At 34.9% G+C, this 144,179-nt stretch overlaps 1 protein-coding gene across 1 annotated transcript; it reads right to left on the reverse strand.

The window, feature by feature from the left end:
* Nucleotides 1-11,666: 11,666 nt before the first annotated feature.
* LOC139890056 (cell wall / vacuolar inhibitor of fructosidase 2-like) lies at nt 11,667-12,188 on the reverse strand. Its single transcript, XM_071872962.1, has one exon. It carries the CDS (start codon nt 12,186-12,188, stop codon nt 11,667-11,669), a length of 522 nt encoding a protein of 173 aa, XP_071729063.1.
* Between the last annotated feature and the right edge of the window lie 131,991 nt (nt 12,189-144,179).

Raw genomic sequence — 144,179 nt, forward strand, 5'->3', positions numbered from 1 at the left:
CATATCTGTCAGGCCGATTAAATCTCGTTTGTACTCCTTCAAGAGACATTGAACATGTTGTTAACGCTTCGTCGGCAACGTACCCCTCTGCTATACAACCTTCAGGCTTAGCTTTATTTCTAACATAATTTTTTAATTTCTTCATGTATCTCTCAACTGGATACATCCACCTCATGTAAACAGGCCCTCCATATATAGCCTCTTCCGGTAAATGCATAACCAGATGAATCATTATGTCAAAAAAAGCCGGAGGATAAATCAGCTCAAAAGTACATAAAAGTTTAATCAATTGTTTTTGAGCTTTCACCATGTCGGCTACCATTAACTCTCGAGCACAAATTTGCTTAAAGAATGCGCATAGCTGGATTATTGGTGTCGAGATAGTTACGTCCAAAAATGCGTTAACTCCGACCGGTAATAATCGTTGTATCATGATATGGCAATCATGAGACTTCATGCCTGTTATGTTGTTATCATCCTTGTTCACTTTCTGCCTGAAATTTGATCCAAACCCATCTGGAAGTTTAACATTTTTAATGAATTGACAAAAATGGACTCGGTCTTCGGGTTTAAGCGAGTATTTAGGATGAGGTTTGAAGTATTGCCCGTCTTTTTTACCGTTGTTTTTTGGTTGGAGCCACAATTCTTTCCTAATTCCCATTCTTTCCAAGTCAACTCGTGCATTGTGAGTGTCTTTGGATTTGTCATTCATTAATAAGGTACCCAATATAGCCTCCAACACATTCTTTTCAATATGCATGACATCTAGATTGTGTTGCAGTGGAAGATGTTTCCAATACTCAAGTTCCCGGAAAATAGAAATTTTAGTCCAGTTGTGCGGACAATTAGGGGGACGTTTTCTTTTTCCACCAACATTTTTATGATTTTTCCCGGGATTACCAACTGGCAACAACGAATTGAGTTGTTCTTCAATATACTTATAGTTGAACTTTCTAGGTTTTTTGGTTTTATCAACCTTACCATTGAATTCTAAGCTTTGTCTGTAAGGGTGATTCATTTCAAGGTTCTGTCTATTACTTACGTAAACAATTTTGTTTTGCACACGCATTGCAGGAGTGTCCTCGTTACATATAGAGCATGCTTTATAACCTTGGCCACTCCAACCTGATAAACTACTACGGGCAGGATAATCGTTGATGGTCCAGATAAGTATGGCTTTCATTATAAAATTCGTGTTTGTAACTGAGTCTCTCGTAATCACTCCTTCGGACCATAAAGCCTTCAACTCATCAACCAAAGGCCTCAAGTAAACATCGATATCTTTTCCAGGTGATTTAGGACCAGGAATTAGCATAGTCAACATGAGAGAACTTTCTTTCATACATATCCACGGAGGCGTATTGTATGTTGTCAGTACTACTGGCCACATGCTATAAGCCGTATTCATGTTGCCGAATGGATTGAAACCATCGGCAGCCAACCCTAATCGAACGTTTCTGGGTTCTTGTGCAAAATCTGGATATCTTTGGTCGATTTCTTTCCACGCTCGACCATCTACCGGATGACGCATCTTACCCTCTTCCTTGCATTGTCCAGTAACATGCCAAGTCATATACTTTGCAGTGTGTCTGGAACTATACAAACGTTTAAGTCTGGGAGTTATAGGAAAATAACGCAAAACTTTATTAGCAACTTTCTTGCCCGTTGTGCGTTCCGCTTTCCATCTACTCTCCTCACATATTGGACAATTATCCAAATCTTTGTATTCCTTATAAAACAAACAACAATCATTCTTACAAGCATGTATCGCCTCATACCCTAAACCGATCTTTTTCATCCACTTCTTAGTTTCGTAATATGATTTTGGAATTGTGTTATCTGGGGGATGTGATTGTATGAGCAATTCTAACAATTGGTCAAATGCAGTATTCGTCCATCTGTTCAAGACCTTAAGGTGTGTTAACTTGGCTAAAAACTCTAATGAGGACAGCCTGGAACCAGGATATAGCTCGGTTTGGGTGGCGTCAATTAAATCCTCCAGACCTGCACTCGGAGTTTCGATCGTGTCATTCATAGTCTCATCGTCATTCGATCCTTCCTCGGTGAATTCTAAAATCGTTTCCCCTTGAACATCGTGCAAGAAATTTCTAAGGGGATCTGGTGTGTTGTGTACTACTGGCGGCGGTGGTAATTCTTCACCGTGATGCCGCCAAATCTTATAAGAAGGTTCAAACCCATTGCGTATAATATGTTGGTAAATTTCACGAGGTGTATGTCTTCTCGTATTACCACACGTAATACACGGGCACTGACATTTACCAATATCATTTAAATGGTTTTCACACCTCGCAATTATTCTCCCCTGCATCACCATTATATATATATTACATAACAGATATATAAAAAACTTAGCGACTTTGATTTAAATTAGACAAAACAAATTTCTTAATTTCAGTCGAAATATAACATGATGAGTATTTATATATAAAAAACTTAGCGACTTTGATTTATTGTATAATGTTGGAAAAACTTCGTAAGAAAAAACGAAATGAAAAATTGTTATGATAATACATTATACTTGGAACTCAATAACAAATTATGTACTCCATGTTTTATTTGATTTAAATGCATCTACTGCTTTTTATTTATTTTTATTCATGAAAACTTTACAAACAATCATGTAACTTAGATCTCAATAACAATTTAAGTAGTATTTTTTATTTAAACTTTAAGTGCGTCTACTGCTTCTTCTTTTTTTAAGTTCATGAAAACTTTAAAAACAGTTACGTATTCAGTTAGATTTGAACATGTAAATGCAATCTATATAGAGTTTAATGACATGGTGTTAAATTTACGAGGACAAAAGTAAACTATAATTATAAGATGAGGGGTGTTGATTGGAAGTTCACCAAAAAGTTGTTATCCCTACCAGATTCTAAACTCTACCTGCAACTCTTTCTGTCCTCACTTTACAACTTCAAAATTGTCACTCTAAACTCAATTATATAGCCATTAAAACACAATTCATATACATATATACTAACACAGTTGGGGGTGGCAAAGCACCCCTCTGCCACCCTACTAACTCCGCCCCTGACTCCAAATCAGTTTGCTACTTTACATGATTATAATACATCAAAATCAAAAATACTTCACATATCACAGTTAAAAGAATTTGGACCAAAACTGATGTATCTCTAAAACTTTGTAATTTAACATTACTAATCAATTTCATATCGTTCTGTTAAAAAAAAAAATCAATTTCATATCGTTAACTCTATTTATTGTGAAAAAATAAACAAAAAATTACTAGAGATTTACATTTAGATTTAGAGAAAGAAGTGAGATACTGAGATGTGAGTTACCTTGATACAGTAGTGTAACGCCAGAAGCAGAGAAATCAGAGATGGAAATGAAGATGAAAAAAGTTATGGTTTTCTATTTTCTAACTTTTGGACAACTGGAACCATGAAAAACTCCTTTTACCTTTTTCTAACTCTCTTAGACTTGGGGGGAGTCATAAATTTGGTGGAGGGAAATTTAATTTTTCGTGAAAATTATTAAGTGGCAGTGTTATTTTTTATTGGTAAAGAAGTGGCAATGTCCAAATAATATATTAAAAGTGACTGATTGCAATATAAGAACTAATTACGGAGAAATTAATAGAGATAAATTGGTGGAAGTGATGTAGTGGGGTAGAGATATAGTAATATATGCTCTTGACTTGGTGGAACTAATTATTATGTAGTGAGGCCATCACGAGATAAATTGGTGGAACTAATTATTATTATTATTATTATTATTATTATTATTATTATTATTAAAACTCTAATTGTTGTAATATATTAGTACTACTGTAGTGCAAGTTGGTTTAATGTGGGACAAAGTTTTGTCCAATTTTCTTAATAAGATACCAACGTGTAAGTTTTATTGTAAACGTTATGTTATTCATAATTCATGCATGTATGAATGAACATTCGTGATGAAGTGCCAACATACACAATTTCTGTCTTTCAGATTTTCGTATTTGTCTACAATCTACAAGTAACTATCACTTGTACCACTTCCTAACAAATAACCATCATATGAGAAATGATAAATCCACAATTGAAATTGAATATATAGTAAATAAAAAATTAAAGTAAAAAAACAACTAGTAATATTAATAATAATAATTTTTGACGGATCGTTAATAAAAAAATAAATAAAAATGGACAACCATATAGTATGATAGTGTGTGACGCAATACTTATACTAGAAAATAATATTACTAGTTGAATTCAACCTTTTTTCGTTTGTACCTTTAGTGGCGCTGGTGCGCCACAAAAGGCGCCACAAATGTCATCCCCAAAAGTTTTTAGAGACGACGTGTCGTCCCCAAAAAATAGCACGAAATTTTCCCACCTTTGGAGCCAAATATTTCTGCGCCAAAAAAACAATTAAATATAATTCTTTTTTTGGGGACGACATTTAGGGACGACATGTCGTCCCCAAAAGTTTGGCGGGATTTTTTTTGCTTTTTGGAGCCAGTTTTTTACCAAAAAAATAAATGAAAAATGGTAATTTCTTTGGGGACGACATGTCGTCCCTAAATGTCGTCCCCAAAAAACTGGTCAAACGTCTCAGAAAAAGCTGGCCCATTTTTTGTCGTTTTCCTTATTTTTGGGGACGACATTATGTCGTCCCGAAAAAGGTCGTCCCCAATTTATACTTTTCTAGTAGTGTTTGTTGGAGAAAGAGTCCAATACGCATTTATTGATGATTATGCGAGGTAGCAAGTTTATGTTGTTAGGCTCAGAATTCCAATAGATAACAGTGACTATATGTTCACTGAAGAATTGGAACACATGGCTATAATAGCTGCCTATATGTTCACTGAAGGATTAGAACACATGGCTATAATAGTGTCAAGTTAGTATTAGACGAATGTAAGAAACTAATGTGTATAACACATTCTCGCTTTCATATGAGTTGAAGGGTTAAATTCTTAGAATACCCTGATTCTCGAATTCTTGATTTGTGTATACTAAGATGGAAATTCAATTTCTGAAATATTTTCATTTATGCATTGGTTTGTCTGTTAGTTTAATTTGATTGGTAAATCAAGGATTACATTAAAATGGGGGGGATTTGTTGGTGATTTTAGTGTCATCTAACAATCATTTTAGGTAATTGGGAATTACTAGAAAAGTAAGAGTATCTAGTTATACTTAGTAACAGGTTCAGAGAGTGCGGAGTGCACGTCCGTAAGGGTTGACTAGACACTGTTTCAATATGGCGGGGGTCACGCCCCCTTGCGGGGTCCAACAAAAACATCAAACTATTTGATCTTTACGCAGCAAAAAAATCAAAATATATTGCCATTGAACATGATGAAACTTACTTGAGTTGTGTTATGAGATTGACTAGGGTTTGATGATGATGATAGAGAAAACATGTTGATGGATAAATCTTGAAGGAAGAATCTGTACGTAGGTTTTTGTTTGCGGCAATACTCGACGTCTAGGTAGGAATAGGGTTTTTTTTTTTGCATAGGTTTTGTATTTACCATATTTATCTTATTCTTATTCTAATAATCTAATTTATTTGTAGTATGTTTATAAGTTCGGTATTTAGTACCGAAATACCGCTTAAATACCGGTACCGGAACCGTAATTTCCCGAAATCGAAAACCTTGATTTCTTAAAACCGAAACCGATACTGTTTACCGTTTGGTACCGTTTTCGGTACCGGTACCGGTTCGGTTCTGTATCGGTTTCGGTTTTCCGGTCCATTTGCTCATGCCTAGGCAGTGCCCCTGGCTGGGGTCCCGCTCACCTAGGTGAGCAGGCAGGGGTCGAGGGGGCAGCGCCCCTCGCGGGGCTCGGGGCAGCGCCCCGAAACCTCAACCGAAATTACACTTCTGTTCTATACCGAAAAGGTGTTTCCCGCCAACAGACATAACTGTTAATTAACAGTTATTCCCTCCAATTTGGAGGGTTGTGTCCCTTCAATGTCAACTGCCATTTATTTAATAGAATACTAAATCCGTTTTTTTGGCACTCTGCTTTTCAGAAACATATACAGAATTCACAAAACATTCTCACTAATACTATAATTCGAATTGTTCTTGCTTGCAATCGAATTGATTTCTTGTTTTATCCCAATTAACATTTCGCGATACTCGAGGCTTGCAGGGTCGAAATAGTTAATTAGGAAAGTGATTCACGATTCAAGAAAAAATCAAGGATTATCAATTTCATACCCATTTACTAATATTTTATACCACCTTAGACATTGTGTTGAAGTGGTTATTACGACACAAAGCTCTCACCCTTCGATTCTTCCTTTCAAAGAGAATATATGGCAATTCAAAAGGAATAAGAGAAATGAGGACTACCATCTTGATGATAATAAAAAGATAAATTATCATTAGGATAACTTGATAGAAAGCTCAAAATTACATTAACCATACTCGTTGCAGTTGAAAACACCATGTACCATATTAGTCAATTTGACCCATTTTGAACCCTTATTTTCAACCAGCTCCTACCTCATAATACATTCAACAAATTTCATTGAAGTTCCAAAACTTATATTTCTCCCCGTTATTTCATATGTCCTTCCCTTTCTCCAATCCAATCATCATAAAACCACTTATAAGACTTTTGTGTCTGATAAAAAAAATACCAGCACAAACAACTCTGCTTCCAAGCAATTGAATAATAGCCTCTTTCCCTTCTGTTTTGCATATAATACCACAAAAGAATCTTGATACCAAGTTTATATAAATGATTAGAGCATCACTGATGAGACACATCCTAACATGAGCTACAACACAAAGTTTAAATCTTGTTAACATGTTGGCTCTCTATCCATTCACAAATAATATATGGAATATTATCAATAGGGTTATGATTGCTTCTTGTGTTTATTTCATATAGAATGAGAGGAATGCTAGATTATTCAAGCATCAGAGTAGAAATGCCAATGTGCTATTTGAAAGTATCCAGAGTTTTATCAGAATCAAGCTTACGACATTAAAGGTGAAGAGGTCGACTGCAGTTCTGAAAGCTGCTAATATTTGGAGGTTAAAGTAGATTAATCAAGGGTTTAAACTGCGTTAGTGTCTGGGCTTGTTTATTGGTATTTGGTTGTTTTTTTTGTTTTTGTTGGGCTTTGTCTTTTGTATTGGGTTGTAGGGTATGTCCTGGCCTTTTTCTTTAAAGAAATAATATATTTTGTTTTGTCGTGAAAAAAAAAAAAACAGTTTAAATATAACAAACCTAGTCCTAAACCATTACACCACATGTCCTAAAACTTAACTATTACTAACGAAACTTAATAATAAACTAGTCGGGACCGGCCCGCGCGTTGCGGCGGGGGGCTTTCAGCCTGCGTATTCATAATTAACGTAGCGTTGTGTATTTACAGAGGGGAACACGGCCGATGTGTTGAACGCCGTTTTAGATGTCGTTGTGTTAAGCATTTTTTAAAAAGTATCCGTTTCGGACGTAGTTAGTTTTGTTTTGTTCAATAAATTTTTTCGAGTGTAACGGTGCTGTCTAGAAAAATTTAACTCGCGGCGAACAGAAAGATACGGGCTGTCGTTGTGTTTAGCGTTTTTTAAAAAATGTCCGTTTCGAACGTGGTTAGTTTCGTTTTATTCATAAAATTATTTCGAGTCTGACACTGCCGTCGGAAAAATTTAACTCGTGGCGAGCGGGAAGATACGGGCTGTCGTTGTGCTTAGCGTTTTTTGAGAAGTGTCCGTTTCGCGTATAGTTAGTCCCGTTGGGTTCGTAAGAGTTTTCGAGTTGAACGGTGGTCTCGAAAAAATTTAAATCGCACCGAGCGAGAAGGTAGAGCCCGTTATAAATTCCGGTGGAGTTATTTTTTTTTATTTTAATAAAATTATATATTTACACTTTTTACCTCTGAAAAAGTGTAAACTTGAGGGGTTGTTGTGTAAATATAGCCAAAGTTGAGGGACCATTTATAATGTGAACGCAAACTCAAAACGACAATCCGATATAACTGAAACGACTGCATCTCCCATGCTTTGAAACGACTGCATCTCCCATGCTTTTTAGTATAGGAGGGTTAGTTAATAATAATAATATACCTTCGGTCACCTTGAGTTACAACAAGAAATGTGGGCTCACCATTATCTTTAAGACTATTTGTCATGGTAAGCTGAAATGTGCAGTGTTGTGATATAGAGGGTGCACTGTGTAAATATTGTGTTGTAGTTAATGTAATAAAATATAATTAGTGGTCGAGTAAAAAAAGAATAAAAAGATTAAATTAATAATTTTGGAACAATCAAAATTCATTAATCAGTTGTTTTGTTTGTGGATCACCTTTAGAATGGCCCCACTATTGCATGTTTTAGTTTTTTTTTACAAGTTTGAGAAAGCCGTGTAAAATACTCAATATATTGTGGCAAGAATATAGCAATGAAATAAACACGTTCAAATGTCCATTGTTTACTAGTCAGTCACACAACACCAAATCAGCGTCCACGTCAGGATCGTCTTGTTAATTTCAGGGTCCTGTTCAATAAGTAAAAAAAACCCTTTTATATATGATAATTTTTCTTTTACATATATATATACATACACACACACACACACACACACACACACACATATATATATATATATATATATATATATATATATATATATATATATATATATATAATAATAAGTTTTTCTTGATTGTGGTTGAAAGTTATTTATGGATTGTTATATGTATAGATTATATATATTATTTACAATTATTATTAATTTATAAATATAATATATAAAAAACTAAAAACAAACCCGTTTTTCTGAATCTTGATATTTAGATACTTGCTCTTTTAATTTAAAACGAGATACGGAGCAATATATTATTCTTCTTTTGATTTGCAAAATTCAAAGAAAACCATTGAAAAGAATGATGGCTAAATTTGTTATCATTTGTTTTATTATGAAAAATAAACTTACCCATTATACAACATGTGGGTATATATTTAATTTACTTTCATTTAACAAGTAAAATTATAAATAAGCTCATTTAGTATTTGTAGTCTAAAAGTCCAAAACATATTAAGCATTATTTAAAGCATTATTTGATTATAATCTGGTATTTAGTACTTTGTATACACTATTTAAAGAATACACATAATAATATAAATAATCTGATATTAATTTAAATGTAATAGACTAATAGTATATGTATGTAAGTTTGATTTTGATAGTTGTATATTTATTTTTTAAAGCAACTGTATAATATATATTGTAATTGTATGCAATATACCGAGTCCAGCAATATGAATAACAGTTACAATATAAATATGATTTTGTTACAATATAAAAAAATTGTAGACGTTAAGTTACTAACACCACCCAAAAATTTTTAAAATTTATCAACATCATAGACTTTTAAACTCAAAAGAATTTTTAATAATTGTCAACATCACGGGCTATTAGATTTAAAAAAAAACTTTTAAAAAGTGTCAACACCACAGGCTCCTAAACTTTTAAAAAGTGTCAACACCGCCATAATCGTTCAACTCGAAATAATTTTACTAACTAAACGCAATAAATTTTATTCGACACGGAGCTTCGATGCACTACTAACGGAGCATTTTTTTAACAATAAATATGAAAGTGATTTGAATTTACAGTTTAAGTCCTTAAATTATTTATAAACACACAAATATAACTGTTATAAAATTAATTATACATGACGACTCCCCTAAGTACCATTATTTTGCTAAAATTCCTAGCAATTTTTCTAAAATTAAACTCGCGGTTACATTTCCATGATAAATTTTCAATCTACTCATTTTTTTCTCTAAATATTACGCACTATATAATTTATATATAATTAAAAAGATATTAATAGTGAGAAAAAATTGTAGACATTAAGTTATTAACACCACCCAAAATTACTTTTAAAATATGTCAACACCATGCGCTCTTAAACTCCAAAGAACTTTTAAAATTTGTCAGCATCACAGGCTCTTAAACTCAATAAAACTTTTAAAATTTTTCAACACCACGAGCTCTTAAATCAAAAGAACTTTTAAATTTTATCAATACCACGGGCTCTTAAACTTAAAAGAACATCTAAAATTTGTCAACACCACGGGCTCTTAAACTCAAAAGAATTTTTAAAATTTGTCAACACCAGAGGCTCTTAAATACTTATACTTTTTCTATTTTCTTAGTATCGCTATTTACATAACAATATGAACTGCAAATACATTTTTTTTGCACGGTTTTTGATACACCCGTGCAACGCACGAGCTCAAAAACCTAATATATATATACAGAGGATCCAGTGAGAACTTTTTAGTGTGAGAACTCTTGGAAATTCAAATACACTGAAATTCGAGCAAAAAAGTGGCGGGCGAGCAAAAAAAAGAAATTCGAGCAAAAATCAAAAACACGGACGAACAAAAATTCATAGTCGAGCAAAAAAAAAAATTTTTTTGTTCGAATTACAAAAATGTATAACACATTTTGTTCGAATTTCAATATTTTTGTTCGACTACCGCTGTGTTCTACATTTATTTGTTCGACTGTCAAAAATGTAGAACACATTTTTGTTCGAATATCATAATTTTTGTTCGACTTTCGTTTTTTTGTTCAGCCGCCTTTTTTTTGTTCGACTTTCCCCCTTTTTTGCTCGAATTTCCCTTTTTTTCTTCGCTCGCCACTTTTCTTTGCTCGAATTTCCCTTTTTTGTTCGAATTTCAGTGTATTTTTGAGTTCTCAGGTTTTCACACCAAAAAAGTTCTTATTTAATCCCTCTACTATATATATATATATATATATATATATATATATATATATATATATATATATATATATATATATATATATATATATATATATATATATATATATATATATAATTTAAACCGTTCATGTTAAAAACTCAATATAAATCCTAAATCTAAACCTTAATATCTAAACTCTATAAACCCTAATATCTAAACCCTAATATCTAAACCATAATATCTAAAACCTCAACATACGCCCGAAAAACAAGATAATTGTTATATATTAGTTCTTCAAGCGTTTTCCCGTCAAAATATATACATTTATCAAAAAGTGTCTTTATTAAATGTTCATATTTTCATCCAATCTATAATGTTCGTGAACAAAGTTTTTTCAAAAAACGAAGAAAAAAAAGATTTTGCTTCTCTTCGATTAGTTACTTCCCTCTTGATCCTACCAATATATATATATATATATATATATATATATATATATATATATATATTTTGTTGGATTATATTTTCAGACCCTTTAGACTGTGGGTCTTATGCGATTTTACACTTTGCACAACTCAAATTCCGGCCCTGTTCCACCCTAAATGTTTTCACCGTGGAATTGCTCCTCCTCCTGGAAAACACCCCACATCAGATATTGTGGGCGTTTTTTTGTTACCATTGCAGACGTCTCATACCCTTTTCACCACGTTAAAATCATGTTATTAAGAAAATATACGTTATAATATACGCTTTTCTCAATGACATTATAAAACCGCAATCTCAATTAGTTTTAATAATTCTAAAATGAGAAACCATGACATATCAAGAACACAATCAACAATATCTCTCAATCTCAAACCACCATAAATTAACACGAAGTAAATTATCCTTCTAAAATAAGGATAAGGATTAATATTATATTATTCATATATTTTTTTTAATATTTTATTTGTTAACAAATACGATTCGCTAAGGATTCACCAAGCAAACAAAAATTCTGTGTCATATCATTACTACCCGTAATAAACGAATCATGAGCATTGTTTCCATCAACAAACGCTTGACAACGTTTAACTTCGTCTCCGGCTGTATGAATATCGTAACTAATCAAATCACATTCTTCTTCTTTCATACATTTCTGAAAATTGACGATCACGTTATTATACGGATCGAAACATTGCTTGAGTGATTCCAATACATTAGGAGGACCTGTCTTAACTCCCTTGAAGTAATCAAGCGTTGCGGTTGCATTTTTCGCTGCAACATCGACTGCAACTTGTGTTAGGGTTTTTATATCTTTAGCAAACTTGCTCCGTTCATCGGATTTTAAAACACCTAAGCAAAAATTAGGGTTTTGTTCTTCATTACAAACTTTGTTAACCAATTCGTACGGATCGTCAGCAGTTGAGATTAATGTCATAACGGAAATAATACAGAAAAAGAATAACATTTTTGTGATTGAGAAATAAGCCATTATTTTTCGTGTATTTTGAGTGAAAACAATCTAGGCCTTATGTCTTGGTGAGAAATGAACCAAAACTCTTGGAATTTATAAGCGTAAACATTTAATTGCTATTAATGGCAAATTATTACGGAGTAGTATTTACCAAAAATTAAAGGGTGAATATAGGAGTCAATTTTCGAATTAATTTTTGAATTAATTGACAATGTGAAACAGCACATATTTGGATTTAATCAAATTAAACTTTGAAGTTATGTTTTACTCACGCTTTTGACACTTTTTTTTTTTTTTGAAAAGCAAGAAGTTATGTGTATATATTTATAATCAAGTGTACAAGGATGAAGACAACAGAAATATAAAAACAGAAGCTACACTACCATGACTATACAATGTCCTTATGAATGTAGTGCAAAGTAAAAGACACAGTAGGCGAAGTTATTGACTGCAGTTCTATCATAAGTGAGAATTGTACACAAGGGGTTCACTTGAAAATCAACTTGAGTTAGGAGGAACGAGCAGTGCTAATCGGGCAGCGACAAAGCAACGTTACAGATAACTCGATTGCCTTGTGAATCAGACCCAAATATGATCAGAAGTTGCAGCCACGAGTATGCGATTGAGTGTGAAAATTAACCAACTCCCGTTCTAGTAAAAAAGCTTTCCGGGTTAATTAACCATTGATGTCATAACCCGTCCTTAACCATAAGAACGTGTTAGATAACGTATGATTTCATTGCGAGGTATTGACCTCTATATGCGACATTTTTGAAAGAGAAACTGCATATATTATACATTACAAACCATAACCATTATTTTTGTTACAAGCTTTAGACAATAAAAAGATGATTATCGTTTAGCGATAATCTTCGACTTACAAACTTTACATATAATGATAACAACACGATTTCGAGCATATTTTACAACACAAATCCTTGGGTATGCAGTTTTATTTTTGACACAAATATGCGTACGCAAGATCCTGCTCAAATTCAACATAATGCAGCGGAAGCTTCTAATTATCACCTGAGAATAGACATGTTTAAAACGTCAACATAAAGTTGGTGAGATATAGGTTTAATGCCGGCAGCGATATAAATATAGACCACAAGATTTCATATATAAACATTTTAATAAAAATATTCTAAGTGGTTGAGCACTTGGTAACCATACTTAACATTTAATCACGTCGCATATTCCCTTTAATATGAAATCTTACTACACCGTACCAAATGTAGTCACAAAACGAAGTACTGTGCAACCGTTGAATACTGGTCGTCCAGTCCGGTTGGGGTTGTCAGGCCCGATAGATCTATCAACAGGATTCGCGTTTACAATACCGCTGTAAATATTAGTTACCAAGCTACAGGGAAGTATGCCAGTGGTACAACTCAACGTAGAATATATTTTTCAGTTACTTGTGTCCATAACGTAAAACATAAAATACATGTATTCTCATCCCGAAATATTTAGAGTTTAAAAGTGGGACTATATACTCACTTTCGTCTTGAAGATATATATATAATTTGACTTGGTCTCCGGTTGATATCACGAACCTATCCATATATAATATATCAATACCTTTTCTTTTTAAACAAACGTCACATATATATACTTGTTATACTTTTAATACTTTGAATAATTCCTTAGTCCGTAGTTAGCAGTTCGTTGTTAGTAATTCAATTTTAATGGTTCATTTTTAGATGTTTAATATACCCACAATGAAATAAATAAAACCCCCAACGAAATAAATAAAACCCCATCGTATATGTATTGGTCGAGATTAATCTTGACCCATGGTACCGGTGTTGTCAAATGACGTGTTGCGTACATAAAGTACCGGTGTTGTCAAATGACGTGTTGCGTACAATCATGGGATCTTATGATTAATCTTTTCGTGTTGTTTACAGGTGATCCTGAACCATATAAAATTGAATTATAAGTACATATATATAAAATATCATGTTAACTTAAAAAGATGTGATTTATTTAATTTTTTCCCAATTATTTTCGTGGCTAAACTAGTCTTGGATATCCGATTTTGTTTCGGTCATAGTTTCTTCGTTACAACTCCGTTTTCGTTGATTCAACTTGCCATCTCCTTGGATCGAGTCCCTCTTTAAGACTATGAACTGTAAATACCTTAGTTTGTATTCAAAATCACACGGCATAGGTCAAACTTTAGTGAAACTTATGAAGTTAATCATTTTCCATCATGTAAACAACCTCAAATGATTATTTTTCTAAAAATACTTATACTTTGAGTTAAATCATGAAATTTTTATGTGTTATCATATTCATAGTAAAAATCATTTTTCCAGAAAATAAACCTCCAATTCAAAGTTTAAGATGGTTTTTAATTATCCAACCCAAAACAGCCCCCGGTTGCACTCTGACGTCGTAAATTCAGTTTTTAAGGTGTTCTTTGAAAAACCAAGTTATACCTTGTTAAGTTAGCATATAATTAAGATATGTTACAGGTCTTGAAGTATTTTAAAAGTTAAGTTAGAAGGATCTATTTAGTTTGCGAACAAGTTTGAAATCATTCAAACTATGTTCTAGTTTATAAACTCTTATATATATAGCTTTAAATATATGAATTGAAAAAGAGTTGAAGTAGAGTTTTTACCTCAAGTTTAAAATGTAAAGTTGCTGGAAAGAAGTAGTAAAATAAAAGTTGAGAGAGTTCTTGCAAGTGTGTGTGAAAATTGGAAGTAAAATTTGGAAAATGAATGTGTAAAAATGAGTTAGAAATGGTGCTTATTTATAGGCTTGAAAATTTGGTTTTTAGTGAAAATATCTAAGATAAGTTAAAATTTATTATGTCATGAATGACATATTATTCCAATAATTGAAGATTTCTATTGGTATATACCAATAGTAAATACTTCTAGAAGCTGTGTATAGTACCCTAGATATACGTATAGGATTATTGAGGAAACGGAACGAGAATTCAAATATAACTATCTTTTGTAAATATACTTATATTGTTTTATGTATAAAAGCCCTTTAAAAATGATTAAATACATTACTTATACGATATATGTATAAACATTATAAATCATCAGTATTTATGTCAAATAACGTTACGTAGGTTATTGTTTTGAAAACTTAAGTTAGTAGTTTCAAAATATACTTATGACTTTTTGTTATTAATACAAAATGAGATATTAAAACATCCTTAGATCATGTTAAATATGTATGTATAATTATCATATATTGTATAGTTCGTGATATCATCGGTCAAACTAGACGGTCAAACGTTGTGTAAAACTCTTTTCAAAAACATAAGTCTCAACAATTTGGATTGCTTATCATGTTGGTAAGGTTTAATTTATGTAAATATTAATCTCATAAGTATAGAACGATCGGAAAAGTGCGGGTCGTTACAGTACCTACCCGTTAAATAAATTTCGTCCCGAAATTTTAAAATTGTACCTATTTTGCGTCATCGAGAAACAAGTGTGGATACTTTTGTTTCATCTGATCCTCTTGTTCCCAAGTAAACTCAGGACCTCTTCGAGCATTCCAACGAACCTTAACGATTGGTATGTTGCTCTGCTTGAGCTGTTTAACTTCACGATCCATGATTTCGATTGGTTCTTCGATGAATTGTAGTTTCTCATCGACATGGATTTCTTCAAGAGGAATGGTGAGGTCTTCCTTTGCAAGACACTTCTTAAGGTTTGAGACGTGAAAGGTATTGTGTACTCCGGCGAGTTGTTGCGGTAACTCGAGTCGATAAGCTACCGGTCCAATGCGTTCGATGATCTTGAACGGGCCTACATATCTTGGGTTCAGTTTACCTCTTTTACCGAAACGTATTACACCTTTCCAAGGTGACACCTTTAGCATAACCATGTCCCCAATCTGAAACTCTAATGGTTTCCTTCGGACATCGGCGTAGCTCTTTTGGCGACTTCGGGCTGTTTTCAATCTCTCCTTGATTTGTACTATCTTCTCAGTCGTTTCGTGTATGATCTCGGGACCAGTTAATTGTCGATCTCCTACTTCATTCCAACAGATAGGAGATCTACACTTCCTTCCATACAATGCTTCGAATGGTGCAGCTTTAATGCTTGCATGATAACTATTATTATACGAAAATTCTGCTAACGGTAGATACTTATCCCATCCGTTTCCAAAATCGATCACACATGCCCTGAGCATGTCTTCAAGAGTCTGAATCGTTCTTTCACTCTGCCCGTCGGTTTGCGGATGATATGCGGTACTCATATCTAAACGAGTTCCTAGTGCCTCCTGCAGTGATTGCCAGAACTTTGAGGTAAATCTACTATCACGATCGGATATAATGGAAATAGGTATTCCATGCCTTGAAACAATTTCCTTTATATACAATCGTAATAGTTTCTCCATTCTATCCATTTCCTTTATAGGCAAGAAATGGGCAGATTTGGTAAGACGATCAACAATCACCCAAATGGGTCGTATCCCCAGGCAGTCTTTGGTAACTTCGTGATGAAATCCATGGTAATACCATCCCATTTCCATTCTGGGATTTCTGGTTGTTGAAGTAACCCTGATGGTTTCTGGTGTTCTGCCTTGACCTTGGAACAAGTTAAACACTCCCCAACATATGTTGCAACGTCTGTCTTTAAGTTAGGCCACCAATAATGTGTCTTAAGATCTTGATACATCTTTCCAACTCCAGGATGTATCGAGTATCTTGTCTTATGTGCCTCGTTCAATATCAACTTCCTTAATCCACCCAACTTCGGTACCCAAATACGGTTTGCAAAATATCGAATTCCATCTTCCCGTATAACGAGTTGCTTCTCATACTTCTTCATTATTTCATTTCCTATATTTTCTTTAGTAAGTGCTTCTCGTTGAACTTCTTTGATTTGTGAGTTGAGATTCATGCGAATTTTTATGTTCATCGCTCGTACTCGAATTGGTTCTCGTTCCTTTCTGCTTAGTGCGTCAGCCACCACATTCGCTTTCCCGGGATGATAACGAATTTCACAATCATAGTCGTTTATTAACTCGACCCACCTACGTTGCCTCATGTTCAGCTGTTTCTGATCAAAAATATGTTGAAGACTTTTATGATCAGTAAACACAGTGCATCTAACCCCATATAAGTAGTGTCTCCATATCTTTAACGCAAACACGACTGCTCCCAGTTCTAGATCATGTGTCGTATAATTCCGCTCGTGAATCTTCAATTGTCGAGATGCGTATGCAATAACTTTCTTTCGTTGCATAAGAACACAACCAAAACCTTGTCGCGAAGCGTCACAATATATTTCAAAATCATCGTTCCCTTCAGGTAACGATAAAATAGGCGCCGTAGTTAACTTCTTCTTCAGTAATTGAAATGCGTTCTCCTGCTCCGAGGTCCATTCGTATTTCTTCCCTTTTTGCGTTAATGCTGTCAACGGCTTAGCTATTCGGGAAAAATCTTGAATAAACCTTCTATAATAACCGGCTAAACCCAAAAATTGGCGTATCTGCATTGGTGTTTTAGGAGTCTCCCATTTTTCAATGGCTTCAATTTTTGCTGGATCAACCTGAATTCCTTTGCTACTAACAACGTGGCCAAGAAATTGCACTTCTTTCAACCAGAAAGCACACTTAGAAAATTTAGCGTATAGCTGTTCTTTTCTCAACAACTCTAATATCAACCTTAAATGCTGCTCATGCTCTTGCTCACTCTTGGAATAGATAAGAATGTCATCAATGAAAACGATAACAAACTTATCTAAATACGGACTACAAACTCGATTCATGAGGTCCATGAATACAGCTGGCGCATTCGTCAATCCAAACGGCATGACCAAAAATTCGTAATGACCATAACGTGTCCGAAAAGCAGTTTTCGGAATGTCCTCTTCTTTGACACGTAGTTGATGATAGCCCGATCTTAGGTCGATTTTCGAATAAACACATGATCCTTGGAGTTGATCAAATAAGTCGTCAATTCTCGGTAGTGGATACCGATTTTTGATAGTTAACTTATTTAATTCACGATAATCTATACACATTCGGAAAGATCCGTCTTTCTTTTTAACAAATAGAATCGGAGCTCCCCACGGTGAAGTACTTGGTCGTATGAATCCATGATCCAGTAATTCTTTTAATTGACTCTGAAGTTCTTTTAACTCGGACGGTGCAAGTCTATATGGAGCACGAGCCACTGGTGCGGCTCCTGGTACTAAATCTATTTGAAATTCTACAGATCTAAATGGAGGTAATCCCGGCAACTCTTCCGGAAAAACTTCAGGAAAATCTCTTGCCACAGGCACGTCGTTGATGCACTTCTCTTTTTCTTTCTTTTCGACTTTATTAACATGTGCTAAGATAGCATAGCACCCTTTCTTCAAGCACTTTTGAGCTTTCAAATAACTAATGAGTTTTAGCTTTGAGTTACCCTTCTCTCCATAAATCATCACCGGCATTCTATCCTTACAAGGAATGCGAATTGCCTTCTTGGCACACACAACTTCAGCTCCTACTTTGGACATCCAGTCCATGCCGACTATTACATCAAAACTTCCTAATTCTACGGGTATTAAGTCAATTTTAAATGTTTCTCCGGCTAAATTTATTTTACAATCACGGCAAATTTTATCGACTTTAATTAGTTTACCATTAGCTAACTCAATCATGTACTTAGCATCTAGAGGTAATGATGAACAATTCAATTTAGTGTAAAAGCCTCTACTCACGTAACTTCTATCGGCACCAGTATCAAATATAATAGATGCGGATAAGTTATTAATGGTAAACGTACCCGTAACAAGCTCCGGGTCTTCACACGCCTCTCTAGCATTAATAACAAATGCTCTTCCACGTGCAGATCCATTATTCTTCTCTGGATTCGGACACTGGCTCTTATAGTGACCTTGTTTTCCACACCCATAACAAGTAATGGTAGCCAAAGCAGTTCTATTTGCATTGGTGGCAGGAGTCTTGGTACCATTTGTATTTGTAACGAGAGCCCTACAATCTTCAGCAAGATGACCCTTTCGATTACATTTGTTGCATACCACATTACAGTAGCCAGAGTGATGTTTGTGGCATCGGTTGCATAAAGGATTTTGTCCTTTGTAACCAAAACTTGAACCACCACCTGCACCTTGTATGGTTTCTTGTTTCTTAAAAGATTGTTGCTGGTTACCTCGATCATAATTTCCATTCCACTTTCTTTTGTTACCTGATACCTTCACATCAGTATTGGATGCTTTCTTATCCATGATGACCTGATCCATTAGCTCGTTTGCCATGGTTATAGCTTCATGAATTGTCTTAGGTTTCGATGCTGTAACGTTTGCCTTGACCTTTTTGGGCAAACCATCTTTGTACATTTCAATCTTCCGTTCTTCGGTTGGAACCAATTCAGGACATAACAAAACTAATTCCATGAATCGCTGATTGTAGTTGGTGATTTCAGTACCAATAACCTTCAGACTTCGTAACTCATCTTCCAACTTCCTAACCTCGTTCCTTGGACAATATTCGTTGATTAACATTGTTTTGAATTCTTCCCAAGGAGTATCATAAGCTACATCTCCTCCTACAGCCTTCACATAATTTTTCCACCACGTGAGTGCACTATCTTGTAAAGTGCACGATGCATACTTGGTCATGTCCTTTTCAACACAACCACTTATTTTAAACACAGTCTCCATCTTTTCTATCCACCGGGTTAAACCGATCGGTCCTTCTGTTCCACTGAATGATGAGGGCTTGCAAGCTTGAAAAGTTTTGTAAGTGCACCCCACACGAGGATTTGGGTTAACTGCAGCACCTCTTGCAGCCTCGACCCATAACATTCTGTCGTTCACTCGTTGATTGATGAGTTCCTGGATTTCTTGTTCCGTCATTCGGTTCAATCGCGCCATATTCTTCTATAAGAATGAAAAGAAAATAATTATTCACATGGAATATTATAGATGTAGTGTATATTTACAGTACATTATAGCTTATTAATAATATGAACCAGGTATTATTATAAAAGCCTTTTCTTCTTATTAGCGTTTTATAATTATATCTAGGGTAGTACCTACCCGTTAATGTCCATACTTAATAGCTTAGTACAGAATCAATTACTACCATCTAAATAATACTTAACCATGGAAAATTATTGCATTTCACACTTCACTATTTTACATATGCTTATCTTATATCGAACATTAAGCAAACCACACTAATAATATTATACAAAACATTATATGATCCCATGGTTTAATACGGCAGCGCATCGTTTGGTCTATTTTCTAGGACGTTTAGGTTCAAGGAATGGCCTAACGCTTATCCTAGCTGTCTGCCTATGTTTTGGCTGTGGGGCTGAAGAACTGGATGCCGGGACAGCACGAATAGGAATAGCGGGAATAGGGGTGGTAGGGTCTAGTGGAGTTGGTGCCACATCATCCTTACTAAACTCGGGATTTAAATTTTCTAATTCATTAGCCTTTCGTTTCTTTCCTAGTTCGAACTCGTCTTTTGTAATTTCCTGTATTTCTTCCTCGGGTTCACTTTCCACCTCGGGTCCACTTTCCTCCTCGGGTTCACTTTCCTCCTCGGGTTCACTTTCCTCCCCGGGTTCACTTTCCGGGTTCTCTATAGTCGGTTCATCCGGAATTTGTGAGTCTTCCCCAAAGATATTATTTTCGTCATCGGATAGGTTAATGACTGGAACACCATCTGAAGATTCTGGTTCGGAGTCGCTGAATGTGATAACAAGTTTTGAGCCCGACATCTATCATACAACAACTAACCCATTAGTACTACATAATATTTACATATAAATTTTAACCAACAATGATAAGCAATGGTTTTTAAATCAGACCCGGTCAAAGTCCAGACTTACTAATGTATCCTATCGACTTATCGGTTAGACACACTAATGCAAACCTGGTTCGCTAAGACCACCGCTCTGATACCACATGTCATAACCCGTCCTTAACCATAAGAACGTGTTAGATAACGTATGATTTCATTGCGAGGTATTGACCTCTATATGCGACATTTTTGAAAGAGAAACTGCATATATTATACATTACAAACCATAACCATTATTTTTGTTACAAGCTTTAGACAATAAAAAGATGATTATCGTTTAGCGATAATCTTCGACTTACAAACTTTACATATAATGATAACAACACGATTTCGAGCATATTTTACAACACAAATCCTTGGGTATGCAGTTTTATTTTTGACACAAATATGCGTACGCAAGATCCTGCTCAAATTCAACATAATGCAGCGGAAGCTTCTAATTATCATCTGAGAATAGACATGTTTAAAACGTCAACATAAAGTTGGTGAGATATAGGTTTAATGCCGGCAGCGATATAAATATAGACTACAAGATTTCGTATATAAACATTTTAATAAAAATATTCTAAGTGGTTGAGCACTTGGTAACCATACTTAACATTTAATCACGTCGCATATTCCCTTTAATATGAAATCTTACTACACCGTACCAAATGTAGTCACAAAACGAAGTACTGTGCAACCGTTGAATACTGGTCGTCCAGTCCGGTTGGGGTTGTCAGGCCCGATAGATCTATCAACAGGATTCGCGTTTACAATACCGCTGTAAATATTAGTTACCAAGCTACAGGGAAGTATGCCAGTGGTACAACTCAACGTAGAATATATTTTTCAGTTACTTGTGTCCATAACGTAAAACATAAAATACATGTATTCTCATCCCGAAATATTTAGAGTTTAAAAGTGGGACTATATACTCACTTTCGTCTTGAAGATATATATATAATTTGACTTGGTCTCCGGTTGATATCACGAACCTATCCATATATAATATATCAATACCTTTTCTTTTTAAACAAACGTCACATATATATACTTGTTATACTTTTAATACTTTGAATAATTCCTTAGTCCGTAGTTAGCAGTTCGTTGTTAGTAATTCAATTTTAATGGTTCATTTTTAGATGTTTAATATACCCACAATGAAATAAATAAAACCCCCAACGAAATAAATAAAACCCCATCGTATATGTATTGGTCGAGATTAATCTTGACCCATGGTACCGGTGTTGTCAAATGACGTGTTGCGTACATAAAGTACCGGTGTTGTCAAATGACGTGTTGCGTACAATCATGGGATCTTATGATTAATCTTTTCGTGTTGTTTACAGGTGATCCTGAACCATATAAAATTGAATTATAAGTACATATATATAAAATATCATGTTAACTTAAAAAGATGTGATTTATTTAATTTTTTCCCAATTATTTTCGTGGCTAAACTAGTCTTGGATATCCGATTTTGTTTCGGTCATAGTTTCTTCGTTACAACTCCGTTTTCGTTGATTCAACTTGCCATCTCCTTGGATCGAGTTCCTCTTTAAGACTATGAACTGTAAATACCTTAGTTTGTATTCAAAATCACACGGCATAGGTCAAACTTTAGTGAAACTTATGAAGTTAATCATTTTCCATCATGTAAACAACCTCAAATGATTATTTTTCTAAAAATACTTATACTTTGAGTTAAATCATGAAATTTTTATGTGTTATCATATTCATAGTAAAAATCATATTTCCAGAAAATAAACCTCCAATTCAAAGTTTAAGATGGTTTTTAATTATCCAACCCAAAACAGCCCCCGGTTGCACTCTGACGTCGTAAATTCAGTTTTTAAGGTGTTCTTTGAAAAACCAAGTTATACCTTGTTAAGTTAGCATATAATTAAGATATGTTACAGGTCTTGAAGTATTTTAAAAGTTAAGTTAGAAGGATCTATTTAGTTTGCGAACAAGTTTGAAATCATTCAAACTATGTTCTAGTTTATAAACTCTTATATATATAGCTTTAAATATATGAATTGAAAAAGAGTTGAAGTAGAGTTTTTACCTCAAGTTTAAAATGTAAAGTTGCTGGAAAGAAGTAGTAAAATAAAAGTTGAGAGAGTTCTTGCAAGTGTGTGTGAAAATTGGAAGTAAAATTTGGAAAATGAATGTGTAAAAATGAGTTAGAAATGGTGCTTATTTATAGGCTTGAAAATTTGGTTTTTAGTGAAAATATCTAAGATAAGTTAAAATTTATTATGTCATGAATGACATATTATTCCAATAATTGAAGATTTCTATTGGTATATACCAATAGTAAATACTTCTAGAAGCTGTGTATAGTACCCTAGATATACGTATAGGATTATTGAGGAAACGGAACGAGAATTCAAATATAACTATCTTTTGTAAATATACTTATATTGTTTTATGTATAAAAGCCCTTTAAAAATGATTAAATACATTACTTATACGATATATGTATAAACATTATAAATCATCAGTATTTATGTCAAATAACGTTACGTAGGTTATTGTTTTGAAAACTTAAGTTAGTAGTTTCAAAATATACTTATGACTTTTTGTTATTAATACAAAATGAGATATTAAAACATCCTTAGATCATGTTAAATATGTATGTATAATTATCATATATTGTATAGTTCGTGATATCATCGGTCAAACTAGACGGTCAAACGTTGTGTAAAACTCTTTTCAAAAACATAAGTCTCAACAATTTGGATTGCTTATCATGTTGGTAAGGTTTAATTTATGTAAATATTAATCTCATAAGTATAGAACGATCGGAAAAGTGCGGGTCGTTACAATTGATGCCAAGATAGTTGTGCTTTTTTCTGTCTTTTCGATATCCACTTGAAGCTTTGAGCTTGAATTTCGGAGATGATTAGAGCCGGTGTCCAAGTCTTATTTTGGAAAACTTTCAAGTTTCGGTACTTCCAAATGGTGTAGCCGCAGGCCCATTTTGTAGCTTTCCATATTGTTTTGCCTGTTGCGGAGTTAGCGAAGGTTTGGCATTCAGTGAAAGCATCATCCAGACTACCAAAAGAAAGTGAGCTTTTATTCCACCAATCCAATACGAGTTTCCAAATCTGTGCAACTAGTGGACAAGTGATGAGAATGTGGGCTGCAGATTCTTCGTGTGTTTGGCAAAGCGGGCATAGAGTCGAGCCAAGGTCGATGCCGCGCTTGTCAAGTTCCGTACGAGTCGGTAGTCTCCCAGGTTTGGCTCTTCAAATAAAAATAGCGATCTTCATGGGCAAGGCTGAGTTGGTTTCAGTTTTTATGTGTGGGGTTGGGGGAGCGTATTTAGCTTTATCGATCAGGAGGGCGAGTGTTTTAGTCTTGAAACACCCGCTAGCGTCGAGGTTCCATTTCCATGAATCAGGATTATCTTTTAGAACAATAGGTGAGATTAGCGTTGCGAGATTTTTGAGTTCAGAAGCAGCCCTGCCACGAGGCGGTCTGCCCCAATTCCAGAGTTCCACATTTTGTCATAACCCGTCCTTAACCATAAGAACGTGTTAGATAACGTATGATTTCATTGCGAGGTATTGACCTCTATATGCGACATTTTTAAAAGAGAAACTGCATATATTATACATTACAAACCATAACCATTATTTTTTTGTTACAAGCTTTAGACAATAAAAAGATGATTATCGTTTAGCGATAATCTTCGACTTACAAACTTTACATATAATGATAACAACACGATTTCGAGCATATTTTACAACACAAATCCTTGGGTATGCAGTTTTATTTTTGACACAAATATGCGTACGCAAGATCCTGCTCAAATTCAACATAATGCAGCGGAAGCTTTAGTAATCACCTGAGAATAGACATGTTTTAAAAGGTCAACATAAAGTTGGTGAGATATAGGTTTAATGCCGGCAGCAATATATATATATAGACCACAAGATTTCATATATAAACAGTTTAATAAAAATATTCTAAGTGGTTGAGCACTTGGTAACCATACTTAACATTTAATCACGTCGCATATTCCCTTTATTATGAAATCTTACTACACCGTACCAAGTGTAGTCACGAAACGAAGTACTGTGCAACCGTTGAATACTGGTCGTCCAGTCCGGTTGGGGTTGTCAGGCCCGATAGATCTATCAACAGGATTCGCGTTTACAATACCGCTGTAAATAACAGTTACCAAGCTACAGGGAAGTATGCCAGTGGTACAACTCAACGTAGAATATATTTTTCAGTTACTTGTGTCCATAACGTAAAACATAAAATACATGTATTCTCATCCCGAAATATTTAGAGTTTAAAAGTGGGACTATATACTCACTTTCGTCTTGAAGATATATATATAATTTGACTTGGTCTCCGGTTGATATCACGAACCTATCCATATATAATATATCAATACCTTTTCTTTTTAAACAAACGTCACATATATATACTTGTTATACTTTTAATACTTTGAATAATTCCTTAGTCCGTAGTTAGCAGTTCGTTGTTAGTAATTCAATTTTAATGGTTCATTTTTAGATGTTTAATATACCCGCAATGAAATAAATAAAACCCCCAACGAAATAAATAAAACCCCATCGTATATGTATTGGTCGAGATTAATCTTGACCCATGGTACCGGTGTTGTCAAATGACGTGTTGCGTACATAAAGTACCGGTGTTGTCAAATGACGTGTTGCGTACAATCATGGGATCTTATGATTAATCTTCTCGTGTTGTTTACGGGTGATCCTGAACCATATAAAATTGAATTATAAGTACATATATATAAAATATCATGTTAACTTAAAAAAGATGTGATTTATTTAATTTTTTCCCAATTATTTTCGTGGCTAAACTAGTCTTGGATATCCGATTTTGTTTCGGTCATAGTTTCTTCGTTACAACTCCGTTTTCGTTGATTCAACTTGCCATCTCCTTGGATCGAGTCCCTCTTTAAGACTATGAACTGTAAATACCTTAGTTTGTATTCAAAATCACACGGCATAGGTCAAACTTTAGTGAAACTTATGAAGTTAATCATTTTCCATCATGTAAACAACCTCAAATGATTATTTTTCTAAAAATACTTATACTTTGAGTTAAATCATGAAATTTTTATGTGTTATCATATTCATAGTAAAAATCATTTTTCCAGAAAATAAACCTCCAATTCAAAGTTTAAGATGGTTTTTAATTATCCAACCCAAAACAGCCCCCGGTTGCACTCCGACGTCGTAAATTCAGTTTTTAAGGTGTTCTTTGAAAAACCAAGTTATACCTTGTTAAGTTAGCATATAATTAAGATATGTTACAGGTCTTGAAGTATTTTAAAAGTTAAGTTAGAAGGATCTATTTAGTTTGCGAACAAGTTTGAAATCATTCAAACTATGTTCTAGTTTATAAACTCTTATATATATAGCTTTAAATATATGAATTGAAAAAGAGTTGAAGTAGAGTTTTTACCTCAAGTTTAAAATGTAAAGTTGCTGGAAAGAAGTAGTAAAATAAAAGTTGAGAGAGTTCTTGCAAGTGTGTGTGAAAATTGGAAGTAAAATTTGGAAAATGAATGTGTAAAAATGAGTTAGAAATGGTGCTTATTTATAGGCTTGAAAATTTGGTTTTTAGTGAAAATATCTAAGATAAGTTAAAATTTATTATGTCATGAATGACATATTATTCCAATAATTGAAGATTTCTATTGGTATATACCAATAGTAAATACTTCTAGAAGCTGTGTATAGTACCCTAGATATACGTATAGGATTATTGAGGAAACGGAACGAGAATTCAAATATAACTATCTTTTGTAAATATACTTATATTGTTTTATGTATAAAAGCCCTTTAAAAATGATTAAATACATTACTTATACGATATATGTATAAACATTATAAATCATCAGTATTTATGTCAAATAACGTTACGTAGGTTATTGTTTTGAAAACTTAAGTTAGTAGTTTCAAAATATACTTATGACTTTTTGTTATTAATACAAAATGAGATATTAAAACATCCTTAGATCATGTTAAATATGTATGTATAATTATCATATATTGTATAGTTCGTGATATCATCGGTCAAACTAGACGGTCAAACGTTGTGTAAAACTCTTTTCAAAAACATAAGTCTCAACAATTTGGATTGCTTATCATGTTGGTAAGGTTTAATTTATGTAAATATTAATCTCATAAGTATAGAACGATCGAAAAAGTGCGGGTCGTTACAGTACCTACCCGTTAAATAAATTTCGTCCCGAAATTTTAAAATTGTACCTATTTTGCGTCATCGAGAAACAAGTGTGGATACTTTTGTTTCATCTGATCCTCTCGTTCCCAAGTAAACTCAGGACCTCTTCGAGCATTCCAACGAACCTTAACGATTGGTATGTTGCTCTGCTTGAGCTGTTTAACTTCACGATCCATGATTTCGATTGGTTCTTCGATGAATTGTAGTTTCTCATCGACATGGATTTCTTCAAGAGGAATGGTGAGGTCTTCCTTTGCAAGACACTTCTTAAGGTTTGAGACGTGAAAGGTATTGTGTACTCCGGCGAGTTGTTGCGGTAACTCGAGTCGATAAGCTACCGGTCCAATGCGTTCGATGATCTTGAACGGGCCTACATATCTTGGGTTCAGTTTACCTCTTTTACCGAAATGTATTACACCTTTCCAAGGTGACACCTTTAGCATAACCATGTCCCCAATCTGAAACTCTAATGGTTTCCTTCGGACATCGGCGTAGCTCTTTTGGCGACTTCGGGCTGTTTTCAATCTCTCCTTGATTTGTACTATCTTCTCAGTCGTTTCGTGTATGATCTCGGGACCAGTTAATTGTCGATCTCCTACTTCATTCCAACAGATAGGAGATCTACACTTCCTTCCATACAATGCTTCGAATGGTGCAGCTTTAATGCTTGCATGATAACTATTATTATACGAAAATTCTGCTAACGGTAGATACTTATCCCATCCGTTTCCAAAATCGATCACACATGCCCTGAGCATGTCTTCAAGAGTCTGAATCGTTCTTTCACTCTGCCCGTCGGTTTGCGGATGATATGCGGTACTCATATCTAAACGAGTTCCTAGTGCCTCCTGCAGTGATTGCCAGAACTTTGAGGTAAATCTACTATCACGATCGGATATAATGGAAATAGGTATTCCATGCCTTGAAACAATTTCCTTTATATACAATCGTAATAGTTTCTCCATTCTATCCGTTTCCTTTATAGGCAAGAAATGGGCAGATTTGGTAAGACGATCAACAATCACCCAAATGGTGTCGTATCCCCAGGCAGTCTTTGGTAACTTCGTGATGAAATCCATGGTAATACCATCCCATTTCCATTCTGGGATTTCTGGTTGTTGAAGTAACCCTGATGGTTTCTGGTGTTCTGCCTTGACCTTGGAACAAGTTAAACACTCCCCAACATATGTTGCAACGTCTGTCTTTAAATTAGGCCACCAATAATGTGTCTTAAGATCTTGATACATCTTTCCAACTCCAGGATGTATCGACTATCTTGTCTTATGTGCCTCGTTCAATATCAACTTCCTTAATCCACCCAACTTCGGTACCCAAATACGGTTTGCAAAAAATCGAATTCCATCTTCCCGTATAACGAGTTGCTTCTCATACTTCTTCATTATTTCATTTCCTATATTTTCTTTAGTAAGTGCTTCTCGTTGAACTTCTTTGATTTGTGAGTTGAGATTCATGCGAATTTTTATGTTCATCGCTCGTACTCGAATTGGTTCTCGTTCCTTTCTGCTTAGTGCGTCAGCCACCACATTCGCTTTCCCGGGATGATAACGAATTTCACAATCATAGTCGTTTATTAACTCGACCCACCTACGTTGCCTCATGTTCAGCTGTTTCTGATCAAAAATATGTTGAAGACTTTTATGATCAGTAAACACAGTGCATCTAACCCCATATAAGTAGTGTCTCCATATCTTTAACGCAAACACGACTGCTCCCAGTTCTAGATCATGTGTCGTATAATTCCGCTCGTGAATCTTCAATTGTCGAGATGCGTATGCAATAACTTTCTTTCGTTGCATAAGAACACAACCAAAACCTTGTCGCGAAGCGTCACAATATATTTCAAAATCATCGTTCCCTTCAGGTAACGATAAAATAGGCGCCGTAGTTAACTTCTTCTTCAGTAATTGAAATGCGTTCTCCTACTCCGAGGTCCATTCGTATTTCTTCCCTTTTTGCGTTAATGCTGTCAACGGCTTAGCTATTCGGGAAAAATCTTGAATAAACCTTCTATAATAACCGGCTAAACCCAAAAATTGGCGTATCTGCATTGGTGTTTTAGGAGTCTCCCATTTTTCAATGGCTTCAATTTTTGCTGGATCAACCTGAATTCCTTTGCTACTAACAACGTGGCCAAGAAATTGCACTTCTTTCAACCAGAAAGCACACTTAGAAAATTTAGCGTATAGCTGTTCTTTTCTCAACAACTCTAATATCAACCTTAAATGCTGCTCATGCTCTTGCTCACTCTTGGAATAGATAAGAATGTCATCAATGAAAACGATAACAAACTTATCTAAATACGGACTACAAACTCGATTCATGAGGTCCATGAATACAGCTGGCGCATTCGTCAATCCAAACGGCATGACCAAAAATTCGTAATGACCATAACGTGTCCGAAAAGCAGTTTTTGGAATGTCCTCTTCTTTGACACGTAGTTGATGATAGCCCGATCTTAGGTCGATTTTCGAATAAACACATGATCCCTGGAGTTGATCAAATAAGTCATCAATTCTCGGTAGTGGATACCGATTTTTGATAGTTAACTTATTTAATTCACGATAATCTATACACATCCTAAAAGATCCATCTTTCTTTTTAACAAATAGAATCGGAGCTCCCCACGGTGAAGTACTTGGTCGTATGAATCCATGATCCAGTAATTCTTTTAACTGACTCTGAAGTTCTTTTAACTCGGACGGTGCAAGTCTATATGGAGCACGAGCCACTGGTGCGGCTCCTGGTACTAAATCTATTTGAAATTCTACAGATCTAAATGGAGGTAATCCCGGCAACTCTTCCGGAAAAACTTCAGGAAAATCTCTTGCCACAGGCACGTCGTTGATGCACTTCTCTTTTTCTTTCTTTTCGACTTTATTAACATGTGCTAAGATAGCATAGCACCCTTTCTTCAAGCACTTTTGAGCTTTCAAATAACTAATGAGTTTTAGCTTTGAGTTACCCTTCTCTCCATAAATCATCACCGGCATTCTATCCTTACAAGGAATGCGAATTGCCTTCTTGGCACACACAACTTCAGCTCCTACTTTGGACATCCAGTCCATGCCGACTATTACATCAAAACTTCCTAATTCTACGGGTATTAAGTCAATTTTAAATGTTTCTCCGGCTAAATTTATTTTACAATCACGGCAAATTTTATCGGCTTTAATTAGTTTACCATTAGCTAACTCAATCATGTACTTAGCATCTAGAGGTAATGATGAACAATTCAATTTAGCGTGAAAGTCTCTACACACGTAACTTCTATCAGCACCAGTATCAAATATAATAGATGCGGATAAGTTATTAATGGTAAACGTACCCGTAACAAGCTCCGGGTCTTCACATGCCTCTCTAGCATTAATAACAAATGCTCTCCCACGTGCAGGTCCGATATTCTTCTCTGGATTCGGGCACTGGCTCTTATAGTGACCTTGTTTTCCACACCCAAAACAAGTAATGGTAGCCAAAGCAGTTCTATTTGCATTGGTGGCAAGAGTCTTGGTACCATTTGTATTTGTAACGAGAGCCCTACAATCTTCAGCAAGATGACCCTTTCGATTACATTTGTTGCATACCACATTACAGTAGCCAGAGTGATGTTTGTGGCATCGGTTGCATAAAGGATTTTGTCCTTTGTAACCAAAGCTTGAACCACTACCTGCACCTTGTATGGTTTCTTGTTTCTTAAAAGATTGTTGTTGGTTACCTCGATCATAATTTCCATTCCACTTTCTTTTGTTACCTGATACCTTCACATCAGTATTGGATGCTTTCTTATCCATGATGACCTGATCCATTAGCTCGTTTGCCATGGTTATAGCTTCATGAATTGTCTTAGGTTTCGATGCTGTAACGTTTGCCTTGACCTTTTTGGGCAAACCATCTTTGTACATTTCAATCTTCCGTTCTTCGGTTGGAACCAATTCAGGACATAGCAAAACTAATTCCATGAATCGCTGATTGTAGTTGGTGATTTCAGTACCAACAACCTTCAGGCTTCGTAATTCATCTTCCAACTTCCTAACCTCGTTCCTTGGACAATACTCGTTGATTAACATTGTTTTGAATTCTTCCCAAGGAGTATCATAAGCTACATCTCCTCCTACAGCCTTCACATAATTTTTCCACCACGTGAGTGCACTATCTTGTAAAGTGCACGATGCATACTTGGTCATGTCCTTTTCAACACAACCACTTATTTTAAACACAGTCTCCATCTTTTCTATCCACCGGGTTAAACCGATCGGTCCTTCTGTTCCACTGAATGATGAGGGCTTGCAAGCTTGAAAAGTTTTGTAAGTGCACCCCACACGAGGATTTGGGTTAACTGCAGCACCTCTTGCAGCCTTGACCCATAACATTCTGTCGTTCACTCGCTGATTGATGAGTTCCTGGATTTCTTGTTCTGTCATTCGGTTCAATCGCGCCATATTCTTCTATAAGAATGAAAAGAAAATAATTATTCACATGGAATATTATAGATGTAGTGTATATTTACAGTACATTATAGCTTATTAATAATATGAACCAGGTATTATTATAAAAGCCTTTTCTTCTTATTAGCGTTTTATAATTATATCTAGGGTAGTACCTACCCGTTAATGTCAATACTTAATAGCTTAGTACAGAATCAATTACTACCATCTAAATAATACTTAACCATGGAAAATTATTGCATTTCACACTTCACTATTTTACATATGCTTATCTTATATCGAACATTAAGCAAACCACACTAATAATATTATACAAAACATTATATGATCCCATGGTTTAATACGGCAGCGCATCGTTTGGTCTATTTTCTAGGACGTTTAGGTTCAAGGAATGGCCTAACGCTTATCCTAGCTGTCTGCCTATATTTTGGCTGTGGGGCTGAAGAACTGGATGCCGGGACAGCACGAATAGGAATAGAGGGAATAGGGGTGGTAGTGTCTAGTGGAGTTGGTGCCACATCATCCTTACTAAACTCGGGATTTGAATTTTCTAATTCATTAGCCTTTCGTTTCTTTCCTAGTTCGAACTCGTCTTTTGTAATTTCCTGTATTTCTTCCTCGGGTTCACTTTCCTCCTCGGGTTCACTTTCCTCCTCGGGTTCACTTTCCTCCTCGGGTTCACTTTCCGGGTTCTCTATAGTCGGTTCATCCGGAATTTGTGAGTCTTCCCCAAAGATATTATTTTCGTCATCGGATAGGTTAATGACTGGAACACCATCTGAAGATTCTGGTTCGGAGTCGCTGAATGTGATAACAAGTTTTGAGCCCGACATCTATCATACAACAACTAACCCATTAGTACTACATAATATTTACATATAAATTTTAACCAACAATGATAAGCAATGGTTTTTAAATCAGACCCGGTCAAAGTCCAGACTTACTAATGTATCCTAACGACTTATCGGTTAGACACACTAATGCAAACCTGGTTCGCTAAGACCACCGCTCTGATACCACATGTCATAACCCGTCCTTAACCATAAGAACGTGTTAGATAACGTATGATTTCATTGCGAGGTATTGACCTCTATATGCGACATTTTTAAAAGAGAAACTGCATATATTATACATTACAAACCATAACCATTATTTTTTTGTTACAAGCTTTAGACAATAAAAAGATGATTATCGTTTAGCGATAATCTTCGACTTACAAACTTTACATATAATGATAACAACACGATTTCGAGCATATTTTACAACACAAATCCTTGGGTATGCAGTTTTATTTTTGACACAAATATGCGTACGCAAGATCCTGCTCAAATTCAACATAATGCAGCGGAAGCTTTAGTAATCACCTGAGAATAGACATGTTTTAAAAGGTCAACATAAAGTTGGTGAGATATAGGTTTAATGCCGGCAGCAATATATATATATATAGACCACAAGATTTCGTATATAAACAGTTTAATAAAAATATTCTAAGTGGTTGAGCACTTGGTAACCATACTTAACATTTAATCACGTCGCATATTCCCTTTATTATGAAATCTTACTACACCGTACCAAGTGTAGTCACGAAACGAAGTACTGTGCAACCGTTGAATACTGGTCGTCCAGTCCGGTTGGGGTTGTCAGGCCCGATAGATCTATCAACAGGATTCGCGTTTACAATACCGCTGTAAATAACAGTTACCAAGCTACAGGGAAGTATGCCAGTGGTACAACTCAACGTAGAATATATTTTTCAGTTACTTGTGTCCATAACGTAAAACATAAAATACATGTATTCTCATCCCGAAATATTTAGAGTTTAAAAGTGGGACTATATACTCACTTTCGTCTTGAAGATATATATATAATTTGACTTGGTCTCCGGTTGATATCACGAACCTATCCATATATAATATATCAATACCTTTTCTTTTTAAACAAATGTCACATATATATACTTGTTATACTTTTAATACTTTGAATAATTCCTTAGTCCGTAGTTAGCAGTTCGTTGTTAGTAATTCAATTTTAATGGTTCATTTTTAGATGTTTAATATACCCGCAATGAAATAAATAAAACCCCCAACGAAATAAATAAAACCCCATCGTATATGTATTGGTCGAGATTAATCTTGACCCATGGTACCGGTGTTGTCAAATGACGTGTTGCGTACATAAAGTACCGGTGTTGTCAAATGACGTGTTGCGTACAATCATGGGATCTTATGATTAATCTTCTCGTGTTGTTTACGGGTGATCCTGAACCATATAAAATTGAATTATAAGTACATATATATAAAATATCATGTTAACTTAAAAAAGATGTGATTTATTTAATTTTTTCCCAATTATTTTCGTGGCTAAACTAGTCTTGGATATCCGATTTTGTTTCGGTCATAGTTTCTTCGTTACAACTCCGTTTTCGTTGATTCAACTTGCCATCTCCTTGGATCGAGTCCCTCTTTAAGACTATGAACTGTAAATACCTTAGTTTGTATTCAAAATCACACGGCATAGGTCAAACTTTAGTGAAACTTATGAAGTTAATCATTTTCCATCATGTAAACAACCTCAAATGATTATTTTTCTAAAAATACTTATACTTTGAGTTAAATCATGAAATTTTTATGTGTTATCATATTCATAGTAAAAATCATTTTTCCAGAAAATAAACCTCCAATTCAAAGTTTAAGATGGTTTTTAATTATCCAACCCAAAACAGCCCCCGGTTGCACTCCGAAGTCGTAAATTCAGTTTTTAAGGTGTTCTTTGAAAAACCAAGTTATACCTTGTTAAGTTAGCATATAATTAAGATATGTTACAGGTCTTGAAGTATTTTAAAAGTTAAGTTAGAAGGATCTATTTAGTTTGCGAACAAGTTTGAAATCATTCAAACTATGTTCTAGTTTATAAACTCTTATATATATAGCTTTAAATATATGAATTGAAAAAGAGTTGAAGTAGAGTTTTTACCTCAAATTTAAAATGTAAAGTTGCTGGAAAGAAGTAGTAAAATAAAAGTTGAGAGAGTTCTTGCAAGTGTGTGTGAAAATTGGAAGTAAAATTTGGAAAATGAATGTGTAAAAATGAGTTAGAAATGGTGCTTATTTATAGGCTTGAAAATTTGGTTTTTAGTGAAAATATCTAAGATAAGTTAAAATTTATTATGTCATGAATGACATATTATTCCAATAATTGAAGATTTCTATTGGTATATACCAATAGTAAATACTTCTAGAAGCTGTGTATAGTACCCTAGATATACGTATAGGATTATTGAGGAAACGGAACGAGAATTCAAATATAACTATCTTTTGTAAATATACTTATATTGTTTTATGTATAAAAGCCCTTTAAAAATGATTAAATACATTACTTATACGATATATGTATAAACATTATAAATCATCAGTATTTATGTCAAATAACGTTACGTAGGTTATTGTTTTGAAAACTTAAGTTAGTAGTTTCAAAATATACTTATGACTTTTTGTTATTAATACAAAATGAGATATTAAAACATCCTTAGATCATGTTAAATATGTATGTATAATTATCATATATTGTATAGTTCGTGATATCATCGGTCAAACTAGACGGTCAAACGTTGTGTAAAACTCTTTTCAAAAACATAAGTCTCAACAATTTGGATTGCTTATCATGTTGGTAAGGTTTAATTTATGTAAATATTAATCTCATAAGTATAGAACGATCGGAAAAGTGCGGGTCGTTACACATTTGTACCGTCACTGCTGTTTAGCCTATTCGCGATTGTTACAAATTTTTCTGTTTCGAGAGCAAACAGTCTTTTGAAAGTGTCACACAGAGGTGCGCTATTTATCCAGTTATCTTTCCAGAATAGCGTGTCCTCTCCATTGCCGATTGTTCTTGTCCATGAATCCGTGAAGTTGACTCCAATGCTATCAATGTCACTTCCTGTTTTGATTATGTCTTTCCAAGTCGATTGACCTGCCACAGACCTGCGATCACATGAAAAAACCAAGCCACCAGAATCGCCATATATGCTAGAAATAATTTTAACCCATAGTGCATTTTTTTCATTTCGAAAACGCCACCATCATTTTCCAATTAGCGAAAGATTTTTTGAGTATAACGACCCGATGCTAAGTCCGCCCAAATCGTAAGGTAAAAATAACCGTTCCCATTTGACCCAACAAATCTTGTTCCCCGATTCCCCACCGCCCCAAAAAAAATTTCTTCTTAAAGTTTCAAGTTGTTTTAAAACACAGGGTGGTGCACGAAATAACGAAAAATAGTAAAGAGGAAGGCTATTGAGAATAGATTTCACCATGGTTAGTCGTCCTCCGAATGATATAGTTTTCGCCTTCCAATCCGCGAGACGCTTTTTGAATTTATCAATTACGGGTTGCCATGTAGATGCTTTACTCATTTTGGTTCCGATAGGCATACATAAGTATGTGAATGGTAGTAAACCTGCGGAGCATTCCATTCGAATGGCCATGTTCTCTACCTCCTGCTTTGCTACACCTATGCCATAGAGATTACTCTTTTTAAAATTCACTTTTAGACCCGAGAGTTCTTCAAAACATTTTAGGAGCTTCGAGATGTTTGAGGCATTTCTTTTGCTCCATTCACCGAAGAATATTGTATCGTCCGCATACCGTAAATGCGAGACCACGATTTTATCTTTTCCGACCTCAATACCCTTCAAGAACCCATTTTGAATGGCTCTTTTTGCTAGGATGTTTAAGCCCTCGGCCGCTATAATGAAGAGGTATGGTGCAATAGGATCCCCTTGCCTGACTCCGCGTGTGGGTGAGAACTCTTTTGTCGGTGAGCCATTTATAAGAATGGATATCGTGGACGAACGAAGACAACTATCTATCGAACTTACCCATTTTGGACCAAAGCGGAGGCTAATCATAGTATTTCTTAGAAATGACCAATCAATACAATCAAATGTTTTTTCAAAGTCAACCTTGAACGCAATTCCTTTGCCTTTTTTTTCTTTTGATTTTGGCTATTATTTCATTCGCGACGAGAACACTGTTTAAGATATTCCTTCCCTTTAAAAAAGCAGTCTGCTCCGAACCTATTATTTTGTGGATCACTTTTGAGAGCCGGTTGGAGAGTATTTTCGTGAGAATTTTGTAATAGCTTCCGATAAGGCAAATAGGTCGGTATTCATTCAAGGCTATAGGGTTGGATTTCTTAGAGACTAGGGTAATGAATGATGCATTGCATCCCTTTGAGATTTCGTTGTGGTCCCAAAACCAATTCAAGGCGTTTAGGAGTTCGCTTTTGATTAGCCAAAAATACTTTTTAAAAAACTTCATGTTGAACCCGTCGGGTCCGGGAGCTTTTGACCCATCGTAATTTTTGATTGCTTCCCAAACTTCGTTCTCTTCAAATTTGCTTTCAAGGATAGCATTATCAGAGGCGGTCAAGTACTCGTGACCTGCTTCAGCTTCAAAATCACAAGCTGATGTAAGCTTAGTAGCACAAAAGATATTGCTGAAATAGCGCCATGCTTCATTTTTGATTGTATTCGGATCCTCTGTCCACATACCGCCAATTTGCAAACCCCGGATGTTATTTTTATTCATTCTTCCTTTAATGAAGTTATGGAAGAATTTTGAGTTTTCGTCTCCTTCCAAGTCCCATTTGATTCTGGCTTTTTGCTTTAACATCCTTGTTTTTTTCCTCTCCTTTTCGAGCCAATTTCTTTTCTCTTCCATCCATTCGTTTCTTTCGTGATCGAGTAATATTCGGTTCTCAGCTTCTGTTTCCCATCTTGAGGTGTTTAGGAGGTGAGTCTTTATTTCCTCATCAAGAGTTTGCATATGGTTTTTTCTTTTTAGCTCGACTTTCACATTCTTTAATCGATTGCGAAATAAGCAGTCTGGTCTGTTACTAGGGACAAACGTGTTCCAGGCCTGCTCAACAATATCATCTATATCTTTTAGATCAAACCAGGTGTTGAATACCTTTATTGGCTTGGGCCCAAAGTCTATTGAGGTGTTGTTGAGGATTATTGGACAGTGATCAGAGAATTCTTTGTCTAGCGTTTTTGCTGCTGTGTTTGGCCACAATTGTAACCACTCTTCCGAGACTAGAAAACGATCTATTTTACTTAGCTTAAGACCGTCATCGCTTATTCTTGTGAACTTTTTACCCCCAATTGGAATGTCAATTAGGCCTGAATTATTGATGAAATCATTGAAGTTGTCGGCCCATATCTTATTGAATTCGTAATTGAATCTCTCTTGGATACATCTTACTTCATTAAAATCGCCGCATAAGAGCCAGGGCATATCACCAAAGTTTAGTAGTGATGTCAAACTGCTCCAAAATCTTAGTTTTTTTGCACTTGAGTGCGGACCGTATACGTTTACGATGACAATTTCAGTGTCGATACCCGGCCAGTTTCCTTTTATCGCTAAAAAGAACTCACCCTCTATTGCTTGATTGACATTAAATGAGTTGGAGTCCCAGACTAAGATCATACCACCTGAGTAACCTATGGCGTTTTTTTGGACGAATTTGAGATTTGGGGATCCCCAAAAGGATTCTATAATTGATTCGTTGGTATCACCACACTTAGTTTCCTGAAGCGCGAGAATTGCAGGTTTTTCATTGCGACATAATCTTCTAAGCCAATCGATTTTTTCAGTCTGACCGATGCCCCGTACATTTAGTGAGAGTACATTCATTTAAAACTGAGTTCAACGAGTGAGGGTGAAAATAGGTTACTGTGCAGTTACCTTACGGATGCCTAGGGCCTTCCGTAGTTCGCTTGTGCCTATGCTACTGTTGGAAGTTGAATTCGAGGGAGGGTTTTTCTTTCGAGATGCGACGTTGTTTGAATTTGTTCTTTCATCACTCCTCTTTGCTTGGATGCCATGTACTTTGAGGTGCTGCGATTTGCAATTTTTTATCCCGCATCTCGCTAAGTGTTTGACATAAAGAAATTTTGAGGATCCTTGCCAATTGCTAATTGTATCGCAACGTTTGTTCTTTGAGCGTTCGGAGGTTGTGTTGGCGGTTTGATCCTCTCGAGCTATGCATTTGAAGGAGATGGAATCGGTTCTGGCTGTTTTAGGCTTGTTTTTTTTACTTGATTCGGTTTTATTGTTTACCAATTTTGTTTTGGCGAGATTGGGGATGTTGATTTTGAGATTAAGGTTGTTTTGATCCTCTGATGTATGTTGGAATACAGGGGTGGGTGAAGGTGTGTTGACGTTTTGAAGAATATCTTTGGATTGGGTTATGTTTAGTGGATTTGGAGTGGGCCTTTTTCATTGTCAATGTTTGTTGTATTTGGGGGAATGTTGGGCTCGTTAGGAAAGTTGGGCCTAGACATATCAGTACTAATATGTGGATTTTTATTTTGGGCCGATGGTTGGTTAATGACGGGATTATGCGATGGTCGGGTTGGATCTTGGGTGTTAGGGTTTTTACGTACCCATTTTAGATTTGACTTGTTGGGATTTATTGGGCTTGATGTGTTGGCCTTGAAATAGGTTGTGTGTTTGGTAGCATTGGTGCTTGGGTTAGGGTGTGTTGGGGTTTGGGTGGGCTTAGGAGGTGAGTTATTTTTAGGTTTAGCTTTTAAAGTTACTGGGCTGGAAGTTGGGCTTGAGAAAGGTTTTTGTTGGTCGTAGGATTTGGATTTCATGGTTTGGGTTTCCGAGACGTGTGAGGTGGAATGTGATGAGTTGGAATTTTGGCTGTTAGAGCAGTAATTATCTTCGAGGGTCTCAATGCAATCATTAATGTTGGAAAATTGGTTTGTGGTATCGATGCGTCTTGAATTCGATCCCGATGATTGACTTTTGGGTTTGCCGTTCTCGCCGTCTTCTGCTTTTCCGGTAATGCTGTCGGAAACTTTTTGTCTATCGAAGGGTGTATCATCATCATCGTCACTGTCTGAGGTTGCACGAGATTCTTCATCTGATAAGGACCCTTCAAAATATGGGGCATCATCCTCCCCACCAGGTTGTTTAATTTCCATATCAAGCTCAACAACGTCTTTCAGTTCTTCCGTTACTTGAACTAGGACTAGTTTGTTTCCATGGATTAACATTACAGAGTCACGAATGATGAAAGGATTCTTGGTGTTGATGAGTACCTTGCCAAAAACTAGGTTTTGGTTTCCAACCAATTTACAGTTCTTGAAATCCAGTACCTCACCCCACCAGTTCCCAATTGATCTAAAAACATTTTCCGTCCAGCATGGCACGGGGGCACCATATATACTTAACCATGTTAGCCTTCCAGGTGCCCCAACATATTCGTTCCAGGGCCTGAGGTTTTGTACCCATTGACGAATGAAGTGGTGATTATCCTGAAGTATTTTTGTCACCGTATTTTTATCCTGAAGGACTAGCATGATCTCTAATCCTCCAAGATATTTGATGTTGAAGTCGACAAAACCTTCAGCCGCACACATATCACCAAGTAATTCTATAAATTCGAACTTTTTTACTTCACCAACGATTAAGTTTTCAAGTAGGATTTTGTTTGTGTCGCCCTCATTAACGCATACAGTTCTTTTGGTGTTCTTGAGATAATCATTCGTGTGGTCTTGAAGAGAGTCCTTGTCGGTTGATTTCTCGATGATAACATAATAGGGATTGCAATGGATCGAAATAAGTTTACACATGCGGATATCAGCATCCGTAATGAGAGGGTAAATTTGTAAAGTGTTACCGATGGGTACGAATCAGGTAAAAGTTTGTAGTCGTTGACGGGTTTAGGGATGGCAATGAGCGAGAAAAATTCGCGACATGTGGATATCTGACACGTAATGGGCGGCTTAAACTATGAAAGCATAACCGAGGGCAGGGGTATTGGTAAAAATTTGTACCCGCTAATGGGTCGCGGGTATGTACCTCCCGTCAAAACTTTTACTCGCAGGTATACCCGTGAACCCGCGTAAATGTATTTAATCACACAACAATATCTTAAATTCTTAATTAATTTTGAGTTTACCCAAGGGTCATGAGTATTTGTGGGAACAAATTAATTTTAAACCTGTGGTATTTGAGAGTGTATATTTGACTTATTATCCATTATCCATTATCACGATATATCGTATTTGTTTATGTCGTTTAGTAGTTATATATTGTATATTGTATTTCTTTAGATAAAAATGAAAATGAAAATATATACATCATGAAGTCGCAGACTGAATTATCCACGTTTATAAATATTTAGTGACATCACAGGGCAAATTTTTTTTTTTTAAATTTTTTTTTTTTTACCTACGACTATGTGGGATTATTACCTTCAAACTTTATGCAATTAATCGATGATGTCAAATGAATACGTGTTCATGAGATGATTTCAAGAATCTAATGTTCTTGGAAGACATGAAGAAAGGTGATTAAGTGGGTCAATTTTAATATGTATGTTTAGAATTAGAACTGTAATGGTGCAAATCAAAGTCTCGCATCGGTCATGGGACAAAACAAATGTATGTATATAAGTCTAAGGGAAAGTCATTATATTACCAATTGGTTTTAGAATAAAGTTGTACTATTGGGCTTATATTGTAGGACATTGTGTTTGAGCTATACGATCCTTACAACTGGTATCAGAGCCCCAATGTGGTGGACAACGTAGTGGGCGCACACTAATCGCACGCAATGATGTGGTGCACCCTCGGTTGTACGCAGCGATGAGTGGACCCAGCTATCGTTCGAGGGGGACCTTGGCAAGATGAGTTGATCCTGGAAGCCCCTTCCGAGGAGACGGTAAAGGTTGGATCCGGACTATCGTTGGAGGGGGGGGGGGGGGGGGGGGCTAGATCAGGAGCGGATCTTAGTGGAACCCAAAGGGGGTATCCGCCCCACCTGGATTTAAGGGATAAAAAAATTTACACTAAATTTTTTTTTTTTACTAAAAATAAGGTTTTTTATTAGTGTTTATCCCTGCTCGAAATGAAAAATTTATTAAATTTTCGCATCCGCTCCACCTGTCTTTGAGTTCAAGTTCCGCCACTGGACTAGATGGACTTGGGTTTGAGGGAGGTTTGTAATAGTGCAAACCAAAGTCCCACATTGAAGGGGAGGCCTAGATAGACTTGGATTTGAGGGAGGTTTGTAATGGTGCAAACCAAAGTCCCACAGTCATTCTATCACCGAGGCTATGCAATCCTTACAAGACCCCATGGGTATGCCCGCGGGTCAAGGGTATTCATGGGTTACGGGGAAGGGTGAAATAACTTACCCATTGATGGGTAAACGGGGCGCGACATTCGTGGCCGCAGGCTCATCCCGTCACTTTTACGGGCAATGTTCAATAAATAAAACAGGTCCTTGTATATAAGAAAGTTTTTTCATATATAATAATGATAAGTTCAATAATACTAAAAAAACGTCATAAAAACTAGCATCAATCGTAATAACAGTTGTAGAAAACGTAGTATCAAATCAAATGGACCTAGGTATGTAATGTCGGACTATATATTTTAGGCCCTTATAGATATTGGGTTATGTGCGATTGCACACCTTTCACGCTCTAATATCCAGCTCTACGTGCTTCTTACCTGCGGGTGCCATCCTTATTGTCTTTGACCAATTCAATTACTCCTTTTAGGTATGACTATCTTTTTAATCTAAATTTAAAATTAATAATTAAAATTAAAATTTACTGATTTTATAATTTCTAATCTTTTACTTTTATTAAGTAAAATGAAAACTGATTTTAGGATCTTCAAATTTAAAATTGAACTTCAATTCATAAAACAAATACTAGTATTTAATATTACTAATTGCTAATTAAATATATGATATGTATTAAAAACATTTAATTCATGAATATAATTAATTAAATTTAAGTGGATGATAAAATGAATATTGAATCAAATTCAGTCTTAAATTTAAAATTGAATTCTTAAAATTCACTTTTTATCATATTATATAGTAAAAAAGATTATTTTTTCTTCTTTAGTTAATACAGTAGTAATAAACACTAGTAACTCTTTTTGCTTTCACTATAGGCTTATCCAATAGATTAGAAGATCAATAGATAATACGAGTAGATAAAAGGAAAATTAGTCAAAATGCCTATAAGTTTTAAAGTGTTTAACAATATGTCCATAACTTTCGTAATTATCAACGTGCACCATGTCGATGTACCATGCACCACGACGGTGCGTGCAAGTCCATGCGTGTTCCATTGCTCGTTGACTCGTTTTACCAGTTACAAAACTTTTTACCCGGAACACGCACAACGCAACACGTTTTGTGCGTGTTGGTCTGTGCCTAGTGCGTGTTGCGCAGATAAGTTTGTTTGACCGGAAATGGTGCGTCTTAGGCCTAGAAGACCTTCAACTTTATTGTCTTTCTTGATTTTGACTTTTAAACATACTTTGACTGCTCATAATTTGCTATAAAATATTCTAATTTGTAATTCGTGAAACTTATCATCAATGTTGACTAAAAGGACACGAAACTCCTCGGTCAATTTGATACATGTCGCAGATCGTACATTCCATATGTTTGACGTAAATCACAATATGAGGTCTAATTTAAATCTCATTTTTTCACTTCAACAAATTCCCAACGGATAGATATCGAGAAAATACATGATTTTAAAAACGGCCGTGAAATAATCAAAATATATGACCATTCAAAGTTCTGGTGCAACTCGCATCACCCACCATCACATTAATCTGTTAGGGATGAGCAAAATTACCGAAATACGGAAACCGAACCAGTACCGTACTGGTACCGAAATCGATCGGTATTCGGTATCGGTTTCGGTTCCTTGAATTTGGCATTTTCAGTTTCGGTACGGTACGGTACCGGTATTTTTTTCGGGAAATCGGTATTGGTATCGAATTTAGTTATTTGTAGGTAATAGGTTATATGGGTACCAAATTTATTGATTTGTACCCAGTAGGTACAATACCGAATAGTGAAAACTACATCTTATTATCGTTTTAACATATATTTGATAATATTAAAGTACCGAATAGTGAAAAAAATATGAAAAATACTGAATACCGAATAACATATAATATGAATAATGAAAATTATATAAAAATCAATTTTTAGGTACCATAAGTGTCACGACCCTACTTTTTCCGTTATCTTTTACCGTTTATTTTTTAACGTCCGTTAATTGTTATTCGTGCCACGTCATTTCTATGACTTATATTATTATTTTAGTAATAATATATTAATTATTATGTGTTATATGAATATTTGTATTCGTATTTAAATTTGTACGTTTCTACGTGTCGTGGATTTCTATCCGGCGAATCTTTTCGGTTTTCAAACCAACGGTCAGAGTTTTGAGATTTTCGAATCCCAATTATTTTAAATATGATATTTTTATATCATATGAATATATATAGTGTTTATATATTTTATTTGTCGCGTGTACGTTATCTCTCCGAATATTTAATCGCGTAGCGGTGTTTTCGCGTTTCGGGTTTCGTTCGGGCATTCGGGCCACAAGAAATTTATCATTTATCAAAATTGGGCTAATGAGGCCCACCCCATACCATTTTCGACCGAACCACACTTACAAGGGGGGGGGGGGTTGTGCAATTTTTGATTAGTTGCATTTTAATCACAAAAATCATTTTACTCCTCATTTTTAACCTAGCCTTTTTTTCTCATTTCTCTCTTCCCTTTTCTTGTTCTTGGCCGTCGACCACCACTCCCAGCATCATCATCATCTTCATTCAATCAAGTGCTTGGATCATTAAATTTTTCATACATCTGGATTGCTCTCATCATCCTCTACGCGCTCATACCTTTCCTTTCTTGATTAGGGTATAAACCCTAACCCTAGCTTTTGAATTTTTATTTATTTTTACTGTTTTTGATGCTATTATGATTGTATAGTACTTGTGTATTGTTGTATTGATGATTATATGCGTAGAAATGCTCGTTTGTGTCTGTTTTCGGTTTGATTAAATTGGGACAGCGGACTTTTTGATTAAATCAGTACATTTAACTGTTGTTTTTGATAAAATAAAGTGTTTATATGAGTTCCTCTCATCAAGACAATAATTTTAGGCTTTGTATTCATGTTATTTAGAGTCCCGGATCAAAAGTTATGCTTAATTTAGTGTTTTAATGAGATTAAAATATAAAAACGAATATGATCAGTTTTGTGAGGCTCTAGGGTGTACTAGTGGATTAGGATTGAATATTGGATGAACATTCATGTTCGGGTCATCGATATCCGAGCCACGAATCACCCGGAATGGCTAAAACAGGATTTTAAGCGGATTAATGTTCTAAGTTGGTTCATGGCTGTAGGTCACGACTTGGGAACTGACTTTAGGGTGTTCTTGAGTACACTAAGGTGTCAGGTGATTTGGTTAGACGAGGATATATATAAAATGCGTCAAAAACCGACACCCGGGGCTCAAGTTATGACCCGACGAACGTTTAATGAAACTTATGGTTATAAAATTTGAACTTATGATATAAATAATGATTTTAATTATTATTAAATTACTTATGATATAAAAGTAATTAATTTTAATTAAGACTTATGATATATATATTTATTATATCATTTATTAATTACATTATGATTTAATTATACTTTTAATTAAACTTATAATTAATAATACTTTTATTATTAAAAAAAAATACTTATGATAAGTATTAAACTTATATTATGAGATAATTACATTAAGACTTATACAACAACAACAACAACAACAACATACCCAATCCCACATGTGTGAGATATGGGGGAGGTGAGACGTAGACAATCCTTCCTTTATCCCAGAATAAAGAGAAATCATTTCTCCACCCCGAGTGAAACACTCACAAGAGTAGAGAAAGTCCTCCCTCTCTCTGTTCGACGGATACAGAGATTGCTTTTAAGAGGACCTCCGGCCCAAAAGTAGAAGGAAAAAAAAAATAATTATAATAATAATAAAATAAAAAATAGAACAAAATAAAACAAAATAAAAATAAATAAAGTAAATAATAAATAATTTAAATAAAAAATAAAAATAAAATAGATACATACATGATAGAAAAAGTAATAGAAAAGAGACGCCATGAAAATGGTAGAAGCAAATTTTCATGGATTTTAAATCAAGTCTGGAGTTCAATTTAGCCACTAAGCGGCAGTCAAGTCGCCAATAAATCGACGCTTGCGGTTGCCTCAAGTAATAGGGCCATATATATATATATATATATATATATATATATATATATATATATATATACACACGTAAAAATAATAATAATAATAATAATAATAATAATAATAATAATAATAATAATAATAGTAGTAGTAGTAGTAGTAGTAGTAGTAGTAGTAGTAGTAGTAGTAGTAGTAGTAGTAGTAGTAGTAGTAGTAGTAGTAAAAAAAGTATAAACTATATATATATATATATATATATATATATATATATATATATATATATATATATATATAAATACAGTTGAGCGGGGCTCAAGACATATCGAGAAAAGCTACACAAAAAGAACAATAAACATATATGGCCACATACCAATAACCAGAAATACACCTAAAAAATAACTACAAAACATGGCTCTACATACTACCTCCAAACATCCACACAAGCATACATACATACATACATACATAAATCCGTACCTAAACGCAACATAAAGCAAACATACATGAAACATACGCATACAAAACATAAACGCACATTATTTAATTAATGATTTAAGACTTATAATAAATATTAATTAATGATTTAATTATTATAAGGCTTAATTATTATTTAATTATAATTTTATTATTAAATACTTATGATTTGATAATTATAATTAAATACTTATGATATGATTAATAATTCATTATTAATTAATAATACTTATGATATGATTAAAAATCTATTATTAATTAATAATACTTATGTTATGACTAATATTTAATTAATTAATTAAATACTTATGTTATATTACTTATATCATTTAAACTTATGTTAACTTTATAATTCAATTTAATTTAATTAAACTTATGATATGACATGATTTTATATAAATGACTTTAAATAAAATTATAACCTATATTATTAATATAATATACACTTTAAAATTTAAGGTTGACTAAGTTTGACCAAGGTTGACTTTTGAGTTGACTTTCGGTTGACTTTGACTTTTAGTTGACTTTTGTTGACTTTCTAATTAAGGAAACTTTCCTAAGTTAAAAACTTTTTAAATATAGCAACTTTCTAAATATGGAAACTTTCTAAAAATAGAAACTTTCCAAAAATAGAAACTTTTCAAAAATAGAAACTTTTCAAAAATGTAAACCTGCTAAAAATAGAAACTTTCTAAAAATAGAAAGTACGTGTTATACGTTGTCCTGATCATACCGAAACATACTGAGTGTTGTTCTATGCCTATTTGCAACAAGTACTATAGCTATCATACTAAGACTTGACCTAAGTTAGTTATTTTTATCGACCTGCTTTATTTATAGGTCGGCGTTGTGGTCATTCTTGATCACTTTACCATTTGCTGTTCGCATTTCTGTGTTGCTGTTTCATTTATGTTAAGGTGAGTTATAGTCCCATTTTTCTATTTTAAATCTTTTGGGATGAGAATACATGCAATTTATTTTACATATTGGACACAAGTGGAAATTGGTTTAAATTATTCATTGTGAGTCGAACGCAAATATTCCCTAATCTGGTAATTTTAATCACTGGTTTCTACCGGTCAACGCGAATCCTATTGATAGATCTATCGGGCTTGACAGCCCCATTTCGTGCTAGTCGCGCTAGCAGTTTATAAGCAAAATGTATTAGTACTTCGTATTTTGAAAGATACACATGTTCAGTGTATATTGTTATATTGGTTTTGTTAAGGGTAAGGAGTTGTTAAGTGAATTACCAGGTGGATCACGAGTTAATGGAATAATGTTTTTATATGTTTTCGAGCATATAATTTTGTGGTCCAAGATGAGACTTTATGTTTTCAAACATAAATTTTTATGGTTTAAATTAATTATTTTTTGCAATATTAAACCTATAATTCACTCAACATTTTTGTTGACAGATTACTCGCATGTTTTATTCTCAGGTTCATGATTGATTGCTTCCGTTGTGCTTAGATGAAATGTCCCGTTCATATCAATTATAAACGTTTCATATTAATTGATTTCGTTGCGAGGTTTTGACCTCTATATGAGACGTTTTTTTTCAAAGACTGCATTCGATTTTAAAACAAATCATAACCTTTATTTTGTCAATAAAGGTTTTAAAAAAACATAACGTAGATTATCAAGTATTGATAATCTAAAATATAACGTTTACACACGACTATTACATAATGGTTTACAATAATATTACACAACGATTTAAATCCCCGAATGCAGTTTTTAAACAATATATTACAAATATGCTGACTCCAAATCTTGTCCTTAAATTAGCATGCAACAGCGGAAGCTCTTAATAATCACCTGAGAATAAACATGCTTAAAACGTCAACAAAAATGTTGGTGAGTTATAGGTTTAATCTGTATATATATCAAATTGTAATAATAGACCACAAGATTTCATTTTTCAATAATATGCAATCTGCATGAAAATCATTCATATGATGAACACCTAATAACCGACATTAACAAGATGCATATAGAATATCCCCAAAACAGAATCCTCTCGTTTGTATAAAAATAACTCGAAGTACTAAAACATTCTAAATTCTAGAATGGGGAGTGTTAGTTCCCGTAGATCTACCTTTAGGATTCGCGTCAATTAGGGGTACTATTCCCTAATTCTTAGGTTACCAAGCTAAAAGGGTGATATTCGGTATTCGTAATCCAACATAGAATATAATTTCAAGTACTTGTGTCTATTTTGTAAAACATTTACAAAACTGCATGTATTCTCATCCCAAAAATATTAGATAATAAAAATGGGACTATAACTCACTTTCACAGATTTTTAATTCGTCGAGAATTAGACTTGGCCACGGGTCGATTCACGAACCTATAAAAAATATATATATACATATCAAAGTATGATCGAAATATATTCACAACATATTTTATTACGTGTTGATGATTTAAGTTGTTAAGTTAGCAGTCCAACGTTAGTAGTCCACAATTAGTAGTCCACAGTTAGTAGTACATCAATATATCATATTATGCATATTATCTCGAATCAATCCACGACCTAGTGTATACATGTCTCAGAATCGATCACAACCCATGGTATATATATTATTTTAGAATTAACCTCGACCCATTATATGCTAACTCGAGCATTACCACATATAGTGTCTTATGGGTTATTCCAAATAATATATATAGATGATGTCAATATGATATATCAAAACATTGTATATGTGTCTATGGTTTATCAAGGTATATTATATATATATATATATATATATATATATATATATATATATATATATATATATATATATATATATATATATATATATATATATAATATAGGATAAGTTAGTTAGGATATGGTTAGTATAGATTTGTTATAAAATTTTCGTAGCTACACTAGTAATTCTATCCAATTTTGTTTTACCCATAATTTCTTCATTTCAAATCCGTTTGAGTGAATCAAAAGGCTATGGTTTTGTATCGAACCATAATTTATTAATCTAAACAGAAAAAGTATAGGTTTATAGTCGAAAATACAGATTACAAGTCGTTTTTGAAAGAGATAGTCATTTCCGTTGAAAGAACGACATCTTGATGACCATTTTGAAAAACATATTTCCACTTTGAGTTTAACCATGATTTTTGGATATAGTTTCATGTTCATAAGAAATATCATTTTCCCAGAAGAACAACTTTTAAATCAAAGGTTATCATAGTTTTTAATTATCCAACCCAAAACAGCCCCCGGTTTAACTACGACGGCTTATGTCCAGTTTTACGGTGTTCTTCGCGTTTCCAACTTTTAAATCATTAAGTTAGCATATCATATAGATATAAAAACATGTATTTAGTTGATTTTAAAAGTCAAGTTATAAGGATTAACTTTGTTTGCGAACAAGTTTAGAATTAACTAAACTATGTTCTAGTGATTACAAGTTATAATCTTCGAATAAGATAGTTATATATATATATATATATATATATATATATATATGAATCGAATGATATTATGAACATAATTACTACCTCAAGTATAGTAGGTAAACCTACTGGAAATGATGAGAAAATAACTTGAGCTTCAAAGGATCTTTGATGGCTTGGAAGTTCTTGAAGTAGAATCATGGCACGAAAACAAGTTCAAGTAAGATTACTACTTGAATTAAGATAGTTATAGTTATAGAAATCGAATCAAAGTTTGAATATGAATATTACCTTGAATTAGAAAGATAACCTACTGTAAATAACAAAGGTTTCTTGATCTTAGATGATTGCTTGGAATGGATTAGAAAGCTTGGAAGTAGACTTGCAAACTTGAAAGTGTTCTTGAGTAGTTGTTTTGTTTGTTGATTTATGTATGGATTTATGAGCTAGATTGATGTAGATTTTGATGAAGATGATGAATAACACTTAGAACATCAAGAGAAAACTTGAGAGAGATGTGTTTGATGCATGAATGTTGGAATCAAAATGTGTTTATGGTTGGTGAACTTTCACGTGAATATGCATGTGTAATATAGGCTCCATTAGTTTGATTTTTAGTGTAATCATTCATGCTAGTTGCCAAATGATGGTTCTCACATGTTTGATGACTCATTAAGGCTGCTAAGGAGCTGATCATTGAGTGTATATACCAATAGTATGTACATCTAGGAGCTGGGTATAATACGAGTACGAATGTCGAATGAATACGAGTAGAATTCTTGATGAAAATGAATGAGGATGCAATTGTAACCAACTTTGATAAGTATGAGTGTTTTGATATGTGTCTTGAATTCTTTCAAAAGTGTATAAATATATCTTAATACACTACATGTAAATACATTTTAACTGAGTCGTTAAGTCATCGTTAGTCGTTACATGTAAGTGTTGTTTCGAAACCTTTAAGTTAACGATCTTGTTAAATGTAATTAATCCATTGTTTATTAAACTTAATGAGATGTTAAATTGTTATGTTAACATGATAACATGGTGTATTACTATATCTTAATATCATATATATATATATATATATATATATATATATATATATATATATATATATATATATATATATATATATATATATATATATATATATATATATATATATATATGTGTGTGTGTGTGTGTTAAAATGCTATTACAACGATAATCGTTACATATATATATATATTGTTTCGAAATCCTTAAGTTAGTAGTCTCATCTTACTCGTGTAGTTCATTGTTAATACACTTAATGATATATATAATTATCATTTTATCATGTTAAACATAGTGTGTTAATATCTTAATACAATACATATGTATTTATTTTAATTAAAACGTTGTTATAACGATAATCGTTATATATATCATTTCGAGTTTCATTAATTCAGTAGTTTCATTTTAAGCATATAACTCTTTGATAATATACTTTGTGAGATACATACTTATCATAATATCATGTTATATATATATATATATATATATATATATATATATATATATATATATATATATATATATATATATATATATATCATGTCGTTTTTACAAGTTTTAACGTTCGTGAATCGCCGGTCAATTTGGATGGTCAATTGTCTACATAAACTCATTTCAATTAATCAAGTCTTTACAAGTTTGATTGCTTAACATGTTGGAAACATTTAATCATGAAAATATGAATCTCATATAATATATAATCATAAAAAAGTTCGGGTCACTACATTAGAGAGTCTGCATATCTATGATGGCAGCTTTTGTTAAACACTAACTTGCATTCTATTTTGATTCATTAAATTGTGGGTGTTTGTTGACTTTGTTTTGGGCAACTTTTGGTTAAGTATATATGTCTGGTGTTTCTAAACTTACATATTTTGGTAGGTTTCCTTTATAGGAAATCATTTTTAAGTAAAGAATGCAATGTTATTTATTAAATTCATTTAGAGTTGTGAACAAGCTGTGGGACTAAGATAATGATGGTCGTCAAGTGTACTTTGACGGATTGTTAAAATAAGGTACAATACCGAAAATACCGGTACCGATTTCGGTATTCGGTTCGCGATTTTCCTTATTTCTGGTATCGGTACGGTATGGTACTTGTACTGATCCCATCCCTAGTCTCTGTGATTATCTCAATAACACGCACCAATCACCAATCACCACACATAGTGTGTGTTGCGAGGACATTTATACAATTAAAAAAATTTAAGAGCATATCATTATATTTTTTGAATTTAGGGGCAGTTTGAATAATTTTTCTTATACATATCTTTAGGCAGGGGCGGTGCCAGTAAGGGGCAGAGGGGAAATTTTCAGTGAATTTTTTTTGGATTTTTTCAGTTTGCTCTCGGTAATTTTTTTTTTTTGTCCAAAAGTCTCCATATTTTGCCCCAAAAGCTTCCATATTTTCCCCAAAAACCTCCGAATTTTGCCCAAAAACCTCCGTATTTTACTCAAAAACCTCTATATTTTGCTCAAAAAACTCTACATTTTGGCGAAAAAAATGTTGCTATGCTTTCAAAAAACATTCGTCCCCGGTGAAAAAATTTCTGGCTCTGCCACTGTCTTTAGGGGTTGCTCCGTAGTATGTAACGTAATATGTAAGTTGATTTCAGGAGCATAAAATTAAAATATTCAATTAATTTAAAATCGATTTCACCTAAAATCGAAGAAAATATAAGCAAATGATTAAGATAGTAGATTTAGTGACTATTTTGGTTATATATTCTAAATATGAAGTTGATTTAAATGTGCAAACGTTTGTGATCAAATGGTTACATATTTCATTTTGATATTAACCTGACAGAAATACCTTCCCAACAGGTACATTTGTAATCTCGCTAAAAAAAAAAAAAAAAAGCTCAATACATATACATGAAACGGACACTTCAAAAAAAAAAAAAAAAAAACCACTCAATACCACGGACTATATTATATTATATTATATTATATTATTATATTATATTATATTATATTATATTATTATATTATTATATTATATTATATTATATTATATTATATTATACTTACATGCTAAACCTCCTCCTATTTTTGGTCGTTTCAGTTTTAACGAATTGTCGTTTTGAGCTTGCGTTCACACTACAAATGGTCCTCCAACTTTCGCACAAATTACACAACAACCCCTCAACTTTACACTTTTTCAGGGGTAAAAAACGTAAACTTTTAATTTAATTAAAATAAAAAAACTTACTCCACCCGAATTTATAACGGGCCCTATCTTCTCGCTCGGTGCGAGTTAAATTTTTCCGAGGCCATCGTTCAACTCGAAAAAATCTCACGAACCCAACGGGACTAAGTATATGCAAAACGGACATCGTTAAAAAAACACTAAATAACGGGCCCTGTATTCACGCTCGGTGCGAGTTAAATTTTTCCGAGACCACCGTTCAACTCGAAATAATTTTACGAACACAACGCGACTAACTATACGCGAAACGGACATCGTTAAAAAAAATAAATATTTCGGGCTATATTACATACATATATATACATATACAACACGACTAACTATACGTGAAACGGACATCGTATATCCAAATTGGACCGCGCGTCGAATACAACCGCAGCAACGCGCGGTCGGATTTTTTCTATTTCAATACATATACACACCTAGATTTTGTAGTTTCAATTGTTTCTTATTGTAGTTTTGAGTTTGCATTCACACTAAATTCGGCCCCTCACCTTTGCCTCAATTTACACAACGACCCCTCAAGTTTACATTTTCTCAGGGGTAAAAAGTGTAAATATACAATTTTATTAAAATAAAAAAAACTAATTCCACCCGAATATTTAGCGGGCTCTATCTTCTCGCTCGGTGCGAGTTAAATTTTTCCGAGCCCACCGTTCAACTCAAAATAATCTTACGAACACAACGGGACTAACTATACGCGAAACGGGTACTAAAAAAAAACGCTCAATACCTCGGACTATATTCAATACATATACACACCTATAATACGTTCCGTTAACTATGAATATGCAATTCAAAAGTCTTGCGACATCGCGCGGGCTCTTTTTTCTAGTTAAGCAATCATTTCCAAGTTTGGTCAAAGTTGGTGTTTTTATCTGTCAGACTTGGTTTCTTTATCCGTCCCCTTTTAATGGTTACCCAATACTAATAAAACCACAGGATTCTGTGCATTATTACCCGACAGAAAATAGGAAGCTGACAGGCATCTTTTCTTACGCGCCCCTGACAGCATAGACACACTTTGAAACCCTAATTAGAAGGCAACTTATGGGGTGCAATTTCGGGAAGGGAAGTGATTCGTACACCACCAGTTTTTAGCCGTGCACTATCAAACATGCACTAAGATGTTGTACTGTTCAACACTGTAAAGCATGTTTAGTGGTGTATGGCTAAAAATTAGTGGTGTACGAATCATCACCCTTTAGAAAATTGGAAGACTTAAGGTTTGATTTATATATATTAATTTTTTTTAGAACAGCGATTTTGGGATCACCCGAGGGGGACTTAACCACCCGTTGCGATCATCTCCCGTTTCGACTATGCCGATGCAGTGATATTAACCCGCCCCCATCGCTGCCCGGGAGGAAACCTTGAACCGATCCAAGGGCACGGCCAAGTAAAACCCCCCTCCCCTTTACCCCCCAACACAATGTGGGAAAGGTGCCATGGGTGGATCCTTACATGGCAGGGATAGAATTGCATTAATTGTTGTCCTGGAGTGGAGTCAAACTCCTGACCTCAAGTGTGTTAGAGGCAGGCCACTACCACTCAGGTACAACTGCAATCCTGATTTATATATATTAATTAATATAACTTTTTCTTTTCTTTTTAAAGCAACATTTATTATATAGAATAACAATTACAGAAGGATGCTACTGATCGAGAGCATCAAAAAATGTTCGCGCCATACAACCCAAACGCTAGCTAGAGATACATTAAGATGCCGAGTAGGCAACCTATTACAAAAAGAAATAAACTATGAAAATGAGCTTTGCGGATCGACTAACCACATATGCCAATCAATCTTTTTCTTTTTGATTATCTTCGCAACTCAATCAAATGTTTTTTACTTGAATCTCATTTAAAGCCGGCCACCGGCGAGTTCCAAGATTTGTTCTTAATTAATATAACTATGATGTATTTTCTTTTGTTTGATCTTTTCACCTACATAATGGACCATTTTTCTTTATCGTTACTTGTATACTGTGATCTTGTTCATCATTTGATTAGCTTTTGTTATTCATTGTTTTAGTTATGCTTAATCAGCGACCCATTTTTATTTCAAGTTCAATCATTATTCGTTCATGAGGGTTATTGTTTGTTAATGATGGTTAATCTGTATTGAAAATTTAAGCTAGATTGTTTGATTTGAATGACAGATTTAGACAACTAATATACATATTGAGTTGAAACCGGATACAAGTGATCTAAGACATTTCAACAAGAAGAATTTTTTAGAGCCTACAAAACAAAGAACTTGCAATGAGCGTTGCTTGGGAATCATTCGTGTAAATAGAGAAGCTTTCACAAGAAGTTTCTAGATTTTTTTTAAAAAAAAATAATAATTAGATAAGTTGCAAAAATAGAAAACTGTTTTTATTTTATTTTTATTTTTTTTTACAAAAATGATAAAACCGAAGTTTAAAACTTCGATTTTGCCATTTCCGAAGTTTCAAACTTCGGTTATGCATGAACATGTCAGAGAAACCCTAATCCGAAGTTTGGAACTTCGGTTTTGGCCAAATCTGAAGTTTCAAACTTCAGTTTTGAGTGTGTAGTATATTAACCCTAATAAACCTATTAACGCTTAGATTTGATTCGTAATTTTACAGTTATTTACGCTACTATTATCTTAAATCCAATAATAACATTACAAACAACAAAATATTATTAGTAGTAATCTGCAAATACAAATTTTTGAACAACACTTTTATTAATAACAATAACACGGTTACATTTTTTTAAAATAAAAATACATAATTAAAAACAACACAAAGTAAATTTATCACATAATTAAATTTGATGCAAGGGAAGAGGTTGATTTTTCACAATTGCTTCATTTTTGATTAATTTTCATTCTTCTTCCTCACAAAGATGCTCGAATTTTCTTTTAGATTCATTACAAAACATCACGCCCGAGTGTTCTACTAAAGTGTTTTCTTTGATTCACTCAAACACCTTTGAAATTGTCATCTGACTAACATCCACATTTTGAAAGTACTTATATTTGTATCCAGAGTAAAGCGTGAATCGTGGTGAAAACTTAGCATTCCAATACACATTAATCTGAACAAGAGTTGGTGACATGTTTACAATTTTAATTGTTGTTTGGAGAAGAGAGTGATAAATCTGTTTCTTCTAATAGATGTCTCTTTATATAGACTAGTTTAAAGTTAATAAACCGGCATTTTAAAACCCGGTTTCAGTAAAAGCTGACGAACAGTAAAAGGTAACAGTAAAAGCTAACAGTAACATATATATAATTGCTTTTTATGACATGTCTAGTACCTGACAAACCGAATTTTGAAACACCGATTTTGCATGCTTTTTCTGAAAGGTCTGAAACCGAACTTTAAAACTTCGGATTATTTGTAGATGTACGCTTATAAAAGTGAATTTTGATTGTTTCATAAACACATAACAAAAATGGATCCGAAATACGTTTCAATTGACGTGTATCATGGTTGTGATTTTGAATGGAATGCTGAAAAAATGGAACTCTCTAAAGGGCATAAAATTACGTTTGATAACGTAGATGTTCGCAGCTTTAATGTAGAGAAGTTGATAGAGTTCCTTCGCAATTTCATTATTTCAACAACACTTTTTATTCATAAACATAAAAAACGATTACAACAAACATAGTACAGCAAATTAGTACTAAAAACCTATGGCAATCAAGTAGTTGGACATGTATTCCTATTGTGACCTTCAGCCCTGCATATACCACACTTTGGTTTTTGCTTTTCACGCTCATCCATCTGGTTCTTAATACGTTTTGATTTCTTCCTCCCCCTGTGCTTAATCATTCTTGTTGGATCGGCCATAATGTCTCATTCAAAAGGTGCCCAGTAACTCGCGTCTCTTAGTGGATTGAAATGATGGCTACATTGCTGTTTCCATACGGTAGTTGTGTGCTTTTTACTAATGCATGTATTTATATCCTCGTTTAGATGGCTACACACAGAAATGACATGAGAGCAAGGTAATCTTTGGTGTTACCATATTCCACATGAACACTTTTTCTGTTTAAACTCCACAGTGTAATCAGTGCCACCTTCACCACTTCTTTGATAACTTGGTTGAACCTTGAACACACCTTGTTGTTCGTTATAACTTGTTATTTTGTATCTTTGAGATCTTTTTGCCCGTTCGTTAAAGATGTTAAACATGTTCTTGGACAGTGGTGAATTACATTGCCTTGCTTCTCGACTTTGATCGTAGAAGTGTTGTCTGGTGTTGTCAAATGTATATTAAATACACGCTTTGATCGGCATCATACGGGCATGACGTAACACATTGTTGAGGGACTCAGTAATATTTGTCATTGTGTTACCCCAACGACTCCTCTCTTTGTCCCTATACACAGTCCACTTGCCTAAATCAGCATCATGCAAATATTGCCAAGCCTTCACACTAGCGTTTTTGATGGCTCTTAGGGAATTCTTGTAGAGTATTTGATTGGATGTCGAATCGACTGTCCAACACAAGTGTTTGAGGGATTTTACTTTATTATATTTGCTCAATAACTTGCTAAAAATGTGGCGCAAACAGTACCTATGTTACCAACCGTACGTTTGAGCACCCATTTCAAGTAAGATACCTGGGTGTCGATCAAAGATGACACACAACTTTCCGTTTCCAACATGTTCTTGGAGCATTTTCAAAAACCAAACACAACTTTCGTTACTTTTTTCATCAACTAGTGCAAAGAAAACGGTATAAGATTGTTAGCATTTTTTCCAACTGCTGTTAGCAGCTTACCCTTGTAACTACCTTTTAAATGGGTGCCATCGATGTATTTGAGCGGAATACACCTTTTATATGCTTTAAGAGATGGACCGAATGCCCAAAACACAAATTTGAATGTGTCGACACCTTCTTCAATTTCAGGTCCATTTTCAAACTTAACAATTATGTCTGCATTGGTATAATCTAATTCATTTAAATACTTTGGTAGATGAATAAAATTACTTTCCCAAGTTCCAAACAATCGTTCGATTGCGATACGCCTAGCATTCCATGCTTTAGCGTAACGGACATTCACATGCCATGTATTTTTTATTTGTGCTTGGATGTTCTTAACAGGAAAAGCAACGTTTAAACTTACTTGATGAGAAATTTCACTAGCAATTAAGCTAGAGGTTAATCAATGGTTGTTGTTTTCAGAGACGTTTCCATAACAAGTGTGTTCATCTTTCCATTTTGAAATTTTCCATACCCTGGATCTATTGTGACACGAACCACTTACACTCCAGCAACAATGGTATCTTTCTTGTGAACCCTTGTAATTTGAGCTAGTTGTTCGATCTACAATTTTCTTGCCAATAACCCGGATTGCTTTGTGTAACAACTATTTCTCTATTATTGTGTATATTTCATTTCCGAACATCATATATAAGTTCGGCTTTGTTCCGGAACACTGTTCCTTTTGTAATAAAACCTGTCTCCTTATCATAAAACCCCATGAAGATTGTTGGTCATCATCGAATGAAAAAGTATTACTAGCTTCACCTTGATTAACAAACCCGAAACGTGAAACTGGGGTAGGGTCCGGATTTGGTTCCACTTTCTCTTCTCTACCTTCATTACTAGAAACATTCTCTTCAATGCTATAATCAGAAACTGTACCGTCGCTTGCAGTTGACATACCATCATCTGAGTCTACTACATTTTGTTCTTCATCTCTTCGTTCTTGTTCATTATCATCAACTGTTAAATGGTTGTGAGATGTTGATGGACCACCTTCCATAGTTTGAATAAGATCCATAAAACCTGAACTTTGTGTGTTTGGGAAAACTTCCTCAAACTAAATTTTAATTTGAGCCTCGTAACTTGGATCATTCCGAGAAAGAAAATGTATTGTTTCCAAAGTGTTATCGTCAGTAAGTTTATTTTTCCATTCATTTTCATTAAAAAGAACCCACCAGATCATTTTCAACGTGTGTGATCTTTGATTCGCCCCTACATAATTATACGCCATTTGGTTTAACTGCATACAGTTAACATTGGTGTTCAACACAAAACTCCTTCTAATTGTTGTGTTATCATCAGTAAGCCAACCATTTTGAAATGAAATTTGGCCTCTCCAACGAAAATGAACCATAAATGGACGAATTATAGACATTTTTGTAATTGTTGATGTATGAAACTGATTTTGATTTGTTTGAATTGTGTTCTTGGTGACGTTTGTGTTTGATACTGATTTTGATTTGTTTGAATTGTGTTCTTGGTGATGTTTGTGTTTGACTTGTAACGACCCAACCCGTTATCCAACCAATTACGCAAATTTTTTTTTTATATAACAGAAGGGTGCGCGGCGCGCAACCCTTGTTGTGCGCGGCGCGCACAAGGCCTGACAGCCTGCTGTCCAAAATATCCATTTTTTGATTAAAGATCTCCCACTTCCCGTCACTTTTAGACTAAACGCTTTTCACAACATTTTATAATATGTAAAACTAACACGTTTCAATAATAAAACAAGTTTTACGACCCCGGGCCCACATCGGTCGTTTTACGAATTTCGTACAAAATACAAGTTTTCGAATACATGAGTTTAAGTTCCAAACACAACTACGAGCATGATGTTTGGGGATAAACTACCCAATCCTAAGTCGAAATCGAAAGTAATCCAAGCAAGCATCAAAAGGGGAAAATCATCTAAATCCCGAGCATACCCTTGCCACATCCGCCTCCGAACCTAAAAATGTAAACAACGAGAGGGTAAGCTAAAGCTTAGTGAATGCAATACTGATACGCATACATACATAATTCAATCACTTGCATACACCTACACAAACAACGGAATATCATTAGCAACCCGCAATAAACGAATAATCAACGTACAATGCTAATAAAAACTTACACAACCCAATATACACAATGTCGACATTCGACTCGATGGTGGCCGACGAAGAGCGGTAGGTCAAATACTTTAACCACTCACCACCCATCGCAACGTGTACGTGGCCGATGAAGAGCGGTAGGTCAAAATCATTAACCACTCACCACTACGAACCATGAGGCCGACGAAAAGTGCAACTGAAACGTTAACACTTAGCTCAATTACAAGGATGGCCGACGAAAAGCGAAACCGCTTACCATCCTACGATAAGTGGCCAACGAAGAGCGGATCCCCAAACGGATAACACTCACCACTTACCCCAACACACACATGTGGCCGACGAAGAGTGATAGGTCAAACATTAACCACTCGTCAGATAACCAAACGCACACATGTGACCGGCGAAGAGTGATAGGTCAAACATTAACCACTCGTCACATAACCAAACGCACACATGTGGCCGACGAAGAGTGATAGGTCAAACATTAACCACTCGTCACATGCCTCACCTCCAATCGTGGTCGACAAAGAGTCATTCCTTCCGGATATCACTCACCACATAACACAAACCAAATATAGCCAACGAAGAGCTATCCATACGGATATCACTCACTATATTTCTCCCAACCCAAATGTGGCCCACGAAAAGCGTATCCTACCGGATAACACTTGCCACGTTGCACGCAAGCAACCAAATTATATACATACGTGTATAAATATTCCACTCACCTCGATTACTTGAAAAGCAATCCCGCTTGAGCTCATAAACGTCCAAATGCAAATCACCTAAGTAATTCACAAACAAATAAGCTAAACACTCTAGCTTATGCCCAAAACACCATCAGTGTAATTTCGACCCATTAGCACTTACTTCCACTTTGACTAAGTCAAATCTCACCCGAAAACACCCATAATCACAATCGACTAGTGATTATGTTCCAACAACTCATTTTACTCAAGGTTTCATCATCAAAACATATTACTTGCATCATTTGACACAAAACCCATTTTGACATAATCTCAAGTCAAATCACCCATTTCGCAAGCTTACACAATTAATCACTTATAACCTAAGTTAACTAGTGATATTAACACCCGAACATGATTATCAACTAATCAATTTCATCATCCAACCCAAAACCCACCAACAATGGTTATCAACACCATTTACTAGCTCAATAGTGGGTTTTCTCAAGAACACCCAAATCAAAACCCCAATTATGAACAATAATCAAACTATGAAAACTCGGAGTTAGAACTTACCAATACTACCACAACGTAGCTAGGAGCGAGATGAACAACTTTAACACTCGAGCTTTTGATCGATTCAAGCTCCTTCTTCCCCAAATCTCCAAATCTCACTCTAGAAATCTCTCTCTCTCTAGATGAAATGGGAGTGTTTGTGGATGTGAAATATTGTGACGATCGCTCCAAATCCACTTAGATGAACACGTCATTCATCAATTTCATTGCGAGGTATTTGACCTCTATATGATACGTTTTGTAAACATTGCATTCTTTTGAAAAGGCACACCATAAATGTAAATTTAAATCAAAGGTTTTCGACATCTGATGATTTCTACATATAGATAATCACCGTAATATAATAGTTTACAATAATACTTCTGTTGACAATGCTGTCAAAATAAGATAGATGGTGATGATTTGTGAATGCAACGTTTTCTCGAATAAAGCATGTATGACTCCATGCACATATCTTGTATAACATATAAGCAAACAGCGGAAGACTTCCAGGGAACCTAAGAATAAACATGCTAACAAGTGTCAACACAAAGGTTGGTGAGTTCATAGTTTTAATGTTTTGTATAATCTGTATATAAAGGTGGATCACAAGATTTCAGTTGTTTCATCCAGAAACGTTTATCAAAATATCTACAAGATTGAGCACCCTGGTAACTAAACTTTAACGTCTATATAATAAGTAACCCTGTTTTAACATACATGCGACCAACATGTACAATACACACAAACCAACGTGTACTAAACTCAAATAGCATACGTCTATTTTATAGTTCAGGCTAGGGTTTCTATACCTGGAACAGACGGGGATGTCAAGACCTATGAATCCATATACAACTATTCGCGCCCACCAGTTCTTATAACTGGCAGCTACTAGTTACCAAAGCTAAGGGATTTTCGATTCAAACTCGGTGTAGAATTTAGTATATACTTGTATCCATTGCGTTTAAAATAAAGTGCATGTATTCTCAGCCTAAAAATATAGATTGCAAAAGCAATTAAAAAGGGAGCAAATGAAACTCACCTTAGCAGCACATAAAGTCGTTCACCGAATGTGACCGAAACTCGGAATACCAAATAACCGTAGATCTCAACCTAGAGAACATATGTTAGTCAATAAACGTCTATCAAGCTAGGTCAGGTCATAGTGTATCACAATCCTATGCTCGAGACCGACATACAAAAGTTATCAAAAATCGTTTCAAAAAGTCAATCTGACTCAATACTATAGTTGAATGATCATGGCAATTGAAACATTCTAACATTTCACATAGTTTCCCAATTCTTGTAAAATTAAACTATAGTTTTTATAAGGCTTTAAAATATGATAAAACAATCAATTTTGACAATTGCTCAACAAGACGAGACGTGCCTTATATAGAAATTCATTTACTCGATTAGTAATATTTGAAAATCCAAATTATCAATCTTATAAACAAGTTATTTAAATATCAATTGTAGATTCAAAAGCAATTCAAATAATGTCAATCATAATTCAGTTGACCATATATTTAAATTCGTTCATCGAAATTACGCGATTTCTAAATAAAAAGTTATTGATTTTTCGCCAGCTTTCCAAAAACATGCATATCATATACCTTTTATCAGTAATTTATGTATTTAATTCGTGATTCATCATTAACTGTTTAACGACAAAATTTAGCATACAAGCATGCATAAACATATATACTCGAGCACTAGACATGGATACACTTTTAATATATAAAAGATAAGATATGAATGCTCACGTATCAATATTGTGATTCAATATTGCAGGAAAGTACGTAGACGCAACGAAGATGATAAACACTAGGTTTGACTTGCGAACAATACCCACGAACATTACCCATAACCTCCATAGTTATAACCCATAGTTTCCTTAGCTCTATCTTACTCGAAAACCATTTTGAAATCATTTGGACATAACCTCGTCGTAGTATTTTATGTATAATACTAATAATTATTATACTAATAATAATAATAATAATAAGATTAATAATAATATTAATCTTAATAATAATAATAATAATAATAATAATAATAATAATAATAATAATAATAATAATAATAATAATAAAATAAATTAAATAAATATACGGAGTAATATTAGAGAAAGATGGATAGATAGATTCAGCTGGAACCAGATCGAGCTTTTATAATACCTGACTTGAAATAGTACCCCATGTGATCGCATGGGGTTTAGCCTCCTTGGCCATGCGATCGCATGGCTATGGGATCCAGCTCACAATCGTTTTGTACACTAGCTTGTTGACATATTATTATAATATAAATATAATATATTTAATTTATATAATTAATTATATATTATATTATATTTACGTGCATAGTTGACTTGTAATTTTTGGTCCGTTGACTCGTACGTTGTTACTCGACTTATATCATAGTTCCAGTTTCTCGAATGCATTTTTGTACGCTTAGAAAACTAGTACTTTTCGTTACGCGACGTGTACCTTTATCAAAAATTAAACTTAATCATTGATAAACTATGTCACTCGAAGTGTAGCTTTAATCAATTAAGTGTTTTGGTTATTTGCTTCTATAAATCATCGTCTCGTAGTATATACATATACATATATACATTTTCATTTTAAAATAGTGTTTTAATGTAGCAAAGTTACTTTTTACTGTAGCAAATAGTGATTTTTGAAAACACTGTAGCTTTTAGGGTACTGTAGCAATTCGAAAATACTGTAGCAAATTTGTGTTTTATTGGTTCATCTTAAACGTTTTAGTTAACTTATCTAAATATTAATCGAATCAATAATCGAATGTTACTATCATTTACTAAATAACTTGAAATCATATATATATATATATATATATATATATATATATATATATATATATATATATATATATATATATATATATACATATATATATATACATATATATATACATATATATACATATATATATATATACATATATATATATATATACATATATATATATATATATATATATATATATATATATATATATATATATATATATATATATATATATATATATATATATATATATATGCACATTAAGTTATATATATATTATTTGTGAATCTTCGAGAACAGTCAAAGAATAATTGATTACATGAATATAGTTCCAAAACTTTCGTGACTCAACATTACAGACTTTGCTTATCGTGTCGAAAACATTAAATCATTTAAAGATAAAGTTTAAATTTGGTCAAAAATTTCCGGGTTGTCACAGTACCTACCCGTTAAAGAAATTTCGTCCCGAAATTTGGTTGGGATGGTCATGGATGACAATAAGTATGTTTTCATGACTCATACGAGTTGAAAATTAGAGTTTTATCATCATTGAGTAATATGGATAAAACAATTTGTTTATGTGAAGTGTACGAGTGAAGTTATCACAAAAGAGTGAAATGAGAAAAAGTAAGTTTCGTCATATCTTTTGACGTAGATGGGTTGATTTCCGGAGTTCAAGAGATTTGGAGAAAATCTTCGTAATAAGATTTGATTCTTCAGTAATTAAGGAAATTATGATTCTTTTCGATTTAATGCGATGATCTGTCTCAATTTTCCTGTCTGATATTATACTATAAATCTACCCCTTTCGTTTCCTTATTTTCCACAGCTCATAACTTTTATTCTTTCTCCCTCAATTCTTATTTTAAATCATTCGTCAATATGCTCCATCCCGTTCTGATTCTTGATACACTTCTAACCTTCATATCCGTCATTCTTCTTTTCCATCTGCCGCCAGAAGAATCTATTCACTTCTACTATACTCTTGGTTTTATAGTGTTTTTAGTCCTCCCTTGTCTTTATATTGCTATATTCATCGATATATACGGTTTATAATTTCTGGGTGGTTGTTGGGTTTTATATCTTCCCTTATATTTCGATGTCTCTGCTTCTGTCTTTCCATAATCATTGACATCCACAGTTAATACTCTCTCCAATTTACTGTAATTTATATATACTCCCATTGATATTTTGAAGCTTCATGCTTTTGTTTTATCTTTCCGACTTTAAATCAAGCGAATAATGGTCCAGAATTCGTAGGTATGAATTTCAGAATGAACATAATTAATGTTCTAAGAAAGAAACGGTAATAGCACAATCTGACTTGTCAAATTACCAGAATACCTCGAAAAAAGACCGAATCATTAAGAAAATATTTTCTTGATAGTTTAGAGGTTAAATAGAATGAAAGAGTTATGTAACATGGTTCATGATGAGGGTATGATCTGTGAACCTTTATCACGTTCCATTAGAAACTCAGCATGACTTACTGTAATATAATCACGTTGATCAAGTGTCATTATATTATACTAACTCATGCTTCAGTTCCCAACACTATTTCAAAAACATCCATTTTTCAAGATTTTCAGAATTTAGAAAATAAAATAGTTTCTTTTACGATGTAAAACAGATAGCGCGAAGAGATAAATAATTTCGGATAATAATAGTTATGAAGATATCTTCAGAAATATCGAAGATATTTATAATGAAAGATATAATGATATCTTAGAATTTCTAATAGCGAAGGATGATGAAGAAGATTTGTTCGTAAAGGTTTTGAGTCAGGAGCAAGGTATTCGTTAATGACTTCAGCAGATACTGTGATGCCCCATACAAAACCATCGTGTACGAATCATCAACAACAGGATCATTACAAGGTTAAGTACTATATGCTGTAATAAAAGAAGTTGCATTCACGATAAAAAGGTGACGTAATAACTGACGTCAATTGTTTTACACCAACAGTATGCTTCTACGAATAGCAAGCATGAATAAATGTCTGTGACCCTTAGGTCGTTACAAAACATAGTTCAAATGTATTAAAGTTGAATGCAAGATAAACAGTTCATGCGATGATAACACTAGAGCAGCGGGTGTCTACAGCAAGACTAGCACGAAAGCGGAAGCTAACCTTAAACACCTGAGAAAAACATGCTTAAAAACGTCAACACAAAGGTTGGTGAGCTATAGTTTAAGTATAACAGTATGTAAGGTAGGCCACGAGATTTCAGTGCTACAAAGAGCTTTTCAAAACAGTAAGATAAAGTATATGTTAACCGTGGGCACTTGGTAACTAACTTAACGTTTATACCCCCTGAAAGTACATTTGGCAAGTGCGTATGTTTACGAAGTATTAAACACTCGTTAAATGCTAGCGCTACTAGCCCGAGTGGGGATGTCAAACCCTATGGATCCATATCTAAGATTCGCGTTCACGGTTCAAAAACCAATGATTAAACGTTACCGAGCTAAAGGGAATGTTTATGCCATTGTATAACCCACACATATATAAGTTTAAGTACTCGTGCCTAGTATGTAAAACATAAAATTCGCATGTATTCTCAGTTCCCAAAATAAGTTAAAGTAAAAAGGGAATGCTATAACTCACAATGATAATGTAGTCGTAAAGTCGAGTCGGGAAAAGTGTGCAAGTAATCGGTCCGAAAGTCCTCAACCTAAGTCAAATAGTACTAAGTCAGTAAATCGTCCAAAAAGGTTTAAAAGTATGTAAATAAGGTCTTAAAGGTCATCATCATTCATCATCAAACAAAAGGCGTAAGGTAAGTTTCGTTTATGAAAGTAGTTTAAAACAAAAGCTGACTTCAGTCAGTCACCACGGCCTCTACCCTTACTGAATTAAGGTGAGACCAGTGTACATGGCTCCGTATGTGAGTCCTTTAAGTGTGGTAAAATTTAAAGAAGCAAACTCGTCTTCGTTTGACCGTGGCGACGGTCTAAGTGCGAGTAGGTCATAAATTTCTGCACAACGTTAAAGGACATAGTGACGATCGGAGGGCCATAAATCCTAAACCGTAACTCGGATTAAGACGAGTCCTATATGAAAAGTTATCTACTCGAAAAGATCTATTTAAAAATCAAGGTTACAGCAGCCCAGGTTTATTGGTCTGCTACAGAAACAGCAGAACAGTAGGCTGTAAACAGAAACAGAAAGATAAATGGGTTCCGGTGGGTTTTGGTGCTTGATGTTCATCATGGTTCTCATCCTTGATGCATATAGCTTCAAGTGTACAACTCATTGATGTGTTCACATCATCTTTACCAAGTTTTGACCATCATAACCCAAGTGCAAATCTAAGACATGAAGCACAACTCACTTAAGTGTTGCAAGTGTTTTGATGAACCAAAGTTTCATCAAAGTCTTAGATTTAGCACATACATGAAATGTAAAAGTAATACTAACTAAGTTTTGACAATTATGACACAAGTGTGAGTCTAAGACATGTAGATCAACTCACTTAAGAGTTGTATGAAGTTGATGAACCAAAGTTACATCAAGGTCTTAGATCTAACACTTACATGAACTTTAAAAGTAATAACAAGTTACATACTTGAAGTAAACTTATGAAATCAAGATCTTAAGTAGTAGAACATAGTTCTTAGTTAGATCTTGAAGATCCAAGACTCAAAAGCCTAGATCAAGCATAAGTGTACAAAGTTATAGTTAAAGAAAGCTTTTTATCTGTTCTTGAACTTTCAAGTTAACTTTTAGTTCAAGATTAATGAGATCAAGACTAACTTGTAGTACTTGACCATTTAACTAACAAACATGAAATTAAAGTGCATGATATAAAGAGATAAACTAAGTAAATAAGTAAAAGGTTCATGGTTGTTCATACTTTTAAAGATTCAACCAAAGTTTGATCTTTAAGTAAAGTAAACTTTAAGTTTACTTCAAGAACTACAAGTATGATTTCAACACATGAACTTACAATCTATGAAACAATAAAAGTAGAATCATAAACTAATAAGTTTATGTTCTTGTGTTCTTGAAAATTCAAGATATTATGAAGAATGAAACTAATGAGTTTGATTCTTGTATATGTAAGTAAGTAACAAAGTACCAAAGTAACAAAGTAACAACAACAAGTAACAAAACAATAATCAAAGAACAAGTGATGATGATGATTTAAGGGTGTTGGATTTCGGTTTTAAGACAAAGAAAGGAAGGGAGAAAGTGTTCTTGCTACTTACAATTTTGAGAGAAAGTGAGAGAGAAATGAGATGCAAGTAGTGTGTGTTTGAAAGTGAAGTAAGATGCTTGTGAGTAAGTAATGTAAAAATGAAACCAAAATGCTCTTCAAGCCAACAAAGGCCCACGGTCAGCAGCTCAAAAAAAAGGGGGAAGAGTTTGTCTAGTAGATCATGCATGGTAAAGCTTAAAAAGATGGATAAATGAGGTGCATGCATGGGGATAACAAGCAACTAGATTCCAAGTCTCCTTAAACTAACTAGTTATAATTAAATGGATACTTACATGAATGAATGGGCTAAATAAGTCCATTAAAGTGTAGGGTGGGCTTCTAAAGTCCACTAATACTAATAAAGGCCCACGTATGTATGTAATTAACAAGTTAATCCAAATAAAAGCCCAAGTAACTAACTAATCACCATAGTTAATTAAAATGATTAATAAAATCAATCATGAATGTAAATAATACTTGAAAATATTATTCGTGAAGTTTCGTGTGTCACAAAGACGTTTCGGGAAATTAAAGTCAAGTTCGGGCAATCATGGCAACATGTAAATGTAATAACATACATTCGTTTAATCACAAGTATTAATAATATTAATTATTAATAAATAACGTTGGAAAATCCAGAGTCATTACATTACCCACCTGTTAAAGAAAATTTCATCCCGAAATTTAAGCTGAGGTAGATGGAGGAGTCGGGAAAAGGTGAGGATACTTCCGCATCATTTGATCCTCTCGCTCCCAAGTAAACTCAGGTCCTCGTTTGGTATTCCATCGTACTCGGACGATCGGAATCTTGTTGTGTTTCAAAGTTTTGATCTCACGATCCATAATCTCAATAGGCTCTTCCACGAAGTGGAGTTTGTCGTCAATTGTAAGTTCTTCCAGTGGTATGATAAGTTCTGGTGCAGCAAGACACTTCTTTAAGTTTGACACATGGAAGGTAGGATGAACTGAGCTCAATTGTGCTGGTAGATCCAAACGGTAAGCAACGGGTCCAACTCGTTCCAAGATTTCAAAAGGACCAATGTATCGTGGGTTTAACTTTCCACGTTTTCCAAAGCGAATCACACCCTTCCAAGGTGCAACCTTCAACATTACACGGTCACCAACATTGAATTCAAAGTCTTTACGTTTAAGATCAGCATAACTCTTTTGGCGATCACGGGCAGTCTTAAGTCTAGCTTGAATCTGAGCAATCTTCTCCGTGGTTTCGTGGACTACCTCGGGTCCGGTGATTTGCTTTTCGCCTACTTCGGCCCAACAAATAGGAGATCAGCACTTGTGGCCATATAACGCTTCAAAAGGTGCAGCATTAATGCTCGAGTGATAACTGTTGTTGTACGAGAATTCGGCTAGTGGCAAATGCCTTTCCCAAGCTTTTCCAAAATCAATGACACATGCACGCAACATGTCCTCCAAGGTCTGAATCATTCGTTCACTTTGCCCGTCAGTCTGAGGGTGATAAGCAGTACTCATGTCAAGATGAGTTCCCATGGCTCCTTGCAAAGAACGCCAAAATCTAGAAGCAAAACGGGAATCGCGATCTGAGATGATCGATAAAGGTACACCATGATGAGATACAACCTCCTTGATGTATAATTGAGCAAGTCTCTCCATCGTATATGTTTCCTTCATCACTAGGAAGTGTGCAGATTTAGTAAGGCGGTCAACAATAACCCAAATAGTATCGTATCCGCCCACCGTCTTCGGTAGCTTAGTAATGAAATCCATTGTGATCCTTTCCCACTTCCATTGTGGGATCTCCAGCTGTTGAAGTAACCCAGAAGGTATCTGATGCTCGGCTTTAACTTTCGAGCAGGTTAAACATTTACCAACATAGGTTGCAACGTCTTTCTTAAGATTCGGCCACCAATACTGTTCTTTAAGGTCGTGGTACATTTTGCCTGCACCGGGGTGAATCGAATATCTCGATTTGTGTGCTTCATCAAGTATAAGGTTCCGTAGATCTCCATAAAGAGGTACCCAAATTCTTCCGGCATATCATCGGAGTCCAGACTCCCTAACCTCGAATCGAGAAACAAGTATGTTCAAATGTTCATGGGATATATTCTCCTTCTTGAGAGCCTCATCTTGGGCTACTCTGATCTGGCTGTTGAGATTCGAATGGATGGTGATGTTCAGAGCCCTAACACGAAGAGGTGCCGTCCTCTCCTTTCGGCTTAAAGCGTCAGCTACAACATTGGCCTTGCCAGGATGATAGCGAAGTTCACAATCGTAGTCGTTGAGCATCTCGATCCGTCGACGCTGTCTCATATTCAGTTGCTTCTGATCAAAGATGTGCTGGAGACTCTTGTGATCGGTGAAGATAGTGCTCTTAGTTCCATACAAATAGTGTCTCCACAATTTGAGTGCAAAGACAACGGCTCCAAGTTCAAGATCATGTGTAGTGTAGTTCCGCTCGTGAATCTTCAATTGGCGGGAGGCATAGGCAATAACTTTTGATCGTTGCATCAGTACACAACCAAAACCACTCTTCGATGCATCACAATAAACAACAAAGTCGTCACTACCCTCAGGAAGTGATAGGATAGGTGCGGTGGTTAACTTCTTCTTCAAAGTTTGGAATGCTGATTCGTGTGCGGGTTCCCAAATGAACTTCTTGCCCTTGTGAGTCAGTGCGGTTAAAGGACGCGCAATCAGAGATAATCCTTCAATGAACCTTCGGTAGTAACCGGCGAGACCTAGGAATTGGCGAATGTGAGTCGGAGTAGTGGGGGTCTCCCACTTGCTGATGGCTTCAATCTTGGCGGGGTCAACTTTGATACCCTGGTCACTCACAACATGACCCAGAAATTGTACTTCCTTCAACCAAAATTCACACTTGGAGAATTTGGCGTAAAGTTGCTCTTGTCTCAGGAGTTCAAGTACTAATCGGAGGTGTTGCTCATGCTCTTCTTCGCTCTTAGAGTAGATGAGGATATCATCTATGAAGACGATAACAAACTTATCCAAGTACGGCTTGCAGACACGATTCATGAGGTCCATGAACACGGCAGGTGCATTTGTCAAACCGAATAGCATCACGAGAAACTCATAATGACCATAACGGGTCCTGAATGCAGTTTTCATCACGTCACTTTCCTTCAGCCTCAATTGGTGATAACCGAATCGCAAATCGATCTTTGAGTAGACACTCGATCCTTGTAGTTGATCAAAAAGATCATCAATTCGTGGAAGAGGATACTGATTCTTGATAGTCAATTTGTTGAGTTCACGGTAGTCGATACACATACAGAAGGATCCATCCTTCTTCTTCACAAACAACACGGGTGCACCCTAAGGTGAGAAGCTTGGTTGGATAAATCCTCTATCAAGTAGTTCTTGTAATTGGCTCTGTAATTCTTGCATCTCGGAAGGTGCGAGTCTATAAGGTGCACGAGCTACAGGTGCAGCTCCTGGCACTAAGTCAATTTGAAACTCTACTGCTCTCTGCGGTGGCAATCCAGGCAATTCCTCTGAGAAGACATCGGAAAATTCGTTCACAATTCGAACGTCGTTTACGCTCTTCACCTCAGTTTCTACCGCTTTCACATGTGCTAGGATAGCAAAACGTCCCTTCTTCATAATCTTTTGCGCTTTCACGCAACTAATGAGGTTCAACTTCGAGGTACATTGTAATGACCCGCACTTTTTCGATCGTTCTATACTTATAAGATTAATATTTACATAAATTAAACCTTACCAACATGATAAGCAATCCAAATTGTTGAGATTTATGTTTTCGAAAAGAGTTTTACACAACGTTTGACCGTCTAGTTTGACCGATGATATCACGAACTATATAATATATGATAATTATACGTTTGTGTATATATATGTATATATACATACTTAACATGATCTAAGGATGTTTTAATACCTCATTTTGTATTAATAACAATAAGTTATAAGTATATTTTGAAACTACTAACTTAAGTTTTCAAAACGATAACCATACGTAACGTTATTTGACATAAATACTTATGACCTATAATGTTTATACATATATCGTATAAGTAATGTATTTAATCACTTTTTAAGGACTTAAATACATAAAAGAATATAAGTGTATTTACAAAAGATAGTTATATTTGAATCCTCGTTCCGTTTTCTCAAGATTTCTATACGTATATCGAGGGTATATGTACCCGTATCATACCCAGCTTCTATACGTATTTACTATTGGTATATACACATCAAATCAACATCTAAATCAGCCATATTACTGCCCTCCAAGAGAGGTAACCTTGATTGGATGCTAGCATGGAAAATTTCACAAGATTACAACATAAAAATCTTGTTTTGTCCCCCCCCCCCATTCACGAAATTTTCACCTTATATACCCCATCCATTTTTCAATTTTTACTACATCATTTCTCTAGCTAGGAACACACACTCACAAGCCTCATGCATCCCTAAGAAATCCAGCAAAAATCCTCTCAAGAATCACCTTAATAACCACCATATCAAGATCAAACAAAAACACTACAAAATACTACTTTCATTTCAAGTTTATGTCCTAAGTTGCTTCCAATCTTTCATCCAATTCCATCACCCTTTTGGTTCTAGGTCTTTACTCCTCTTTTACAGCAATCTTGTCCAAGTAACTTGAGGTAGTAACTATGTTCATAACCTTATTCAATTCATATATGTATAGCTATTTTATTTTATGGTATAAAATTTTAACAACAAGAACATAGTTTGAATGTTTTCAAACTTGTTTGCAAACTAAATAGATCCTTCTAACTTAACTTTTAAAATACTTCAAGACCTGTAATATATCATAAATATATGCTAACTTAACAAGGTAAAACTTGGTTTTTCAAAGAACACCTTAAAAACTGAATTTACGACGTCGGAGTGCAACCGGGGGCTGTTTTGGGTTGGATAATTAAAAACTATTTTGAACTTTGAATTGGAGGCTTATTTTATGGAAAATTGATATTTACTATGAATATGTTAACACATAAAAATTTCATGATTTAACTCAAAGTATAAGTATTTTTAGAAAAATAATTATTTAAGGTTGTTTACATGATGGAAAATGATCAACTTCATAAGTTTCACTAAAGTTTGACCTATGACCTGTGATTTCGAATACAAACTAAGGTATTTACAGTTTATAGTCTTAAAGAGGGACTCGATCCAAGGAAGTGGCAAGTTGAATCAACGAAAACGGAGTTGTAACGAAGAAACTATGACCAAAACGAGATCGGATATCTAAGACTAGTTTAGCTACGAAAATAATTGGAGAAAATTAAATAAATCACATCTTTTTAAAATAACATGATATTTTATATATATGTACTCATAATTTAATTTTATATGGTTCAGGATCACCCGTAAACAATACGAGAAGATTAATCATAAGATCCCATGATTGTACGCAACACGTCATTTGACAACACCGGTACTTTATGTACGCAACACGTCATTTGACAACACCGGTACCGTGGGTCAAGATTAATCTCGACCAATACATACGATGGGGGTTTTTATTTATTTCATTGGGGGTTTATTAAACACCTAAAAATGAACCATTAAAATTGAATTACTAACATCGGACTGCTAACTACGGACTAAGAAATTATTAAAACTATTAAAAGTATAAAAAGTATATATATGTGACGATTGTTTAAAATAGAAATATATTGATAAACTATATATGGATAGGTTCGTGATATCAATCGGAGACCAAGTCGAAATTACATATCTTCAAGACAAAAGTGAGTATATAGTCCCACTTTTAAACTCTAAATATTTCGGGATGAGAATACATGTATTTTATGTTTTACGATATGGACACAAGTAACTGAAAAATATATTCTACGTTGAGTTGTACCACTGGCATACTTCCCTGTAGCTTGGTAACTATTATTTATAGCGGTATTGTAAACGCGAATCCTGTTGATAGATCTATCGGGCCTGACAACCCCAACCGGACTGGACGACCAGTATTCAACGGTTGCACAGTACTTCATTTCGGTGACTACACTTGGTACGGTGTAGTAAGATTTCATAATAAAGGGAATATGCGACGTGATTAAATGTTAAGTATGGTTACCAAGTGCTCAACTGTAAAGACCCGTCCTTATCCATCCGGACGATATCTTCAACATTTGGTCCCATTGCGATGGTCGACTCCAAGTAATGTCATTAAATTGAGCAAATGCACAGCGGAAGACTTAATTCGTACCTGAGAATAACATGTTTTAAAACGTCAACATAAAGTTGGTGAGATATATAGGTTTGTTGCTAGCAGCGTTATAACTATGGACCACAAGATTTCATATGTAAACATTTTAATAAAAATATTCTAAGTGGTTGAGCACTTGGTAACCATACTTAACACTCAATCACGTCGCATATTCCCTTTATTATGAAATCTTACTACACTGTACCAAGTGTAGTCACGAAACGAAGTACTGTGCAACCGTTGAATACTGGTCGTCCAGTCCGGTTGGGGTTGTCAGGCCCGATAGATCTATCAACAGGATTCGCGTTTACAATACCGCTATAAATAACAGTTACCAAGCTACAGGGAAGTATGCCAGTGGTACAACTCAACGTAGAATATATTTTTCAGTTACTTGTGTCCATATCGTAAAACATAAAATACATGTATTATCATCCCGAAATATTTAGAGTTTAAAAGTGGGACTATATACTCACCTAATGTATTTTGTAGTAAAAATACATATAACATCATTGAACATGTGCAGGGTTGGTCTCTGATTCACGAACCTATAATAATTTTATATTTATATTAATACATATAATTGTATCTGAACATATATTCTTAGTAATATAGGATTTTATTATTATTTAACTTATATTTTTCATTATATATATGTTATATATTTTAAATATATTTTTATACATACAATCTTTTGTTTGCAAGATATTAGTTATAATAATATTTAGAATATGTATAATGGTAGTACTAATAATTTTAATACTAGTAACGATAATAATGATTGTAATAATAATAGTTTTTAATAAAAATCTTAGTAATAATATTAATGTTTAAATGGTAATTCTAATAATGAAACTTTTAGTAATAATAACAATAATAATAATGATAATAGTACAAATGTTATTATTAATAATAATAATAATATTACTAGTAATATAAATGTTAATTTATAATGAAAATAATAATAATAATAATAATAATAATAATAATAATAATAATGATAATAATAATAGTTATGAAGATAATTAATACTTTTAGTGGTTTTAATAATAATAACTATTTTGGTTGTTAATATTACTAATTATTAATATTACAATGATAATGATAACAATAATGCTAAAAAAAAAAAATGTAAATGAAGATAATACTATTATTTATGAGACTACCTTCAAGGGACAAGCCTCTTTTAAAAAAAATGTTGCCTTGTACCAGTATCGAACTCCCAACCTCTCGAATACAAACCAAACACTCAGACCAGTCGGGCCATTGCCCGTTTTCTGTTTTAATTACAACTCCTATAATTATAAACCGTGTTATTTATCCTTCTATCTTCCCCTTCCCTCAGTTTATGAAATCGACCAGACACCAAAGTAAAATTAATATAACAAAATTAATGTTGGAGTTCAGGTCTGAAAATAGTACAGATCTTCTTAGAGGTTTCGTATATTAATTAAAATATCAAAACGAAAGAAAAAAAATAAAGGAACTCGCTGTACAGTGAAACCAAGCTCGATATGAACTCAAATTCTAGTTCAGAGTTTAAATGGGTTTTAGACAAAACTTAAAACACAAATTCGGTTCTAAACTGGTTATATAAACTGTCTGGATCGATACTTTAACTTAAAACCTCAAAACGAATTTAAATTTTACGATTATCAAACTGTTTGACTTCCGAAACTTAAGCTTTGACTCGTAAAATTTACAATCGATATTGAGATTTGAGACTTGAGCTTTGGCAGATAGTTTGAGTAGACAAATCCTAACAAGACTCCATTTTTACATTTTGAAAATCATTTAGTATTCGAATTATGGACAAAAAGTTGGGTGTACAGGGGACCGACGGGTTTTTCTTCAATTTTTTTGTTTTAAATTTCGAAAATCCATAGCTAATGTAATTGATATTGATAGTGAAAAAGGATTGGGATCACTCTCTTCTACCTGATTTGGTCGATTATATAACAATCTCAATTGACAGGAAATGTTCATGGATAGAAAATAAATAAATAAAATAAAAGAAAGAATGAATACGATTGATAACGTATTTTGTCTTGGTTCTATGATTGAATCGAATCTTATAATCAGATAAATGATAAGAAACAAAATTTTCCTATAGCATGATACTAACAGCAAATAAATCGCTCAAATAAATTCTTGATTTATAATTTATATGATAAATATTAATAATTAATCATATATTAATAGATATAATGATATTAATAATAGTATATAATAATAATGATAATCAGATTATTAGGATTAATAATAATAAAGTATATTATTTTCTAATAATAACAATATTAAAAATAAATATATTATGTACTAATAATAATAACTTTTAATGATAATAATAATTATATTTTTAATAACAATTCCACTAATGATCCTATAAATTGTATTATATTACAATTATAATAATTTTAGTATTATTAATATTAATAATATTATTAACTTTAAGTTTTCTATAATAACTAAATTACTTAATAGTTCATTAATATATTTAATTTATTATGTATAATTATCTATATATACATTTCTATTCATAATTACAGATTCGTGAATCGTCGAGCACAGTCAAAGGGTAATGGATTTCACTAATATAGATTTCAAACTTTCTAGACTCAACATTAGGGTTTTTGCTTATCGTGTCGGAAACATATAGAGTTTAAGGTTTAAATTTGGTCAGAAATTTCCGGGTCGTTACAGTACCCACCCGTTAAAGAAATTTCGTCCCCGAAATTTGATAGAGGTTGTCATAAATAATAATAGGAATGTTTTCATGATGATTATGAGGTGATAATGGAGTTTTATCATTATTGAGAGATATAGATAAAACGATTCGATCATGTGAAGCGTACAAGTGAAGTTATCACAAAAGAGCGAAATGTGTAAATAAATATATTCGTTTCAACCGATGACGTAGTTACTGTTGATTTCCGGGATTTAAGGGATTTAAAGAAAATTTTACGTAATAAGATTTGGTTCTTCGGCGATTTAGAAAATCAAAATCTTCTTTAATTAATGCAATAATCTGTTCCTGATTTCTCTGTCGGATATATTGCTATAAATCCACCCCCTTCGTTTTCCTTATTCTCCACACCTTTTATTCTTTCTTCCTCTACTCATTCTTAATATGTTCCATCCAATCCTGATTCTTATTATACTTCTAACCTTCATATCTTTCATTCTTCTTTTTCATTTGCCGTCAGAAGAATCTATTTACTTTTATGATTTTCTTGGAATTATAATGTTTCTTATTCTCCCGTGTCTTTACGTCGCAATACGTATTGATATATACGGTTTGTAGTTTCTGGGTGATTATTGGGTTTTATATCTTCCCTTATACTTCAATGTCCTTGCTTTTGTTTTCTATAATCATTATAATCCACAGTTAATACTCTCTTCCATTTACTGCGATTTATACTCCAATTTCTATTTCGGAGCTTCATTCTTTTTCTTTTCCTCCTTTTCAACCAAGCATCTTTTGTAATAGTCCGGAATTCGTAGGTATGAAATTCGAAATGAATATAGTTAATGTCCTAAGAGAGAATTGGTAATGGCACGATTTTTGATTTGTCAAATTACCAGAATATCCTGGAAAAGACCGAATCATCAAGAGAATATTTTCTTGATATGTTTAGAGATTGGATAGATTGTAAGAGCCGTGTAACATGGCACATGATGATGGTACTGTGAATCATCACATTCCATTAGAAACGCAACATGACTTACTGTAATATAATGAAGTTGATCAAGTTTCATTATATTATACTAATTCACGCATCAGTTCCCAACACTGCTTCAAAACATTCATATTTTAAACTTGAAGATTTCAGAATTTAGAAACTAACACAGTTTCTTTTATGTTGTAACGCAGATATTACGGGGAGATAGATGATTGCAGATGGGAATAGTTGTGAAAATATCTTTAGAAATATGGAGAATATGTATAGCGGAGAATATGAAGATATCTTATAATATCTAAGATAAGATGATGATGAATAATATCATCTGAAAAAGTTTAGAATAAGGAGTAGGGTTCATACTGACGGTTTCAACAGACACTGAATCATTTGCATTATTTGAAGGCAGGTTCATTCCTTGTATTTGTTCTTTGTTTCCTTCACGGTTAGCTCAATCCATTTTTTTTTTTTTTTTTTTTTTTTTTTTTTTTCAGCACTAAATTTTCTATCGAGCGTTCCTAACATTCCCTTCTTTATCATCAAACTTTTGGCCATTTAGGCCATCTAAAATTTTACTGTTTCCTCTGCATTTAATGCAGTCATATCTGAATCGTCGATTATCAATCCGAGGTGTTTTTGGGCGAATTGTGTTTTTAGATGATTAAATGCTGATGATAAAATGGCGGAGTATGAAAGGTTCCCCGGTAACGATGAGGAAAACCAATCGTATATATCAAAGTTATAATAAGACTTTTTCGAATGAAAGGTCGAAGTTGTTCTGCTGAAGCTGTGACAAAATTGGCTACTTTGAAAAGGAATTGCAAGGTTGTTTTTGCTAATAAATGCTAAAGAATTCGTCGCGGTACGTGTTAAACTATGACTTTGGGTTCAAGAGTTTTTCATGTGTATAGATCTTTTCTTCTGTAGATGAAGTGCGGTCGGTTCAACTTCTCGATTGAGGTATTTTCAAGAATCCTGATAGGTTTGTTCGCGGATTGTAAACGTCGAGATACAAATGAGGTTTAGGATGAAATCAAGTGGCAAACTTGAAGATTAGTTTAGTTTCATATGTTATAATCAATATTTTAATTCATTTTAATTGTCCAAAGTTAGCAGTCCAATAGTCCGATTGTACAATGATCCAATATATTCATATATAAATTAAATATATAATATTTGAATTAACTAATACGTATCGTGACCCGTGTACCAGTCTCAGTGTCGATCACAACTCAAAGTATATATATATTTTGGAATCAACCTCAACCCTGTATAGCCAACTCCAACATTCACATATAGAGTGTCTATGATTGTTCCGAAATATATATATAGATGGGTCGATATGATAGGTCGAAACCTTGTATACGTGTCCCGTTATTTAAAGTGCGTGAAATAAATAACAGAACTTAAATGAAAATAAAATAAATTGCGATAAAATGTAATACGGAATTAACAGTTAGCTGGGAACAGTTAACTAGGAACAGTTAGCGTGGAATCCTTAACAGATTTCAATTGGTTAATTCGTGTGTTTCTAAAAATTTTTAATTTGTCCAATGTTTCTTCTTTATGCCACTTGTTGGATTCTGATAGGTCAAAATCCAAATATGAAATCTGAACAGAAATGGTCATTTTATGGTGAACAGATATGTATATCGGTGATTGTAAGTAAGATAGCAAATGTCCGTTGAATCAGATTCAAAGAATGTACAGTGTAACTTATTAATGTGAATTCTAAATATTCCTCGGGTACTACCCACCCGTTAAAATATTTTCATCATTAACAGTTTGTACGAAAGAATTTTTAATTACAATCTTTATGAAAATATACTTGTATATATATTTTCTTCAGATGTAATCATGGATCTAATGAGTCAATAAGATATTAAATTTTTTTAATTTATCGTTAATACTTGATTACATGATCTCTAAAACATTAAAGATTACATAATTACCATGTCGAACGAAGATAAATGAGATAGAACGATAAGTAAAGCGAAGATAATCGATATAGAATGATATGTAAAACGAAGATCATACTCGAAGTACAGATAGTGATATTGAGGTATGTGATGTTGATATCCGAGGTACAAATTGTGATGTTGAGGTTTACGACGCGGTTGTGGTTGAGGGTGATATGGGTACTGTCGGTGTTGATGATGGTGGTACGGATTATGCTGCTGGTGCTGGTGTTTGTAACCTTCGCACCATATTCTCCAAAGCCGTCACGCGAGCGCGAAGTTCGTTAACTTCTGCTAGTACACCGGGATGATTGGTGGTTGGAGTGAGCGAATGAACAAGATCTGAAATATGGGATAGTATATAATCGTGACGAGATACTCTAGAAATGAGAGAGAAAATGGTTTCTCGAACAGGTTCGCCGGTAAGTGCTTCAGGTTCATCGCCAAGAGGGCAATTTGGTGGATGGAAGGGATCACCCTCTTCATGTCTCCAGTGACTTAATATATTACGAACCCACCCCCAATTCATCCAGAATAGATGATGGGAGATTGGTTGATCCATTCCGGTGATGCTGCCTTCGGAGCTTGAATGAAAATCCATATCGGCATAGCCGTCATAATCTGAGGAATTCGAACTAGATGCGGAATCCATCTTGTATAATCGGAAAAATGAATTTTTGGTATGAAATAGATTATAGAAGTTAGATTTGGTACTCTTCTATACATACTTTACATATGTATATATAATACCAAAATCCCGTAAATTACGGAGAATCTTTGAAAAGATGTCAACTAAAGTCCAAAGTAACAGATATGCTAAGATATGAATTTTGTCTATACACTATCGATGCACTAAATGCAGTAGGACGTGTCTAGACTTAAGAATGATAAGCAGAAAATTTCCTAAGGATGATAAGCATATGGTTTCCAACTAGATATGATAAGCAAAACTTTTGACATATAGACACGGTCAAAGTCCAGACTCATTAATGTATTTTAACAACTACTAGTCAGACACACTAATGCAAGACCTGGTTCGCTAAGACCAACGCTCTGATACCACCTGTAAAGACCCGTCCTTATCCATCCGGACGATATCTTCAACATTTGGTCCCATTGCGATGGTCGACTCCAAGTAATGTCATTAAATTGAGCAAATGCACAGCGGAAGACTTAATTCGTACCTGAGAATAACATGTTTTAAAACGTCAACATAAAGTTGGTGAGATATATAGGTTTGTTGCTAGCAGCGTTATAACTATGGACCACAAGATTTCATATGTAAACATTTTAATAAAAATATTCTAAGTGGTTGAGCACTTGGTAACCATACTTAACACTCAATCACGTCGCATATTCCCTTTATTATGAAATCTTACTACACTGTACCAAGTGTAGTCACGAAACGAAGTACTGTGCAACCGTTGAATACTGGTCGTCCAGTCCGGTTGGGGTTGTCAGGCCCGATAGATCTATCAACAGGATTCGCGTTTACAATACCGCTATAAATAACAGTTACCAAGCTACAGGGAAGTATGCCAGTGGTACAACTCAACGTAGAATATATTTTTCAGTTACTTGTGTCCATATCGTAAAACATAAAATACATGTATTCTCATCCCGAAATATTTAGAGTTTAAAAGTGGGACTATATACTCACCTAATGTATTTTGTAGTAAAAATACATATAACATCATTGAACATGTGCAGGGTTGGCCTCTGATTCACGAACCTATAATAATTTTATATTTATATTAATACATATAATTGTATCTGAACATATATTCTTAGTAATATAGGATTTTATTATTATTTAACTTATATTTTTCATTATATATATATGTTATATATTTTAAATATATTTTTATACATACAATCTTTTGTTTGCAAGATATTAGTTATAATAATATTTAGAATATGTATAATGGTAGTACTAATAATTTTAATACTAGTAACGATAATAATGATTGTAATAATAATAGTTTTTAATAAAAATCTTAGTAATAATATTAATGTTTAAATGGTAATTCTAATAATGAAACTTTTAGTAATAATAACAATAATAATAATGATAATAGTACAAATGTTATTATTAATAATAATAATAATATTACTAGTAATATAAATGTTAATTTATAATGAAAATAATAATAATAATAATAATAATAATAATAATAATAATAATAATAATAATAATAATAATAATAATAATAATGATAATAATAATAGTTATGAAGATAATTAATACTTTTAGTGGTTTTAATAATAATAACTATTTTGGTTGTTAATATTACTAATTATTAATATTACAATGATAATGATAACAATAATGCTAAAAAAAAAAAATGTAAATGAAGATAATACTATTATTTATGAGACTACCTTCAAGGGACAAGCCTCTTTTAAAAAAAATGTTGCCTTGTACCAGTATCGAACTCCCAACCTCTCGAATACAAACCAAACACTCAGACCAGTCGGGCCATTGCCCGTTTTCTGTTTTAATTACAACTCCTATAATTATAAACCGTGTTATTTATCCTTCTATCTTCCCCTTCCCTCAGTTTATGAAATCGACCAGACACCAAAGTAAAATTAATATAACAAAATTAATGTTGGAGTTCAGGTCTGAAAATAGTACAGATCTTCTTAGAGGTTTCGTATATTAATTAAAATATCAAAACGAAAGAAAAAAAATAAAGGAACTCGCTGTACAGTGAAACCAAGCTCGATATGAACTCAAATTCTAGTTCAGAGTTTAAATGGGTTTTAGACAAAACTTAAAACACAAATTCGGTTCTAAACTGGTTATATAAACTGTCTGGATCGATACTTTAACTTAAAACCTCAAAACGAATTTAAATTTTACGATTATCAAACTGTTTGACTTCCGAAACTTAAGCTTTGACTCGTAAAATTTACAATCGATATTGAGATTTGAGACTTGAGCTTTGGCAGATAGTTTGAGTAGACAAATCCTAACAAGACTCCATTTTTACATTTTGAAAATCATTTAGTATTCGAATTATGGACAAAAAGTTGGGTGTACAGGGGACCGACGGGTTTTTCTTCAATTTTTTTGTTTTAAATTTCGAAAATCCATAGCTAATGTAATTGATATTGATAGTGAAAAAGGATTGGGATCACTCTCTTCTACCTGATTTGGTCGATTATATAACAATCTCAATTGACAGGAAATGTTCATGGATAGAAAATAAATAAATAAAATAAAAGAAAGAATGAATACGATTGATAACGTATTTTGTCTTGGTTCTATGATTGAATCGAATCTTATAATCAGATAAATGATAAGAAACAAAATTTTCCTATAGCATGATACTAACAGCAAATAAATCGCTCAAATAAATTCTTGATTTATAATTTATATGATAAATATTAATAATTAATCATATATTAATAGATATAATGATATTAATAATAGTATATAATAATAATGATAATCAGATTATTAGGATTAATAATAATAAAGTATATTATTTTCTAATAATAACAATATTAAAAATAAATATATTATGTACTAATAATAATAACTTTTAATGATAATAATAATTATATTTTTAATAACAATTCCACTAATGATCCTATAAATTGTATTATATTACAATTATAATAATTTTAGTATTATTAATATTAATAATATTATTAACTTTAAGTTTTCTATAATAACTAAATTACTTAATAGTTCATTAATATATTTAATTTATTATGTATAATTATCTATATATACATTTCTATTCATAATTACAGATTCGTGAATCGTCGAGCACAGTCAAAGGGTAATGGATTTCACTAATATAGATTTCAAACTTTCTAGACCCAACATTAGGGTTTTTGCTTATCGTGTCGAAAACATATAGAGTTTAAGGTTTAAATTTGGTCAGAAATTTCCGGGTCGTTACATCAACTGTCATAACCCGTCCTTAACCATAAGAACGTGTTAGATAACGTATGATTTCATTGCGAGGTATTGACCTCTATATGCGACATTTTTAAAAGATCAACTGCATATATTATACATTACAAACCATGATTCTTATTTTAGTACAAGCTTTAGACAACATAAAGATGATTATCGTTTAGCGATAATCTTAGACTTACAAACTTTACAAATGATGATAACAACACGATTTCTAGCATATTTTACAATACAAATCCTCGGATATGCAGTTTTATTTTTGACACAAATATGCGTACGCAAGATCTTGCTTAAATTCAACATACTGCAGCGGAAGCTTCTAATTATTACCTGAGAATAGACATGTTTAAAACGTCAACATAAAGTTGGTGAGATATAGGTTTAATGCCGGCAGCGATATAAATATAGACCACAAGATTTCATATATAAACATTTTAATAAAAATATTCTAAGTGGTTGAGCACTTGGTAACCATACTTAACATTTAATCACGTCGCATATTCCCTTTATTATGAAATCTTACTACACCGTACCAAGTGTAGTTACGAAACGAAGTACTGTGCAACCGTTGAATACTGGTCGTCCAGTCCGGTTGGGGTTGTCAGGCCCGATAGATCTATCAACAGGATTAGCGTTTACAATACCGCTGTAAATAATAGTTACCAAGCTACAGGGAAGTATGCCAGTGGTACAACTCAACGTAGAATATATTTTTCAGTTACTTGTGTCCATAACGTAAAACATAAAATACATGTATTCTCATCCCGAAATACTTAGAGTTTAAAAGTGGGACTATATACTCACTTTTGTCTTGAAGATATGTAATTTCGACTTGGTATCCGATTGATATCACGAACCTATCCATATATAATATATCAATACCTTTTCTTTTTAAAAAATCGTCACATATATATACTTGTTATACTTTTAATAATTCCTTAGTCCGTAGTTAGCAGCTCGATGTTAGTAATTCAATTTTAATGGTTCATTTTTAGGTGTTTAATAAACCCCCAATGAAATAAATAAAACCCCCATCGAATATGTATTGGTCGAGATTAATCTTGACCCACGGTACCGGTGTTGTCAAATGACGTGTTGCGTACATAAAGTACCGGTGTTGTCAAATGACGTGTTGCGTACAATCATGGGATCTTATGATTAATCTTCTCGTATTGTTTACGGGTGATCCTGAACCATATAAAATTAAATTATGAGTACATATATATAAAATATCATGTTATTTTAAAAAGATGTGATTTATTTAATTTTCTCCAATTATTTTCGTAGCTAAACTAGTCTTAGATATCCAATCTCGTTTTGGTCATAGTTTCTTTGTTACAACTCCGTTTTCGTTGATTCAACTTGCCACTTCCTTGGATCGAGTCCCTCTTTAAGACTATGAACTGTAAATACCTTAGTTTGTATTCAAAATCATAGGTCATAGGTCAAACTTTAGTGAAACTTATGAAGTTAATCATTTTCCATCATGTAAACAACCTTAAATGATTATTTTTCTAAAAATACTTATACTTTGAGTTAAATCATGAAATTTTTATGTGTTATCATATTCATAGTAAAAATCATTTTTCCAGAAAATAAACCTCCAATTCAAAGTTTAAGATGGTTTTTAATTATCCAACCCAAAACAGCCCCCGGTTATACTCCGACGTCGTAAATTCAGTTTTTAAGGTGTTCTTTGAAAAACCAAGTTATACCTTGTTAAATTAGCATATATTTATGTTATATTACAGGTCTTGAAGTATTTTAAAAGTTAAGTTAGAAGGATCTATTTAGTTTGCAAACAAGTTTGAAAACATTCAAACTATGTTCTTGTTGTTAAAATTTTATACCACAAAATAAGATAGCTATATATATATGAATCGAATAAGGTTATGAACAAAGTTACTACCTCAAGTTACTTGGACAAGATTGCTGTAAAAGAGGAGTAAGAACCTAGAACCAAAAGGGTGATGGAATTGGATGAAAGATTGGAAATAAACTTGTGTTCTTGGAAGGATTCTTGAAGTGTTTTTGTAAGAGTTTTCTTATGGTGATTAAGTGATGTTTTTATGGCTAGATCTTCATGGATTTTAGCTGAATGGTTATGGAGTTTCTTAAGAGTGTGTTTTTGGTTAAAGAAATGAGGTAGTAAAATTTGAAAATGGAAGATGTATTTAAGGCCATAAAACATGATTAATGGAAAAACATGGACAAAATTTCTTGTTGTATTTTTATGTAATTAGTCATACTAAACATCAAAAGTAGTTATCTTATACATAAGGCATGAACAAGAGAGTTACCTTATACATAAGGCATGAACAAGGGCTGGTTGGTGGTGATTTGATGTGTATATACCAATAGTAAATACATATAGAAGCTAGGTATGATACGAGTACATGTACTCTAGATATACGTATAGAAATTTTGTGAAAAATGGAATGAGAATTCAAATATAGCTATCTTTTGTGAATATACTTATATTGTTTTATGTATTTAAGTCTTTAAAAAGTGATTAAATACATTATATATACGATATATGTATAAACATTATAGGTTATAAGTATTTATATCAAATAACGTTACGTATGGTTATTGTTTTGAAAACTTAAGTTAGTAGTTTCAAAATATACTTATAACTTATTGTTATTAATACAAAATGAGGTATTAAAACATCCTTAGATCATGTTAAATATGTATATATACATATATATACACAAACGTATAATTATCATATATTGTATAGTTCGTGATATCATCAGTCAAACTAGACGGTCAATCGTTGTGTAAAACTCTCTTTGAAAACATAAGTCTCAACAATTTGGATTGCTTATCATGTTGGTAAGGTTTAATTTATGTAAATATTAATCTTATAAGTATAGAACGATCGAAAAAGTGCGGGTCATTACAGTACCTACCCGTTAAATAAATTTCATCCCGAAATTTTAAAATTGTACCTATTTTGCGTCATCGGGAAACAAGTGTGGATACTTTTGTTTCATTTGATCCTCTCATTTCCAAGTAAACTCGGGACCTCTTCGAGCATTCCAACGAACCTTAACGATCGGTATGTTGCTCTGCTTGAGCTGTTTAACTTCACGGTCCATGATTTCGATTGGTTCTTCGACGAATTGTAGTTTCTCGTCGACATGGATTTCTTCAAGAGGAATGGTGAGATCTTCCTTTGCAAGACACTTCTTAAGGTTTGAGACGTGAAAGGTATTATGTACTCCGGCGAGTTGTTGCGGTAACTCGAGTCGATAAGCTACCGGTCCAATGCGTTCGATAATCTTGAACGGGCCTACGTACCTTGGGTTCAATTTACCCCTTTTGCCGAAACGTATTACACCTTTCCATGGTGACACTTTTAACATAACCATGTCCCCAATCTGAAACTCTAATGGTTTCCTTCGGACATCGGCATAGCTCTTTTGGCGACTACGGGCTGTTTTCAATCTCTCCTTGATTTGTACTATCTTCTCAGTCGTTTCGTGTATGATCTCGGGACCAGTTAATTGTCGATCTCCTACTTCATTCCAACAGATAGGAGATCTACACTTCCTTCCATACAATGCTTCGAATGGTGCAGCTTTAATGCTCGCATGATAACTATTATTATACGAGAATTCTGCTAATGGTAAATACTTATCCCATCCGTTTCCAAAATCGATCACACATGCCCTGAGCATGTCTTCAAGAGTCTGAATTGTTCTTTCACTCTGCCCGTCGGTTTGCGGATGATATGCGGTGCTCATATCCAAACGAGTTCCTAGTGCCTCCTGTAGTGATTGCCAGAACTTTAAGGTAAATCTACTATCACGGTCGGATATAATGGAAATAGGTATTCCATGCCTTGAAACAATTTCCTTTATATATAATCGTAATAATTTCTCCATTCTATCCGTTTCCTTTATAGGCAAGAAATGTGCAGACTTGGTGAGACGATCAACAATCACCCAAATGGTGTCGTATCCCCAGGCAGTCTTTGGTAACTTCGTGATGAAATCCATGGTAATACCATCCCATTTCCATTCTGGGATTTCTGGTTATTGAAGTAACCCTGACGGCTTCTGGTGTTCTGCTTTAACTTTAGAACAAGTTAAACACTCCCCAACATATGTTGCAACGTCTGTCTTTAAATTAGGCCACCAATAATGTGTCTTAAGATCTTGGTACATCTTTCCAACTCCAGGATGTATCGAATATCTTGTCTTATGTGCCTCGTTCAATATCAACTTCCTTAATCCACCCAACTTCGGTACCCAAATACGATTTGCAAAATATCGAATTCCATCTTCCCGCATAACGAGTTGCTTCTCATACTTCTTCATTATTTCATTTCCTATATTTTCTTTAGTAAGTGCTTCTCGTTGAACTTCTTTGATTTGTGAGTTGAGATTCATGCGAATTTTTATGTTCATCGCTCGTACTCGAATTGGTTCTCGTTCCTTTCTGCTTAGTGCGTCAGCCACCACATTCGCTTTCCCGGGATGATAACGAATTTCACAATCATAGTCATTTATTAACTCGACCCACCTAAATTGCCTCATGTTCAGCTGTTTCTGATCAAAAATATGTTGAAGGCTTTTATGATCAGTAAACACAGTGCATTTAACCCCATACAAGTAGTGTCTCCATATCTTCAATGCAAACACGACTGCTCCCAATTCTAGATCATGCGTCGTATAATTCCGCTCATGAATCTTCAATTGTCGGGATGCGTATGCAATAACTTTCTTCCGTTGCATAAGAACGCAACCAAAACCTTGTCGCGAAGCGTCACAATATATTTCAAAATCATCGTTCCCTTCTGGTAACGATAAAATAGGCGCCGTAGTTAACTTCTTCTTTAGTAATTGAAATGCACTCTCCTGCTCAGATGTCCATTCATATTTCTTCCCTTTTTGCGTTAACGCTGTCAACGGCTTAGCTATTCGGGAAAAATCTTGAATAAACCTTCTATAATAACCGGCTAAACCCAAAAATTGGCGTATCTGCGTTGGTGTCTTAGGAGCCTCCCATTTTTCAATGGCTTCAATTTTTGCTGGATCAACCTGAATTCCTTTGCTACTAACAACGTGGCCAAGAAATTGCACTTCTTTCAACCAGAAAGCACACTTAGAAAATTTAGCGTATAGCTGTTCTTTTCTCAACAACTCTAATATTAAACTTAAATGCTGCTCATGCTCTTGCTCACTCTTGGAATAGATAAGAATGTCATCAATGAAAACAATAACAAACTTATCTAAATATGGACTACAAACTCGATTCATGAGGTCCATGAATACAGCTGGCGCATTCGTCAATCCAAACGGCATGACCAAAAATTCGTAATGACCGTAACGTGTCCGAAAAGCAGTTTTCGGTATATCTTCTTCTTTGACGCGTAGTTGATGATAGCCCGATCTTAGGTCGATTTTCGAATAAACACATGATCCTTGCAGTTGATCAAATAAGTCATCAATTCTCGGTAGTGGATACCGATTCTTGATAGTTAACTTATTTAATTCACGATAATCTATACACATCCTAAAAGATCCATCTTTCTTCTTAACAAATAAAATTGGAGCTCCCCACGGTGAAGTGCTTGGTCGTATGAATCCACGATCCAGTAATTCTTTTAACTGACTCTGAAGTTCTTTTAACTCGGACGGTGCAAGTCTATATGGAGCACGGGCAACTGGTGCAGCTCCTGGTACTAAATCTATTTGAAATTTTACAGATCTAAATGGAGGTAATCCCGGCAACTCTTCCGGAAAAACTTCAGGAAAATCTCTTGCCACAGGCACGTCGTTGATGCACTTCTCTTTTTCTTTCTTTTCGACTTTATTAACATGTGCTAGAATAGCATAACATCCCTTTTCTAAACACTTCTTGGCTTTCAAACAGCTAATGAGTTTTAGCTTTGAGTTACCCTTCTTTCCATAAATCATCACCGACATTTTATCCTTACAAGGAATGCGAATTGCCTTCTTGGCACACACAACTTCAGCTCCTACTTTGGACATCCAGTCCATGCCGACTATTACATCAAAACTTCCTAATTCTACGGGTATTAAGTCAATTTTAAATGTTTCTCCGGCTAAATTTATTTTACAATCACGGCAAATTTTATCGGCTTTAATTAGTTTACCATTAGCTAACTCAATCATGTACTTAGCATCTAGAGGTAATGATGAACAATTCAATTTAGCGTAAAAGCCTCTACTCACGTAACTTCTATCGGCACCAGTATCAAATATAATAGATGCGGATAAGTTATTAATGGTAAATGTACCCGTAACAAGCTCCGGGTCTTCACACGCCTCTCTAGAATTAATAACAAATGCTCTTCCACGTGCAGATCCATTATTCTTCTCTGGATTCGGACACTGGCTCTTATAGTGACCTTGTTTTCCACACCCATAACAAGTAATGGTAGCCAAAGCAGTTCTATTTGCATTGGTGGCAGGAGTCTTGGTACCATTTGTATTTGTAACGAGAGCCCTACAATCTTCAGCAAGGTGACCCTGTCGATTACATTTGTTGCATACCACACTACAGTAACCAAAGTGATGTTTGTGGCATCGGTTGCATAAAGGACTTTGTCCTTTGTAACCAAAACCTGAACCACTACCCGCACCTTTCGTGGTTTCTTGTTTCTTAAAAGATTGTTGTTGGTTACCTCGATCATAATTTCCATTCCACTTTCTTTTGTTACCTGATACCTTCACATCAGTATTGGATACTTTCTTATCCATGATGACCTGATCCATTAGCTCGTTTGCCATGGTTATAGCTTCATGAATTGTCTTAGGTTTCGATGCTGTAACATTTGCCTTGACCTTTTTGGGCAAACCATCTTTGTACATTTCAATCTTCCGTTCTTCGGTTGGAACCAATTCAGGACATAGCAAAACTAATTCCATGAATCGCTGATTGTAGTTGGTGATTTCAGTACCAACAACCTTCAGGCTTCGTAATTCATCTTCCAACTTCCTAACCTCGTTCCTTGGACAATACTCGTTGATTAACATTATTTTGAATTCTTCCCATGGAGTATCATAAGCTACATCTCCTCCTACAGCCTTCACATAATTTTTCCACCACGTGAGTGCACTATCTTGTAAAGTACATGATGCATACTTGGTCATGTCCTTTTCAACACAACCACTGATTTTAAACACAGTCTCCATCTTTTCTATCCACCGGGTTAAACCGATCGGTCCTTCCGTTCCACTGAATGATGAGGGCTTGCAAGCTTGAAAAGTCTTGTAGGTACATCCTACACGAGGATTTGGGTTAACTGCAGCAGCTCTTGCAGCTTCGACCCATAACATTCTGTCGTTCACTCACTGGTTGATGAATTCCTCGACTTCTTGTTCCGTCATTCGATTCAATCGCGCCATTTCCTAATGAAAGAAAATAATTATTCACATGGAATATTATAGATGTAGTGTGTATTTACAGTACATTATAGCTTATTAATAATATGAACCAGGTATTATTATAAAAGCCTTTTCTTCTTATTAGCGTTTTATAATTATATCTAGGGTAGTACCTACCCGTTAATGTCCATACTTAATAGCTTAGTACAGAATCAATTACTACCATCTAAATAATACTTAACCATGGAAAATTATTGCATTTCACACTTCACTATTTTACATATGCTTATCTTACATCGAACATTAAGCAAACCACACTAATAATATTATACAAAACATTATATGATCCCATGGTTTAATACGGCAGCGCATCGTTTGGTCTATTTTCTAAGACGTTTAGGTTCAATGAATCGCCTAACGCTTATCCTAGCTGTCTGCCTATATTTTGGCTGTGGGACTGAAGAACTGGATGCCGGGATAGAACGAATAGGAATAGCGGGAATAGGGGTGGTAGTGTCTAGTGGAGTTGGTGCCACATCATCCTTACTAAACTCAGGATTTGAATTTTCTAATTCATTAGCCTTTCGTTTCTTTTCTAGTTCGAACTTGTCTTTCGTAATTTCTTGTATTTCTTCCTCGGGTTCACTTTCCTCCTCTGGTTCACTTTCCTCCTTGGGTTCACTTTCCTCCTCGGGTTCACTTTCCGGGTTCTTTATTGTTGGTTCATCCGGAATTTGTGAGTCTTCCCCAAAGATATCATTTTCGTCATCGGATAGGTTAATGACTGGAACACCATCTGAAGATTCTGGTTCGGAGTCGCTGAATGTGATAATAAGTTTCGAGCCCGATATCTATCACATAACAACTAACCCATTAGTACTACATAATATTTACATATAAATTTTAACCAACAATGATAAGCAATGGTTTTTAAAAATCAGACCCGGTCAAAGTCCAGACTTACTAATGTATCCTAACGACTTCTCGGTTAGACACACTAATGCAAACCTAGTTCGCTAAGACCACCGCTCTGATACCACATGTCATAACCCGTCCTTAACCATAAGAACGTGTTAGATAACGTATGATTTCATTGCGAGGTATTGACCTCTATATGCGACATTTTTAAAAGATCAACTGCATATATTATACATTACAAACCATGATTCTTATTTTAGTACAAGCTTTAGACAACATAAAGATGATTATCGTTTAGCGATAATCTTAGACTTACAAACTTTACAAATGATGATAACAACACGATTTCTAGCATATTTTACAATACAAATCCTCGGATATGCAGTTTTATTTTTGACACAAATATGCGTACGCAAGATCTTGCTTAAATTCAACATACTGCAGCGGAAGCTTCTAATTATTACCTGAGAATAGACATGTTTAAAACGTCAACATAAAGTTGGTGAGATATAGGTTTAATGCCGGCAGCGATATAAATATAGACCACAAGATTTCATATATAAACATTTTAATAAAAATATTCTAAGTGGTTGAGCACTTGGTAACCATACTTAACATTTAATCACGTCGCATATTCCCTTTATTATGAAATCTTAGTACACCGTACCAAGTGTAGTTACGAAACGAAGTACTGTGCAACCGTTGAATACTGGTCGTCCAGTCCGGTTGGGGTTGTCAGGCCCGATAGATCTATCAACAGGATTAGCGTTTACAATACCGCTGTAAATAATAGTTACCAAGCTACAGGGAAGTATGCCAGTGGTACAACTCAACGTAGAATATATTTTTCAGTTACTTGTGTCCATAACGTAAAACATAAAATACATGTATTCTCATCCCGAAATACTTAGAGTTTAAAAGTGGGACTATATACTCACTTTTGTCTTGAAGATATGTAATTTCGACTTGGTATCCGATTGATATCACGAACCTATCCATATATAATATATCAATACCTTTTCTTTTTAAAAAATCGTCACATATATATACTTGTTATACTTTTAATACTTTTAATAATTCCTTAGTCCGTAGTTAGCAGCTCGATGTTAGTAATTCAATTTTAATGGTTCATTTTTAGGTGTTTAATAAACCCCCAATGAAATAAATAAAACCCCCATCGAATATGTATTGGTCGAGATTAATCTTGACCCACGGTACCGGTGTTGTCAAATGACGTGTTGCGTACATAAAGTACCGGTGTTGTCAAATGACGTGTTGCGTACAATCATGGGATCTTATGATTAATCTTCTCGTATTGTTTACGGGTGATCCTGAACCATATAAAATTAAATTATGAGTACATATATATAAAATATCATGTTATTTTAAAAAGATGTGATTTATTTAATTTTCTCCAATTATTTTCGTAGCTAAACTAGTCTTAGATATCCGATCTCGTTTTGGTCATAGTTTCTTCGTTACAACTCCGTTTTCGTTGATTCAACTTGCCACTTCCTTGGATCGAGTCCCTCTTTAAGACTATGAACTGTAAATACCTTAGTTTGTATTCGAAATCATAGGTCATAGGTCAAACTTTAGTGAAACTTATGAAGTTAATCATTTTCCATCATGTAAACAACCTTAAATGATTATTTTTCTAAAAATACTTATACTTTGAGTTAAATCATGAAATTTTTATGTGTTATCATATTCATAGTAAAAATCATTTTTCCAGAAAATAAACCTCCAATTCAAAGTTTAAGATGGTTTTTAATTATCCAACCCAAAACAGCCCCCGGTTATACTCCGACGTCGTAAATTCAGTTTTTAAGGTGTTCTTTGAAAAACCAAGTTATACCTTGTTAAATTAGCATATATTTATGTTATATTACAGGTCTTGAAGTATTTTAAAAGTTAAGTTAGAAGGATCTATTTAGTTTGCAAACAAGTTTGAAAACATTCAAACTATGTTCTTGTTGTTAAAATTTTATACCACAAAATAAGATAGCTATATATATATGAATCGAATAAGGTTATGAACAAAGTTACTACCTCAAGTTACTTGGACAAGATTGCTGTAAAAGAGGAGTAAGAACCTAGAACCAAAAGGGTGATGGAATTGGATGAAAGATTGGAAATAAACTTGTGTTCTTGGAAGGATTCTTGAAGTGTTTTTGTAAGAGTTTTCTTATGGTGATTAAGTGATGTTTTTATGGCTAGATCTTCATGGATTTTAGCTGAATGGTTATGGAGTTTCTTAAGAGTGTGTTTTTGGTTAAAGAAATGAGGTAGTAAAATTTGAAAATGGAAGATGTATTTAAGGCCATAAAAACATGATTAATGGAAAAACATGGACAAAATTTCATGTTGTATTTTTATGTAATTAGTCATACTAAACATCAAAAGTAGTTATCTTATACATAAGGCATGAACAAGAGAGTTACCTTATACATAAGGCATGAACAAGGGCTGGTTGGTGGTGATTTGATGTGTATATACCAATAGTAAATACATATAGAAGCTAGGTATGATACGAGTACATGTACTCTAGATATACGTATAGAAATTTTGTGAAAAATGGAATGAGAATTCAAATATAGCTATCTTTTGTGAATATACTTATATTGTTTTATGTATTTAAGTCTTTAAAAAGTGATTAAATACATTATATATACGATATATGTATAAACATTATAGGTTATAAGTATTTATATCAAATAACGTTACGTATGGTTATTGTTTTGAAAACTTAAGTTAGTAGTTTCAAAATATACTTATAACTTATTGTTATTAATACAAAATGAGGTATTAAAACATCCTTAGATCATGTTAAATATGTATATATACATATATATACACAAACGTATAATTATCATATATTGTATAGTTCGTGATATCATCGGTCAAACTAGACGGTCAATCGTTGTGTAAAACTCTCTTTGAAAACATAAGTCTCAACAATTTGGATTGCTTATCATGTTGGTAAGGTTTAATTTATGTAAATATTAATCTTATAAGTATAGAACGATCGAAAAAGTGCGGGTCATTACATCAACCACTTAGAATATTCTTATTAAAATGTTTACATATGAAATCTTGTGGTCTATATTTATATCGCTGCCGGCATTAAACCTATATCTCACCAACTTTATGTTGACGTTTTAAACATGTCTATTCTCAGGTGATAACTAAAAGCTTCCGCTGCAACATGTTGAATTTAAGCAAGATCTTGAGTATGCATATTTGTGTCAAAAATAAAACTGCATATCCGAGGAATTGTAATGTAAAATATGCTAGAAATCGTATTGTTATCATCACATGTAAAGTTTGTAAGTCTAAGATTATCGCTAAACGATAATCATCTTTATATTGTCTAAAGCTTGTATTAACATAAGAGTTATGGTTTGTAATGTAAAATAAATGCAGTTGTTCTTTTAAAAATGTCGCATATAGAGGTCAATACCTCGCAATGAAATCATACGTTATCTAACTCGTTCTTATGGTTAAGGACGGGTTATGACATGTGGTATCAGAGCGGTAGTCTTAGCGAACCAGGTTTGCATTAGTGTGTCTAACTGATAAGTCGTTAGGATACATTAGTAAGTCTGGACTTTGACCGGGTCTGATTTAAAAACCATTGCTTATCATTGTTGGTTAAAATTTATATGTAAATATTATGTAGTACTAATGGGTTAGTTGTTATGTGATAGATGTCGGGCTCAAAACTTATTATCACATTCAGCGACTCCGAATCAGAATCTTCAGATGGTGTTTCAGTCATTAACCTATCCGATCACGAAAATAATATCTTTGGGGAAGACTCACAAATTCCGGATGAACCAACAATAAAGAACCCGGAAAGTGAACCCGAGGAGGAAAGTGAACCAGAGGAGGAAAGTGAACCCGAGGAAGAAATACAAGAAATTACGAAAGACAAGTTCGAACTAGGAAAGAAACGAAAGGCTAATGAATTAGAAAATTCAAATCCTGAGTTTAATAAGGATGATGTGGCACCAACTCCACTAGACACTACCACCCCTATTCCCGCTATTCCTATTCGTTCTATCCCGGCATCCAGTTCTTCAGTCCCACAGCCAAAATATAGGCAGACAGCCAGGATAAGCGTTAAGCGATTCCTTGAACCTAAACGTCCTAGAAAATAGACCAAACGATGCGCTGCCGTATTAAACCATGGGATCATATAATGTTTTGTATAATATTATTAGTGTGGTTTGCTTAATGTTCGATGTAAGATAAGTATATGTAAAATAGTGAAGTGTGAAATGCAATAATTTTCCATGGTTAAGTATTATTTAGATGGTAGTAATTGATTCTGTACTAAGCTATTAAGTATGGACATTAACGGGTAGGTACTACCCTAGATATAATTTTAAAACGCTAATAAGAAGAAAAGGCTTTTATAATAATACCTGGTTCATATTATTAATAAGCTATAATGTACTGTAAATATACACTACATCTATAATATTCCATGTGAATAATTATTTTCTTTTCATTCTTATAGAAGAATATGGCGCGATTGAACCGAATGACGGAACAAGAAATCCATGAACTCATCAATCAGCGAGTGAACGACAGAATGTTATGGGTCGAGGCTGCAAGAGGTGCTGCAGTTAACCCAAATCCTCGTGTGGGGTGCACTTACAAAACTTTTCAAGCTTGCAAGCCCTCATCATTCAGTGGAACAGAAGGACCGATCGGTTTAACCCGGTGGATAGAAAAGATGGAGACTGTGTTTAAAATAAGTGGTTGTGTTGAAAAGGACATGACCAAGTATGCATCGTGCACTTTACAAGATAGTGCACTCACGTGGTGGAAAAATTATGTGAAGGCTGTAGGAGGAGATGTAGCTTATGATACTCCTTGGGAAGAATTCAGAACAATGTTAATCAACGAGTATTGTCCAAGGAACGAGGTTAGGAAGTTGGAAGATGAATTACGAAGTCTGAAGGTTATTGGTACTGAAATCACCAACTACAATCAGCGATTCATGGAATTAGTTTTGCTATGTCCTGAATTGGTTCCAACCGAAGAACGGAAAATTGAAATGTACAAAGATGGTTTGCCCAAAAAGGTCAAGGCAAACGTTACAGCATCGAAACCTAAGACAATTCATGAAGCTATAACCATGGCAAACGAGCTAATGGATCAGGTCATCATGGATAAGAAAGTATCCAATACTGATGTGAAGGTATCAGGTAACAAAAGAAAGTGGAATGGAAATTATGATCGAGGTAACCAACAACAATCTTTTAAGAAACAAGAAATCACGCAAGGTGCGGGTAGCGGTTTAAGCTTTGGTTATAAAGGACAAAATCCTTTATGCAACCGATGCCACAAACATCACTCTGGTTACTGTAATGTGGTATGTAACAAATGTAATCGAAAGGGTCATCTTGCTGAAGATTGTAGGGCTCTCGTTACAAATACAAATGGTACCAAGACTCCTGCCACTAATGCAAATAGAACTGCTTTGGCTACTGTTACTTGTTATGGAGTGGGAAACAGGGTCATTATAAGAGCCAGTGCCCGAATCCAGAGAAGAATATCGGACCTGCACGAGGGAGAGCATTTGTTATTAATGCTAGAGAGGCGTGTGAAGACCCGGAGCTTGTTACGGGTACGTTTACCATTAATAACTTATCCGCATCTATTATATTTGATACTGGTGCTGATAGAAGTTACGTGTGTAGAGACTTTCACGCTAAATTGAATTGTTCATCATTACCTCTAGATGCTAAGTACATGATTGAGTTAGCTAATGGTAAACTAATTAAAGCCGATAAAATTTGCCGTGATTGTAAAATAAATTTAGCCGGAGAAACATTTAAGATTGATTTGATACCCGTAGAATTAGAAAGTTTTGATGTAATAATCGGCATGGACTGGATGTTCAAAATAGGAGCTGAAGTTGTGTGTGCCAAGAAGGCAATTCGCATTCCTCGTAAGGATAAAACGCCAGTAATGATTTATGGAGAGAAGGGTAACTCAAAGCTAAAACTCATTAGTTATTTGAAAGCTCGAAAGTGCTTGAAGAAAGGGTGCTATGCTATCTTAGCACATGTTAATAAAGTCGAAAAGAAAGAAAAAGAGAAGTGCATCAATGACGTGCCTGTGGCAAGAGATTTTCCTGAAGTATTTCCGGAAGAGTTGCCGGGATTACCTCCATTTAGATCTGTAGAATTTCAAATAGATCTTGTACCAGGAGCTGCACCGGTTGCCCGTGCTCCATATAGACTTGTACCGTCCGAGTTAAAAGAAATCCAGAGTCAGTTAAAAGAATTACTGGATCGTGGATTCATACGACCAAGTACTTCACCGTGGGGAGCTCCAATTTTATTCGTCAAGAAGAAAGACGGATCTTTCCGAATGTGTATAGATTATCGTGAATTAAATAAGTTAACTATCAAGAATCGGTATCCACTACCGAGAATTGACGACTTATTTGATCAACTCCAAGGATCATGTGTGTACTCGAAAATTGACCTAAGATCGGGCTATCATCAATTACGTGTCAAAGAAGAAGATATACCGAAAACTGTTTTTCGGACACGCTACGGTCATTACGAATTTTTGGTCATACCGTTTGGATTGACGAATGCGCCAGCTGTATTCATGGACCTCATGAATCGAGTTTGTAGTCCATATTTAGATAAGTTTGTTATCGTTTTCATTGATGATATTCTTATCTATTCCAAGAGTGAGCAAGAGCATGAGCAGCATTTAAGGTTGATATTAGAGTTGTTAAGAAAAGAACAGCTATATGCTAAATTTTCTAAATGTGCTTTCTGGTTGAAAGAAGTGCAATTTCTTGGCCACGTTGTTAGTAGCAAAGGAATTCAGGTTGATCCAGCAAAAATTGAAGCCATTGAAAAATGGGAGACTCCTAAGACACCAATGCAGATACGCCAATTTTTGGGTTTAGCCGGTTATTATAGAAGGTTTATTCAAGATTTTTCTCGAATAGCTAAGCCGTTGACAGCGTTAACGCAAAAAGGGAAGAAATATGAATGGACTTCTGAGCAGGAGGGTGCATTTCAATTACTGAAAAAGAAGTTGACTACGGCGCCTATTTTATCGTTACCAGAAGGGAACGATGATTTTGAAATATATTGTGACGCTTCGCGACAAGGTTTTGGTTGCGTTCTTATGCAACGGAAGAAAGTTATTGCATACGCATCCCGACAATTAAAGATTCACGAGCGGAATTATACGACGCATGATCTAGAACTGGGAGCAGTCGTGTTTGCATTGAAGATATGGAGACACTACTTGTATGGGGTTAAATGCACTGTGTTTACTGATCATAAAAGCCTTCAACATATTTTCGATCAAAAACAGCTGAACATGAGGCAACGTAGGTGGGTTGAGTTAATAAATGACTATGATTGTGAAATTCGTTATCATCCCGGGAAAGCGAACGTGGTGGCCGACGCTCTAAGCAGAAAGGAACGAGAACCAATTCGAGTACGAGCGATGAACATAAAAATTCGCATGAATCTCAACTCACAAATCAAAGAAGTTCAACAAGAAGCACTTACTAAAGAAAATATAGGAAATGAAATAATGAAGAAGTATGAGAAGCAACTCGTTATACGGGAAGACGGAATTCGATATTTTGCAAACCGTATTTGGGTACCGAAGTTGGGTGGATTAAGGAAGTTGATATTGAACGAGGCACATAAGACAAGATACTCGATACATCCTGGAGTTGGAAAGATGTACCAAGATCTTAAGACACATTATTGGTGGCCTAATTTAAAGACAGACGTTGCAACATATGTTGGGGAGTGTTTAACTTGTTCCAAAGTCAAAGCAGAACACCAGAAGCCGTCAGGGTTACTTCAACAACCAGAAATCCCAGAATGGAAATGGGATGGTATTACCATGGATTTCATCACGAAGTTACCAAAGACTGCCTAGGGATACGATACCATTTGGGTAATTGTTGATCGTCTTACCAAATCTGCACATTTCTTGCCTATAAAGGAAACGGATAGAATGGAGAAACTATTACGATTATATATAAAGGAAATTGTTTCAAGGCATGGAATACCTATTTGCATTATATCTGATCGTGATAGTAGATTTACCTCAAAGTTCTGGCAATCACTACAGGAGGCACTAGGAACTCGTTTGGATATGAACACCGCATATCATCCGCAAACCGACGGGCAGAGTGAAAGAACGATTCAGACTCTTGAAGACATGCTCAGGGCATGTGTGATCGATTTTGGAAACGGATGGGATAAATATCTACCATTAGCAGAATTCTCGTATAATAATAGTTATCATGCGAGCATTAAAGCTGCACCATTCGAAGCATTGTACGGAAGGAAGTGTAGATCTCCTATCTGTTGGAATGAAGTAGGAGATCGACAATTAACTAGTCCCGAGATCATACATGAAACTACTGAAAAGATAGTACAAATCAAGGAGAGATTGAAAACAGCCCGTAGTCGCCAAAAGAGCTACGCCGATGTCCGAAGGAAACCATTAGAGTTTCAGATCGGTGACATGGTTATGTTAAAGGTGTCACCATGGAAAGGTGTAATACGTTTCGGTAAAAGAGGTAAACTGAACCCAAGATATGTAGGCCCGTTCAAGATCATCGAACGCATTGGACCGGTAGCTTATCGACTCGAGTTACCGCAACAACTCGCCGGAGTACATAATACCTTTCACGTCTCAAACCTTAAGAAGTGTCTTGCAAAGGAAGACCTCACCATTCCTCTTGAAGAAATCCATGTCGACGAGAAACTACAATTCATCGAAGAACCAATCGAAATCATGGATCGTGAAGTTAAACGGCTCAAGCAGAGCAACATACCGATCGTTAAGGTTCATTGGAATGCTCGAAGGGGTCCCGAGTTTACTTGGGAACGAGAGGATCAAATGAAACAAAAGTATCCACACTTGTTTCCCGATGACGCAAAATAGGTACAATTTTAAAATTTCGGGACGAAATTTATTTAACGGGTAGGTACTGTAATGACCCGCACTTTTTCGATCGTTCTATACTTATAAGATTAATATTTACATAAATTAAACCTTACCAACATGATAAGCAATCCAAATTGTTGAGATTTATGTTTTCGAAAAGAGTTTTACACAACGTTTGACCGTCTAGTTTGACCGATGATATCACGAACTATATAATATATGATAATTATACGTTTGTGTATATATATGTATATATACATACTTAACATGATCTAAGGATGTTTTAATACCTCATTTTGTATTAATAACAATAAGTTATAAGTATATTTTGAAACTACTAACTTAAGTTTTCAAAACGATAACCATACGTAACGTTATTTGACATAAATACTTATGACCTATAATGTTTATACATATATCGTATAAGTAATGTATTTAATCACTTTTTAAGGACTTAAATACATAAAACAATATAAGTGTATTTACAAAAGATAGTTATATTTGAATCCTCGTTCCGTTTTCTCAAGATTTCTATACGTATATCGAGGGTATATGTACCCGTATCATACCCAGCTTCTATACGTATTTACTATTGGTATATACACATCAAATCAACATCTAAATCAGCCATATTACTGCCCTCCAAGAGAGGTAACCTTGATTGGATGCTAGCATGGAAAATTTCACAAGATTACAACATAAAAATCTTGTTTTGCCCCCCCCCCCCCCCCATTCACGAAATTTTCACCTTATATACCCCATCCATTTTTCAATTTTTACTACATCATTTCTCTAGCTAGGAACACACACTCACAAGCCTCATGCATCCCTAAGAAATCCAGCAAAAATCCTCTCAAGAATCACCTTAATAACCACCATATCAAGATCAAACAAAAACACTACAAAATACTACTTTCATTTCAAGTTTATGTCCTAAGTTGCTTCCAATCTTTCATCCAATTCCATCACCCTTTTGGTTCTAGGTCTTTACTCCTCTTTTACAGCAATCTTGTCCAAGTAACTTGAGGTAGTAACTATGTTCATAACCTTATTCAATTCATATATGTATAGCTATTTTATTTTATGGTATAAAATTTTAACAACAAGAACATAGTTTGAATGTTTTCAAACTTGTTTGCAAACTAAATAGATCCTTCTAACTTAACTTTTAAAATACTTAAAGACCTGTAATATATCATAAATATATGCTAACTTAACAAGGTAAAACTTGGTTTTTCAAAGAACACCTTAAAAACTGAATTTACGACGTCGGAGTGCAACCGGGGGCTGTTTTGGGTTGGATAATTAAAAACTATTTTGAACTTTGAATTGGAGGCTTATTTTCTGGAAAATTGATATTTACTATGAATATGTTAACACATAAAAATTTCATGATTTAACTCAAAGTATAAGTATTTTTAGAAAAATAATCATTTAAGGTTGTTTACATGATGGAAAATGATCAACTTCATAAGTTTCACTAAAGTTTGACCTATGACCTGTGATTTCGAATACAAACTAAGGTATTTACAGTTCATAGTCTTAAATAGGTACTCGATCCAAGGAAGTGGCAAGTTGAATCAACGAAAACGGAGTTGTAACGAAGAAACTATGACCAAAACGAGATCGGATATCTAAGACTAGTTTAGCTACGAAAATAATTGGAGAAAATTAAATAAATCACATCTTTTTAAAATAACATGATATTTTATATATATGTACTCATAATTTAATTTTATATGGTTCAGGATCACCCGTAAACAATACGAGAAGATTAATCATAAGATCCCATGATTGTACGCAACACGTCATTTGACAACACCGGTACTTTATGTACGCAACACGTCATTTGACAACACCGGTACCGTGGGTCAAGATTAATCTCGACCAATACATACGATGGGGGTTTTTATTTATTTCATTGGGGGTTTATTAAACACCTAAAAATGAACCATTAAAATTGAATTACTAACATCGGACTGCTAACTACGGACTAAGAAATTATTACAACTATTAAAAGTATAAAAAGTATATATATGTGACGATTGTTTAAAATAGAAATATATTGATAAACTATATATGGATAGGTTCGTGATATCAATCGGAGACCAAGTCGAAATTACATATCTTCAAGACAAAAGTGAGTATATAGTCCCACTTTTAAACTCTAAATATTTCGGGATGAGAATACATGTATTTTATGTTTTACGATATGGACACAAGTAACTGAAAAATATATTCTACGTTGAGTTGTACCACTGGCATACTTCCCTGTAGCTTGGTAACTATTATTTACAGCGGTATTGTAAACGCGAATCCTGTTGATAGATCTATCGGGCCTGACAACCCCAACCGGACTGGACGACCAGTATTCAACGGTTGCACAGTACTTCGTTTCGGTGACTACACTTGGTACGGTGTAGTAAGATTTCATAATAAAGGGAATATGCGACGTGATTAAATGTTAAGTATGGTTACCAAGTGCTCAACCACTTAGAATATTCTTATTAAAATGTTTACATATGAAATCTTGTGGTCTATATTTATATCGCTGCCGGCATTAAACCTATATCTCACCAACTTTATGTTGACGTTTTAAACATGTCTATTCTCAGGTGATAACTAAAAGCTTCCGCTGCAACATGTTGAATTTAAGCAAGATCTTGAGTATGCATATTTGTGTCAAAAATAAAACTGCATATCCGAGGAATTGTAATGTAAAATATGCTAGAAATCGTATTGTTATCATCACATGTAAAGTTTGTAAGTCTAAGATTATCGCTAAACGATAATCATCTTTATATTGTCTAAAGCTTGTATTAACATAAGAGTTATGGTTTGTAATGTAAAATAAATGCAGTTGTTCTTTTAAAAATGTCGCATATAGAGGTCAATACCTCGCAATGAAATCATACGTTATCTAACTCGTTCTTATGGTTAAGGACGGGTTATGACATACATCTCTCTTTATAGATGATCAGTGGCTCACCATCTCCTTGCGGTATACGAAGGGCTTTATCTCCACAAATAATATCGGCCCTTATCTTGCTCAACCAATCCATACCGACGATCACGTCAAAACTTCCCAGTTTGATAGGTATCAAATCAATTTCGAAATCTGCACCAGCTATGTTGATAATAGCTCCTCGACTAATGTGGTCAACTTTTTCAAGTTTACCGTTGGCGACCTCGACAAGCATACTCTCTTTTAACGGGACTAATGACCAATTAATCTTATTGCAAAAATGTCTACATACATAACTTCTATCCGCACCAGTATCAAACAAGACAGAAGCTAAAAGATTGTTGATTTTGAATATACCTGTCACCAAGTCGGGATTCTCGCGTACATCCCTTGCATTAACGTTGAAAGCTCTAGCGGGCGGTGGTCAACCATCTTTTCGCTTATTTGGAAACGCATTTCTGAAATGGCCTGTCTGCCCGCATTCGTAACACTTCTTCGGCCCGTTGGTGTTCGGCTTCCCATTCAAAGTGGTGACCTTGCAGTCTTTTCCAACATGCCCAGTCCGTTGGCACTTCTCGCAGACAACATTGCAATACCCAGTGTGGTGTTTGTAACACCGCTTGCATTGAGGTAGGGTTCCCTTGTAGTTCGGGTTGGAGTTGGTGTTGTTGTTGGGGTTGGGGTTTCTACCGTTGTTGTTTCCTCTGAAACCTTCATGTCGTTTCGTCGGGTTCTGTTCATAGTTTCTTCCCCTGTTGTTGTTGTTGTTGTTGTGGTTATCCCATTTGCGCTTCTCACTAGTACCCGCTTCAGATTTAGTTTTCTCCGGTTCATTGATGGTTATTTGATTCATTAAAGTATGCGCCATGCGCATCACTTCTGGGACATTTGGGGGTTTGGATGAGGTGACGTTTCCTTTAATGCTCTTAGGGAGTCCCCAGAAGTACCTTTCCATTCGTTTGAATTCCGGGGTGACCATTGTCGGACACATCAGGGCTAGTTCCAAAAATCTCCTGTTGTAACCATCAAAGTTGTTCCCAACGGCCTTTAACTGCATGAATTCCATTTCCATCTTTTGGATTTCGGTTCTCGGACAATACTCATCAATCATGGCACACTTAAATGCTTCCCATGGCGTAGCATACGCCTCATCAATGCCTTGTGCCTGTGCCATTGTGTTCCACCACGTGAGCGCGCCGTCAGATAGCGTGCAAGAAGCAAATTTGGTTTTGTTGTCCTCCGAACAGTTGCTAACTCGGAATACTGATTCAAGTTTCTCGAACCATCTGGTGAGACCAATCGGTCCCTCAGTTCCACTGAAGTTATGTGGTTTGAAGCTCTGAAATTCCTTGTAAGTACACCCATTTTGAATGGGTTGAATAACTGGTGGTGGTGGCGGTGGCGGTGGAGCTTGGGGTTGCATTTCCGCAATGGCTGCGGCTACACGTTCTTGGATAATCTCTTCAATTTGAGCAGCATTAAGTGTGGATCAACCGTTAGCCATGGTGTTCTATACAAACATTTTGACTCAAGTCAAAATCCAGCATTCAATATATAATAATATAGTATATAACTACTAACATGTAAACAGCACAACACATGTTAATTAAGTAACGCAAGTTGATACAAGTACCGCAAAACACCATACAGTAAAGTAAATAGAACACTTGTGCAAAAAGTAACATCACAAAGTTTCCATTCATTAATAATAAGTTTCATACATCATGATAGATTCGTACAATACATAAGTGAAATATGAAACTACAACTAGATTACATCACGAAATCTAAATACAAGAGTCCTACGGTGAAGGTGGGTGTAGGATGTCTAAAACCTGAGCCAACTGCTCCTCGAGCTCAGTAACCCGAGCTCGGAGGATTCCCACCTCCCTTGTCAATTCCTCGACAGTAGGAGATGGTGGTGCGGGTGGTGCAGGTGGTGAGGGTGGTTCCGGTGGTGCAGGTGGTGCAGACCGCACGAAACAGGGTGCAGACGTTCCGGCTCCAAAAATAGTCAGTACGTAACGGGGTGCATTACGCGCTTGTGGGTCGGCAGGGTACGGCACAAGCCGCTTACGGGCAGTAACCCTTCGACGCCGACTAAAAGCGTCAGTGAAAGCACGACCTCCATTCACCCCTGGAATGACGGTGCCATCAGGACGGTACCGCTTCTTCGGCGGGGTGGAGGGTGCCTGTATAGGTACGTCATCAAGGTTCTCTTCGTCGGAGTCACTGGAGTCATCTGTAGAGGAGTCATCAGATGAAGGATCATCAGAATCATGTGGTGGTGACACGGGTGGCTGAACTGGTCGTCCATGAGCGGCCATCATCTGTCTGTATCTGAATTGCGGAATCGGCACTAAACGTACATTAGGAGCGCGTCGACACGGCATGCGCATATGGTTACAGAATGGCCCTTCCCCGAACTCCGCGGGAATCACAACACCACCGATGCGGGGCTGTGGCTCCGAGGGTCTAGGAGTAGACGGAACTGGAATCTCCATAGGGTCCACGTGTCTGTCAATAGTAGCCACTGGTGCAGGCGGCTGGCTGCTAGTCCCGGAAGATGAAGCGCCGGGGTCACTCGTGCGTATCGGAATCGGTGGATCGGCAACGGTGGTAGGTGGGGTAGCTTGTAACGACCCTGGAATTTCCAACGTTTATTTATTAATAATTATTATTATTAATACGTGTGATTAAACGAATGTATGTCATTACATTTACATGTTGCCATGATTGCCCGAACTTGACTTTTAAGTGCCCGAAACGTCTTTGTGACACACGAAACTTGCACGAATAATATTTTCAAGTATTATTTACATTCATGATTAGTTTTATTAATCATTTTAATTAACTAAGGTTGTTGGTTAATTACTTGGGCTTTAAATGGATTAATTTGTTAATTAAGTGAACTTGGGCTTTAGTAGTGAAATGGACTTATGACTTTGGGCTTCCAAGCCCACCCTACATTATTAGTGGACTTAGTTAGCCCACTCTTCCACTTGTAAGTATTACTTGAAACATTAACTAGTTAGTTTTAACAATTAGAATCTAGTTAGTTGTTCTTCCCATTCATGCACCCATTTTAACCACCTTTAAGGACAACTACATGCTTGTATCCATCAAACACTTGCTCCCCTCCCTTCCTTTCTACTGCAGCCGTGACTTTCAAGGGGGATAGAAGGGATTCAAATCTTTTTTTTTTTACTTACTACTTGCTCACTTGTTACTCTCATTCAAACACACACAAAATCCTCTCAACTTTTCCTCTCTTTTTGTCTCTAGATTGTAAGCATTATGAACTTCTTTTCTTCCTTTTCTTTTCTTACAAAACTGAATTTATACACCTTAAATCATCATCATCTTTGTTGTTTGATTACTTGTTAGTTATAGTTGTTTACTTACTTGTTGTTGTTACATACTTGTTACAAGAATCAACTTTCTAGTTAGATTCTTCTTTTATCTTGTAATTACAAGAACACTCAAGAACATAGCTTACTAGTTATGATTCTACATATACTTTCTTAAAAGATTGCAAGTTCATGTGTTGATCAAACTCATACTTGAAGTTCATGAAGTAAACTTTAAAGTTTACTTTCTAAAGATCAAACTTTGGTTTGAATCTTTAAAGTATGAACAACCATGAATAATTTACTTGTTTATTTAGTTACTTGCACTTTAATTTGATGTTTGTTGGTTATTATTGGTCAAGTGTTACTAGTTAACCTTGATCTCATTAATCTTGAACTAAAAGTTAACTTTGAAAGTTCAAGAACACACAAATAAGTTTTCTTTAAAAATAACTTTGTATACTTATGCTTGATCTAGACTTTTGGGTCTTGGATCTTCAAGATCTAACTAAAGAACTATGTTCTACATCTTAAGATCTTGATTAGTTAGTTTAATTTCAAGTTTGTAACTTGTTATTAGCTTTAAAGTTCATGTAGGTGTTAGATCTAAGACTTTGATGTAACTTTGGTTCATCAAACTTCATACAACTCTTAAATGAGTTGTGCTTCATGTCTTAGACTTGCACTAGGGTTATGATGGTCAAGACTTGGTTAAGATGATGTAGATACATCAATGAGTTGTACACTTGAAGCTATATGCATCAAGGACGAGAACCATGATGAACATCAAGCACCAAGACCACCGGAACCCACTTAAACTTACTGTTTCTGTCCAAAACCTACTGACCTGCGGTTTCTGTAACAGACCAGAAGACCTGGGATGTTATAACCATTATTTTTAGATATATCTTTTCGAGTAGATAACTTTTCATATAGGACTCATCTTAATCCGAGTTACGGTTTAGGATTTATGGCCCTCCGAGCGTCACTATGTCTTTTAACGTTGTGCAGAAATTTCAGACCTACTCGCACTTAAACCGTCACCACGGTTAAACGAATACGAGTTTGCTTCTGTAAATTTTACCACACTTAAGGGACTCATATACGGATCCATGGCCATTGGTCTCACCTTAATTCAGTAAGGGTAGAGGCCGTGGTGACTGATCGAAATCAGCCTTTGTTTTAAACTACTTTCATAAACGAAACCTACTTTACGTCTTTTGTTTGATGATGAATGATGATGACCTTTATGTGATGACCCGGGAATTTCTGACCAAATTTAAACTTAATCTTTATTTGATTTTGATACGATAAACAATGTATGTAATGTTGAGTTTAGAAAAAAATTTGAAAACAATGTTCATATATTCATTTGACCTTCGACTATTCCAGACGATTCACGAACAACTATTTGTAAATAAATACATATATAATTAAATGTATATATAAATATTAATTTGGAATATTATTTGAAATATTATATGATTTAATGGTAGGAAATAAATATGTAAAATTATATGCGATGTAATAAAAACTATTATGATATTAAATATATATATAGATATTTATATTAATATATAATAATACTTGTAAATATATAAATTGTTTAAAAATATATAATTATTATAATTATTTACTTAAACTTTTTAATTAAGATTAGTTATATATATAGAAAGAGCATATATCAAAGATAAATGATTTTGAGCTTAATTGGTAAACGTCGGTAACACTCGGTTGATGTTTTGTTAGTTTTAATATAGATATTGTACATGTTCATGAAGAATTGAAATAAAAGTTGGAGTGTAAATTGATTACAAAGATTTAAGATTTGTCAAAGATATTTTTACCTTTTTAAGATTAAATATTAGCACTCCGTACATATAAATTGGAACAGAAAATAAATAATTATTGAAACTTTTTGATCAGGTTTCAAAGAGTTAATGAGTGAAATAATTAATTATATTTAATCTAAAAGTTTGAGATTTTTAGGAACACTTTTATATTTTAACTGTTTTGCAATGGACACGATATAAAACTCCGTAGATTGATAATAGGACAAGAGGCAGGCGGCTAAATATTTATAATACTGTGCTTAATTGAAAAGTGGGATTACTTTTTCATTTCATTTGTTTCTGTGATTGATTAATAGATTTAATATTATATTAGATTAAGATTTATTATATACCTATATTGATTGATATAGATAGATGTAAACCGAACACCACTTGTATATTATGAATATGTGTTACTTCATGACTTTGTGGAATCTGACTTTGTGTTCAGCTATCACATGCTCAATATAAAACCCACTATCTATCTAATCTCTATAAATAAACATATACATATCAGATGGATATTAACACCAACACAAACCATCAATTAGCTTCAAACCTCACAACCCTCGTCCACCAGGAACCGCCAGTCTCCACCACCTTCCCATATTTTACTCGCTTTCCTCTCTCCCTAGCTTTCGAATATTCTGCTGAAACGAGTTCTCTTATGTCGTCCTTCTTTCTTCTATTTCCTGGTTCGAACAACACAAATCCGTCATCCATTAAATCCCTTGACAAAACAGATACTGCAATGTTTTCACCTCTTGACCAAACCAAACCATTGCCAATATTAAACTGTTATGCTATATATATATGTATATTTTTTTCTCTCTTTTCGTGTTCATGTCAAACCACCAAAGGCCACCATTATTCGGCTACATCAACCCACGAACACCATCTCATCTCCGTGTTTTTGCTCGATGAAACAACCACCATAAACCACCTTGTATCACCATCACTAGACCCTCTTCGATCACCATCTTCAAATACCGTACAACCCTAAGAACCGTTTTTAATTTTTCTATTCTTCTCCTTGTTTCTATTTAACGAACCAAAATTCAATCAGTATTAATCAATCACAGTTATCGCCATTCCAAACAACCATCACAGATCATCACCAATTCACCCTTTATCTCTCTCTCTCTATCTACATATCTTTCTCTATCTATCTATAACCAAGAACAACCGAACATCATTACTATCATCAACCTTTAGATCACCACGCTACCCTCGTCACCACTTTCGTAATTTTCTTTTGTTTCTTGTTAAAACCAAAACCACCACCATCGTCCTTTGAAACTTCTATAGCCCAAAACCGAACCACCACCTTCGATCAACTATACCCGTCACCATAACCATCCCTCTCAAACCAACAATTTTGCAACTGTTACTGATGCAATTCGCGACTTCCACTAGTTGTTTTCTTCTGTTTTTCATCACCAAGAACACACACAACAGCCATGGTGCTACTGTTAACCGCTGTATTATTTCTTCTGTTTATTTTTCTTTAAGTCGACACCCAATGAAAACGAGAACCTGCTACAGATATGGTTACGATTGTTTTTCTGTTTCCCTAATCAATGGACTATAGTTATTATCTTCTTCTACAGCTGTGTTTTTTTGTTCTTGATTGCATAATGAAGAAATCGACATGATGATGAAGATAGATAAAGAAGAAGATGAACTGTAAGTTATGATGGAGCTGTGGTGATGAACGAATAACGATAATGTTAATGATGATTGAAAACCGGTGCAAGAGGTTATTAAATTGTAAAGACATGTTGATCATCATGATCACAAACTTTACGGCTGTACTCCATTTAAAATAAAGCAGATATTTATTTCATGGATTAGTAGGTTGATTAATTAAATTTCGTGGGCTATAGTAGGCTTGATGGGCTCCCATGAAATCGGGCTAATGTAAGGATTATGATCCAAATTCAAAAGATACAATACTAGTGTTAATAGATTTAGTTTAGGACTTAAGTTAGAAAAACTACTGACGGATCCATGGTTTAGCTGTGTTTGTGTTATACGAGAGGTCCTAGGTTCGAAACTAGGCTATTACAATTATTTATTTTTTAAGAAAAGAGATGCTGTGAAGATTTGATATTTGAAAGCTGGGCCGATTTTAAACTTCAGTTGGGCTGCCATTCTATTTGGGCCGAAGGGATTGATTAAGTATATATGGTATAGAGTTTTAATTAGAAAGGCAAGGATAGAGGGATGGTTGGGCGTGTTGTCTTTAATCTAGAGGTTGCGGGTTCGAGTCCAGCTGAGGTGTTTTTTTTGGGAAAGCTTTAAAGGTAGTATTACTAATACTTATTAATATTACGATTATTATTATTATCATTATTATTATTATTGTTATTATTATAACTATTATTGTCATTAATATTTTTTTTTTTTAGTATTAACATTATGTATTATTAGTATTAAGGGTTATTATCAAAATTATAATTTTATTTTAAAAGTAATACTTTTTATTTTATTATCATCATTGTTAAAATTATCATTTTCACTAAAACTATATTATTATAAAAAAATAACATTATTAATAAAATTATTATTTTTTTATATATTTGAATTGACATTATTTAAATCATTAATATTATCATTATAATGAGATTAAAACTTTTTATTTATTAGTATTAGTATTATTTTACCAAATAACAATTAGTACATAACACTATGTTTAAAACATATAACATATGATTTATTAAAATAACAAGTATATCTCTAATATTATAAATTCGTTCGATTACAATCATGTGTGTTAATAAATATATAAATGATTTAGGTTCGTGAATCCGAGTCCAACCCTACATTTGTCCATTGTCGTTATATGTATTTTTACTACAAAATACATTAGGTGAGTTCATTTGAATCCCTTTTATTATTTACATTTTTGGGCTGAGAATACATGCAAATGCTTTATTAACTGTTTTACAATATTTATATGCGTGAGTTTAATTAATCCCTTTTTAAATGCTTTTGCAATATATATTTTTGGGACTGAGAATACATGCGATGTTTTTATAACTGTTTTACGAAATAGACACAAGTAATTGAAACTACATTATATGGTTGAATGATCGAAATCGAATATGCCCTTTTTATTAAGTCTGGTAATCTAAGAATTAGGGAACAGAAACCCTAATTGACGCGAACTCTAAAGATAGATCTATCGGGCCCAACAAGCCCCATCCAAAGTACCGGATGCTTTAGTACTTCGAAATTTATATCATGTCCGAAGGAGGATCCCGAAATGATGGGGTTATTCTTATATACATATTGTGAATGTCGGTTACCAGGTGTTCAATCCATATGAATGATATTTTTGTCTCTATGCATGGGACGTATATTTATGAGAAATGCAAATCTTGTGGTCTATTAAAATGATGGAAATAATTATTTATGTTAAACTAATGAACTCACCAACCTTTTGGTTGACACTTGAAAACATGTTTATTCTCAGGTATGAAAGAAATCTTTCGCTGTGCAATTACTCATTTTAAAGATATTACTTGGAGTCATTCATGACATATTTCAAAAGACGTTGCATTCGAGTCATTGAGTTCATCAAGATTATTATTAAGTCAATTATATTTGAATACATTATGAAATGCTATACATGTCTGTCAACTGTCGATGTAACGAAAGTTTGTCTTTTCAAAACGAATGCAATGTTTGTAAAATGTATCATATAGAGGTCAATTACCTCGCGATGTAATCAACTGTTGTGAATCGTTTGTAATTGATATGGACTTCGTCCGGATGGATTAGGACGGGTCCTTTCAGTTGGTATCAGAGTGGTGGTCTTAGTGAACCAGGTCTGCATTAGTGTGTCTAACTGATAAGTCGTTAGGATGCATTAGTGAGTCTGGACTTCGACCGTGTCTGCATGTCAAAAGTTTTGCTTATCAGTTTTGTCAGAAATCATTTGTTTATCATCCTTAGTAAATTACCTGCTTATTATTCTTAGTCTAGACACATCTTATTGCATTGACTGCATGAATAGTGTATAGACAAAAATTCATACCTTAGCATATCTGCTAATTCAAATCATAGCGTATCTGTTATTGTAAACTTTGCCTGACATTTTCTGTAGATTCCTCCGTAACTTACGGGATTTTAGTATTATATATGCATATGTAAATTATGTATTGCAGGGTACTAATCTACATCCTATATTCTAGTTCTTATCAAAAATCCTTCATCCGATCGTACGAGATGAATCCTTCAACTAGATCGAGTCCCTCGAATTTCCGACAGCTATTTTGATATGGAGTTTCACCTAAGCTCCGAAAGCAGTGTCACCAGAATGAATCATTCAATTCATCTGATGGGTTCGTATTCTACTTAACCGATGGAAACGAACAGCAGGCGATCCTTTCCACCAATCGAATTCACCTCTTAGTGAAGAACCTGAAGCACTTACCGGCGAATCTATTCGAAACACCATATTCACCCTCATTGCCCGGATATCCCACAACGATTATATTCTATCCACAATTTTTGATCTTATTCATTCGCTCATTCCGATCGACAATCATCCTGGAGTAATAAGTCAACGAACTTCGCGCTTGAATAATCAATTCGGAGAATATGGTGCAAAATGTACCAGCTTCAGCAACATCACCGGCACCAACAGTACCATCAATAACAGCACCTGTAGCATCAACAATCCATGCTTCAATATCATCATCTGTACTTTGAGTATGATCTTCGTTCTACGTATCATTCTACCTCATTTATCTTCGTTCGACATGGCGAATATGTAATCTCTAAAGTTTTAGAGATTATTTATTCTAGTTCCAACCGAAAAGCAAATGAGTTTAATATCATATTAACTCATTAAATCCATGTATACATCTGAAGAAAATATATATGTATATATGTTTTCATAAAGATTGTAATTAAAAATTCTCTTGTACAAACTATTAATGGTGAAAATATTTTAACGGGTAGGTAATACCCGAGGAATATTTAAATTTCACATTAATAAGTTACATTGTACGTTCTTCGAATCTGTTTCAACAGTCATATACTATCCTACTTACATCCACCGATATACGTATCCGTTCACCAAAGAATAACTATTTTCATTCAAATTCAATTTCCTATTAGGATTTTGACATATCAGAATCCAACAAGTGGCATAATGAAGAAAACATTGGACAAAATAAAATTTGTTAGAAACAAACAAATTAACTATGAGAAATTTTGTTAAGAATCCACGCTAACTGTTTCCAGCTAACTGTTCCTAGCTAACTGATTACATTTTATTTATCGCAGTTTATTTATCGCAATTTAATTATCGCAATTTTATTTATCATCATTTAATTTCTGTTATTTATTTTTACGCACTTTAATTATCGGGACATATATACAATGTTTTGACATATCATATCGACCCATCTATATATATATTTCGGAACAACCATAGGCACTCTATATGCAAATGTTGGAGTTAGCTATACAGGGTTGAGGTTGATTCCAAAATATATATATACTTTGAGTTGTGATCGAGTCTGAGACGTATACGGGTCACGATACATAATAATTAAATCGAATATTATATATTAAACTATATATGAATTATTGAACTGTTAACTGTGGATTATCAACTGAGGACTATCAACATTGGACAATTAAAATGAATTAAAATATTGATTATAACATATGAAACTAAACAATTCTTCAAGTTTGCCACTCGATTTCATCTTAAACCTCACTGTATCTTGACGATTACAATCTGCGTTCAAACCTTTCATGATTCTTGAAAACACCTCAATCGATAGGATGAATCAACCGCATTTCAACTACGGAAGGAAAGATTTATGCATATAGTTATGCACCTGAGAAACTCTCGGTAACTGAGTAAAAGTTTAACACGTAGCCGCGTCAGATCCTTTGGCATTTATTAGCAAAAATAACTTTGCAATCCCTTTTCAAGGTAGCAAATTTTGTCACAGCTTCAGCAAATCAACTTCGACTTTTCGTACGAAACAACCTTATTATGACGTTGATATATACGCATGCTCTTTTATTGTTACCAGGGAACCTTTCATAATCCACCATATTACCATCAGCGTTTAATCATCTAAAAACACAATTTTCCTGAAACCACCTCGGATTAAAAACCGATGATTCAGATATCATAGCATTAAATGCAGAGGAAATAGAAAAATGGTAGATGGTCTAAACGACCAAGAGTTTGATGATAAAGATATGAGTGTTAGGAACGCTCGATAAAAAAATTGGGTATCGAAAAACAGATTGAGCTACCCATAAAGGAGACAAAGGACAAATACAAGGACCATACCCTATATTCAAAGAATCCAGATAATTCTGGTTCTGTTGAAATCTTTAAAGAATATCTTGCCCCGAAGTCATGTTAAAATCTTGCGGAAAATCTTTCTCCATCAACCATCGAACTTAGAAATTCCAAAATATCATCATCAATATCTTCGATATTTCTGAGGATATTTTCATAAATATTCTCGTCCGAAATTATATACCTCTTCGTGCTTCCTGTGTATCATTATATTGGAAACATTCAAGAGAAAATTTAGTACCGAAAAGCAGATTATGCGAAACTATGAAGAAAGCCGTGGACAAGTCACAAAGAATAAGTTTGACTTCAAAGAATCCAAAAGATTCAATGCCTGCTGAAGTCTTTAACGAATATCTTGCTCCTTACTCTAAACCCTTGCAGACAATAGTCTCCATCATTCTCTGATCTTAGATATTCCGAGATATTATCGTATCGTTCATTATAAATATCTTCCATATTTCTGGAGATATTTTTATAGCTATTTTTTATCTGAAATCATTAATCTCTTCATGCTATTAGTATTACATCATATAGAAACTGTTCGTTTCTATATTCTGTAAACTTTTGAGCTTAAAAATATGAATGTTATTGAAGTAATGTTGGGAACTGATGCATGAGTTAGTATAATATAATGACACGTGATCAACGTGATTATATTACAGTAAGTCATGCTGAGTTTCTAATGGGACGTGATGATTCACAGACTTTAATGTCATCATGTGCCATGTTACACGACTCGTTCATTCTACTTCACCTCCGAACATATCAAGACAATATATTCTTGATAGTTATATTCTCAGCGATTATGGTAATTTGATAAATCAAACCGTGCTATCACATTCCTTCCTGATTAGAACAGTATAATCATTCGAAACTCTATATCTACAAATTCTGGACTATTATTCGCTTGACTTGAAGTCGGGAAGAGAAAATAAAAGCATAGAGCTTTGAAATATAAGGGAGAATATTAAGCCCGATAACAACACATAAATTACAAACCGTGTATATCAATGTTTATCGCAACATAAAGACACGAGAGAATTAAAAACATTATAATCCCGAGGGCGAAGTAGAAGAAGGCAGATTCCTCTGGTGGAAGTTGGAAAAGGAGAATGATTGTTGCGATAGTAAGAATGAGGACAAGGATCAAAACTGAATTAAGCATATTCAGAATCTTTTGGATGTATGAAACAAGAAGGAAAGTATAGGAATGGTGAGAATAATGGAAAGGAAAAAGTTTAATTTATAATGGGAATATCAGACAGAGTGATCGAGGCATATCACCGTATTTAATTATAAGAGCTCTTAATTTCTTTATTCGCCGAAGAAATCAAATCTTTTAGATTTCTAAGATTTTCTATAAATCCCTTGAATTCTGGAATTCAACCCCCTACGTCAAAAGCTATGACATACCATATCTTCTAAATTCAACCATGACTACATCAAAAGTAAAGACGAATATCTATTACCTTATCTCCATCCTTTGTGATAGCTTCACTCATAAGCTTCGAGTAATCGAGTCGTTTTATCCAAATTAGTCAATAATGATAAAACTCTATTTATTGACTCATATTCGTCATGAAAACATTTTTATTGTTAGTCATAACCACCTCACTCAAATTTCGGGACGAAATTTCTTTAACGGGTAGGTACTGTGATGACCCGGGAATTTCCGACCAAATTTAAACTTAATCTTTATTTGATTTTGATACGATAAACAATGTATGTAATGTTGAGTTTAGAAAAAAATTTGAAAACAATGTTCATATATTCATTTGACCTTCGACGATTCCAGACGATTCACGAACAACTATTTGTAAATAAATACATATATAATTAAATGTATATATAAATATTAATTTGGAATATTATTTGAAATATTATATGATTTAATGGTAGGAAATAAATATGTAAAATTATATGTGATGTAATAAAAACTCTTATGATATTAAATATATATATAGATATTTATATTAATATATAATAATACTTGTAAATATATAAATTGTTTAAAAAGATATAATTATTATAATTATTTACTTAAACTTTTTAATTAAGATTAGTTATATATATAGAAAGAGCATATATCAAAGATAAATGATTTTGAGCTTAATTGGTAAACGTCGGTAACACTCGGTTGATGTTTTGTTAGTTTTAATATAGATATTGTACATGTTCATGAAGAATTGAAATAAAAGTTGGAGTGTAAATTGATTACAAAGATTTAAGATTTGTCAAAGATATTTTTACCTTTTTAAGATTAAATATTAGCACTCCGTACATATAAATTGGAACAGAAAATAAATAATTATTGAAACTTTTTGATCAGGTTTCAAAGAGTTAATGAGTGAAATAATTAATTATATTTAATCTAAAAGTTTGAGATTTTTAGGAACACTTTTATATTTTAACTGTTTTGCAATGGACACGATATAAAACTCCGTAGATTGATAATAGGACAAGAGGCAGGCGGCTAAATATTTATAATACTGTGCTTAATTGAAAAGTGGGATTACTTTTTCATTTCATTTGTTTCTGTGATTGATTAATAGATTTAATATTATATTAGATTAAGATTTATTATATACCTATATTGATTGATATAGATAGATGTAAACCGAACACCACTTGTATATTATGAATATGTGTTACTTCATGACTTTGTGGAATCTGACTTTGTGTTCAGCTATCACATGCTCAATATAAAACCCACTATCTATCTAATCTCTATAAATAAACATATACATATCAGATGGATATTAACAACAACACAAACCATCAACTAGCTTCAAACCTCACAACCCTCGTCCACCAGGAACCACACCAGGAACCGCCAGTCTCCACCACCTTCCCATATTTTACTCGCTTTCCTCTCTCCCTAGCTTTCGAATATTCTGCTGAAACGAGTTCTCTTATGTCGTCCTTCTTTCTTCTATTTCCTGGTTCGAACAACACAAATCCGTCATCCATTAAATCCCTTGACAAAACAGATACTGCAATGTTTTCACCTCTTGACCAAACCAAACCATTGCAAATATTAAACTGTTATGCTATATATATATATGTATATTTTTTTCTCTCTTTTCGTGTTCATGTCAAACCACCAAAGGCCACCATTATTCGACTACATCAACCCACGAACACCATCTCATCTCCGTGTTTTTGCTCGATGAAACAACCACCATAAACCACCTTGTATCACCATCACTAGACCCTCTTCGATCACCATCTTCAAATACCATACAACCCTAAGAACCGTTTTTAATTTTTCTATTCTTCTCCTTGTTTCTATTTAACGAACCAAAATTCAATCAGTATTAATCAATCACAGTTATCGCCATTCCAAACAACCATCACAGATCATCACCAATTCACCCTTTATCTCTCTCTCTCTCTCTCTCTATATCTATCTACATATCTTTCTCTATCTATCTATAACCAAGAACAACCGAACATCATTACTATCATCAACCTTTAGATCACCACGCTACCCTCGTCACCACTTGCGTAATTTTCTTTTGTTTCTTGTTAAAAACAAAACCACCACCATCGTCCTTTGAAACTTCTATAGCCCAAAACCGAACCACCACCTTCGATCAACTATACCCGTCACCATAACCATCCCTCTCAAACCAACAATTTTGCAACTGTTACTGATGCAATTCGCGACTTCCACTAGTTGTTTTCTTCTGTTTTTCATCACCAAGAACACACACAACAGCCATGGTGCTACTGTTAACCGCTGTATTATTTCTTCTGTTTATTTTTCTTTAAGTCGACACCCAATGAAAACGGGAACCTGCTACAGATATGGTTACGATTGTTTTTCTGTTTCCCTAATCAATGGACTATAGTTATTATCTTCTTCTACAGCTGTGTTTTTTTGTTCTTGATTGCATAATGAAGAAATCGACATGATGATGAAGATAGATAAAGAAGAAGATGAACTGTAAGTTATGATGGAGCTGTGGTGATGAACGAATAACGATAATGTTAATGATGATTGAAAATCGGTGCAAGAGGTTATTAAATTGTAAAGACATGATGATCATCATGATCACAAACTTTACGGCTGTACTCCATTTAAAATAAAAGCAGATATTTATTTTATGGATTAGTAGGTTGATTAATTAAATTTCGTGGGCTATAGTAGGCTTGATGGGCTCCCATGAAATCGGGCTAATGTAAGGATTATGATCCAAATTCAAAAGATACAATACTAGTGTTAATAGATTTAGTTTAGGACTTAAGTTAGAAAAACTACTGACGGATCCATGGTTTAGCTGTGTTTGTGTTATACGAGAGGTCCTAGGTTCGAAACTAGGCTATTACAATTATTTTTTTTTTTAAGAAAAGAGATGCTGTGAAGATTTGATATTTGAAAGCTGGGCCGATTTTAAACTTCAGTTGGGCTGCCATTCTATTTGGGCCGAAGGGATTGATTAAGTATATATGGTATAGAGTTTTAATTAGACAGGCAAGGATAGAGGGATGGTTGGGCGTGTTGTCTTTAATCTAGAGGTTGCGGGTTCGAGTCCAGGCTGAGGTGTTTTTTTTGGGAAAGCTTTCAAGGTAGTATTACTAATACTTATTAATATTACGATTATTATTATTATCATTATTATTATTATTGTTATTATTATAACTATTATTGTCATTAATATTATTTTTTTAGTATTAACATTATGTATTATTAGTATTAAGGGTTATTATCAAAATTATAATTTTATTTTAAAAGTAATACTTTTTATTTTATTATCATCATTGTTAAAATTATCATTTTCACTAAAACTATATTATTATAAAAAAATAACATTATTAATAAAATTATTATTTTTTTATATATTTGAATTGACATTATTTAAATCATTAATATTATCATTATAATGAGATTACAACTTTTTATTTATTAGTATTAGTATTATTTTACCAAATAACAATTAGTACATAACACTATGTTTAAAACATATAACATATGATTTATTAAAATAACAAGTATATCTCTAATATTATAAATTCGTTCGATTACAATCATGTGTGTTAATAAATATATAAATAATTTAGGTTCGTGAATCCGAGGCCAACCCTACATTTGTCCATTGTCGTTATATGTATTTTTACTACAAAATACATTAGGTGAGTTCATTTGAATCCCTTTTACTATTTACATTTTTGGGCTGAGAATACATGCAAATGTTTTATTAACTGTTTTACAATATTTATATGCGTGAGTTTAATTAATCCCTTTTTAAATGCTTTTGCAATATATATTAACTGTTTTACGAAATAGACATAAGTAATTGAAACTACATTATATGGTTGAATGATCGAAATCGAATATGCCCTTTTTATTAAGTCTGGTAATCTAAGAATTAGGGAACAGAAATGTAACAACCCCGATCCGTTTAACCAAAAACAGAGTACATTTTTTTTTATTAGTTAGGTCCCATTAATACAATACATTTTCAACTCTGTTTTAATCAAAACATAACATCGTAATGATACGTTTAACAACCTATCATGACCCTTGGTACACAAATTACACTTTACAAAATCATTTGCAATAATGAACCGATCACAAGAAATACGGGTTAATACACAATAACCCAACCCGATACCAAGAGCATAATTCCGGGGACTACCAAATCCCCAAATCCCCAAATCCGCGTCCAAAACTCCAAAAGCTACCCCATCGAGCCCAAGCGCTCCTACACATCTAGTCTAACGACTAGCTAACTTCACATACACAATACCTGAAAAAGGTAAACAACGAGAGGGGTAAGCTTGAAGCTTAGTGAATGCAATAATTATACATATACATATATAACCTACTTACTTGCAATCACTTACACAATTACCGCATACACGCTAGCAATATAATTAGCATACCATCGTAAAGTATAACGCTAAATCTCCAATACGCAAGCTAGCACAAACAATAGCATATAACTTGAACAATATAATATGCTACATTACAACACAAATAACATTGATGTTCACAACATCCATTAGTATTCAAGACTAGCCCCGCGAATGGTATCGTCAACATCGAACTTAAACCCCATTCGCCCTATTTATTGTGGTATCGTCAACATCGAACTTAAAACCCACATATGAGGTATTGTCAACATCGAACTTTAACCCCTCATCAAAATCACTACAATAGTGGTATGGCATCGTCAACATCGAACTTTAAACCCATACCCCACAAGTAAATAAATCATATATATACATATATAATTATTCCACTCACCTTGTGAACTCGAGCATTACAAACCATGAGCGAAATCTCCACCATACACAATCGAGCAAGATTTTACCTATAATACGCATATAGGTATACACATAATCAACATATAATCTCATTTGGACTCTTGACCCGCCCGAATGAACAACAAGTGCAAAATATACCCTTTTGCACTTTTAACGCTACCCGAAGGTCCAAAACTAACGAGACTAGTTCTCACGTTCTCGAAATACCCAAATATGTCAACTTTAACCTCTAAACGCATACTAGCTCGTATTTTAAACAAAACCCATTCCATGGTTGACCAAGTTTGACTTTATTGCTAAAACACCAAATTTTAACCTAAAATCACTTCTCGCGAGTAATTACATCAAAAGCATCATTTAACACTTAACACATGCGTTTAACATCCAATTAATCCAAATTAGTGTCATCCTCAATTTTGACCCAATTCAAATTGCTCATTTTGACCAAAGTCATAAAACGCCCCAAAATCACTAACGACTAGTGATTATATTTCCAAGACAACCACTAACACTTAAATCAAGTATTTACCTACTTGATTTACCAAAACTTGATTTAAAACTTAATTTGACAACGAATCGAGCTTACTTGTCCCGAAATGCCCATTTGACCCGTTTTGACCTAAATTAGGGTTTACACCCAAAAACCAAGTCAACACAAATGTTCTAACGTTTATACCAACATACGCAAGACCCAAACTCATAATTTCATCACTCGAAACCCACTTTGACACATAAACCCTAATTTTGACCCATTTCAAAATTAGTCAACTCGAATACACCCAAAAGGGTTCCAACGCTTCCAAAATCACTAAACTAAGTGATTACACCCAAAACCAAAGCCTAATCATGGTCAAAACGTCAATCAACCCAAAACCCGCCATGTATCAAAAATAACTAGTTTCCATAAACCCACTTCATCATCTAAATGGGTTTTACAACTAAAAAGCTAAAAACCCTAACTTGAATACCAAATCATAAAGATGAATTTCGGAGTTAGAACTTACCATCACTATCATAACGTAGCCGTGAATGAGGAGAACAACTTTAACTCTTGAGACCCGACCCGAATCACTCTTCTTCATCCCCGATTCGAGCTTTCTCTCTCTAAACCCTTTACTCTCTCTCTAGGGTTTGGGGTGTGAGTGGGAGGGAAGAAAATAGAATGAAATGAGGTTAAGATAAGATGGGTATCAGTTTTATGGCCAAAGACCCGTCCATATGTGAAATACCAACTTTGCCCCTCATTTAACTCATTAAAAGGCTGAAAAGTACCAGAACGTGCCTATTGTCGCGCCACGGAGTAGATTTGTCGCGCCGTGGCCCAAAGGGTGGTTTTAGATCACTTTTTTAAGCTTTCTGACCCTCCAAATAGGCATTTGTCGCGCCGTGGCCATTCTGGTCGCGCCGCGGCATTTGCCTGTTTCATCTGAACTTCAGCAAACTTGTTTTGGCCATAACTTTTTGACCGTAACTCCGTTTTCGATGAATCAAATATCGTTGGAAACGTAATAAGATTTTATTTCCAATGGTAAGGCTTTGAAACATCAACTCAAACTTTATTTGGGGTCGAAAAGGTACGTACACCTTGTGACTCCAAACAACGCCCAGTTTTCTTCGATGTTCGAGCAAGCAACACGTACATGTCTCGTACACTTCATACAGGCATCGTACACCATAAATACATTATGTACAATAAATATTTGGGTCTTACAACTCTCCCCCACTTAAACTCGATCACGTCCTCGTGATCTTCGTCACTTAACCCATCCGGACCTACATCCTATGGTCCTTCGACGTACTTTCGAACTCGAAGTCTACGAAATTTCCCGCAACACGAAGATCTTACACCGCACTTAAGCGACCCTTCCGATGAATCACCCCCTTTCAACTTAATCTCCATCCGCGATTTACCAAATCCACGAATCCGAGCACTAGAAACTTGCTCAATCCCTCACATCGGGAAGAACTCAACCAATCTCGTACCGAGATATCACCCCTTTGGTATACCCTTAACAAGTACAATGCCAATAGTATCCACGTCCTACAATAAGGTCAACATCCAAAACGACGAAGACCGAGTAAAAGTAAATCCTTACGAATAACACTTACCACTTAACATCCCTTCAAGTTCTCTCGGCTATAACTCGCAACAAGCTACATCCTTAACTATATCACCCAACGCGATCTACTAGGTCCACTACGCTGTGACCCAAGTCTTGCATTAATCCAAATCGAGAAGGATTCATGCCGCGTTAAAACTCCGTGCTTCACCGGTTCATAAATTTACACTCAACCGTTCAATCATGAATGTTCTCCGATTCAAGAACCAACTCCCCTCGTCTCCACAACCGGGTCATTCCTTCAACGAAGAAATTTTGGTATCACCAACTAATCACACTAGGGATACAAACTTTCCCATGAATGGATCCGCACACGACCTTCCGTCTCTGAATTAATCCAGGACGACAATAATACACCACAAGTTAGACAAAACATCAACACTCGACACAGGGTTTCTCCCCTAAACCCAACAACACATCCATACAATACGGCTTCCTATCACTAGCATGGAAACTATTTGTGTACTAGAATCCTGTCAATAGTGAATTATCATCCCAACAATTCGCAATTCGTCACGCGACCTCCAAAAGTATTCACCAATGTCAGGTGAATCCTCCAACCTAGGCCGTCCGTTAAGGATGGTTTCGACATTTCAATGCGGCTAACGGGTCGCATCACTAGGGAATGCACCCTCGCAAACAAACAAAACCCGCGTGTCTCTATGTGAGACAATCGAAAATAGAACTCCCCGCCTCACAATCATCCATAAAGTGGAATAATCCACCGACAATATCCACAATCACGTTTCCCGAAAGGGAAAATACAGTATCCTTACCGAAATCGAACTCGTACCTACTCAACAGCACTATCCGGGTTTCGCACCAACCCAATTTACATCACGAGAGCACCCGCAATGACAGTTACATTCTCTCACGTCCGTGATTTCTAACTTCACACTTGGTCCCATACCGCACTTGGTACTGCACGACCACCTTATACAAGAAGACTTACGCTTCACTTGATCTAACACCACCGGAGATTCCTTGGGCGGCTGTAAAAACTCCCCCACTTAGGATTTATTTCTCCATTCTCACCGCCAAGATGATAACATCCCGCGGAATTGTAATTCCACGTCACACCTGACCATTCTCACCGTTGGTCATAAACATCAAATCACCGCAAATTCACTTTAGGCTCTTAGAGCCGACATGTACTATCACTTGAGACGTCGTACACGCGACGACATCACACCATCATACCACAAATCATAATTTACAGCTCTTCAACGTCCGCAAAGCGAACTCCACCAAAGTCCCACACACGCCTCTATGACTAGGCATATGCCACACCGCTTAATCAGTCAAGCATCACAGTCGAGATCACCCGACCTTCTATGCAATGAACCTTTATCAATAATTGCTCACTCTCATGGAGAAGAGTGACCAATCCGACACAATAATTGGATCGATCGCAATATCAACGCTTCATCATAACCTTCGACCTAATCGACCATTAAGTCCGGCACCGGCTCACCAGTCATCTTTACTCGTCTAACACTAAAAAGCAACAAGATTCGCTCATCCGTCACTTCCCAAGAAGTGTTTACCAAAATGCTCTTAAACTTCGACTTTCGCAACCGTCGAATTACTATCACCCGTCGATCACTATATAATATCCGCTGCTTCCAAGGGTATCTCATGGGCACCCTAAGCACAAAGTGATCACACCACTACTGGAGTTGGACATTACACTAGCAGGTAAAGAGGCACCTGACGTAGTGTCATGTAGACTCCTACCACAATCTACCGAATTTTAGAACTCGATCTTTAGGTTCCATACACCCAATGTCACCCATCTCACCACAATAATAACCCGAAGTCATACCTAACCGACAAACCTTACGGTTTATTGTCTTCTCGAAAGTTCCTAGCGATCACACACTACCCACAATTTCCACAAGGCCAAAACGATATAGCCTAACGAAACCTTTCATCCAACACTAAGGAGATGCTTGGAAACACCAAGTCTTACATCCTTCCATACCTCGATAAAACCACTACTACAAGGGATATTCCATTAGGAATGTTACCCTATAATCCACAACACACTAATGCAACCGTCGTCATATGGGTCCTACTCCCATGAGCTTAATGACCCAAAGACTCCCCGATTCGCCAATTCCAAGGCAACTCACAACAAGAATCCTAACACGATTCTCTAACCACACACTCTACCGAGTGTAACTCAAACCACAATCATTAGACTTGTCGCATTCCATTACGGAATTCAAGTCCTCGTCGCACACACGCACAGGTAAATCGGTCATCCTAGTTACGATAGGTAACTAAAACCAATAACATTCTCAACAGTACACCCACTACATAGGGTGACTAAGCACGCGCCAAACTCGTGAGTTGCTCACTCACCTTAGCTAACCGAATCCAGCGTAACACTTCCCGACTCGCAAAGAACTCGATGTGATAACAAGCACATCACTCGAGACCACTATATCCTAGGAACCAATAAAAGATTCCTAATTCGTCCCGTTCTACCCCCAACCATGCCACGTTTCCTCCGTTCGGTACTTGTCATGTCATGCTCGATGTCAAAATACACTTTCGTAATAATGGTGATCGGTCACTATTACAAATGCGTACCTTACCATTTTTACATGGTCATGCAAGGTACTTTCCCGAACTGGCGCAACATTCACATAAAATAACACGCGATAACTCCTAGTACCCGAATGACCTAAGTCCTTACCGTGAACTTGATCACTCAAACAGCCAAACATGCGAATCTCTCCAATAGATTCGTCCCTAGGACACCGCACCAAAAGATACCTGTATATATACACCAATATACAATAATAATAAACGTACACAAGTATACCACAACAACAAGTCAACCTACAACCTAGGTGACTATCACTAAAACAACGTCCAAGTTTGCCTACTTACATTAGGCACTAGCGATCTAAGGCACTAATTTACACATGAAATAGGGCCCCCACATAATCACACTTTGGACAAAAACAAGTCCTAGTTAGTCACCTACTCTAAGGCACTAACAAACCTCAATCTGACCCGTATTCCTACAAGTCTCGCAAATAACGCACCACTGTCAATAAGTCTAAGACTAGGCACCTATTCCAAGGTCACCTAATTCCCTTAGACTATGCTCTGATACCACTTGTAACAACCCCGATCCGTTTAACCAAAAACAGAGTACATTTTTTTTTTATTAGTTAGGTCCCATTAATACAATACATTTTCAACTCTGTTTTAATCAAAACATAACATCGTAATGATACGTTTAACAACCTATCATGACCCTTGGTACACAAATTACACTTTACAAAATCATTTGCAATAATGACCCGATCACAAGAAATACGGGTTAATACACAATAACCCAACCCGATACCAAGAGCATAATTCCGGGGACTACCAAATCCCCAAATCCGCGTCCAAAACTCCAAAAGCTACCCCATCGAGCCCAAGCGCTCCTACACATCTAGTCTAACGACTAGCTAAATTCACATACACAATACCTGAAAAAGGTAAACAACGAGAGGGGTAAGCTTGAAGCTTAGTGAATGCAATAATTATACATATACATATATAACCTACTTACTTGCAATCACTTACACAATTACCGCATACACGCTAGCAATATAATTAGCATACCATCGTAAAGTATAACGCTAAATCTACAATACGCAAGCTAGCACAAACAATAACATATAACTTGAACAATATAATATGCTACATTACAACACAAATAACATTGATGTTCACAACATCCATTAGTATTCAAGACTAGCCCCGCGAATGGTATCGTCAACATCGAACTTAAACCCCATTCGCCCTATTTATTGTGGTATCGTCAACATCGAACTTAAAACCCACATATGAGGTATCGTCAACATCGAACTTTAACCCCTCATCAAAATCACTACAATAGTGGTATGGCATCGTCAACATCGAACTTTAACTCCATACATTAAATAGCAACTCGCAAGAGGATATGGTATCGTCAACATCGAACTTTAAACCCATACCTCACAAGTAAATAAATCATATATATACATATATAATTATTCCACTCACCTTGTGAACTCGAGCATTACAAACCATGAGCGAAATCTCCACCACACACAATCGAGCAAGATTTTACCTATAATACGCATATAGGTATACACATAATCAACATATAATCTCATTTGGACTCTTGACCCGCCCGAATGAACAACAAGTGCAAAATATACCCTTTTGCACTTTTAACGCTACCCGAAGGTCCAAAACTAACGAGACTAGTTCTCACGTTCTCGAAATACCCAAATATGTCAACTTTAACCTCTAAACGCATACTAGCTCGTATTTTAAACAAAACCCATTCCATGGTTGACCAAGTTTGACTTTATTGCTAAAACACCAAATTTTAACCTAAAATCACTTCTCGCGAGTAATTACATCAAAAGCATCATTTAACACTTAACACATGTGTTTAACATCCAATTAATCCAAATTAGTGTCATCCTCAATTTTGACCCAATTCAAATTGCTCATTTTGACCAAAGTCATAAAACGCCCCAAAATCACTAACGACTAGTGATTATATTTCCAAGACAACCACTAACACTTAAATCAAGTATTTACCTACTTGATTTACCAAAACTTGATTTAAAACTTAATTTGACAACGAATCGAGCTTACTTGTCCCGAAATGCCCATTTGACCCGTTTTGACCTAAATTAGGGTTTACACCCAAAAACCAAGTCAACACAAATGTTCTAACGTTTATACCAACATACGCAAGACCCAAACTCATAATTTCATCACTCGAAACCCACTTTGACACATAAACCCTAATTTTGACCCATTTCAAAATTAGTCAACTCGAATACACCCAAAAGGGTTCCAACGCTTCCAAAATCACTAAACTAAGTGATTACACCCAAAACCAAAGCCTAATCATGGTCAAAACGTCAATCAACCCAAAACCCGCCATGTATCAAAAATAACTAGTTTCCATAAACCCACTTCATCATCTAAATGGGTTTTACAACTAAAAAGCTAAAAACCCTAACTTGAATACCAAATCATAAAGATGAATTTCGGAGTTAGAACTTACCATCACTATCATAACGTAGCCGTGAATGAGGAGAACAACTTTAACTCTTGAGACCCGACCCGAATCACTCTTCTTCATCCCCGATTCGAGCTTTCTCTCTCTAAACCCTTTACTCTCTCTCTAGGGTTTGGGGTGTGAGTGGGAGGGAAGAAAATAGAATGAAATGAGGTTAAGATAAGATGGGTATCAGTTTTATGGCCAAAGACCCGTCCATATGTGAAATACCAACTTTGCCCCTCATTTAACTCATTAAAAGGCTGAAAAGTACCAGAACGTGCCTATTGTCGCGCCACGGAGTAGATTTGTCGCGCCGTGGCCCAAAGGGTGGTTTTAGATCACTTTTTTAAGCTTTCTGACCCTCCAAATAGGCATTTGTCGCGCCGTGGCCATTCTGGTCGCGCCGCGGCATTTGCCTGTTTCATCTGAACTTCAGCAAACTTGTTTTGGCCATAACTTTTTGACCGTAACTCCGTTTTCGATGAATCAAATATCGTTGGAAACGTAATAAGATTTTATTTCCAATGGTAAGGCTTTGAAACATCAACTCAAACTTTATTTGGGGTCGAAAAGGTACGTACACCTTGTGACTCCAAACAACGCCCAGTTTTCTTCGATGTTCGAGCAAGCAACACGTACATGTCTCGTACACTTCATACAGGCATCGTACACCATAAATACATTATGTACAATAAATATTTGGGTCTTACAACTCTCCCCCACTTAAACTCGATCACGTCCTCGTGATCTTCGTCACTTAACCCATCCGGACCTACATCCTATGGTCCTTCGACGTACTTTCGAACTCGAAGTCTACGAAATTTCCCGCAACACGAAGATCTTACACCGCACTTAAGCGACCCTTCCGATGAATCACCCCCTTTCAACTTAATCTCCATCCGCGATTTACCAAATCCACGAATCCGAGCACTAGAAACTTGCTCAATCCCTCACATCGGGAAGAACTCAACCAATCTCGTACCGAGATATCACCCCTTTGGTATACCCTTAACAAGTACAATGCCAATAGTATCCACGTCCTACAATAAGGTCAACATCCAAAACGACGAAGACCGAGTAAAAGTAAATCCTTACGAATAACACTTACCACTTAACATCCCTTCAAGTTCTCTCGGCTATAACTCGCAACAAGCTACATCCTTAACTATATCACCCAACGCGATCTACTAGGTCCACTACGCTGTGACCCAAGTCTTGCATTAATCCAAATCGAGAAGGATTCATGCCGCGTTAAAACTCCGTGCTTCACCGGTTCATAAATTTACACTCAACCGTTCAATCATGAATGTTCTCCGATTCAAGAACCAACTCCCCTCGTCTCCACAACCGGATCATTCCTTCAACGAAGAAATTTTGGTATCACCAACTAATCACACTAGGGATACAAACTTTCCCATGAATGGATCCGCACACGACCTTCCGTCTCTGAATTAATCCAGGACGACAATAATACACCACAAGTTAGACAAAACATCAACACTCGACACAGGGTTTCTCCCCTAAACCCAACAACACATCCATACAATACGGCTTCCTATCACTAGCATGGAAACTATTTGTGTACTAGAATCCTGTCAATAGTGAATTATCATCCCAACAATTCGCAATTCGTCACGCGACCTCCAAAAGTATTCACCAATGTCAGGTGAATCCTCCAACCTAGGCCGTCCGTTAAGGATGGTTTCGACATTTCAATGCGGCTAACGGGTCGCATCACTAGGGAATGCACCCTCGCAAACAAACAAAACCCGCGTGTCTCTATGTGAGACAATCGAAAATAGAACTCCCCGCCTCACAATCATCCATAAAGTGGAATAATCCACCGACAATATCCACAATCACGTTTCCCGAAAGGGAAAATACAGTATCCTTACCGAAATCGAACTCGTACCTACTCAACAGCACTATCCGGGTTTCGCACCAACCCAATTTACATCACGAGAGCACCCGCAATGACAGTTACATTCTCTCACGTCCGTGATTTCTAACTTCACACTTGGTCCCATACCGCACTTGGTACTGCACGACCACCTTATACAAGAAGACTTACGCTTCACTTGATCTAACACCACCGGAGATTCCTTGGGCGGCTGTAAAAACTCCCCCACTTAGGATTTATTTCTCCATTCTCACCGCCAAGATGATAACATCCCGCGGAATTGTAATTCCACGTCACACCTGACCATTCTCACCGTTGGTCATAAACATCAAATCACCGCAAATTCACTTTAGGCTCTTAGAGCCGACATGTACTATCACTTGAGACGTCGTACACGCGACGACATCACACCATCATACCACAAATCATAATTTACAGCTCTTCAACGTCCGCAAAGCGAACTCCACCAAAGTCCCACACACGCCTCTATGACTAGGCATATGCCACACCGCTTAATCAGTCAAGCATCACAGTCGAGATCACCCGACCTTCTATGCAATGAACCTTTATCAATAATTGCTCACTCTCATGGAGAAGAGTGACCAATCCGACACAATAATTGGATCGATCGCAATATCAACGCTTCATCATAACCTTCGACCTAATCGACCATTAAGTCCGGCACCGGCTCACCAGTCATCTTTACTCGTCTAACACTAAAAAGCAACAAGATTCGCTCATCCGTCACTTCCCAAGAAGTGTTTACCAAAATGCTCTTAAACTTCGACTTTCGCAACCGTCGAATTACTATCACCCGTCGATCACTATATAATATCCGCTGCTTCCAAGGGTATCTCATGGGCACCCTAAGCACAAAGTGATCACACCACTACTGGAGTTGGACATTACACTAGCAGGTAAAGAGGCACCTGACGTAGTGTCATGTAGACTCCTACCACAATCTACCGAATTTTAGAACTCGATCTTTAGGTTCCATACACCCAATGTCACCCATCTCACCACAATAATAACCCGAAGTCATACCTAACCGACAAACCTTACGGTTTATTGTCTTCTCGAAAGTTCCTAGCGATCACACACTACCCACAATTTCCACAAGGCCAAAACGATATAGCCTAACGAAACCTTTCATCCAACACTAAGGAGATGCTTGGAAACACCAAGTCTTACATCCTTCCATACCTCGATAAAACCACTACTACAAGGGATATTCCATTAGGAATGTTACCCTATAATCCACAACACACTAATGCAACCGTCGTCATATGGGTCCTACTCCCATGAGCTTAATGACCCAAAGACTCCCCGATTCGCCAATTCCAAGGCAACTCACAACAAGAATCCTAACACGATTCTCTAACCACACACTCTACCGAGTGTAACTCAAACCACAATCATTAGACTTGTCGCATTCCATTACGGAATTCAAGTCCTCGTCGCACACACGCACAGGTAAATCGGTCATCCTAGTTACGATAGGTAACTAAAACCAATAACATTCTCAACAGTACACCCACTACATAGGGTGACTAAGCACGCGCCAAACTCGTGAGTTGCTCACTCACCTTAGCTAACCGAATCCAGCGTAACACTTCCCGACTCGCAAAGAACTCGATGTGATAACAAGCACATCACTCGAGACCACTATATCCTAGGAACCAATAAAAGATTCCTAATTCGTCCCGTTCTACCCCCAACCATGCCACGTTTCCTCCGTTCGGTACTTGTCATGTCATGCTCGATGTCAAAATACACTTTCGTAATAATGGTGATCGGTCACTATTACAAATGCGTACCTTACCATTTTTACATGGTCATGCAAGGTACTTTCCCGAACTGGCGCAACATTCACATAAAATAACACGCGATAACTCCTAGTACCCGAATGACCTAAGTCCTTACCGTGAACTTGATCACTCAAACAGCCAAACATGCGAATCTCTCCAATAGATTCGTCCCTAGGACACCGCACCAAAAGATACCTGTATATATACACCAATATACAATAATAATAAACGTACACAAGTATACCACAACAACAAGTCAACCTACAACCTAGGTGACTATCACTAAAACAACGTCCAAGTTTGCCTACTTACATTAGGCACTAGCGATCTAAGGCACTAATTTACACATGAAATAGGGCCCCCACATAATCACACTTTGGACAAAAACAAGTCCTAGTTAGTCACCTACTCTAAGGCACTAACAAACCTCAATCTGACCCGTATTCCTACAAGTCTCGCAAATAACGCACCACTGTCAATAAGTCTAAGACTAGGCACCTATTCCAAGGTCACCTAATTCCCTTAGACTATGCTCTGATACCACTTGTAACAACCCCGATCCGTTTAACCAAAAACAGAGTACATTTTTTTTTTTTATTAGTTAGGTCCCATTAATACAATACATTTTCAACTCTGTTTTAATCAAAACATAACATCGTAATGATACGTTTAACAACCTATCATGACCCTTGGTACACAAATTACACTTTACAAAATCATTTGCAATAATGACCCGATCACAAGAAATACGGGTTAATACACAATAACCCAACCCGATACCAAGAGCATAATTCCGGGGACTACCAAATCCCCAAATCCGCGTCCAAAACTCCAAAAGCTACCCCATCGAGCCCAAGCGCTCCTACACATCTAGTCTAACGACTAGCTAAATTCACATACACAATACCTGAAAAAGGTAAACAACGAGAGGGGTAAGCTTGAAGCTTAGTGAATGCAATAATTATACATATACATATATAACCTACTTACTTGCAATCACTTACACAATTACCGCATACACGCTAGCAATATAATTAGCATACCATCGTAAAGTATAACGCTAAATCTACAATACGCAAGCTAGCACAAACAATAACATATAACTTGAACAATATAATATGCTACATTACAACACAAATAACATTGATGTTCACAACATCCATTAGTATTCAAGACTAGCCCCGCGAATGGTATCGTCAACATCGAACTTAAACCCCATTCGCCCTATTTATTGTGGTATCGTCAACATCGAACTTAAAACCCACATATGAGGTATCGTCAACATCGAACTTTAACCCCTCATCAAAATCACTACAATAGTGGTATGGCATCGTCAACATCGAACTTTAACTCCATACATTAAATAGCAACTCGCAAGAGGATATGGTATCGTCAACATCGAACTTTAAACCCATACCTCACAAGTAAATAAATCATATATATACATATATAATTATTCCACTCACCTTGTGAACTCGAGCATTACAAACCATGAGCGAAATCTCCACCACACACAATCGAGCAAGATTTTACCTATAATACGCATATAGGTATACACATAATCAACATATAATCTCATTTGGACTCTTGACCCGCCCGAATGAACAACAAGTGCAAAATATACCCTTTTGCACTTTTAACGCTACCCGAAGGTCCAAAACTAACGAGACTAGTTCTCACGTTCTCGAAATACCCAAATATGTCAACTTTAACCTCTAAACGCATACTAGCTCGTATTTTAAACAAAACCCATTCCATGGTTGACCAAGTTTGACTTTATTGCTAAAACACCAAATTTTAACCTAAAATCACTTCTCGCGAGTAATTACATCAAAAGCATCATTTAACACTTAACACATGTGTTTAACATCCAATTAATCCAAATTAGTGTCATCCTCAATTTTGACCCAATTCAAATTGCTCATTTTGACCAAAGTCATAAAACGCCCCAAAATCACTAACGACTAGTGATTATATTTCCAAGACAACCACTAACACTTAAATCAAGTATTTACCTACTTGATTTACCAAAACTTGATTTAAAACTTAATTTGACAACGAATCGAGCTTACTTGTCCCGAAATGCCCATTTGACCCGTTTTGACCTAAATTAGAGTTTACACCCAAAAACCAAGTCAACACAAATGTTCTAACGTTTATACCAACATACGCAAGACCCAAACTCATAATTTCATCACTCGAAACCCACTTTGACACATAAACCCTAATTTTGACCCATTTCAAAATTAGTCAACTCGAATACACCCAAAAGGGTTCCAACGCTTCCAAAATCACTAAACTAAGTGATTACACCCAAAACCAAAGCCTAATCATGGTCAAAACGTCAATCAACCCAAAACCCGCCATGTATCAAAAATAACTAGTTTCCATAAACCCACTTCATCATCTAAATGGGTTTTACAACTAAAAAGCTAAAAACCCTAACTTGAATACCAAATCATAAAGATGAATTTCGGAGTTAGAACTTACCATCACTATCATAACGTAGCCGTGAATGAGGAGAACAACTTTAACTCTTGAGACCCGACCCGAATCACTCTTCTTCATCCCCGATTCGAGCTTTCTCTCTCTAAACCCTTTACTCTCTCTCTAGGGTTTGGGGTGTGAGTGGGAGGGAAGAAAATAGAAGGAAATGAGGTTAAGATAAGATGGGGATCAGTTTTATGGCCAAAGACCCGTCCATATGTGAAATACCAACTTTGCCCCTCATTTAACTCATTAAAAGGCTGAAAAGTACCAGAACGTGCCTATTGTCGCGCCACGGAGCAGATTTGTCGCGCCGTGGCCCAAAGGGTGGTTTTAGATCACTTTTTTTAAGCTTTCTGACCCTCAAAATAGGCATTTGTCGCGCCGTGGCCATTCTGGTCGCGCCGCGGCATTTGCCTGTTTCATCTGAACTTCAGCAAACTTGTTTTGGCCATAACTTTTTGACCGTAACTCCGTTTTCGATGAATCAAATATCGTTGGAAACGTAATAAGATTTTCTTTCCAATGGTAAGGCTTTGAAACATCAACTCAAACTTTATTTGGGGTCGAAAAGGTACGTACACCTTGTGACTCCAAACAACGTCCAGTTTTCTTCGACGTTCGAGCAAGCAACACGTACATGTCTCGTACACTTCATACACGCATCGTACACCATAAATACATTATGTACAATAAATATTTGGGTCTTGCAAGAAACTCTAATTGACGCGAACTCTAAAGATAGATCTATCGGGCCCAACAAGCCCCATCCAAAGTACCGGATGCTTTAGTACTTCGAAATTTATATCATGTCCGAAGGAGGATCCCGGAATGATGGGGTTATTCTTATATACATATTGTGAATGTCGGTTACCAGGTGTTCAATCCATATGAATGATATTTTTGTCTATATGCATGGGACGTATATTTATGAGAAATGCAAATCTTGTGGTCTATTAAAATGATGGAAATAATTATTTATGTTAAACTAATGAACTCACCAACCTTTTGGTTGACACTTGAAAACATGTTTATTCTCAGGTATGAAAGAAATCTTTCGCTGTGCAATTACTCATTTTAAAGATATTACTTGGAGTCATTCATGACATATTTCAAAAGACGTTGCATTCGAGTCGTTGAGTTCATCAAGATTATTATTAAGTCAATTATATTTGAATACATTATGAAATGCTGTACATGTCTGTCAACTGTCGATGTAACGAAAGTTTGTCTTTTCAAAACGAATGCAATGTTTGTAAAATGTATCATATAGAGGTCAATTACCTCGCGATGTAATCAACTGTTGTGAATCGTTTGTAATCGATATGGACTTCGTCCGGATGGATTAGGTCGGGTCCTTTCACTTTATGACCTTAAATACATACTTTTAAACCTATTAAGACGATTTACTGACTTAGTATTATTTGCCTTAGGTTGAGGACCTTCGGACCGATTACTTGCACACCTTTTCCGAACCGACTTTACGACTACATTATCATTGTGAGTTATAGCATTCCCTTTTTACTTTAACTTATTTTGGGAACTGAGAATACATGCGGATTTTATGTTTTACATACTAGGCACGAGTACTTAAACTTATATATGTGTGGGTTATATAACGGCAGAAACATTCCCTTTAGCTCGGTAACGTTTAATCATTGGTTTTTGAACCGTGAACGCGAATATTAGATATGGATCCATAGGGTTTGACATCCCCACTCGGGCTAGTAGCGCTAGCATTTAACGAGTGTTTAATACTTCGTAGACATACGCACTTACCAAGTGTACTTTCAGGGGGTATAAACGTTAAGTTAGTTACCAAGTGCCCACGGTTAGCATATACTTTTACATACTTTTGAAACACTCGTTGTAGCACTGAAATCTCGTGGCCTACCTTACTTACTGTTATACTTAAACTATAGCTCACCAACCTTTGTGTTGACATTTTCAAGCATGATTTTCTCAGGTGCTTGAGGTTAGCTTCCGCTGTGTACTAGTCGTGCTGTAGACACCCGCTGCTTAGAGTTGTCATCGCATGAACTACTTTACCTTGCATTCAAACTTTATTACTTTTGAACTATGACTTGTAACGACCATTGTGGTCACATACACTTATTATTTGCTTCTACTTAGTGAAGTATGCTTTTGAAATGCAAAACATTTGATGTCGGTTATGACATCACCTTTTTATCGTGAATGCAACTTCTTTAATTACAGCATATAGTACTTAACCTTGTAATGATCCTGTTGTTGATGATTCGTACACGATGGTTTTGTACGGGGCATCACATAGCTGAAGTGTCTAAACTGCCCAAAACGATAGCAGGTGGAACATCCGACATCTGAACAAGGAAAAATAAATTTTCCATGTCAGTAAGTCATAAAGCAAGCATGTATTTGGCCAACAGTTTAAATCATGTATAATAATAAGTAGAATGGAAATAATAACGTATCGTACAGAAGTAGTATGCAATCGAAAGCCAGTAATATCATACAGTAGTGAAATCATGTAGTAGCATACGGCATATAGCAGTAAAAGTAAGCAGCAGCATGCAGTAAGTTCAGCAGAAACACGTAAACTAGCAAGTTGTAGATTAGTCCTATTAGTGAATCCTACTCGGGTTGGTCTTAGACTCACTAATGCAACCTAATTCCCTACAACCAATGCTCTGATACCAAATATGATGCCCCGCACAAAACTATGGTGTACGAATCATCAACAACAGGATCATTACAAGGTTAAGTACTATATGCTGTAATAAAAGAAGTTGCATTCACGATAAAAAGGTGACGTCATAACCGACGTCAATTGTTTTACACCAACAGTATGCTTCTACGAATAGCAAGCATGAATAAATGTCAGTGACCCTTAAGTCATTACAAAACATAGTTCAAATGTATTAAAGTTTGAATGCAAGATAAACAGTTCATGCAGTGATAACACTATAGCAGCGGGTGTCTACGGCAAGACTAGCACGATAGCGGAAGCTAACCTTAAGCACTTGAGAAAAACATGCTTAAAAATGTCAACACAAAGTTTGGTGAGCTATAGTTTAAGTATAACAGTATGTAAGGTAGGCCACGAGATTTCAGTGCTACAAAGAGCGTTTCAAAACAGTAAGATAAAGTATATGTTAACCGTGGGCACTTGGTAACTAACTTAACGTTTATACCCCCTAAAAGTACACTTGGCAAGTGCGTATGTTTACGAAGTATTAAACACTCGTTAAATGCTAGCGCTACTAGCCCGAGTGGGGATGTCAAACCCTATGGATCCATATCTAATATTCGCGTTCACGGTTCAAAAACCAATGATTAAACGTTACCGAGCTAAAGGGAATGTTTATGCCGTTGTATAACCCACACATATATAAGTTTAAGTACTTGTGCCTAGTATGTAAAACATAAAATCCGCATGTATTCTCAGTTCCCAAAATAAGTTAAAGTAAAAAGGGAATGCTATAACTCACAATGATAATGTAGTCGTAAAGTCGAGTCGGGAAAAGTGTGCAAGTAATCGGTCCGAAAGTCCTCAACCTAAGTCAAATAGTACTAAGTCAGTAAATCGTCCGAAAAGGTTTAAAAGTATGTAAATAAGGTCTTAAAGGTCATCATCATTCATCATCAAACAAAAGACGTAAGGTAAGTTTCGTTTATGAAAGTAGTTTAAAACAAAAGCTGACTTCAGTCAGTCACCACGGCCTCTACCCTTACTGAATTAAGGTGAGACCAGTGGCCATGGCTCCGTATGTGAGTACTTTAAGTGTGGTAAAATTTACAGAAGCAAATTCATCTTCGTTTGACCGTGACGACGGTCTAAGTGCGAGTAGGTCAGAAATTTCTGCACAACGTTAAAGGACATAGTGACGATCGGAGGGCCATAAATCCTAAACCGTAACTCGGATTAAGACGAGTCCTATATGAAAAGTTATCTACTAGAAAAGATATATTTAAAAATCAAGGTTACAGCAGCCCAGGTTTAATGGTCTGTTACAGAAATAGCAGAACAGTAGGCTGTAAACAGAAACAGAAAGATAAATGGGTTCCGGTGGGTTTTGGTGCTTGATGTTCATCATGGTTCTCATCCTTGATGCATATAGCTTCAAGTGTACAACTCATTGATGTGTTCACATCATCTTTACCAAGTTTTGACCATCATAACCCAAGTGCAAGTCTAAAACATGAAGCACAACTCACTTAAGTGTTGCAAGTGTTTTGATGAACCAAAGTTTCATCAAAGTCTTAGATTTAGCACATACATGAAATGTAAAAGTAATACTAACTAAGTTTTAACAATTATGACACAAGTGTGAGTCTAAGACATGTAGATCAACTCACTTAAGAGTTGTATGAAGTTGATGAACCAAAGTTACATCAAGGTCTTAGATCTAACACTTACATGAACTTTAAAAGTAATAACAAGTTACATACTTGAACTAAACTTATGAAATCAAGATCTTAAGTAGTAGAACATAGTTCTTAGTTAGATCTTGAAGATCCAAGACTCAAAAGCCTAGATCAAGCATAGGTGTACAAAGTTATAGTTAAAGAAAGCTTTTTATGTGTTCTTAAACTTTCAAGTTAACTTTTAGTTCAAGATTAATGAGATCAAGACTAACTTGTAGTACTTGACCATTTAACTAACAAACATGAAATTAAAGTGCATGATATAAAGAGAAAAACTAAGTAAATAAGTAAAAGGTTCATGGTTGTTCATACTTTTAAAGATTCAACCAAAGTTTGATCTTTAAGTAAAGTAAACTTTAAGTTTACTTCAAGAACTACAAGTATGATTTCAACACATGAACTTACAATCTATGAAACAATAAAAGTAGAATCACAAACTAATAAGTTTATGTTCTTGTGTTCTTGAAAATTCAAGATATTATGAAGAATGAAACTAATGAGTTTGATTCTTGTATATGTAAGTAAGTAACAAAGTAACAAAGTAACAAAGTAACAACAACAAGTAACAAAACAATAATCAAAGAACAAGTGATGATGATGATTTAAGGGTGTTGGATTTCGGTTTTAAGACAAAGAAAGGAAGGGAGAAAGTGTTCTTGCTACTTACAATTTTGAGAGAAAGTGAGAGAGAAATGAGATGCAAGTAGTGTGTGTTTGAAAGTGAAGTAAGATGCTTGTGAGTAAGTAATGTAAAAATGAAACCAAAATGCTCTTCAAGCCAACAAAGGCCCACGGTCAGCAGCTCAAAAAAAAGGGGGGAAGAGTTTGTCTAGTAGATCATGCATGGTAAAGCTTAAAAAGATGGATAAATGAGGTGCATGCATGGGGATAACAAGCAACTAGATTCCAAGTCTCCTTAAACTAACTAGTTATAATTAAATGGATACTTACATGAATGAATGGGCTAAATAAGTCCATTAAAGTGTAGGGTGGGCTTCTAAAGTCCACTAATACTAATAAAGGCCCAAGTATGTATGTAATTAACAAGTTAATCCAAATAAAAGCCCAAGTAACTAACTAATCACCATAGTTAATTAAAATGATTAATAAAATCAATCATGAATGTAAATAATACTTGAAAATATTATTCGTGAAGTTTCGTGTGTCACAAAGACGTTTCGGGCAATTAAAGTCAAGTTCGGGCAATCATGGCAACATGTAAATGTAATAACATACATTCGTTTAATCACAATTATTAATAATATTAATTATTAATAAATAACTTTGGAAAATCCAGGGTCGTTACAGATACTGAATCATTTGTATTCTTTAAAGGGAGATTTAGTCTTTGTAATTTGTCCACAGCCTCCTTCATGATTTGCTCAATCCATTTTTCAGTACCAAACTTTCTCTTTTTCTGCGCTTTTCCAACACACTACTCTTTATCATTAAACTTTCGACTGTTAAAGTCGTTTACAGTTTTTGCTGCTTCATCAGCATTTTTCCAAACTTCAGAGAACTATTTTCGGAGTTTGGGTGTTTTTCAGAAACTTCATATTCGAAGTAAATAAGTCTAGGAGATAGACATTATATGTATATATATAACTGTTGGCGTAGAATTGATGTGAAATTAGAAATACTGATTGCTAATTCTCGGTAGTTGATATGGCAATTACCGTTACAAGATGTGGATGTGTACATGATATGGTTTCAATGAACAATTATAATGGTTTTTCGGAGAGACTTTAAGTCACAGATTAATGAATTTACTGGTACATTTACTGTTAATGTGGTGGAACATGAAAGGTTCCCCAGTAACAAAAACATATATGCCAAAGTTACAAGTCTGAAAGGTCGTCATTGACTGGTTGAACGGTTGATAATACTGGATACTTTGAAAAGGAATTGCAAGGTTATTTTCGGTAAAAACAATGCTAAAGGATCTTGCACATATTTAAAGTCAAAGTATAGCTTTGAAAGATGTAGAGATCTAAGAATGATGTCACCGGTTCAGAGTTATGAGTTGGATTCTGATCCGTCAATATCAGAATATGTAATTGAATTTGTATGAAAACGATTGTATATCGTTGTGAGCATTGTTAATAATTTTTGAATCAAAGTTGAAGAATGTACAGTGTAACATATTAATTGCGAACTTATATATTTTCCGGGTATTACCTACCCGTTAAAGATTTCACAATTAATACTTTGTACAAAAGAATTTTTATTACCGTCTTTATGAAAATATATGTATGTATATTTTCTTCATATGTAACACAGATTTAATGAGTTAATATCATATTAAGCTCATTTAATTTTCGGCTTGACTTAGAAATGATTAATCTCTAAAACATTAAAGTTTACATAATCTTTGAGGGGAGTATTTCGCTAATGTAATCGATACTTCATTATTTATTCTTATTCCTCGGTGAAGGATGTTGATGCTCGTGGAATTTTTGTGAACCTTACAAGGCACAGATGATGTTTTCTGGAAAGTTTCGAGTACATCGAAAATGAAAATGTAAAATCAATTATGTAATTAAATAATACACTTGGTTTATTATGAAATGGAATGCATTAAGTTGAAACAGAGATTGTAGTTAACAATGGTTAAGTTGTTAAGGAAGGATGTACATCATTGCATATTAGTAATATGAACTAATTTAGTAGTACCTACCCGTTAAGATTCACACGTAATAGCTTAGTACGAAAAGATTTATTTTGATTTCAAAATTCATATATATTAAATATACATAAAATTTCTTCAGGGGAAATGAGTTAATACTTCATCGGTTATTGTTGTTGGTATTTCTTGGTAACTACGGTGCGTATGACGTTGATGCTCGTGGAACAGATTGTGAAGTTGAGGTTTGCGATGCGGTTATTATTGGTGGTGGTAATGGTACTGTTGGTGTTGTTGTCGGTGGTACTGTTGATGCCAGTGATGCTGCTGGTGCTTGTAACCTTTGCACCATATTCTCCAAAGCCACTACCCGAGCGCGAAGGTCGTTGACTTCTTCTATTACACTGGGATGATTGTTGGTTCGAACGAGCAGATGAATAAGATTTAGAATTTGAGATAGTATATTATTGTGACGAGATACTCTTGAAATGAGAGAGAAAATGGTGTCTCGAACAGGTTCGCCGGTAAGTGCTTCAGGTTCTTCCCCAAGAGGGAAATGTGGTGGATGGAAGGGATCACCTTCTTCTTGTCTCTAATGACAAAGCAGGCTATGAACCCATCCCCAATTCATCTAGAATAGGTGATGGCTGATTGGATGATCCATTCCGGTTACACTGTCTTCGGAGTTCAGGTGAATATCCATATCGGTATAGCTGTCGGAGTTTAAAGAATTTGAACTAGATACGGGATCCATCTTGTATAATTAGAGAGATGATTTTTGATATGAAATAGATTATAGAATTTAGATTGGTACTCTTCAATACATAAATTACATATGTATATCTAATACCAAAATTTCATAAATCACGGAGGAATTTTCGAAAGATGTCAGGAAAAGTTTACAGTAATAGATACGCTAAGATATGAATTTTGTCTATGCACTATTCATGCAATAACTGCAGGCAAACGTGTCTAGACTTAAGAATGATAAGCATGTAATTTCTAACAAGAAATGATAAGCAAAACTCGGCAAAAAACAGATACGGTCATAGTCCAGACTCACTAATGCATCATAACAATTACCAGTTAAACACACTAATGCAAATTCTAGTTCCCTATGACCTCAAGTTCTGATACCAACTGTGACGATCGCTGCAAATCCACTTGGACGAACACGTCATTCATCGATTTCATTGCGAGGCATTTGACCTCTATATGATACGTTTTGTAAACATTGCATTCTTTTGAAAAGGCACACCATAAATGAAAATTTAAATCAAAGGTTTTCGACATCTGATGATTTCTACATATAGACAATCACTGTAATATAATAGTTTACAATAATACTTCTGTTGACAATGCAGTCAAAATAAGATAGATGGTGATGATTTGTGAATGCAACGTTTTCTCGAATAAAGCATGTATGACTCCATGCACATATCTTGTATAAAATATAAGCAAACAGCGGAAGACTTCTAAGGAACCTGAGAATAAACATGCTAATAAGTGTCAACACAAAGGTTGGTGAGTTCATAGTTTTAATGTTTTGTATAATCTGTATATAAAGGTGGATCACAAGATTTCAGTTGTTTCATCCAGAAACGTTTATCAAAATATCTACAAGATTGAGTACCCTGGTAACTAAACTTTAACGTCTATATAATAAGTACTCCTGTTTTAACATACATGCAACTAACATGTACAATACACACAAACCAACGTGTACTAAACTCAAATAACATACATCTGTTTTATAGTTCAGGCTAGGGTTTCTATACCTGGAACAGATGGGGATGTCAAGCCCTATTGATCCATATACAACTATTCGCGCCCACCAGTTCTTATAACTGGCAGCTACTAGTTACCAAAGCTAAGGGATTTTCGGTTCAAACTCGGTGTAGAATTTAGTATGTACTTGTATCCATTGCGTTTAAAATAAAGTGCATGTATTCTCAGCC

The sequence above is a fragment of the Rutidosis leptorrhynchoides genome, chromosome 2, assembly GCF_046630445.1.
Source record: "Rutidosis leptorrhynchoides isolate AG116_Rl617_1_P2 chromosome 2, CSIRO_AGI_Rlap_v1, whole genome shotgun sequence".
NCBI classification, from domain to species: Eukaryota; Viridiplantae; Streptophyta; class Magnoliopsida; order Asterales; family Asteraceae; genus Rutidosis; species Rutidosis leptorrhynchoides.

Bases quoted from the DNA above. Each gene is read 5' to 3' on its own strand.
- LOC139890056 (XM_071872962.1), bottom strand. From the start codon at position 12,188: ATGGCTTATTTCTCAATCACAAAAATGTTATTCTTTTTCTGTATTATT.